Source organism: Sardina pilchardus, chromosome 16, assembly GCF_963854185.1.
Source record: "Sardina pilchardus chromosome 16, fSarPil1.1, whole genome shotgun sequence".
In the NCBI taxonomy this organism is placed as follows: domain Eukaryota; kingdom Metazoa; phylum Chordata; class Actinopteri; order Clupeiformes; family Clupeidae; genus Sardina; species Sardina pilchardus.
The window spans coordinates 16,927,338-17,071,516 of record NC_085009.1 but is presented as its reverse complement, the minus strand read 5'-3'; the positions used below and the strand labels follow the sequence as shown (position 1 = coordinate 17,071,516).

At 40.6% G+C, this 144,179-nt stretch overlaps 6 protein-coding genes, 1 long non-coding RNA gene and 2 pseudogenes across 14 annotated transcripts; 2 read left to right on the top strand and 7 right to left on the bottom strand.

Moving 5' to 3' along the window:
- Positions 1-1,967: 1,967 nt before the first annotated feature.
- On the bottom strand, positions 1,968-4,300 carry LOC134060209 (uncharacterized). Its single transcript, XR_009935143.1, has 5 exons — positions 3,726-4,300; positions 3,334-3,358; positions 3,119-3,219; positions 2,887-2,937; positions 1,968-2,737 (listed from the first exon to the last, which is right to left on the bottom strand). It is a non-coding gene; the product is annotated as an uncharacterized LOC134060209 (long non-coding RNA).
- A 28,039-nt stretch (positions 4,301-32,339) lies between these two features.
- Positions 32,340-33,729, bottom strand: LOC134059554 (uncharacterized; annotated as a pseudogene).
- An 8,419-nt stretch (positions 33,730-42,148) lies between these two features.
- On the bottom strand, positions 42,149-73,370 carry LOC134059422 (uncharacterized). The gene is made up of 19 exons (XM_062515814.1): positions 73,299-73,370; positions 73,101-73,174; positions 72,973-73,020; positions 72,778-72,870; positions 72,630-72,698; positions 72,294-72,362; positions 72,078-72,152; positions 45,879-46,024; positions 45,707-45,742; positions 45,181-45,444; positions 44,749-44,814; positions 44,520-44,630; positions 44,317-44,344; positions 44,135-44,202; positions 43,968-44,003; positions 43,686-43,751; positions 43,162-43,230; positions 42,733-42,789; positions 42,149-42,518 (listed from the first exon to the last, which is right to left on the bottom strand). The coding sequence occupies exons 8-19, from the start codon at positions 46,012-46,014 to the stop codon at positions 42,478-42,480; spliced, it is 978 nt and encodes a 325-aa protein (XP_062371798.1). The 5' UTR covers positions 46,015-46,024; positions 72,078-72,152; positions 72,294-72,362; positions 72,630-72,698; positions 72,778-72,870; positions 72,973-73,020; positions 73,101-73,174; positions 73,299-73,370; the 3' UTR covers positions 42,149-42,477.
- On the top strand, positions 49,621-68,693 carry LOC134059423 (C-X-C motif chemokine 9-like). Of its 6 annotated transcripts, none has more exons than XR_009935050.1 (7): positions 49,621-49,833; positions 63,129-63,264; positions 63,351-63,389; positions 65,975-66,041; positions 67,073-67,178; positions 67,357-67,446; positions 67,730-68,693. XR_009935050.1 is itself a non-coding variant. In XM_062515815.1 (7 exons), exons 2-7 carry the CDS (start codon positions 63,189-63,191, stop codon positions 67,803-67,805), a joined length of 417 nt encoding a protein of 138 aa, XP_062371799.1. In that variant the 5' UTR covers positions 49,642-49,833; positions 63,129-63,188; the 3' UTR covers positions 67,806-68,693. The 6 variants fall into 6 exon arrangements, 2 of the variants coding, with proteins under 2 accessions (XP_062371799.1, XP_062371800.1); XM_062515815.1 differs by having other exon boundaries at positions 49,642-49,833; positions 65,975-66,004; XR_009935052.1 differs by lacking the exon at positions 63,351-63,389.
- On the bottom strand, positions 72,123-77,434 carry LOC134059553 (basement membrane-specific heparan sulfate proteoglycan core protein-like). The gene is made up of 13 exons (XM_062515997.1): positions 77,137-77,434; positions 76,551-76,823; positions 75,892-76,167; positions 75,507-75,773; positions 74,954-75,286; positions 74,533-74,802; positions 73,662-73,904; positions 73,431-73,544; positions 73,299-73,323; positions 73,101-73,174; positions 72,639-72,698; positions 72,328-72,362; positions 72,123-72,152 (listed from the first exon to the last, which is right to left on the bottom strand). Exons 1-13 carry the CDS (start codon positions 77,432-77,434, stop codon positions 72,123-72,125), a joined length of 2,298 nt encoding a protein of 765 aa, XP_062371981.1.
- A 7,733-nt stretch (positions 77,435-85,167) lies between these two features.
- On the bottom strand, positions 85,168-103,547 carry LOC134059420 (leukocyte immunoglobulin-like receptor subfamily B member 2). Of its 3 annotated transcripts, none has more exons than XM_062515812.1 (19): positions 103,501-103,532; positions 100,122-100,157; positions 99,668-99,940; positions 99,048-99,314; positions 98,279-98,545; positions 97,633-97,911; positions 97,252-97,542; positions 96,813-97,145; positions 96,409-96,684; positions 95,633-95,878; positions 95,432-95,551; positions 95,286-95,310; positions 95,037-95,131; positions 94,885-94,917; positions 94,039-94,125; positions 93,871-93,933; positions 93,639-93,707; positions 93,440-93,502; positions 85,168-85,729 (listed from the first exon to the last, which is right to left on the bottom strand). In XM_062515812.1, exons 1-19 carry the CDS (start codon positions 103,529-103,531, stop codon positions 85,722-85,724), a joined length of 2,862 nt encoding a protein of 953 aa, XP_062371796.1. In that variant the 5' UTR covers position 103,532; the 3' UTR covers positions 85,168-85,721. The 3 variants fall into 3 exon arrangements, with proteins under 3 accessions (XP_062371796.1, XP_062371797.1, XP_062371795.1); XM_062515811.1 differs by lacking the exon at positions 85,168-85,729 and adding an exon at positions 92,849-93,273 and having other exon boundaries at positions 95,432-95,560; XM_062515813.1 differs by lacking the exon at positions 100,122-100,157 and having other exon boundaries at positions 95,432-95,560; positions 103,501-103,547.
- Positions 103,548-108,931: 5,384 nt separating this feature from the next.
- LOC134059552 (Fc receptor-like protein 5) lies at positions 108,932-114,786 on the bottom strand. Its single transcript, XM_062515996.1, has 10 exons — positions 114,705-114,786; positions 114,345-114,617; positions 111,372-111,704; positions 110,960-111,232; positions 110,214-110,459; positions 110,011-110,130; positions 109,848-109,872; positions 109,575-109,675; positions 109,422-109,475; positions 108,932-109,329 (listed from the first exon to the last, which is right to left on the bottom strand). Exons 1-10 carry the CDS (start codon positions 114,784-114,786, stop codon positions 109,289-109,291), a joined length of 1,548 nt encoding a protein of 515 aa, XP_062371980.1. The 3' UTR covers positions 108,932-109,288.
- Positions 114,787-117,203: 2,417 nt separating this feature from the next.
- Positions 117,204-121,786, top strand: LOC134059551 (uncharacterized protein K02A2.6-like; annotated as a pseudogene).
- A 407-nt stretch (positions 121,787-122,193) lies between these two features.
- LOC134059550 (Fc receptor-like protein 5) lies at positions 122,194-142,933 on the bottom strand. Its single transcript, XM_062515995.1, has 11 exons — positions 142,881-142,933; positions 142,039-142,074; positions 141,418-141,696; positions 140,810-141,103; positions 140,299-140,562; positions 134,999-135,244; positions 134,477-134,599; positions 134,118-134,192; positions 124,643-124,915; positions 123,026-123,292; positions 122,194-122,483 (listed from the first exon to the last, which is right to left on the bottom strand). The coding sequence occupies exons 1-11, from the start codon at positions 142,909-142,911 to the stop codon at positions 122,194-122,196; spliced, it is 2,178 nt and encodes a 725-aa protein (XP_062371979.1). The 5' UTR covers positions 142,912-142,933.
- Positions 142,934-144,179: the final 1,246 nt, after the last annotated feature.

The following is a 144,179-nucleotide window of genomic DNA, read 5'->3' as shown; positions in this document are numbered from 1 at the left end:
GGGAATAGGAATACTGTTGATGTTCTTGTGTTCACATTGTCAGCTGAGGATGCTCCACTTCATCAAAAATCCCCTTTTCACCTCATCTTACCACACTTTAATTCAGTCTTTTATATAACTTTACAAAGTGAGATTCATTTACAAAGAGGAGTTGATGGAGATAAAAGGGGGGAGGAGGTAGGAGGGAAGACAGGAAGTGCGTGATAAATTCATGGTGTGTTGGGGTGTTAAATGTGAAATGTGACAGCTATCAGAAGAGTTGGGTCTTCAAAAGTAAGCTAAGTAAGAAGTAATGTTTGGAATTCCTGATCAATGTGATTTGTTAGGCTGGACCAATGATATCCTTTATGATGCTGCAAGTAGATTTGGAAACATGTCCCATGATGTATTATTTTTGCTTTAGGAGGACAACTCCTGTGGTTGCAGTAATTTCATTCACAATGTCTATTTGTGTCAGTCACCTTATTCCCATGTTGAGACCTCTTTTACCTTCCTTTTCTCTCTCTCTCTCTCTCTATCTTATCACAGAGTTTTCTGTGATTTTAGGACACTGAGGAACTTGGCAAACCAAAAGCTCTACATGTTTGAGAGTTTCTCTTGTCAGGCTACATTGGTAATATGAAATATCAAGCACTGGTATGTTTCAGTCCCCTATAAACCTGTTAGCTTGATTATCGTTTCAGTGGTTATGTTTTCATCAGGGTTTGTCTGTCTGTTTGTTAGCAAGATAACTCAAAAAGTGATGGATGGATTTCTATGAAATTGTCAGGGAAGGTCTGAAATGACCCAAGGAAGAAACTATTACATTTTCTGAGTGATCCATGTCACCGTCTGGATTCAGGAGGCGGTTATGTATTTCGCTTGGCGGTGTAATGACATGGTATGGCCACGTGGTGGCGATCTGAATGGTTTAGGTTCAAATGTATGACAACCGAGGAAGAGCAATACAGGCGGAGGTCTGCACTCTCTGAGTGCTTTTCTAGTTAATGTATACTTTCATGAGAGTTAGTGAAAGTATTACTAGAGTAGGCCTACATATTTTCATATCCTGCCCAACAGTTAAATGAAGCAGACGTATCTCTTTATCTGCTAGGCCATGTCCTTTTTTTTTTCAATTCTCACCACACGTCTGCTCACACTGAGGTTGACCTCAGAGGTTTTCTTTCAGTTTGTCTTTATATAGCCCCTGTGTGTTAACCCAACAAAGGTACTTGCTACATTTTCTTCAAGAATTATACACTGTCTACTATTGGAACTATAATGTTATTTTCATAGTTTTGTTTTTAGAATTGTAGTCAACAAGCTCTCCCCTGTTCAAAGTCTGTCATGGTACATATGTGTGACCTTCAACAGCATAATCATCCCTCATCTGTTTCTGTGTGTTTGTAGAAGTCCTTTGTCGTATCATCTACAGTACATATTTAGACGACCACCCTATACACATCTAAAACACGCAAAGCGAGAGAATTCACACATCCGCATGCAATTGCAAGGGAGAGAGAAAGAGAGAGAAAGATTCTACAGAAATCTGTGGTCTTCATACTCATTCAGTGCAGGCAACCCATGGCAACCCAAGCAGTCAACAGCTTCCTGTTCAAAGGTTGCCATGGTAATGAGCATGTGTGACCCTCAACAGCATAATCATCCCTCATCTGTGTGTTTGTGTCTTTGCAGAAGAGTTTTATCTTATCATCTTCACATTTAGTAGAGGCAGACATCCACAAGCAAATGCATGCTAATGTAATAGGCTTGATGTAAGGTCAACCATATCGGTTCAGGTCTGTTTGTGAAACCTCATGGAATAATTACACAGCACATATGGGCTTTACTACAATGCAAAAAAGTTTAAGAACAAGCTTGGGTGAAACAGTTTGTTATCCATAACAAAACAACACCAATTAAATCATACACTTTGGTTCAGCTTGCTCAAGATTCCCACCTAATGGTGAGGAAAAGATATGTCTAAACTGCCTGTCTTGTTTGATGGGACACTTGAACATCATCACTGTAACAAAGAAATGCAGAATCTTGATCCATTAAGTAATATGTTAACTGCATACTCAAACACATATTGAGCAAGACTGACTATTCACATGGCTTTCACAATTCACAATGCATCACTCTAACATAACTTTACAGTTGAAGAAAGTTGATAACATGACACTACACATACAGTATACACTACAACATGACACAGTGCCTATCTAATTGTAGTTTCCCAGCACGTGATTTCAAACTGAATTTACAGGTGACAAAGATGATTATGATGATTCTGAAGTAGATGATGAGGATGATGATGAAAGTGCAGATGATAATGATGGTGATGAAGGTAATGATGATGATGAGCTAGATGATTCTGGCTATGTGCAAATAAAGTCACTGAGAGGCCAAGTGATGGAGGTAAAACACTGTGCTGACTTGGTACAAACATGTGGAATCTTCAGTGAATTTTGCTTCTTTTATCGTCCAAAATCAAAGTCCATCCAAAACATCCATCCAACCACAGGTCAATATCAAAATAGAATAACAGACTAATACAAAAACGTATGACAATGACACACAGGACATGGCATATGGCCGATATAATAATGACGATGATGATGGTGATGAACGGGAGAATACATTCAATTGGTCCTGGATGCATATTTGAATACCCTTTTTCTGTGGTTTTCTGTGATCCTATTTGTGACTATAGGAGAACCGCTTCAAGATGAGCTTCTAGGAGCCTGTTCACTATCTGGAATTAGGAAGTAAATATTGTGCCATATTACATCACATGATTTACATTTTATTTCAATATGTTTTCTTACAGCAGAAATTTGGAAATAGTCTTTCAAATTGCAACAAATGGCAAATGCATATATATATTTGAATGTGTATTTATACCTTTCCCATCTCAGTCCTTGACAGTAATTGTCTCATATACATCTTCAGTGCCTTTGAGAAAGAGAGAGAGAGGGAGAGAGAGAGAGAGAGAGAGAGAGAGAGAGAGAGAGAGAGAGAGAGAGATAGAGAGAGAGATAGAGATAGAGATAGAGATAGAGATATAGAGAGTTGATTATCCACAATCTTCTTCATTATTATTAATGTCAGTCACTCTGGAATATAACCTACTCACCCTTCTGCAGAGGCACATAGAGAGATTGGTCCCCTTCACTCTCCCCAGGCTGGCTTTGGGCTTGGCCTACATTCTGACAGATGGGTTGCTGTGGTTGGGCTCTAGAGGGAGACAGCGTGCTTTAAGGTAATGTTTCAATCTCTAACATACAATTACCTGTACTGTACTGTACATCATAATTGAAACATGTTTACAGAAAGGAAAAGAAGACTTACAAAGCCGATGGATTAAGACATGAAACTGAAAGGAGACATGCAAGACAAGTATATTTCAGTCAACTGTTAGTCAACCTTAGTATCTGTTGTCCTTATCGACACATTTATGATAGTATTAATTGAAAGCACCAATACATAAACCACAGGTCAACATCACAATAGAAGCACCAATACAAAAAACACACAACACACAGGACATGGCGTATGGCAGCTGTAATGACGATGATGGTTATGGTGATGATGATGGTGATAAGAAGGGAGAGGATGACCTCTTACATCCATTTGCTTTGTATGCACAGCTGTTTCAATTGATTTGTTTTGTTATCAAATGTCGATCAAATTGCAGCAAATGGCAAAAAGCGGTAAATATGTATTTGAAGATGTATAAATACCTTCCCCATCCCAGTACTTGACAGGAATTGTCTCATATGCATCTTCACTAACTTTGAACACCAGAGCGAGAGAGAGAGAGAGAATGAGAGAGAGAGAGAATGAATTGATTATCCACATCCTTCATTGTTATCACTAATGTCAGTCACACTGGAATCATAACCTACTCACCCTTCTGCAGAGGCACATAAGGCCTTTTTTCACCGACAGAGAACCGGCTCCGTTCCCGTTCGCGAACCAACATTTGAACCGTTCGTCGCGTTTTCACCAAACAAAAGCCGGTTCGGAACGTGGCACCTTGGTTCGGAAGTTGAACCAAAAAATAGTTGTTTTTTCCTGCGAACCGGAGTGGGCGTGTCATTGCGTCTTTCAGAGGGAAGAAGGCTAAAAGCCTTTTCCGTCCTTATCAACTGTTGCCATGAGTAAACAAAACGATTCAACTAGCATTACACTGCAGACGTTGACTAGCATTTTAAACAGCTAGTTTCTGCCGTTTTTATGGGACAACTGGTCATATCATTCTCCCGTTTATGCATCTCATTAACTTTTGATTTTGCATGCACCACCCATGTTGATGACACATGCTTGGTTCTGTTCAGAACTGGTGTAAATGCGGGCTGGTTCACTAGATAGCACCACGGTTCAAAGAATTCTGAACGGCACCAGTTCAACACCAGGTTCGTTCTCGGTGAAAAAACGCCTATAGAGAGATTGGTCCCCTTCACTCTCCCCAGGCTTGCCTTGGGCTTGGCCAACATTCTGATAGATTGTTTGCTGTGGTTGGGCACTAGAGGGAGACAAGGTGCTTTAAGGTAATGTTTCAGTCCCCGGTATATTATGACTGAAATGTAGGCCTACTCAGAAAAAAAAATCAACTTACTGATCTGATGTATCAATACACAAAACTGAAAGGACACATGCAATTATATTTTAGTGACTGCTTGACCATACCGTATGATGACCTCATGGACACATTTATGATATATTCACCAAAACAAGGTCAGGAGTTACTTTCTCCTTTACATATATGTTTAGTGTGACAAATTGTCATCAGGATCTATGTCATCTTTATTCTTATCATACCTCTGTGTTTTATGAAACGAAGCAGAACACCTACAAGGATGAACAGAAAGGAGATCCCTGTTCCCAAAGCTACTCCAACCGCAAGCTGATTAGGACTGCTGCTACCTAGAATAGCAGCAACACAACAGTGGAAAGACCATTTCACTCGCACTCACTAGTTTACCATTCAGGTCATTAATCTGTATGCGACATTAATGTGAGACAATTAGTTTGTTATTAATAAACAGAAACACTCTTGCCAAAGAGGTCTGCAACATCAGCACCTTTACAGTAATATAAAAACGTTCATAAATAGTAATAAAGTATTCACAAAAACACATCATGATTGTTATATGTCTTTGTAGCTATTTATACAGTGATGGCTGTCTACATAAAACATTAGAATGTACCAATATAAGGAATAAGCCGTTAGGAGGTGGAGGAGGTGGAGTTTTGGACTGATGAGGTGGGGAAAAGAAATCACATCAGTGTCTAGCCAGGTTTATGAGTCATGTATTGACTCACTCTTTTTGCTAACAGAAACTGCATTAGTTTCTACAATTACTACAATTAGTTTTGAGACCTTTGACATAATGATCTAGAAAGGGATTCAACTTCTAAGCTACTACCACTGCATCACAGCAGAAGATAAAGAGGATATTTACACTGATAGAAAACAGTGATGTCAAGAGTGCAGTCAGTGTTGGCCAAACTTCAAAATGTGTCCACATTATGCATAAATAAATGTACTGTATTTCTACCTGAAAAAATACTCACCCTTCTTCCCAACATGAACTGAGTTACTGAGCTGTGATGATGTGGGTCTCTCTCCTCTCAACCCCTGACACCAGTATGTCCCCTCATCAGACTCAGTAGCTCTGGTGATGGTGAAGTTGTTGCCCTCAATAACAAGATTGTTTCTTGTATCCTTGTACCACTTATATGTCCAGTTACTGTGTGACTCTATCATACATTTCAGAGTGACCGTTCCCCCAGTCAGGGGCGCCTGCAGGAATTAATGCTATGGTACGCACACCAATCACCCCCCCCCCCAACATATTTTTTGGTATTGTACAATATTTGTCCGTTTCTCGATTTTAGGTTCGTGCCTTCATAGCCTTCATAGCATGACATCCACATGCAATAATACAACAAAAACGTGATCTAACAGTGATCTACTCATTTGGACAACGTTACACAGCTAAGTTACTGCTAAGTTACGTTTAGTTTTGTTCTAGCATACCGTTAACGTCTGTTTTTAAACAGTTGACGTCTTGACAGAAATTGTTGACACAAATTGTCTACCTTGTTATTGCCCATCTAGAATAACTCCTCTAGCTTTGCTGCCTCCATCTTCCATTCCATCTTCCATTCCGTTGTTTAAAAGAACTTGCGATATCCATGATGACTAATTGAGTTAGTGATGTAGCTTCACATTGTGTGCTGATAACCATAGATAGCCGAGTAAAAGAAAACAACAAGTAGCCTAGTTGCGCGCTTGCGTGCGTAATCTCTCCTGCTCAAACAAAATATGTGCGTGTGGATATACAGTAGCTCTGCATTAAGTTCATTTTCATAACGTAGGGCTGGGCGATATGGCAAAAAAAATTGATCACGATTATTTTTCCCATATTGAACGATCTCGATTTTTAATCACAATTTTTTTTTACTTTTTGCGTTGGTTGCGCTGGTGCGCCTAGCTTTTTTTTTTAGGTGCACCAGCACAAAATGTAGGTGCACCCACATTTTTCATTGCATCGCCTTTAACGCCAAAAGGACACCTTTTATCGCACTCCTTTCATATAATGTGATTTTTTAACAATAAGGCGTAGAAAAAGCTTGTCTTTATTTGAAACACAATATATAAGGAATATGCATATTCTTTATAAAGAATTATATGTATACATAGGCTATATATATATACACGTATATACACACATACACTGTATAATGCTTTCTACATAGGCCTACTGAAATTTCGGATATTCATGACATTCATGACTATTCATATTACAACTCCGCCTCTTTAATTCAGCTGTCGGCTTGAAGCCTCAAAATATTGTAAACAAAGTAGCATAGCATTAGTTGGCTAGCTTATTATAGTCTACAGGGGTATTTCACAAAACCTAGATAAGGGATTAAGCCGGGATTTTTTGGTTATCCTGGATGAATTTACCCTTGACTCGGTTTCACAAAAGAGATGCTACATAAGTTGCCATGGGAATTTATTCTCTGAAGCTAGCCTGCTCCCGACCAGTGGGGTGTCCTACGAAGCTCGATTAGTGGCTTAGCGAGATATGTTGCGCTCAAAACCAGGGTATGCTGTCATACGAAAGTGGATTTGTTTTAGCGTCGCTGTATCACCATGGTATCTTATGCTCGCAACCAAACCTGCTCGGGAGCGGGTTATGTGCTTAGTTATAGCTCAAATCGTGAAATATCACCGCCCTCTGACCAATTCTAACCAATCCATTATCTTGAACAACGAAGTTCTCACGTGTGCTAATCTGTCATACTTTGAACAGATTCGGCCCCGCCTCTGCAAACATTTTGAATCTCGAAGGCGCTTTTAAGTATGTTGTGCGTGCAAATATGTCACTACTATGGACATGCATGCCATACAATATCTGATGACCATCGACTTTTTGATGTTATAGGTTAGACACTAAAAAAGACCAGCCTAGATTTCGCTACCGCTCATAAATGCGGAAGTAATCGTTTTTAAACCTAGGCTGTCTTGTGCGTCTCCACGTTTCCCGATTGGTCAAAATCACCCGAACCACGAGAACGCGCACAGATCTGAGCTGAAAGCCTAGTTTGACAAATTTATCACATACCTGCTGTCGTAGGATCACTTAACTTAATACCCGAGTTGAGGCTTTGTGCAGCCTCGATATGTCTAGATAACCTAAATTTGTCTAACTTGCTTCGTAGGACACCCCACAGGCTAACAGCCAAGATAAGTTAATTCTAATGGTAATTACATTATCTGATTGGTTCAGCTAGCTGTCAATCAAATCAGACCTGCATGCGATTTTTGAAAGAGCTGTATTCCATTTATATACTATTTGCTACTTGCATTTACTCGCAAAACACAACAGAATGTCTGCCCAATACCATTTAGATATCATTTAAATTATGGTGGCCTTATAATTAATTACAAAATCGTTGTTTGATTCTTTTTTTGACTGACGTTTGATGAATAGCCTACTGTAGTAGTTGATTGGAAGAAGAGGGGACATATTTCGAAGGTGTTTTCAACTAGTTTGGTTTAAAGACAGAATAAAGATATATAGTCATACTTTGTGCATCTTTGCGGAGGCAAGCGCTTTCTTACAGTTTTTTCCAATTGCTTACACACAATTTTTCAAACCGAGTTCTTTTTAACAAAATTTAAGCACAGCTATCCAAACGCCACACTCAGTTTGCATAATTCCTAGATTCTTTGCAAAATGAAACACTTCAGTCAAAACAAACACACTTCAGTCAAAACAAACACACTTCAGTCAAAACATACAGGGCCAATTGCTCTGTCAGTTAGCATTGCGCTAGTTGTGCTACGCTTTAAACCCATACTGCTTACAGTTTTTTTCAATTGCTTACACGCAATTTTTCAAACCGAGTTCTTTTTAACAAAATTTAAGCACAGGTATCCAAAAGCTACACTCAGTTTGCATAATTCCTAGATTCTTTGCAAAATAAAACACTTCAGTCAAAACAAACACACTTCAGTCAAAACATACACACTTCAGTCAAAACATACACACTTCAGTCAAAACATATACACATATTTGTAAAAATGCTATTAGTTGTCATTTAACAAACACAGTCCTCAATGATCAGACACTATTGCAGCCAGTTTCACACTGCAGTGATAAATGCAAAACGCATTTGTAAAAATAAAAATTAGGAAATAGCATGTGCTAGAGTTTTGCCCAGACATCGTAATGTAAGGGATCATTTAGATGTCCAAAAAATAGTGACAAACCCACAACATTCTTCATGATTAGTTCGACATAGGGAAAGTGTAAATAGGTCTATAAACTTGCACTTGCACTGTACAACACTGAAGACTGCTGTAGACTGAATATTTTAAGTATTTCTTTCAATACTTACAGTATTTCTAACCATAATCAGTTACAGTAATCAACCAACAATGAAATCAATTGAACAAATAAAATCTGTAGACAAACAAAAACTACTGCATAAAGTACATACACTTTGACTCTGAAGAGCAACTACTGCAAAAGCAACAAGACTGTATAGCACACCTGAGTGCTGCGTTTTCAATTTTGCACAGGTGTGCTTACACACCTGGTGGATGTGATAATCCAATTTGTTCATTAGTGTAGTCATTGGCAATCCGGGGCTTTGTAATGACAAGGAAGTAACCTCACAATCCTTATCTGTGTCTAAGGTGTGGAAATGTGTGTAGAGTTTTACAAATCACTGTGTGTAATGTTTTGCAAAAAGGGTGAAGCAGACATTGTGTGTAATGTTGTGCAAATCTGTGGAGGTGTTTTGCTCCTTGGAGTAAAATTTTGCTAATTGTGTGAAAAAAAATTTTTTTGTGTGTAAACAATCGTAAAAAACTGTAAAACGGAGGTTTTGGAGTTTAACACGCAGCTGCGCTCGAGGTTGGACGTGATTGCTGTGTAACGACTGGAAGCGGATCAGCTGATTCCTAGTTAACCTCAGTTTAAACTGCTCTGAAATCGGAAGTTCTCAGATTTCCTTTTTTAACCCTGTAGATGCCGTCTTAACGTATTGGTGGATGCATTTCAAGATGTTGGAAGATATTATTAAAGACTTTTGTGGCTAAATAAATGTATTTTGTACTATAACGACCAAAATAAAATGAGTTTGTCAATCAATCAATCAATTACTTGCCATTGCTTTCTCTTGGTGTGCATGCAAAAGTGATTAATTAATTAAAGGCAAATTAATATGAGAGCAATTAGGGTAATGTCACGCCTATAAAATGATCTCGAAGAAGAGGGCAGTCAGGATCAACATGTCTCGGATCGAGAATTATAACGAGGAGCAAAAGTTATATTTGTTACACTGCATTCGGGGTGTTGTGGACACCGTTGAAGATTCACGGAAAGACAATACCACCACTCTCCGAAGAAACACAACATGGAGTAATCTTGCGGACGCCTTCAATGCCAGGTTTCCAACCAGAAGGCCAAGTAGCCTGGCGCATTTGAAAAATGTATGGAAGCGATTAAAAGTGGAAGCGCGTAAATCCATTGCAGAGCGCGGTAGCCAGGACCTGGGCCCCGTGACCCGAGCAATGACCCAGCTTCTGCCTAATCTTGTCTTCACAATAGAAGGGGCACACGACAGTGATGGTTTTCATATACACCAATCAGGTACGCTTTTATAATTTGTCATATTTGTTGTGTACGCGTGTGCATGCATATTGGCGTACTGATAGATACAATATCTGTCTTCCTTTTTAATTCTAGAGCATCAGCCTGCTCCACGACCCTCACCACCACCACCTCTGCAGCCTATTCCACGACCCTCACCACCACCTCTGCAGCCTATGCCACCTGGACCTGCGCAATCCAGCACTTCTTCCCCCCTGGTCCGCCGGCAAGCTCTGCGACAACCTCCCAGACACCTCCTGCCCCGCAGGCAAACATCCAGTACCATAACTGCGTCCCAGCTCAGCCCCAGGGAAGATTTGATCAACCCAAACCAGTCACCCAGCTCTCAGGATCAGGACACACCACCCACAAATAGAGAGACGCAGCCAGGGCAGACTGAAAGTTCGGGAAGCAACGCAGACCAGCCGGCTCCTGAGCGGATCGCCCGAACAGTCCGCCAACGCGCATTGCCCCGATTCGAGCAACGCATGCTTGAAATGAGCTGGGAAGAACACGAGCTCAAGATTGAGCTGATCAGGGCCCAGGCACGCCGTGATGAGGAACTTCACAACGAACGAAGGAGAACACTGCGAGCCAAACGAGATGCGTATGACGCAAAAATGCGTTATTACCGAGCCAAACTCCGCCACTATGATGATTCACAACCACTATCTCCTAGCTCAAGCTCAAGCGATAATTAAGTGTTTTGTTTGCAGAGTTGTTAACTGCCTTATTTTGTTTGCAGAGTGGTTAACTGCCTTTTTTGTTTTTGGCCGAATTCTTGGCTGCTTTTTATTGTACGGAATTCTTGACCGCGTTTGTTTGCGGAGTTGTTGACTGGAATAAAACACAGTTGCACTCAACTCTTGTGGTGTTTGGAGAAGTTCGTTTTTCATTACATTGATGCTTTTTAGCCAAAGCGACTTTCAACATGGTTCTAAATTTATAATGACCTTTTTCTTTCTGCAAATGACAATATGGGTCATACAAACTACATGTTCATATATGCATAGCCTGAAAACAATCAAATGATGCGTAAAAGCACTCTAGAATGGTGGATTTTATCTTGATAGTCTCTGAAGTAGTCTGTTGTTGGGACATCGCTAATTATCTCACTTACTTAGAAAGGGCTCACTTTTATCACACTGCCAGTGATTATGGTCGTAACTGATCAATGCCATGGGGTCACCAATTTGCAAACTCGTGATTGAAATCACTTAACTTGCCATCAATCTGGACCGACTGATCAATTTAAGGCCCTTGGTGTGGCTTTTAAATGGCCATTGTGGCAGTAGTAGTCATTATCAGCCATGGATGCCTTAAACGACACCGTGATGATGGTACGCAGAGTGCAAGCAGCACGCATTATAAGCAGACGGTACAGGCAACTTCGTGATCCTTTCAGAAGATACAACGCCGAACAATTCCGACAACGGTACCGGTTGTCCAAAAGAGCGGCCAGGCGCCTTATCACCTTGTTGGCAAATCAACTTGGGTCTAGAGGAAGAGGGAACATGCCTGTGCCAGTAGCGCACAAAGTTCTCCTTGCTTTGCGCTACTTTGCCACGGGGACGTTTCTCCGCTGCTGTGGTGACATGATAAATGTCCATGAGAGCACAGTTTGCCGTGTTGTACATACGGTGGCCCGTGCCATCGCCACACTTCACCCCAATTACATAGCCATGGCAAATGAGGATGAGCAGAGAGACATCTCCACGGCGTTTTACGTGTATGGTGGTATGCCTGGGGTGATTGGAATAGTGGACTGCACCCACATTCCACTCGTTTTCCATGGAACCGTGCGCAATCCAGCCTTTATGAATCGACGTGGGTAAGGCTACATCTCCTGATATTTGCTCTGCTTAAACATAACAAATATACACTAGGCCAAATATTATATATAATATTACCGTTTCTGATATTACAGATACAGCTCTATAAATTGCCAAATGGTTTGCGATGACAACATGCGCATTCGCAATGTTGTAGCGAGATGGCCCGGCAGTGTGCATGATGCACGGGTTTTCAACAGCAGTCATCTCATGGCCCAGTTTGAACAGGGGGCTTACCATGGATTCCTTCTAGGAGATCGGGCCTATCCACTGCGGAGGTACCTCATCACACCCGTTCGGAGGCCAGCAACCCGTGCAGAGGCCCGATTCAATGAAAGCCACAGGAAGACTCGTTGCTATATTGAACGAACCTTTGGCATTCTGAAGAGTCGCTTTGCTTGCCTGTCATTTGGCCTACGTACCACACCATTAAGGGCAAGCAACATAATAGTCGCCTGTGCAGTCCTCCACAATTTGGCAATCGACTGGGATGAGCCTCCTTTTCCTCACCCTCAAGGCCAAAGACTTGAGGACTTCAACACCTTTGATGGGTCTGATGCTGCTGATCTAGCAGGCAGTGCATTACGCCAAGCCATTATCGCTAACCATTTCAGCTGACTGTATTGCATGGTAAAAATGGGAATTCACCTTTTATGTTTCGCAGAAGAGATCCACTGTGTGTTCATTTGGTTTCCATAGCCTACAAATAATCTGTTATTTTTTTATAGTTTTAGCATTTGCCCATTTAAGCAACTCCAATGTGTAGCCTTTATTGTACTGTAGGCCTAATCACACCAACAATACGTGCGTGTACGTGTACCCATGAACTGAGACCAGAGGCATAGGCTACTGGGTTTACAATGGTGGTGTCTAAAATTGTTTGTGTTCAATGAAATTCATTGTAAAATGTGAACACAAATAAAGGTATTAAAATGTGTGTGTGTGTGTGTGTGTGTGTGTGTGTGTGTGCGCGCGCGCACAACATGCTATTTCATATTACAGGCCTATGTAGCAGGACTTTTCCCAATAAGATTTTCAAGCGAATTCACTCATAATTCGATGTCATCTTGAGCTTATTAGAAGCACCAAAATATCAATTCAACAGGGCGATTCTCGCGAATTAAAATGATGTCACCATGCCATGTGTGCGCTGCGCTGGATGGTTTTCCAGTAAACTGTAGCGAATGGAAGACTTCTATAATGTATCAAAAGATAGCGGAAGGTAAACGTTTGGTATGCGCAAGACATAATTCAGATTTTCGCGCTAGCTTTTGGAACATTCTGAGCAGGCGTCACCGTAACCTTTTCCATCATTTTAAAGTCGATTTAACTCTCCTTAATCCACCTCTGGCGATCGAATTAAATTTAGTCTGTCCTTAAACCATGTCCTTTCCGAGATTAGACTAACACGCATTAAATGCGCCTCTAGTGGGTGATTTGAATTTCCTTGAAGACACAGCAATTGAGATCAAGGTAAAACGCAGCAGCAGGTTAAACCACAGGTGCATATGACACAGCAATGGAGCTTAAGTCGTCACGTGACTTCTTGCGTCACCATCGAGTTTAAAACCGTGTTAAACTCCAAACTAGCGACAGAGCAATTGCCCCACACACTTCAGTCAAAACATATACACATATTTGTAAAAATGCTATTAGTTGTCATTTAACAAACACAGTCCTCAATGATCAGACATTATTGCAGCCAGTTTCACACTGCAGTGATAAATGCAAAACGCATTTGTAAAAAGAAAAATTAGGAATTAGCATGTGCTAGATTTTTGCCCAGACATTGTTATGTAAGGGATCATTTAGATGTCCAAAAAATAGTGACAAACCCACAACATTCTTCATGATTACTGTAGTTCGACTTAGGGAAAGTGTACATAAATAGGTCTATAAACTTGCACTTGCACTGTACAACACTGAAGACTGCTGTAGACTGAATATTTCAAGTATTTCTTTCAATACTTACAGTATTTCTAACCATAATCAGTTACAGTAATCAACCAACAATGAAATCAATTGAACAAATAAAATCTGTAGACAAACAAAAACTACTGCATAAAGTACATACACTTTGACTCTGAAGAGCAACTACAAAAGCAACAAGACTGTATAGCACACCTGAGTGCTGCGTTTTCAATTTTGCACATGTGTGCTTACACACCTGGTGGATGTGATTATCCAATTCGTTCATTAGTGTAGTCATTGGCAATCCGGGGCTTTGTAATGACAAGGAAGTAACCTCACAATCCTTATCTGTGTCTAAGGTGTGGAAATGTGTGTAGAGTTTTACAAATCACTGTGTGTAATGTTTTGCAAAAAGGGTGAAGCAGACATTGTGTGTAATGTTGTGCAAATCTGTGGAGGTGTTTTGCTAATTGGAGTAAAATTTTGCTAATTGTGTGAAAAAAAATATTTTAGTGTGTAAACAATCGTAAAAAACTGTAATGACGTTGCGTGCCGAGACAAGGAAGCTCTCACACACGTGGGTGCATACGTAAATTTGCATTCAGTTGGTCTGCCACACCTACTCCCGCTGTGTAACAGAAATAATCATGATTCCCCATCCAAAAAAGTACAACTTTACCTCGTTGTTGTCTATATCAAAAGCGACTGTTAACTTTGTGTGCAAGACGCTATTTTTTGCGTCTTTTTTATTCCAACCGTGAGTTATTTGGGGGAGAAACGAGAACGCGCACACATCCCGAATAACTTACACCTGTGGGGTATACTACGAATCTCGATTAGTGGGTTAGCGAGGTATGTTGCGCTCAAAGCCAGGGTATGCTGTCATACGAAAGTGGATTTGTTTTAGCGTCGCTGTATCACCATGGTATCTTATGCTCGCAACCAAACCTGGTCGGGAGCAGAGGGGTATTTCACAAAAGCAGAATTAAGACATCCAAGATAATTGATAAAGCCAGGTTTGACATAGCGTTCTCTAGTCATCCTTGCTAAACTCGTTTCACTAACGCCAATCCAGGATGAACAGGAGTGTCTATGTCAAGCCAGGTGTAAGTTATTCGGGATGTGTGCGCGTTCTCGTTTCTCCCCCAAATAACTCACGGTTGGAATAAAAAAGACGCAAAAAATAGCGTCTTGCACACAAAGTTAACAACCGCTTTTGATATAGACAACAACGAGGTAAAGTTTTACTTTTTTGGATTGGTAATCATGATTATTTCTCTTACATAGCGGGAGTAGGTGTGGCAGACCAACTGAATGCAAATTTACGTATGCACCCACGTGTGAGAGCTTTGTCTCGGCACGCAACGTCATTAAGAAAGCGCTTGCAAAGATGCACAAAGTATGACTATAGGCCTATATATATTTTTATTCTGTCTTTAAACCAAATTAGTTGAAAACACCTTCGAAATATGTCCCCTCCACTTCCAATCAACTACTACAGTACGCTATTCATCAAACGTCAGTCAAAAAAAGATGCAAACAACGATTTTGTAATTAATTATAAGGCCACCATAATTTAAATGATATCTAAATGGTATTGGGCAGACATTCTGTTGTGTTTTGCGAGTAAATGCAAGTAGCAAATAGTATATAAATGGAATGCAGCTCTTTCAAAAATCGCATGCAGGTCTGATTTGAATGACAGCTAGCTGAACCAATCAGATAATGTAATTACCATTAGAATGAACTTATCTTGGCTGTTAGCCTGGTCGGGAGCAGGCTAGCTTCAGAGAATAAATTCCCATGGCAACTTATGTAGCATCTCTTTTGTGAAACCGAGTCAAGGGTAAGTTCATCCAGGATAACCAAAAAATCCGGGTTTAATCCCTTATCTAGGTTTTGTGAAATACCCCTCAGGTTATGTGCTTAGTTATAGCTCAAATCGTGAAAAATCACCGCCCTCTGACCAATTCTAACCAATCCATTATCTTGAAAAACGAAGTTATCTCACGTGTGCTAATCTGTCAAACTTCGAACAGGTTCAGCCCCGCCTCTGCAAACATTTTGAATCTCGAAGGCGCTTTTAACTATGTTGCGCGTGCAAATATGTCACTACCATGGACGTGCATACCATGCAATATTTGATGACCATCGTTTTTTTGATGTTATGGGTTAGACATTACAAAAGACCACCCTAGATTTCTCTGCCGCTCATAAATGCGGAAGTAATCGTTGGTTAACCGAGGCTGTCTTGTGCGTCTCCACGTTTCCCGATTGGTCAAAGTCACCCCAACCACGAGAACGCGCACATATCTGAGCTGAAAGCCTAGATTGATAAATTCATCCGTGAGTGAGTTTCGTAGTACCACTCAACTCTGATTGCGACTTTCGTTTTTAGCAATCCAGTGGGGTGTCCTACGAAGCTCGATTAGTGCCTTAGCGAGGTATGTTGCGCTCAAAACCAGGGTATGCTGTCATACGAAAGTGGATTTGTTTTAACGTCGCTGTATCACCATGGTATCTTATGCTCGCAACCAAACCTGCTCGGGAGCGGGTTATGTGCTTAGTTATAGCTCAAATCGTGAAATATCACCGCCCTCTGACCAATTCTAACCAATCCATTATCTTGAACAACGAAGTTATCTCACGTGTGCTAATCTGTCATACTTTGAACAGGTTCGGCCCCGCCTCTGCAAACATTTTGAATCTCGAAGGCGCTTTTAAGTATGTTTTGCGTGCAAATATGTCACTACTGTGGACATGCATGCCATACAATATCTGATGACCATCGACTTTTTGATGTTATAGGTTAGACACTAAAAAAGACCACCCTAGATTTCGCTACCGCTCATAAATGCGGAAGTAATCGTTTTTAAACCTAGGCTGTCTTGTGCGTCTCCACGTTTCCCGATTGGTCAAAATCACCCCAACCACGAGAACGCGCACAGATCTGAGCTGAAAGCCTAGTTTGACAAATTTATCACATACCTGGGGCCTATTTCACAAAACCAGAGTAAGTAGATCCAAGATAAGTGATGACACACGCGGTTGACCAAGCCTGTGGGGTGTCCTACGAAGCTCGATTAGTGGCTTAGCGAGGTATGTTGCGCTCAAAACCAGGGTATGCTGTCATACGAAAGTGGATTTGTTTTAGCGTCGCTGTATCACCATGGTATCTTATGCTCGCAACCAAACCTGCTCGGGAGCGGGTTATGTGCTTAGTTATAGCTCAAATCGTGAAATATCACCGCCCTCTGACCAATTCTAACCAATCCATTATCTTGAACAACGAAGTTATCTCACGTGTGCTAATCTGTCATACTTAGAACAAGTTCAGCCCCGCCTCTGCAAACATTTTGAATCTCGAAGGCGCTTTTAAGTATGTTGTGCGTGCAAATATGTCACTACTTTGGACATGCATGCCATACAATATCTGATGACCATCGACTTTTTGATGTTATAGGTTAGACACTAAAAAGACCACCCTAGATTTCGCTACCGCTCATAAATGCGGAAGTAATCGTTTTTAAACCTATGCTGTCTTGTGCGTCTCCACGTTTCCCGATTGGTCAAAATCATCCCAACCACGAGAACGCGCACAGATCTGAGCTGAAAGCCTAGTTTGACAAATTTATCACATACCTGCTGTCGTAGGATCACTTAACTTAATACCCGAGTTAAGGCTTTGTGCAGCCTCGATATGTCTAGATAACCTAGATTTGTCTAACTTGCTTCGTAGGACACCCCACTGGTCAAAGTAAACATGCAAAACACGTTTCACTAATGCTGAGCGCAGATGAGTTGAGGCGGCTAGGTCAAGCCAGGTGTAAGTTATTCGGTATGTGTGCGCGTTCTCGTTTCTCCCCCAAATAACTCACGGTTGGAATAAAAAAGACGCGAAAAATAGCGTCTTGCACACAAAGTGAACAACCGCTTTTGATATAGACTAACAACGAGGTAAAGTTGTACTTTTTTGGATGGGAATCATGATTATTTCTGTTACATAGCGGGAGTAGGTGTGGCAGACCAAGTGAATGCAAATGTACGTATGCACCCACGTGTGAGAGCTTCCTTGTCTCGGCACGCAACGTCATTAAGAAAGCGCTTTGCCACCGCAAAGATCCACACAGTATGACTATATATCTTAATTTGTCGAATTAGTTGAAAACACCTTTGAAAAATGTCCCCTCCACTTCCAATAAACTACTAGGCTATTCATCAAACGTCCGTCAAAAAATAAGCAAACAACGAGTATGTTATTAATTATAAGGCCACCATAATTTAAATAACATCCATATGGTATTAGGCAGACATTCTGCTGTGTTTTGCGAGTAAATGCAAGTAGCAAATAATATATAAATGGAATACAGCTCTTTGAAAAAATCGCATGGAGGTCTGATTTGAATGACAGCTAGCAGAACCAATCAGATAATGTAATTACCATTAGAATTAACTTAGCTTGGCTGTTAGCCTGGTCGGGAGCAGGCTAGCTTCCAAGTATAAATTCCCATGGTAACTTATATGTGATCTCTTCTGTGAAACCAAGTCAAGGCTATGTTCATCCAGGATAACCCAGTAAGCCTGTCTAAATCCCCTATCTTGGTTTTGTGAAATACCCCCCTGCTGTCGTAGGATCACTTAACTTAATACCCGAGTTGAGGCTTTGTGCAGCCTCGATATGTCTAGATAACCTAGATTTGTCTAACTTGCTTCGTAGGACACCCCACTGGTTATCCTAAGAAAGCCTGGTTATGTTCAGCGAGATTCGTAGTATACCCCACTGGCTTGACATAGACGCTCCTGTTCATCCTGGATTGGCGTTAGTGAAACGAGTTTAGCAAGGATGACTAGAGAACGCTATGTCAAACCTGTGGGGTGTCCTACGAAGCTCGATTAGTGGCTTAGCGAGGTATGTTGCGCTCAAAACCAGGGTATGCTGTCATACGACAGTGGATTTGTTTTAGCGTTGCTGTATCACCATGGTATCTTATGCTCGCAACCAAACCTGCTCGGGAGCGGGTTATGTGCTTAGTTATAGCTCAAATCGTGAAATATCACCGCCCTCTGACCAATTCTAACCAATCCATTATCTTGAACAACGAAGTTATCTCACGTGTGCTAATCTGTCATACTTTGAACAGGTTCAGCCCCGCCTCTGCAAACATTTTGAATCTCGAAGGCGCTTTTAAGTATGTTGTGCGTGCAAATATGTCACTACTGTGGACATGCATGCCATACAATATCTGATGACCATCGACTTTTTGATGTTATAGGTTAGACACTAAAAAAGACCACCCTAGATTTCGCTACCGCTCATAAATGCGGAAGTAATCGTTTTTAAACATAGGCTGTCTTGTGCGTCTCCACGTTTCCCGATTGGTCAAAATCACCCCAACCACGAGAACGCGCACAGATCTGAGCTGAAAGCCTAGTTTGACAAATTTATCACATACCTGCTGTCGTAGGATCACTTAACTTAATACCCGAGTTGAGGCTTTGTGCAGCCTCGATATGTCTAGATAACCTAGATTTGTCTAACTTGCTTCGTAGGACACCCCACTGGCTTTATCGATTATCTTGGATGTCTTAATTCTGCTTTTGTGAAATACCCCTCTGGGGGGTATTTCACAAAACCAAGATAGGGGATTTAGACAGGCTTACTGGGTTATCCTGGATGAACATAGCCTTGACTTGGTTTCACAGAAGAGATCACATATAAGTTACCATGGGAATTTATACTTGGAAGCTAGCCTGCTTCCGACCAGGCTAACAGCCAAGCTAAGTTAATTCTAATGGTAATTACATTATCTGATTGGTTCTGCTAGTTGTCAGTCAAATCAGACCTCCATGCGATTTTTTCAAAGAGCTGTATTCCATTTATAAATATATTATCCATTTATAAATATATTATTTGCTACTTGTATTTACTCGCAAAACACAGCAGAATGGCTGCCTATACCATATGGGTGTCATTTAAATTATGGTGGCCTTATAATTAATAACATACTTGTTGTTTGCTTCTTTTTTGACGGACGTTTGATGAATAGCCTATTGTAGTAGTTGGTTGGAAGTGGAGGGGACATTTTTCGAAGGTGTTTTCAACTAATTCGGCTTTTAAGACAAATTAAGATAATATAGGACATACGTTGTGCATCTTTGCGGTGGCAAAGAGCTTTCTTAATGACGTTGCGTGCTGAGACAAGGAAGCTCTCACACGTGGGTGCATACGTAAATTTGCATTCAGTTGATCTGCCACACCTACTCCCGCTATGTAACAGAAATACTCATGATTCCCATCCAAAAAAAGTACAACTTTAACTCGTTGTTAGTCTATATCAAAAACGGTTGTTCACTTTGTGTGCAAGACGCTATTTTTCGTGTCTTTTGTATTCCCACCGTGAGTTATTTGGGGGAGAAACGAGAACGTGCACACATACCGAATAACTTACATCTGTCTTGACCAGTGGGGTGTCCTACGAAGCTCGATTAGTGGCTTAGCGAGGTATGTTGCGCTCAAAACCAGGGTATGCTGTCATACGAAAGTGGATTTGTTTTAGCGTCGCTGTATCACCATGGTATCTTATGCTCGCAACCAAACCTGGGGCCTATTTCACAAAACCAGAGTAAGTAGATCCAAGATAAGTGACGACACACGCGGTTGACCAAGCCTGGTCAAAGTAAACATGCAAAACACGTTTCACTAATGCTGAGCGCAGATGAGTTGAGGCGGCTAGGTCAAGCCAGGTGTAAGTTATTCGGTATGTGTGCGCGTTCTCGTTTCTCCTCCAAATAACTCACGGTTGGAATAAAAAAGACGCGAAAAATAGCGTCTTGCACACAAAGTGAACAACCGCTTTTGATATAGACTAACAACGAGGTAAAGTTGTACTTTTTTGGATGGGAATCATGATTATTTCTGTTACATAGCGGGAGTAGGTGTGGCAGACCAAGTGAATGCAAATGTACGTATGCACCCACGTGTGAGAGCTTCCTTGTCTCGGCACGCAACGTCATTAAGAAAGCGCTTTGCCACCGCAAAGATGCACACAGTATGACTATATATATCTTAATTTGTCGAATTAGTTGAAAACACCTTTGAAAAATGTCCCCTCCACTTCCAATAAACTACTAGGCTATTCTTCAAACGTCCGTCAAAAAATAAGCAAACAACGAGTATGTTATTAATTATAAGGCCACCATAATTTAAATAACATCCATATGGTATTAGGCAGACATTCTGCTGTGTTTTGCGAGTAAATGCAAGTAGCAAATAATATATAAATGGAATACAGCTCTTTGAAAAAATCGCATGGAGGTCTGATTTGAATGACATCTAGCTGAACCAATCAGATCATGCAATTACCATTAGAATTAACTTAGCTTGGCTGTTAGCCTGGTCGGGAGCAGGCTAGCTTCCAAGTATAAATTCCCATGGTAACTTATATGTGATCTCTTCTGTGAAACCAAGTCAAGGCTATGTTCATCCAGGATAACCCAGTAAGCCTGTCTAAATCCCCTATCTTGGTTTTGTGAAATACCCCCCTGGTCGGGAGCGGGTTATGTGCTTAGTTATAGCTCAAATCGTGAAATATCACCGCCCTCTGACCAATTCTAACCAATCCATTATCTTGAAAAACGAAGTTATCTCACGTGTGCTAATCTGTCTACTTTGAACAGGTCCAGCCCCGCCTCTGCAAACATTTTGAATCTCGAAGGCGCTTTTAACTATGTTGTGCGTGCAAATATGTCACTACTATGGACATGCATGCCATACAATATCTGATGACCATCGACTTTTTGATGTTATAGGTTAGACACTAAAAAAGACCACCCTAGATTTCGCTACCGCTCATAAATGCGGAAGTAATCGTTTTTAAACCTAGGCTGTCTTGTGCGTCTCCACGTTTCCCGATTGGTCAAAATCACCCCAACCACGAGAACGCGCACAGATCTGAGCTGAAAGCCTAGTTTGACAAATTTATCACATACCTGCTGTCGTAGGATCACTTAACTTAATACCCGAGTTGAGGCTTTGTGCAGCCTCGATATGTCTAGATAACCTAGATTTGTCTAACTTGCTTCGTAGGACACCCCACTAGCCCCCTCAACTCATCTGCGCTCAGCATTAGTGAAACGTATTTAGCATGTTTACTTTGACCAGGCTTGGTCAACCGCGTGTGTCGTCACTTATCTTGGATCTACTTACTCTGGTTTTGTGAAATAGGCCCCTGATCACCGTGATCGAACTTAATTTGATCGCGATCACAAATCGAGATCGTATAATCGCCCAGCCCTATCATAACGTGTTGACTAACTTCATATAGAAAATTGTACATAGCCTGATGGCATGCAGCTAATGGGATACTGTACAAAGTTGGGAAGTTATGGTAGGTCAATTTGATGTGAAAACACACGCACCAGGGTAATTTTCTCTCTTTGATGAGTAGGCTAGTCTCAAGGTACGCACAGTGCGTACGGCCGTACGCCTGCAGGCGCCACTGCCCCCAGTGGACACAGGACTCTGCTGTAGTTCTGCTGTTTGCTTAGCTTCAGGTAGAGCTGTGAAAACAAACATGGATACAAAGAAGAGTAGAGTCCACAATTCTAGTCCAGCACACTTTTTTGTCAAACTCAGCAAATTCCTTCTCACAAGCCCGATTCTACTGTATACCCAGAGCACAAAGATACTTTTTGGACGTCTAATTTTAGGTGCCGACTGTAACGCCAGACAACGTCTTTTCTCCAACATCCAGTATTGACATCCACAGGACCTCTGTATGCTGTAACATCCAAAAAAGGTTACCTAGTCCTATTAGTCCTAGTCCCCCCAAATGGGGTCATGGTTTGATGTCCTAATAGCGGACCTAGTTTGAACGTTGTGCAGTTGTCCAGAATTGGTCTTGGACCGACAGACGGAATAAAGACATTATCTGCACGTCCATCTGATGTTTAATGTTTAGTGGGTATGAAAAACTCTGTGGTGTGGCTCAGGTTAAGCAATAAACAATTTAACCAACTAACGAGTTGCTTCAGGGGGTTGGGAGGGAGATGGGAGTGAGATGTTGATGGCTTTTGGCTGACTGTTAAGCTCAAATATCAACAACCTCAAGCCAGAGTAGTGGACTTCGGGCATATAATCACAAATATTACATATTAGGGCTGTGCAATTAATCGATTTTTAATCGTAATCGAGATTATTATTTTAAATCGTACAAGAATGTGAAATCGTAAAAATCGTCTTTTCACTTTAACTAGGGTAATTACGGTACTTATGTTTGCAAGTGTTGAAATTTGTGGCAAAAGTTCAAAAAAGTTTCTTAATATCAATCATTTAAAATGAATGATTAATAATTAATATTGTTTAAAGGTCCCATATTATGCTATTTTTCCAGAAGTTAAAATGGGTCTATGAGTTCCAGAAAACATGTTCCTGAAGTTGTTTGCTGGAAATAACTTGTAGGAAAACATTATTACCCACTTATAATATCCTCTAATTCAGGCCCTTTCAGAGTGTGCCGTTTCTGCTGCACATTACATATTTATGAGCTGCTGCTCATTTAGACACGCCCCACTAATTAACTGTTAACTTGGTCATTATGTGCCCAATCAACAGATGCCTCCCACCTGGCCATCTTGGATTTGCTTCATACTTTGTCAATAATGCTAAATATTACCCAGCACCTACTGTGCAAAGTTTTAACCTTGCATCCATATTATTTTCTTTATTATAATGAATTAAATTCAACGTTATCGTCATTGGGGAGAATATTTTCTTTTCAACACCCAAGTGTGTTTGAAGTTGGACTACTTTCTACTGTTCGCATGATGAGAGGCTGGTCACTTTGAAGTTATTTTACAAATATCAATTACCTATTGAAATTCACAGCCATATGTCAGCCACTACAATTCAAAACGCATTGAAATAACACATGAACTAAGGAATAAAATTGATATTTGAGAAAAAATGTTCTAAATGTCTTATAGAATTTCAAAACATCTGCTATAACTATTTGAAGACTTAAGACATCATAGTGATGATGCTGATCATCACAATTATAGCTTAACTGATTTTGTCGCAAGAGTAGCTTTACATGCTAGACTTCTCCATCATGGTGACCCATCTCATAGCCACACCCACACTCACAGTTTGCATTGCCCCAACCAAACAATCATCACCCAACCAACAGAACCAGTTAAGATACATTTTAAGATTCAAATTGTTGTTATACTGATCATTTAGATATTTGTTCATCTAAATTATATAATATAAGATGTGAAGAGCTTGTGTACAGTGGCTTGTTTATGTTGGCACACCCTCTCATCACCCTCATGAAGAAGTCTAGCATGCAATGTCAAGAGCTCCACGTCTCCTCTTGAAGATCTAGATTAGCCTACTGTAATTGAAGCCTGTAAATAAACGAATGTGTGATTACAGCTATTGATGCTGAAAGTCTTCACCTTCTGAACTAACTGATAACTGCAAATTGCACATCCCCGTATCTTCCGTAACTTTTATTAGGCTACAACAATGTTACACATCACTATACTTAGAACTACATTTTCTCAAACGAACTTAGTTATATCAAAATAAGACTAGTAGTCCATGGGCCAGACCGGCTACCGGTACCATCTGGGTGGGCAAATTCTAGTTGTGATTTTTTTATACCTACACATCCCTAGTTTATGTTTTGATGTGATAGACCTCTGAGATTGGTAGCTTTTTAGTGGTTATCACCTAATGAAGTACACCACCCTCTACAATAAATCGCATTTTAGACACCTGGTGCATATCCTGGTTGAACCCATGGTTAAGATACTTATCAGTGTTGTATAATATTGAGTGTGGTATCATTTTAAAGAATACATCATAAGCTTTCATTCAAGCACATTGGTGGAGCCCTCTGATTAACACAGAGGTCACTGGAGCTCTTTGAGCCAACAAAAACACAACATTTTCAACCATTTCCGCCTAAACTATACACTTTCTTTATGCCCTGTGGCATCAGAGAATATTACAGACACAAAAGACAGAAACTAAAATACTCTCAGGACTCCAAGGATTCAAAAAATGTATGCTTTACCCATACTACTCCATTAAGGGATGTTATTTCAGGGCCAAACTAAAAAGGATGACCAAAATAAGAAGCAGGGCCAAAATTCCGAACATGGAACTCCTCGGCCCCCTTCTGTTTCCTCCCCATATGTATCAATTTTGTATTTTGTATCATATAATATCACTTATGTCAACTGTCATATATTGTTGTGACCTCCACATCTTCCCTGTTTCAGGTAATTATCTGTCTATGTCTTATTTTGTAATCTTATATTCCAACACCACCCCAAGGACTTATATGTGTATACACACTGTGGAAAGGTTTGTTGTAATATTATTATGAGTAGAATAGGCCAATGAGTTGAAAAGAGCAAAATACACTGAAATAGCAGAGGAGGCAGCCCAGCAAGGTTGGAGTGCATGACTAAGGCCTATTGAAATCGGCGCACATAGGTTTGTGGCCAGATCTGCTATTGGCTTTCTTTCTGAATTGGGCATTTGTGGACGAAGTCTAAGGCAGGTGGTGACCATGTCCCTGGCAGCAGAACAAGCAAGTGAATGGTTGTGGGTTAGGAGGATGCAAGCTAAGTATAGCTAACTGTCTTATTTGTTTTGTGTTTGTGACAGACTGTTAGGGTTAGGGTTTTCTAGGGTTATGGTTCAGTACGCATCAACGGGACGGACCAACCTAACCAGCCTAGACCATGCCTAGGTTGGTTAAGAGTATTTGGATATTGGATATTGCAATGTGTTATTATGGTGGCAGCATGGAGGGGAGTGTCTCCAGGATGCTGGTTTCACTGTCAAGCCTTCATGAGGTGTTGTGGGCCTAACTTAATGAAACATCGGTGAATGAGGGTGCCCACTTGATAACCCCAATGACATGCTGCATACTGTATACTGCTGTTCGACTGGCCATTTGTCTGCAGTATACTGGTGTGTTTGTGACCATTAGTTGGCAGATTGGTGGTTAGCTTGCTCCTTTAAGTTCATTTGGGCAGAGGCTTCTTAATATATTTTTACCTTGGATTTTGGCACAAGGGATTATAACAAGTATTAATGTAATTATGGTGTGTCATGAGACTGTGACCAACTAACATGTTTTTTTAATATTTCATGATTTGATGTGAAACTGCTATTGAGCTAACTAGCCTGCTTAGAAAAGTGAGAAAAAACATGGGCCTATAGCCTACCTAGCCTTTCATAACATCTAAAAAAACACAAAGGCCTACCATAAAGTAATTCATGTAATATATTTCATGTTCCAATCAATGTAATATTGACCGTAAAGTGTTGTTTAGGAAAGGAAAATATGACATTTGTGTTCATATTTGAATGAGCAATAATGGACAGATAGTTTGGCTTCATCTATACATCACCAAGGGACAGAAGCTATCCTCTGATCTTCATATTTAGAGTTGCCCAAGGTTTTTGCAGAGCGCGCACCTGTTTGCTCTATGACTGATGGCAGTGCCCGAGATCAGATGACAATACTTGGATAATGACAATTTGGATAATGTAGGCAGAAATATAAAGATAGATAGCCTAAAGGTAGGCCTATATCAAACTATAAAGGGCAATGTTTAGGGCACTGGAAAGGGCAATGTTTAGGGCACTGGAAAACAAATGCAAAGATATAATAGCTTGAACCCCGACGTGCAGAAGGAATGAAGAATGACCGGCAAACTACTTCTATACTATACTTCACTTTAGCAAAAACATAGCCTAAACATAGCCTATCCCAAAAGAGACGTTAGGCCTACATGACATATCATGCTTATAATTTAGTACGCTTTAGGCTACATCAGCAATATATGACCCTGGGTCATATTGGAAACGTACTGTACCTTAACATAGGCCTAGAGGTCTTTCTTTCATAAGGTAGCCTACTATTTTCTATTAAGTAAATCTACCAAATGTATCACACATTGCATACCACATTACTGCAAGCAGAAGAAATGACAATGGACATGAATGCATAGAATCTCATTCCAGAATGCGCTGCTTGGAAAATCATAATTAGAAACTATTAGCTACTACTACTACTACTAGCGCATAAATGTAAGCTACTTAATATCAGATGGCATAGGCTAGGCCTACACATGTTTTTTTTGTGTGTACGTTTGTTTTTTCTGAATCACACATACGATAATTCCAGAGATGATCTAAGATCAAATGAAGGGTGATTTCTACTTAACATTTTTATTAATGAGGCCCCTGGCGCAGAGGTCAGTTGCATCTGAGGGTTTAGCAGCATCAGGAGGGTGAAGAAGATGGTTGATGATGGAGAAGAGCAATTTGGGGTGGTTATGATGGTTATTGATGAGTGTGGAGTAATATCTTGTTTTTGCCTGAGAGAGGGCTTCTTTGTAGTTAGTGACGTGTTCTTTAAATGTTTCACGATGGACAGTGAGGTTGGATCTTCTGTATCGTCTCTCGAGCCTACACCCTGCGATCTTCATCCTGCAGTGCTCAAGGATGAACCAGGGGAAAGGACCAGAGAAAGACACTAACATGTGGTGAGAGGTGCTACAAAGTCCTGAGAGAGAGGGCATGGTTGTAGTGTTCAACTAAGGGTAAGGGTGGTGGGTGACGACATGGCGTCGAAGTAGATTAGGGGCTGTGTGGACCCAGACAACGTGAAGTGAACACATTCAAAGGAGGTCATATTGACTTTGACCAGGATGTGAGCACGATGCATAACATTAAGCCCGCCACCATGGCCAAGGCTGTGAGGCTTCAGGATATAGCCATAACCTGGGGAGTGGCTTGGTTGAGAGTTATGAACTCTGTGTGTTTCTCCTGTGAGAGTTAGAATTATGAATTAAGAGCTATATGTATTAGTTAGCAGGGAATGCTGATATGCTAAATTATTTAACACAGCATACGTGTTAAGTGCTGACCAATCTTTAAGAATTACTTCATCTGATATTGATCATGCATATGGCAAAGGAAGACATGGGATCGTTGGTCTTGGAATTTTGAAATTGGAACCTGACGTGGAGATACTTTTCCATGTCAAAGATGGGGTTTTTTTATAGTAAATCTGAGCGTTACCATGGATTTGAGCTTACGCACAGTCTAAGATCAAATCTGTGCGTAAGAACATTTTACAAATGAGGCCCCAGGTTCCTGGATTTCTTCCAGCAGAAAGTGGACACCATCCATGGGCAGCTCCAGTCTCCTGGGCTCTGCCCCACACTGCCCCAACAGGATTCTCACCACTCAGCTGCCGGCTCACCTCAGTGCTGCCTATCCGCCTTCTCTCCACTCGATGCCGACCGAGTAAAAAAACTGGTCACCTCAGCCAAGACCTCAACAGCAGCCTTGACCTAATGTCCACCACCTTGATCAAGACCTGTCTTCCCATGCTCTGTCATCCAGTGGAAAACATCATAGATCATAAATGCATCTATGGTGTGGTACCATCCAGCTTCATCACCTTTCTGAGCTCATCGGCCTTAGTGGCACAGCACTGTCCTGGTTCCAGTCCTACTTCACAGACCGGAAACAATTTATCACTCTCAATGGCTCCAACTCTGATCTAGCACCCGCTACTCCTAGGTCATATTATCCGTAACCATGAACTCAGCTTCCACTTCTATACCGATGACACTTTATATCAGCACAAACTCCTCATGCCAGCTCCCACCCACAGAACTTGTAAACTGCCTGCAGGAACTCAAATCATGGATGACCACAAACTTACTCAAAATCAACAGTAATAGGACAGAGCTCATGGTGGCAGACCCTGCACCACTGCTCAGGAAAGTTGGAGACCTGGCCCTGGTTGTGGAAGTCTGATCCATTTCCCCATCTCCTGAGGCGTCATCCAGTCCCACATTAACATCACCAAGTCCGCCTTCTACCACCTCAGAAACATCTCACAACTTTGGCCTTCACTCACACATTCAGTAACACCCATCCATGCCTTAATCACCTCCTGTCTGGACTACTGCAATGGTATTCTGACTGGACTGCCCACCAAGGCCCTTAGCAGACTCTGAGTATGTCCATAACTCAGCTGCCAGGGTGTGTGTCAGTATAGTTTGTTTGGGTGTTGTACGGTGTTTGGTTTTCGTCAAACATAGCGCCTGGAGTTCAGTGCAAAAAGTTCAATCTTAGTCTCATCTGCCATAAAGCCTTTTTCTACATGGTAGCAGAATATTCCATTGCACTAATCTCCAAGCGCTATGTTTGGTGAAAACCAAACGCAGTACACCGCCCAAAACACACCATACCTACTGTGAAGCATGGTGGGGGCAACATTATGCTGTGGGGATGTTTATCTTCAGCGGTTCTGGGCAATTGGTCAAGATAAAAGGGAAAATGGATGCTGTCAAGTACAACCAAATTCTTGAGGAAAACCTGTGCCCCTCTGCTAGACTGAAGATGGGCAGGTCATTCACCTTCCAACACAACAATGATCCTAAACATACTGCCAAAATAACAAAGCAGTGGCTTAAGGATGGGAAGTTGAATGTCCTTGATTGCCCAAGTCAGAGCCCTGACTTAAATCCTGTTGAAGACAGCAGTCCATCGCCATTCCCCACAGAATTTGACTGAATTTGAGCAATTCTGCAAGGAAGATTGGGCAAATATTCCCCAATCTAGGGGTGCAAAGCTAGAGACATATCTAAACAGATTTATGGCTGTAATCAAAGTAAAAGGAAGCTCTACAAAGTATTAAATCAGGGATATGCTGACTTTTCCAACCCTGTTACTCTAGTTTTTCATTTTTTTTAAATTCATTTTCAGAACTGTTGCCTTTTTTCATTATTTTGATGTTTGATGCTAAATTTGTAAATAAAAATGGGCTTTGATTTCAGGCTGTAAGACAAATAAAGTAACTATTTCAAAGGGGTATGATGATTTTCTAAAGGCATTGTATGTCCTGTAGCACCTACATGTATGTACACCGAACTTTCCAGTACACACATACAGATATTTACAGAGGAATGTGTTAGTTAATCATTCCTGGCCTGATTTATGGGACATTTTAATAATAAAAATAATAATATGTTTTTACTATGGACAGTATATTTTGATTTCCTAGGTAATGAAAGCAGATATCCTGAAATCCCCCTGTAATTTTAATCTTGTTAGTAAACAAAATGATTGTGGCCATGAAAAGATTGTGAAGGAGAGGAAACAGAAGGGGGCCGAGGAGTTCCATGTGCGGAATTTTGGCCCTGCTTCTTATTTTGGTCATCCTTTTTAGTTTGGCCCTGAAATAACATCCCTTAATGGAGTAGTATGGGTAAAGCATACATTTTTGGAATCCTTGGAGTCTTGAGAGTATTTTAGTTTCTGTCTTTTGTGTCTGTAATATTCTCTGATGCCACAGGGCATAAAGAAAGTGTATAGTTTAGGCGGAAATGGTTGAAAATGTTGTGTTTTTGTTGGCTCAAAGAGCTCCAGTGACCTCTGTGTTAATCAGAGGGCTCCACCAATGTGCTTGAATGAAAGCTTAGGATGTACTCTTTAAAATGATACCACACTCAATATTATACAACACTGATAAGTATCTTAACCATGGGTTCAACCAGGATATGCACCAGGTGTCTAAAATGCGATTTATTGTAGAGGGTGGTGTACTTCATTAGGTGATAACCACTAAAAAGCTACCAATCTCAGAGGTCTATCACATCAAAACATAAACTAGGGATGTGTAAGTATAAAAAAATCACAACTAGAATTTGCCCACCCAGATGGTACCGGTATGCTATATTTTGGGTCTTTGGCCCATGGACTATAGGGGCTTCTAAATATGCCTACACTGACTAAATGGCATTAGCGTTCATAATGTAAACAGGTGTAAACAATCTTCAGATTCAGGTGGATTCAATCATCAATCAGATTCATTTCAATCAAAACAAAAATGTCCATGTAAACGTGGCTATTGACAGCTAGTCATCTAGCTGGCTAATCTCCAATGTAAAACGATTAGCTTGCTAGCTAACTGTAACTGTTATCTCACTTAGTTGTAGGTAATACATTTGTATTACAAGTGATGGAATTATAATTAGTCCCAAGAACACACAGATAACTCTTACACCAACCTTATTTTGTGCCTTTTATTCATGTTCAAAGATCCCCACTCACTTCGATGCACCTCCATTGAATTCCATTGTATGCAAAAGTTATCGAAATCTAGACGCACCCTAGCGGCAGGAATTGCAATTTGCAGAGTTTATTGAAGTGGGTCTGGCTCATTAGGCAATCCAAACGTAATCATTCCCTAAAAGGACGTGGTGGGTGGGAATATTTAAATGTTTATACTTGTGACGTGTAAAACCTTGATGATTTTGAACAGCTCACCTTGAGGGCTGAAGGCAGGATGCATTCAGAAACACCTATCTCACTCAAAACAGCATGGATCGTTTTTTCCCCAAGTTTTTATGTGTGTGGAAGCACCAGAGACACACAATAACACATCAAATCCCAACAAAAGTGATTTTTTCATAATATGGGACCTTTGTTTAATAAGAGCAAGATATGCTCTTAAATCCCAATGGGGAAATTATTTGCAAAATATTCAGTAAAAGACAGCATATTTGAAATAAATTCTTGCCTTTTGTCATTTCACAAAATAATCGTAATCGTAATCGAAAATCGGATTTTGAGAAAAGAAAATCGAGATTTTATTTTTGGGCAAAATCGAACAGCCCTATTACATATAACTACACACTGTTATGTTTCTGCTTACTCTTTACACTGAGGTGAGCTTTTGTACTGGGCTTTGTTGCTCTGGATCTGTTTCTGCTCTCCCCCTGACACCAGATTCAGAAATGATAGCCAAGCATGGACATACTCACCATCCACCTTAATTTCAACTTGATTACTCTTCTCTGATGCTGTGGGCCAGTCTCTCCTCTCCCCCTGACACCAGTACTGGCCCTCATGAGACTCAGCAGCTCCTCTGATGGTGAAGGTGTTTCCCTCAGACACAAGAGCCCTTTATACCACTTATATGTCCAGCCACTGAGAGACTCTATCTCACACTTCAGAGTGACGTCCTCTCCAGTGAACACAGGACCCCGGGGCTCTATAACCAGTTTAGGTTTTGGCAGAGCTGTGGGAATAAACAATGGTGGAAATCAGAAATGGACTCTCTTATGTCAGAGAAATGGAACTAAAGACACACAATCAAAAATGGCAGATGAGAATGGACATACTCACCATCCACCTTAATTTCAACTTCATTACTCTTCTCTGATACTGTTCGTCTGTCTGTTCTCTCCCCCTGACACCAGTATTGGCCCTTATGAGACTCGACAGCTTTCATGATGGTTGTTGTGTTAATTTCAGACGTAGCAAAAGATTCAGAACTGATGTCTTTATACCACTTATACTGTAATAACGAATCTAGAGAAGGCAAAATTAATCCAGAAGCAGTTCAGAGAACTTTGGGCACGGGGTTGACACTTTGCTGGCTGAAGGGCAGAGACGGTGGAATTCCTGAAAACGGAGACGGGAGAGTGAGTCAGCTTCGACATTAATATAACCTGGTACATGACTAACATGAGTGGCATTTACGATGAAGTTATGAATGACTGACTGCCAGGTGAGTCTCCTCGAAGGAGACATCATTTTAGGGCAGCAAGAGCGACCTATTAATAATGGCCACCACTGCTTCGTTGTCACAGAAGAAGAGAATGCGCTTTCTTGACCATTCTTTACCCCACAGGACACAGGAGACCACGATGCGATATAATTTGAAAAGGGCGGATGAAACAGCATCGGAGGAAAATGCAAGAAATTCATCAGACCATTTTTCTGCGAACCACAAATCATTGTAAAGCCCCCCAAAGCCGAGAGATGGAGCGGCATCCGTGAACAGCTTGAGAGAGACGGACGAGTCGGTGTGATCGTTATAAAAAAAAGAGATGCCGTTCCAATGCTTCAGCAGCTTGGACCAGAAGCTAAGATCCGACTGACAGCCTGAATTGAGAACAATGGAGTCGGATAGATTTGCCACTGAGTGAGCCAGGTCTAACAGGCGAGAGATGAAGGAGCGGCCTTGCGGGATGATGCGCATCGCGAAATCCAGGTGGCCCAGGAGAGAGAGGAGTTCCCTCTTAGTCACCGAGCCGACTGAGAGGGGAGAATCGGACACTTTGCAGATTCTGGTCAATTTTTCGTCTGGGAGAGAGGCCTGCATTTTAACGGAGTCGAGGATTATACCCAGAAATTCAAGAGAAGTGATGGGTCCTAATGTCTTTTCGGCAGAGAGGGGAACCCCTAGCTCCTGGAAAACGTTGCGAAGGACGTCCAGAACTGAACTGGTCTTAGCTGGAAAGTCAATTAAAAGAAAATCGTCCAGAAGGTGCAGAACGAACGGTTATTGACAGACATTTAACAAAATCCAGCACAGCGCTTCTGAAAGGCAATTAAAAATGTGAGGACTACTCCTGCACCCGAAAGTAAGCCTCACTGCAAAGTACAATTTAGACTGCCATTTTACGCCAAACAGGGGCCAGTCGGCAGGGTGAATTGGCATAACCTTAAATGCGTCGGTAATGTCGGCTTTAGCGAGCAGAGCGCCCTGACCAGCGATTTTAATGAGGTGAATAGCATTATCGGCTGAGGCATAGTGGAGAGAAAAGGGCTCGAGGGGAATCATTTCATTGACGCTGGACCAGGTTTCGGAGTGAGGTGAAGACATGACAAAAATCAGCCTTTTCTTGCCAAAGTATTTCCTGGTAGCCACGCCGAGTGAGTTTACACGGAAAGGGTGAAAAGGAGGAGCAGAGAAGGGGGCCGAGAACATAGCCTTTATTTAATTCTTTAGACAGAAGTTCAGACACTATAGAGGGTTCGGTTAGAGCCGATTGAAGGTTCCTAGCCGTGTACGAGCTTGAGAGGGGGGACAGAACACCAACCCTAAACCCCTGAGAGAGACCGGTGAGCAGATAATCAACGAAAACAGGATCAGGATGGGCAGAGAGATAAAACGACAGAGTGGAGACATTGATTGGCGTAGATGAATTAGACGCTAGAATTTCTTGACGGAAGCCTTTCCTCCTCTTTGGGGTCGCAAGCGACGGGGACAGACAGACTTTGGATGCGGATCCTTGCACTGACTACATACATGGGAAAACAAACAGTTAGAATGAGTGAATGAACACACACCCTCATTAAAATTATTGCAGATAGCGTGCCCGTTAAAATAGGTAACAGGACGCCCTTGACGATCAATGCTAGATCTTACAGAGTCAGAATTCTGGACGGCAACCGGAAGTGATGGTCGGTTGAAGGCAGTTTGTGGACACAAAATCGCCGTGTGGCCGTGGGAGCCACAAATGTTGCAGCTGAGCGATCTCTGGCCGCTGAAATGCCTAAAAAGTTCGGTGTCGACGACGGGCCAGTCCAAGCGAAGATTATAGAGGGAAATGTAAGAAGCGGACTTCGCAGAAAATGCATTATGATACTGGTAGAAAAGTGTACCTCCGTAATGTAGGTTAAAATCGGCCATGATGGCAAGGTATGTGTCCAGTTCTATCCTGCGATCAGGGTACACGCTGCAGATGACGTCGCGATACAGATCAAAGCCAATCACAAAATCGCAAAAAGGCAGGTTTTTCAGAAGTCTCGGATCAGAATTTTTTTAAAACACTGAAACGTCACCGCAATCGACTAGTTGACGATTGATTGTGGGAGATGGCAACAGCAAGGAAGCAAGATTTATGTCTTTACCTTGGAGAATGTTTTGCCTGAGTTGTGGAGAGATGGAGACAGTGGAGGGAGCAACGACGCTCCTGCCGAGCGGAGGAGCAGGGAGAGCTGTTGCCAGAGAAAAAGCTGGCGAAACTGCAGTGCCAGCTAGAACTGAAGTTGAGTTAGCCGCTGAGAACCCCGTGCTGGTGTTCGGTGCTTGGAGGGGGACGGGCCACTGGATGGCGGCGGGAGCCGGCGGTGCTGCAGACGGCGAGGAGGACGGAGCCGGGCGTTGGCACTCCAGCGCCTGAATTCTGGAGTCGATTGCTGTAATAGACACGGTGAGGGAGAGAACTGCATCCAGGATGGGTTGAGACGAGACGGGAGAGTCCGGGAGGGTCGGGGCAGGAGGCTTCCTCTTACGAGGCGCTAGAGTGACGTGCTTGGTCTTTGCCCGGCGTTTCTTTGATGGCGGAGCTGGCTCTTCAGGATCGGCAGCGGGATCATCTGGGAGATCGGGAGCAGGACCTGGGACATTTGGTTCGGCGTGGAGTTGAGGACTGCTGAGAGTGTTGTGCGCGAGGAGAATGAGATCTTCTTTACCCAACTCGGCGCTGTGAGGAATCCCCGACTGGGCCAAGACGGCTGCTATGTCGGCAGCGGTGGAGTTGGCCCATTTGGAGTTAGCCTTGATTGGCCTGGCGCTCCTCCTGCGTTTGGTAGGAGGGACGAAGTCTGCGTCCGAATCGGACGACCGGATGGTCAGCAGGGGAGACGAACCAGCAGACATGGTAAGAAGACTTTAAATTCCGTAAGGATAGAAGTAACTTTAGCGACTGCGCTTTAAACGACAGAACGACAAAGTCGGCGTACTGAGTAGCAGAGAGAAGTGAGAAGAGAGAAGTAAAACAGTTTTAAAACACCCACTGAATTCCTATAGGCTAGCACTGATTGGATGAATCGAATGGGGGAGTTCCCTGAAAATGTAAACAAAGGCTATTCCACATAATGAATGGGTGGAGAAAGAAAGATACACTACGAGTCTCCCTAGTAGAACTTTCGCTGAAGCTATCATATCTTAAATCTAACCTATTGCCAGCTTTACTGTAAGTGAATTACTACCTGATATGATTATTTATTGTTTGGCATTCAAAGAGAGCACTGATGGTCTGTTTAACTGGTACGTCTTGACATTCCTTTCCTGACTTATCAACTCCTAGAAGAAGGGGCACTGGCTAAAAATGAATGAAAATCAGTCTTTCTCCTCTGAGCTGTGTAGAACTCCTCCATTACAAACTGTCAACAGATCCTCCCTAGTCAGTTCATCATGACTTTGTTAATCCTTGACTCAGGTAACTCAAGAAAATCAAGCTTATGGTGTTTATCAAGACTATGACTGATCTATGTCTTGGATATTCTGAGAATTCTTCAACGATGATTTGAATCGATGATTTTGAAAAAACTGAGAAACTGAGGACAACAATATCCTGCTCTACAGAGAGGGGGAGGCCTTTTTTTTCTCTGGACTAAAACAAATCCCAACAAATGATATTTTAGACCATGTAGAGGTTATTCCACACTTGGTGATGTGTGGTGTAGGCCCATGCTGGATTGATTCTGAAGCAGTGTGTTCAAGATTAGTTTGCTCTTCTAAAAAGTCAGTTTCTTAATGGAGGAATGCAGGTGACGACGGAGATAAGAAGGCTTCAGGCAGCTGTTTGCTAGAACCTCACTGCACACTACGCACTGAGGCTTTGGGCAATCTGTATTGCCGATCCAAGTGAAGCCCCAGATCCGGATCATTTTCATCATATTTCCTTTTCCCCCCCGTCTGGTGTTCAACCTCATCACCTCTTTTTTGCCACCTCCTTCTCTCCTCTCCGGTTTCCTCAGGCGCTTAATTTCCCGACTCACGCTCATTTTCTTCTCTCGGATCTGTTCCTATTCTCTCCGCCTCTGTTGCCTCCAAATCCCCCCTCTCTCTTGGTCCCTCTCCCCCAACTTTGTCATGAGGCGTCCCTGACAGTTTCCCTGATTTCAGCCAGTTAAGAATGTTTGAAAGAATGAATGAAACTAATTGGCACGCATATATCGTATCTTACAGTGAGTACGCTTCTATCAAAAATCAATAAATCATATATTTTTTATTTAAAATAAAATTGATTACAAAGGAAATGTTTATTGTTCATGTTTTTATTGTATCCTATGGAAAATCTCACTTTAATAAAACTGTAATATTTTTACAACAGACCACCATTACATTTTTCATCTTGCGCACCCTCTGGTGGCAGCTCGCGGTAAAATATTTAATTGTTGCCACGTAGTGAAATTAATTTAATTGTTCAAGACTCACACAACGCAACCTACAATAGTTTAAACGATTACAAATGTACTGTATGTAATCGACAATTCTTAATGATCAATCTTCGATCGTCGATTAATTATACCCTACTCAGAATCCATAGAATACAATAAATTTACAACAACTTGTTACAGTGCAGTGACAGTTGTGGGTAGTTAAGTAAAGGCTGGCTTACTATGTACGGTTTTGATCTGTTTTTACAGTCGGTGACTACATTTCCAAAATCGTCCGGAAATCATGGGAGTTGTACTGGAATCGCTGCGGGCTCCCGTCAACTGAATCGTTTAGTGTAAGGTGTCAGTCTTTTTCTAGTTTTGCTGTTACGACAATATCAAACATGTGACGTGAACAATAAAAAACAATAGTGACCTTGCTCAAACACCAAACAGGAAGGGGCAAAATAGGTGACAGCTGTAGCCTATGATTTATCTGTTATTTAATTTCTTATAAATCATTAGTTGGCTATTCTATGTGACAGAACAGCTCTATCTTTTAGGGATGGCACACATGAAGCTGATGCTGCAGAAACGCGAAAAAATTACTTTGATAGTAGATCAAAATACTTTGAAGGAATCTAGTAGCAGTCTTGTAAATAGTGACCCACAGTCTTTGCAAAATCCTATTCTGAGACTAGACTGTGACTAGAAACTCGATGAATTGTCTTAAGATGTGAGAGGGTCTGAGACTAGTCTTTCAAAACTCTTTTCCAAATCCATGCCATGTCTGTCAGTGTAAGATAGGCTTAAGGCATTTATGGGAGGAGCTATTTTCCATCATTGATATGAAATAGCTACTTGCTGATGTTAGAGAAGACGATATAGAGGTTTCCTTCTCCATTTTGTATCTTCTTCATTTCAATCAGGCTTCATATACATCTTCAGTAATGGTGTCATAGACATCTTCAGTATCTGAATAAGAGAAAGATCAGTGTGTGCATAGATTGTATTTACCATGGCTGATAAGGTCATATACAGTAAAATGGAGGAAAAAATCACCTTTCTGCAGTGGCATGTAGAGAGATGGGTCCCCCTCATCTCCCTCTGGACTGTTTTGGCACTGCTCCAAATGGACCATGGCATTCTGCTGATTGTGGCCACTAGAGAGAGATAGAGGTCATTACTGTAGAATCCTCTAGTTTCTAATGACAGTGTGTACTTGTCATGAATGATGAGAAACTTACCATTGTTTCTTCATGAAACACAGAACTGTAAGCAAAAAACAATTTGATGATACAAGGAATTTTATTTGTCACATGCATATCATTACTGAAGTAAAGAATGCAGTGAAATTTGTAAGTTCCTAGGCAGCTGTTCATATTCACATACTATGTATTATATTAAACAGCTAACAACTTGTGAACTTCATAATCTTTTTTATTATCTATTAAATGTGATATTGTCAGTTTAGGAAAGAAAAGTCTTACAATACTCTATTGCAAAAATATTTTTCACAGTAAATAAATTAGTTACCGGCAGTTTGACTTACCGTCATGGTTTGAATACTGATGCACTAAAACCATAAGAGTAAAGATGAATACTGAAATCCCCACTCCTGAAACAACTCCGACCAGCAGCCATGTAAGACCACTCCACACTAAAACAAACCCAAGCATATCACACAGTAATGATGACATATTGTATTGAGAATATCTCAATGATCAATTATTTTAATAAATCAAAAAGCATTTTGATTTTTTTTTCTTTTTTTTTTTTTTCTAAATTTGACTTGAGTAGGAACCCTGATATCTTAACCACTTAAATGTAAACATATGTGAAATATATTTGTTTTTATGTAGACTTATTATACGACCCTTCACAATGCAAGTAGAACGCTCCATTGACTTGAATTGGACTTCCCAAAGTTCTACCGGTCATTATTTCTTGATAGAGGACCTCTGAAAAAAATAATGACCGCTGTCAATGGCAACGGAGTTGGTGCTTCTAATTCAGGTCTTTCATATCACTCCGCGTTGAAATTTCATTAAAAGCTAGTAAGATGTTGCCAAGCAACATCTGAAACAATTTGTCAGCGGAAGCCACAAAACGGAAGCTAAGTCATAAAGACACATTGTGGTATGTTTCTTTCTAGTTTTGGCAAGTAGCCGTATAATAAGCGGGAACAAGTTCGCCCTGTTGGTCCTTATTTTCCTGATAATGACCAGCGTTCTATACATTATCCCTTACAGAAAACTCACAGGTCAACATCTGTCCGTCCTCATGATAAGGATCAGTTGAAGTGCTGCTATTAATTAATAATGCATTGCGAACATCGCCCTCTTCTTTAAGGTGACTCTGTTCAGTGTAGAGGGCACTGAAAACTCACAGGGCAACATCTGTCTGTCCTCATGACAAGGATCAGTTGAAGTGCTGTTATTATTTAATGATGCATTGCGAACATCGCCCTCTTCTTTAAGATGATTCTGTTCAGTAGAGGGCACTGATCCCCATTGGGTTGTGTTAGGCCCAACACAGAGACCTGAACGATAATAATTACAATAATAATACAAAACAGAACAGCACAAAGCTTCACTTGCTAAGCTGAATAAAATAGTGATCATTAATGTTGAGCTATTCATCCCACAAACAGGGATCTAACATGACAAAAATCACCACACAAATTAGCCACACAATTAGCTACTGTAAATGTACTTTTTTTCAGGTTTATATATAATTGTTATAGGAATATAATCCAAGCATTGGTGTTGGAAGCATTTCAAACCATGGTTTAAATTCAGGCCTAGCCAGCCTAGGCCTACGGTTAATGTTAAGCAAAGACTAATAATTTCTGTTAACGGAATTACCACACTTTTGTCTTTGTATTAAACCCGCCTAAAACATAATGATATATATAGCCTTGGAACTTCTTACCTTGAGGCACTGCAAACAACAAACATCCCATTACAGGGAAAGGCAATAAAAAACTATAGCGCATGTTTTAATGATGTTCTTCCTGAAGATGTTTTGGATATGGTCCATCAAGCCCTTCTTGGTGAGATGCTGTGTGAGTGAAGCAAAATGTATCGGTATTCGCCCCTGTGTGTGTGTGTGTGTGTGTGTGTGTGTATGTGTGTGTGTGTGCGTGTGTGTGTGTGTGTGGGCAGCATTCAGCTCATGCTTCTCAGGGTTCGACTAAACATGTATTTCTAGTTGGCCCACACTGAGAGCAATGTGCCAAAGATATCACATACCAAACAAGAGTTATAAATACTGGCCTACTGTTCTGTTGTGGTAAGCTCAACTGTAAGCAGCTACTGTCTATCACTTGAGCTGCTCTCACAACTCAACTGAAATGTCAGTATAGTGTTGATATTGTTAGATGTACCAACACGAAATAGAATTGTAGATATTTGTTTGTATCTTCAACACCCCAGCCCTCACACCACTGAGGGCCAGATGTACGTAGTCTGGACTTAAGGTAATGACTATTGACTGACTATTCTTATCATTCCTCAGTCACCGCCATCTTGTGAGGATTCCTTTAGCAACAAACATGTAATTCACTGACTGCACAAACAGCCCTTTCCCTTTCTGTACACTTAGAAAGTTCAAAACGCCGTGCCTACAGAGTGGCTCAAATTAGTTTTTTACTTTTTACGCAGTAAGCTGGACCCCAAGGCTATGCCATGCAGTTTACTTGCAAATGTATAGTCCAGCCTTACTCAAAACTACTCCGATAAATGTAATTTTGGGCCAAATAAAAGTTTGTTATTCCAAAATAGACCTTACTGTAGGTTGTTGCACCAAACTATATTGCAATCTTTGTGCTCTTCTGTTCTTAATATTAACATGTCAGAAGGCTATACAAAGTTTGGGCCTGGGCAGAAAACTGATATCAATATGAGGATAACTGGACACAGTTTTCTATTCTACTTTCTCTTTCTCTTTCTTATCCTTTGTACCAGGAACCTAGCCTGGGTGTTCGCATGCTGCCTTGCACACGATTTGATTCACGCTGCTAAGGCAGCCTGGAAACTACCGCCCTAATCACAGAACAGGGGGGAAAGCAAGACAATGATGAGCTATGCACAGACACATTTGATAGACATCCGTGGTGGCCACTGAACGGATCTGGGCATTTTTTTCAAATAAGAGAAAATGAACGTTTTGTTGCCAGACCACATCTCATTGAGAAGTGGTAGGCGCTAGCCAGGCTACCAGGAACCTGTAAATCATATAACAAAAAAGAAAATAACTTACGTATGGTGTATTCTCTACTTGTCTATGGTGGTCAGGGGGAAGAATTAGGGATTTTGAGGGAAGGAGGTGTGTGAAAGATAGAGTAAAGGGTTGAAAATGTACTCACTTTACTCATTGAAAATTTGAAATTTACACTTGAACCACAATCATAAAAAAATCATACATACATACAGCATAATGACAATGGCCGGGTTTCCCAGAATTGTTAAGAAGCTCTTAAGTGCTAAGAACTTCTTAGGAGCGTTGTAGGAATGTTCTTGGAACGCTCCTAAGAAGTTCTTAGCACTTAAGAGCTTCTTAACGATTCTGGGAAACCCGGCCAATATCAGTTCAGATGTTCATATGTCAGTGGATGGTAAACATTGAAAAAGAAATCTGAATATTTAAGATACTGTAGGTTTGAAGGTGTGAGAACTTTGCCTTACACAAAAAGAGGATGTAAAAACTCTAGTTTGAAACTAACCACTTGAATGAAGGCCAAAGTCAAGCTCAATCTTCACCTCATGGTGAAAGGCGCCCAAGACACAGGCAGCTCTCAAAAAGGAAATGCGCTGTTCAAAGGGAGTATTAAAAAGATAGAGTCCTTTCGGGGCCCTGCAGACCAATTAGTGCAAGCTTTAGTTTTTGTTTGCTATGAGACAAATAGAACAATCCTCTTTTAAGCACTCCCCTTAATGTAACAGAGGGCATTGTAAAGACAGTTTTTTTCTTGACAAATAGACCAATACCTCATTCACCTTTAACAGAGAGCATTACATACAGTAGAGGATACTTGCTGTATGTTTAGAAACATTTACAAATACATCTTATGGGCATTTATCTTCTTTAACAAAGAAGACGTTTTAAAATACAAGCTCTTTTCCAAAACACTATAAATCTATTTTTTAAAACATTAAAAAGTAATGTTGTTGAATTGTGTATTTCAGGTAAACATTCACCTTCTTTTTTTTTTTTTAAAGATTTTTTTGGGGGCTTTTTATGCCTTTAATTGTACAGGACAGTAGAGAGTATGACAGGAAACGAGCGGGATAGAGAGTAGGGGTGGGATCTGGAAAGGACCACGGGGCGGGAATCGAACCCGGGTCGCCGGCGTGCGGTGCAGGTGCCCCAGCCAGTCGCGCCACGGCTGGGGCCTACATTCACCTTCTTTAGTAGAAAGCATTAATAATAGAAAGGTTTTCTTGCTGTATATGACAATTTATTCAAATCAATTTAGTTCATAACTGAAGAAGATATTAAAATATGTGCCCCTCCATAGTTCGTTTCTGCAGAAGTGTTGCTCCTCAGTATTGGTGGAACGGCTTCAGTCAACCTGGAAGTGGGTGGGCAGAGGTGCGGTGGCTCCTGTAGGCCAGAGACACAGTGATGTTCAAACTCATACTTTGGGACATATTGCTTGCATGGTGATGTACTGTATACAATATGTCTTAACGCCTTATGTTTCAACATCTTTGATGTCTCCCCCTGCTCAGGTTAACACACACACATACTGTACTGTACACACAGACACAGAGAGAGAGAGAGAGAGAGAGAGAGAGAGAGGGGAACAGAAACTTGCCTGTGTTCTTGGCCGGTGTCAGTGTGACGTACACAGTCTGTGGTTTTCTTGCATCATCTTAAATTAGCCATGAACATGCAGAAGGGTTCATCAGCAACTAAGTGTAACCTCTCAAACATTTAAACCTGCTCTGTTCCAAAGGACAGATGTGCCTCTGTTACAGTGCAGCAATTAGCTGACATCAATGAGAATAACAAATGAAAGATGATGGCACTGCATTTACTGTAAGCACTTCTGTTGCTGAACCAAGCATATCAAAGACACTAGAATAAGGAGTGGCACACAGGCAAGCTTAATCATCCAGGGCAGTTTTGCATAAAACATACATACACAGCATGCAAAGACCTTAAATGTGTTGTCACCCCATAACCCTAAGATATTTATGTAACAGGTAGAGAAGTCAGAGAGAGAGAGATACCGTATACTCACTATATTGAGCTGTGGTCTTGGGTGGTGTCAGCTTGACATACACTGTTTGTGGGTTTCTGGCTTCTTCAACTGGAGAGAGACAATGTTATCTTCACCAGGACAACTTAAAACACCAACTGTCCATACATACAGAAAGCCCTCAGCCTTAAACCACAGACCATAGTGGAGAGGAATGGATGACTGATGTAGAGGTTGACCGACGGCTGATTTATAAGTGTGTATAAGCCATGATCACATGGTCCATATGATCACCAGCCTCCTTGTATCACTTTTTAAAAAATACATATTTGCTGACCAACATATGGTAACTTTATTTCACACCAACTAAAATAAATCACTCTTTTGTTTAGTATATATATAGATTACATTCTATGTGATTGTAAAACCAATAGTTCTAATTTGCATGGTATCCAACCAGATCCATTATATATCAATTGCATTATGGACAATTAACAATTTCAACACCGAGACTGATGCCACCTGCATATGTGTATGCTTGGGGACTGAGAAGGAGATAAACCCACCATATGTAGTCGTAGAATTGGGCTTCTTCAACATGGCATACACTGTTTTTGGCCCACTTGCCCCATCTTGAATTAGTGAAAAAAAAAACATATTGTTCAATGTACACTAACATTCACACACCAACCCACACACAGCGTGACAATAGGTCTGCTGTCCTTTTCTCAGCCTCTCATATCTCATGTGAAGATAAAACAATCTACAAAATATGAAAACTTTGCAAGATAATACTGCTTCTTATAATTTTATGACGTGTTTAAATGTTGCTGTTGTTTACACTTTACCTTCTATGCAATCATTTGCATACACATAACGACTCACTGAAAAAATAGAACGGAAATGTTATCACTTAAAGCTTTTGAACTATGGATGTCATAATTAACAGTAAATTAAACTAGCACTGAAATATTAGAACAAAGGGGTTGCCACTCCAACAAACACCTCTCCCTACCTTCTTCAGCCCAGTGCTGGTCTGGATGAGCGCTTCTCTCAGCCTGCCCACTAGAGGGAGCCGTAGATCTATATTGATCAATAACAGATTAGTCAGTGACGCTTATAAGTTAGTTGCTTTTCTAGTTGAGGTATTTAAGAAGGGTTTGCTATTTGAGTCAGTGAGGCAGCTGAACTACTTACGGTGCTCTTAGTCTGACTCCCAGAGCTGCTAAAAGACACACAGTCTCAGTAAATTACATTTAATCCAAGGGCATTATCTGCTCAAATTCATATGAAGATTAATATATTACATATTAAGAATAAATCAATTATCTATCTATCTATCTATCTATCTATCTATATAATATAATATTGTAATTTAATGACAAATGGACACTATTTACCTCTCAGTCTTAGAAAGCAATATGGACCAATTTTAAAAAGAAATACTGTGAAGACTGATGCCACCACCACCCCTGTGACCACACCCACTGCAAACTGGTTGGATTGTTGACCTACAATGAGGTAGTTGTGTGTTTACAAAACAGGCAGGAAAAGGTTCAAATATCAAATGTAAAGAAGTATACATTAAGTATTTCATATCTTGAATAAATATTAGAGAAAATCACACACCTGAGATACTGGAAGATGACAAGTTGAACAAACCCTCTCCCTGGCACCGATATATGCCATCAGCAGCTGCATGTAATGTTGTTCATTAAAGGCTTACAGAATGAATCTGAGACAACTTACATACCATATGTGCATATTTTAATTTGCAAGAGGCAACAGCGGTATAAAGCGGGATAATGGACTCCACGGCGTTCGGTTAACGGAAAGATAATGTGAGTATGAGATGTAACGCATCCTTTGGTATGCGTCGGGGCCGCATTACCACCTTGAACATGCATTATTCTCCTGTTAACCCAACGCTGTGTCGTCCACTACCCCTTACATAACATAATATGCTGTATTGGATTGTTTCCTTTGTGGTTTTATTTGTGGTTCATGCTTGCACGCAAGTATGTATTTTTATGCATGTATAAGTCAGATAAAATCACTCACCCTTTTCAATAAGGTCAATTGAGTTACTAGGAGAAGTGAAGTTGGGTGAATCCTCTCCCTGGCACCAGTACAAGCTTTCATTAGCTGCACACATATTCAATGTAATATTGTTCTGCATAGTCTTCCTGAATGGATGTGAGATGTTGTTTCTGTACCATCTATATCTCCAGTCACCACCAGACTCAATCACACATATCAGAGTGACTTTCTCTCCAGTGGACACACGATTGTGTGGCTGCACAATCAGCATGGCTGTGGGAATATCTGTGGGAGTATAAAAGGCAGAAAAAGTGAAGGAACGTAAATTATGTTCAGCATTGCAAACATTCAATGCTATGTGCTCATACAACAACAAAAAAACATATGGCAAAAGTATGCATTTAATAAAGACATTACTTTTCAGTGCATTATTGTGCAGTATTAAGTGAACACAATCATGAAACATCATAACCTCAACTTCAGCTAGTTTGCTAGGCAACGCTGTACAGTGTACAGTGTGACTTAAGAGTATAAATGTAATAATTACCCATTGTGTGACCACAGGAGATTAGACATCCGAGAACTGAAAGACACAGTAGAATGTTGTGAATAGCTCTATGCAAACTTTGGGTGCACAGAAGCCGTTAAGTGTTTTGTTGTTGTTGTTGTTGTTGTTGTTCAACTTGAAGACTTATACTGTCAGTGTAAATTACACTCACCTGCTAAGAAAAAGAGTTTCTGTTGAGGAATAATTTGTTGATGCACCGCACAGGAGGCAAGCTGACACTGGTGCAAATCGGCAAGGCCATGGTGAGTCTTTTGTCGTCCACAAGCTGAAATCCGCTCCACTATCATCTTCTCAGTCCTGAGGGCATACTATTAGTTAGCAATATTTAGTGGCAATGTTTTTAATGATGTTTGCCACAGATTACATGGGATGTTTTAAACTTCACTCAAGGCAGTCAGCACTCAATGAGCACTCTCATTTTCAAAGAACCAGGTAATTGGGGAGGAAGTGCTGCAGTTGTTTGTGCTTGTGTGTGGGTGTTGGTGTGTAGGAGGGATCCTCTTTGTGGGTTAGACTCAAGGATTCAACACACACATCCTTAATTTCAACTCCCTTCATTACTGTAAGGCTGGGATTATACTCGCTGTTACACCAAGCGTAAGCGTATGCGCCCGTGTGCGACCTGCTGTGTCCTGTGTACAGACTCGCTGCAGCATTATGCACCCAACTGGAGGTCTTGGGAGACTATAGTAATATCAGATGTGGATGTGGCCATGTGCCATTGTTTACTCTCACAATTGCCCCCAGCTTCGATGTCGATAATGCATCTTGCAGTACCCTTTTTTTGGAGGGATCGCCCCCTACTTTCTTATCAGTATTGCATCTCGCGGACGCGTCATGTTCGCTTGCGAGGACGTGCACGACCGATGCACCAAACAACCGCAAAATACGCGAGGCAGCCATGATGCGAACACGAACGCGTTGTCTGCGGCAAGTCTAAACCTGGCTTAACCAGTGATACAAGCCATTTCCCAAAAGTCAAGGAACCATAATAGCTGCATGTTCAAGGACACAACGTCATTGAACTCTGCCCAGCACTGTTCCAATGGCGAGAAATTTGCGCCCGTCATTTTGATAATTTTCCAAGGATGCATCTGTGAATCTGCATCAGATCAGCTTAAAATAGATTAAAATATGATTGTCCAAGGTAGTTCACTGGGCACCCTTCTAAATCTTATGGAGCTGTGCCTATCGACTACATTCAGCAAAAAAACCCTGTAATCGCCAAATCCAGGTCCGACCCCATGACTGCCGGACTATACAGGCTGTTTCTGTTTCTCTTCCCTCTTGTTGAGTCTGTCTGACAATGTGCTTTTCAGTTCCTTGGTAACACTTGGGTAGTACAGTATCATATCATTTGTTCAAACTCAAGGTAGGTTTAACCAAATCCAGCCCAACCCCTAAGCTTTCACCTTAACCATAAAGTGCAATTAACAGTGTGATCAACAGTTTGTTGAAAATTTGAGCCTCCGTAGATATTGTATCGGGACCTCCAAGTAAAGTGTCATCAGTTCCTCAGTTAATATGAGGCACACAAAAATGCCTTTTTGCCTCCTCCTTTCAACTTTATGCAAAGTTGTTTTGAGATTAAAGGGGAGAACACATATTGTTCTCAATTCTCTTTACTCTTCTCTCTGTTCTCTTTTTGATCAGTGAGGCTCTCGCCTGCCTACTCACTTCTTCTAAAGGAGGCCTTGCTCTTTCTGGCCTCTCTCTCTCTCTCTCTCTCACTCTCTCACTCACTATTCTTTTGACCCTTCAAAGCTAAATCAGTCGCTTTGCGCACAACGTTATTTTGAGAAAATCCACAATAAACAAACTTCCAGGTTTTTGCATAATTCAACAGAATACAGTCTTCAGTTTCATATCGTGAACTAATTTCACGGAAAAACATACGTCTTGACTGTTAAACCCGGCGAAGATTCAACACATTTGCAGTCATTCCCGCTGTCCACGCTGCTTGAAAAAGGTGATTTCTCCTCTTCTGGCATATCGTGACAGGAGAACCATGTTAACTTTGGACGCGGTTATCTTAGCGATAGTTTGTGTAATACTCTCGATATACATATCGTTGGAAAGCTTAGTTTATGGCCGTTCGCGTGAGCACAATAACTTAATTTTGTAAATTTTACCAAAACGACTGGTTTCGCTTTGCAGGGTCACATTTACCAATACTCTGCTATAGCTCATACATTACTTGGTAATTATTCAAGGTTCGTTCTTAATTTTATGTAGTCAGATTTTAAAGCCTCTATTCAGAGATTGTCATGCATTTGATTTGATCAAGGGTCAGACTGGAGATATTTTCTTAACACTAGAAGCGCCGCGCCGTTCTGACCCACTTATACCTAGAAGCGCCGCGCCCCGGTCATTTGACCGCTTTGACGACCTACTAGAAGCGCCGTGCTGTTGTGAACTACTTAAAGCGCGGCGAGGCGGTCAAATGACCGCTGAGTCCTTAGACTGGGAGGCTTTTACTTTCACATAATGATCGCTAGATGGCGCTTCATGCACGAATCGTTTGGTCATAAATTCAGTTTGCACTAGGCCATGTGTCATTCGTGTCAGACCGTGTTGTTGATAATCTGTGGTTGTTTGTTTCATTATGACATACAGCACGTTTGAGTTATCTGTTCATGTATTTGTGTTGATTTGTGTTGTTTGAGGTAAAAACTTTGGAAGAGTTCTTGAACAAACAAGGGAGAAAAGATTATATGGAGATTTAAAGAATTTTGAGAAAAAATTAAAGGGGCACTAACTCCACACGATGGAGTAAATACAATATCATAACGTCATAACGAGGCCTTCACAATAGAGTTGTATAATTATCTCACATGGTCACAACTTTTCTGTAATTATCAAAGGGACAATGACACTTCTCTCCTACAATAGTGACTTTTTTTCCAACAGAAATTAAACAAAACAATGAACAATTAACAAAAAAAGAGACAAATTACTTGTGACAAGCTTACTCAGTCCCTAAACATGCAGAATCAATCATCCAACTCTATTAAAATGCGCGCACACACACATACACACAAAGTGCTTGGACATACTGTAAATACCTCCATATTCTTTTTATCTTCCTGCCATAATACGAAAAGTAGTGAAGTGCAGAGGCAGAGAGTGGTTAAAGGTACAATAGACAATAGCAAAAGCAGTGTCATTCAAAGAAATATTCAGACCAACTAAAAAGCAACAGAGGAATGCGCACAAGCTGTAAAAACTCATTACAGTCTGATAATACGAAAATCAAGGCTGATACTCAGGCCTCTGCTCAGGGTCCACCAATCAGTAGCCAGTGGGAAAATGTTTAGATGGACTCAGCCAGACACTTCCCACTTATCAATCTTCAATTATAAAGCCAACAAAAAGGTGCCAAAACAAAACAAAGTTTATCAACAAAGTTCATGATTGGACAGCATACAGTAGAAGAAGGTTCTAGAAATCAGCTTTGATGGATCCCCCTGGTGGACACTAGAGAAATGAACTGACTTGCTTTGTGTGCCGATGGCGAGGGTGGCGTTTGAGAGAGCCCTATTCCACAGACAGAGAAACGGTTCAGTATGTGCCACTTTGGTTTGGAGATGGAACAAAAAAAAAAGAATAAATAAAATTTTTAAAATCTTAAAGGCTAAAAACAAGGGTTTTCCCAGTTTTTTTTCAGTGCCATATTTGCTCAACCCTGCTAAGAATAAACAGGCACGTAAGCGCTGCCACCCAAGCAATTCTAATTAGCGACTAATTGCTTCCTTACTCAACGATACTTCCCCTTCAAGCGGAAACTGGTGTGGTCTTCTAGAAATGCTCCCCAGGGGGGCTTTGCACAGAAAACTGCCGTCTTAAAACCGGCCCCATGTCCTTGCAACTGTTTGTGCACTGCATCTGCCATTGTTCATTAGAGAGCACAAGATGTGTGGACTGCTTGAGGGTTGCAACAGTGTTCTTTCTAACATTTCTGCTCAGAATGTTGACTGTGCAAGCTCTCACCCTTGTGATATATTTTGCAAGAGAGTAGTTTTGGGACAATTTACTTAGATCTTATTTGATCCTATTTGATTATTTCTCTTCCCAGGCAGGTTTTGAGGTAGGACCTCCCAGCATTCGTAAGTAAACATGTGTTTTGAAATGCATTTCCTTTGTTCTTTCAGTATCACACCCGTAATTAGCTGTTGTACATATTGAGTATTCTTCATGAAGCATTTGTTATTATAAATAGGCTAGCAAGTGTTTCACTGAATGCTTAATGATGGTTATAGTCTATCAGAAAAGGTAATCATGATCATGACCTACAGTTTGAGCTATAGGCAATACTCCGCAGATTCTCAAGTCTCACGCAATGGGATCAGTTCACACGCTCATATGCCAGACCTGGTATTTCTTACACAGATAAATTACTAGAGATCCCAAGGTGTCCACATCTCATTAATGGACAAGGCACAGCCATGCAAGTGGTTTTCATAGGGTTCAGCAGGGTTCATAAGTGTCTAACCACTGACCAGGCAATCAAAAACTGAATAGTCTCCCAGCAGCCAATAAAAAAAAAAGCCTTTGTTGTATCCAGGTCAAATTTCAAAATAGGTGATCCCACTGGGTGATAATACTGAATGAATGCACAAAGATTGCATCAAATTGTAACAATTCTTTTGTGTTTGTCACCATTATTCTGTAAAAGATTTTTTTTTAAATAATGAAAACAACTATACTATAGGTTTCATTCGATCAGCGTCATAAAGGTTCGCCCCGCCATTTTGTTGACATACCGCAGATGAGCCGTCAGCTGATAACGCATTTTGTTGACATAGTTCTACCGGTAGAAGTTGATCAACATATAATGATCAGCTGAGCATGGCTTCCTCTCGTCGTTATATAGACAAGATAAGCTTGATTGGTGTGGACCCATATCTCATAGAAGCGACACATTTAAGTAAAGATCCGTCTTTACTACCTGGGATAACTTATCCAGATATCTTTAATTATCTCGTTCACACAATCTCAGCATACACCTCGCAGGAACTTAAGGCATTTAAGTCGCTTGAATCTTATAACTTTTTCATCTCTGGAAAGGTCGGCGATCTTCTGACATTTGTTCCACCAACGAAGATATCATCAAACATTGTGGTGATCGCAGAGGTACGTATGTAAATGTTTGTTTGATGTTGTATGTTATGCTTAAGCTACGTCCATTTAGGCTGCTACTTGATTGATAACGTTCGCATATCATCTCGTCAGATAACGTTAGCATATCTGAAGCTTTCACGTTGGCTCTTTCTGTTTCTCCCACAGAGACCACTTGATGCTTTGTGAAAATCATAGCCATGTAAACTAAGACTACACACTGGAAAGATGTAGGCTATCATCAGCTATGACACCAATAACATTACAGGAGTCACATTGTATCAGTTGTAGTCAGCTACATAGGCTACGCCATGCCACAGCTGACAGCTCACCTTCACTTTTTTAGACCCTTTTCATCTGCTGTTACATTAGCCCATGTCAGCTGGTTGAATATGCGTTCAAGATAAATAAATAAATAAAAACCCCAAAGTAGTTCACTCAGAACATAGTCGGCATTAATTAAACATCAATTATCAAAAAACGAGTTTCGTAATGTTGTTTTTGTTGAGAAACCAGTGTCTCTCTTAGAAATAAAAAATAAATTGACCTAAGAGATATAAATAACATGCATAGCAGGGCAATATTCAATTAGGCTACTCTCTCGATAAACTTTGCCAGGTCTGGGAATATAACTCAGAGTTAAACTCTTTCTTATGATCTGTAATAGCTTACATTTTCTTTTCAACCTTTGCATTTGCTATGAAACTCAAGCACACCACGCAAGCTAACACACATGATGCACACGTGTAAACTACTCACCGAGTGAAAAAAAGAATATGTAGAAAAAGTTGAAAAATACAAATAAACTCCTTGTCGTAATTCCGACTCGTTGCACTGTTATTCCTTCAATAGAAATAAGTTTGATGAGAAAACTCTTAACTAGCTCTGAAATGTAATTTATAGCTTTCTTTACTCAGTGTGGAAAATCCTAGCTTCAGCTCACTATCTGCTGCCGTTCACGATTTCAGTCTTATTAAAGAGTCAGGGTAGCAGTTTCCCCTCTATGCAAAATCACCACTGCCACCTACTGGACAATATGATGTGCAGGGAAAACGTCTAACAGTAATCAAGAAATTAGATATTGAACTAGAAATAACCTAATGTAACATTTTTTATGGTAATTTAAGAACTGTGTGCTGAATTAAGATCAAGTTAAGTATCTTGTTTTAAATTTTAATCGCAAATCTGTTTTTGTCTTAAAACAGGTTAAACACAGTCAGAAGTTAAGTGCCGCACCTCTGCGCCCATGGGTTATTGCCCAGAAAGATGGGATTGTCTTGGCTGCACACTGCACCTGCATGGCAGGATTAGGCGAGACATGCAGCCACGTCGGAGCGGTTCTTTTCGCCATCAAGGCAGCTGTTTTGCTCCGTGACTCCCAAACTGTGACAGAAAGACCGGCATATTGGTTACTTCCAAGTGGGCAACCAAAGGAACAGTACCTTGAAGTGGAAAGCATTGACTTTCACTCAAAGGCGATGATCAGACACAGGCTGGACACAGCACTGTCAGAAGGGAAACTGACACAATACAAGGACAAACAAAGGCTACCTGATGTCTTAGAGCCAACAGATGCTGAGATGGTTACCTTCTTTGCTGAGCTGCATGCTGCAGGTGATAAACCAGCCTTGCTCTCCGTCACCAAAGACTATGCAGAGTTCTATGTTCCAGTGTCAAACACCGATACCGGCCAGCCCCTGAGTGAGCTATTTGATGAACAGTGCATTTCTATGACAAGAGAGCAGTTACTCCGACACTGTAGTACCATTGCAGTAGACATTACTCAAAGGCAAGCTGACACAATAGAACTCCAGACAAGAGAACAGTCCAGAAGTACACCCTGGTTTAGATTTAGGGCTGGAAGAATTACAGCATCACGCATGAAAGCTGCTTGTTCAACACCACCCGAGAGTCCATCACAAAGCCTCATCAAAAGTATCTGTTACCCTCTAAGCACAGTCTTTACAAGTAAAGCAACCAGTTGGGGGTGTGATCATGAACAACAGGCACTCCGGTGTTATTGTCAGCAGATGGATTCCCACACCAATTTCAGATGTGAGACCAGTGGTTTGGTGATAAATCCAGAGCTGCCTTACATGGGTGCCACACCTGATGGGACAGTACACTGTGATTGTTGTGGTGATGGTGTAGTGGAGGTCAAATGTCCATTGTGTGCACATGATAGCATAACCCTCAAAGATTGTGTTAATAGCCGTTTCTGTTTAGAGGAATCTAAGGGCAGATTACAGCTTAAACAATCACATGCCTACTATTTTCAGGTTCAGACACAGATGCTTGTATGCCATAGGGAGTTTGCTGATTTTGTTGTATGGTCAGAAAATGATGTTCACATAGAGAGGATAGAACCAGATATGGAATTGTGGGAAGTAATCAAGTCCAAATCTAGGGCTCTTTTTCTGAAAGCCATTCTCCCAGAACTTGTGGGTAAACTTTACTCAAGGCCATGTCCATCAACAATGTCAACTGACACAGCTGAAGTGGATCCCTCTGAAAGCAGAACAAAGCCAATCCCATCGGACATTATCTGTGTGTGCAAGCAACCATACAAAGTGTGTGACCGTGTGGTGCGTTGTGACTGTGTGACTTGCCTTCAGAGATGGTTTCATCTCTCATGTATGAACATGAAACGTTTGCCTAATAAGGGGAGAAAATGGTACTGTGTAGTATGTAGGCCTATATCTGAAATCTGAAATTTGATGGTACAGTATGACACATAAAAATGATAAATTGATGTAACAAGTTTTTTTATTGTATGAGAATATTGTAAATTTATGTATATGAAATTCCATAACATTTCTGACTGCCTTAAATGCTAAAATGTAAGATGAGCATTAAAACAACTACAAAACTACACATTAATATACCCTTCATTTAATCAAACGGTACAACTGAAGGGCACATGTTTGTTAGGCAACAACAAACAGTAGTTATTTTATCTACAGTTGCTATCTCAGATCCTGATGTTACCAGGTAGGAGACTGGAATTTTTTCTGACAGAATCGCATATTTGTTGCGCACCAATCCTATCACTCTCTCTACATGTATGCGGACATTTGCAATTTTGCGGGTGGCCTCAACTTCAGGGGCAGACAGCTGTAACTTTCCCCGGGTGTAACTGGGCGTTACAACCTTTGCACATCTTAAGCCCACACTATCGTGTACATTAAAGCCTCGGTCTGCCAAAATAAAATCCCCAGGGGTAAGTAGGTCAAGTAAGCCAGAGTTTTCAGTTATGTGTTTATCGGTGGTGCGCCCTCCCCATGCTTTTGATAGGAAAGAAATAGATCCCTGAGGTGTGATGCCTATGAGGTATTTAATCGTGTTGTGGTGTTTGTATGACGACCAAGTGAGACTGCGTGCCGTCAAACTTGAAGGCCTCTCTATAAAAACTTCAAAACAGTCGATTATTACTGTTACTTTTGACCCAAAATGTTGACGAAAGGTTATGGGCATTGACTTCCAGAGCTCATCTCTGCTTGGCCAAAAGATTAACTTCTTTAGTCTCACATATAAGACATGAATGACACAAGCAAAGGTTTTGGACACAGTAGACTGTGAAATGTCAAATCTGTAGGCAAGGTCTTGTATAGGGAAGTTGTGACGGAGTCTCATCAGTACCAACACAAGTTTTTGAAACTTAGTGAGTGAAATTTTAACACTGTCAGTAAGGGACCCTTCGATGAAATGAAAGAGCACCATTAATGTAGCAAAACTCGGTAAACCTGTATAAAATCGGACCTTCTTCTCATCATCTCTAAGTATGTCCATGCTCATTTTCTCACTGGCTAGCTGACATTTCAGTATGATATTGCTAGTAAGCAGCCTCTGGTGATCCGCCTGTATTTTGGAGCACACATCAGATGTGCAAGTGTCTTCCTCTACAGTCTCCATTACGTCATTGGCCTCAACAACATTCCTTGAGCTGTCTTGCTCCTGTTCCACATTCTCTGAAGATGATGCCACCTGTGTCCTTCGCTGCTGCACTCTGTTGTATCTAGCCATTACACCTGCTTTCCCTGCTTTCTCAGCCTTTCCTGTCTGAACTGTCTTTCCTTCTAGCTTCAATGAAGGGGCCCAGTCAGGATGAGTGCTGTCATGTAGATATGACGGCTTACCTAAAAGCAATACACACCAGTAGGCCTATTGTAAACCTCTTGCAATATGGGAGGTCTCAGCTTTTACTCTTACTCTTACACAATTCTATGTTTTACAACGTTTGAACAAAATCTAAATACATTGAATTAATTAAAATATATAAAAACGTCTGGTCCACACAACAGGGACCGTTTACTTTGTAAAAGTGCTGTGGCTCCTTTAAGTGCGTGTGCTCGTAGCCTAGAGCGAGTGGCTACAAATAAGAAGAGCCGGTGGCTATGGAAGCTAGCTACACATCGAGAGAGGGAAAGAGAAGATGCTGCGGCTGCAGACCGGTCTATGCTGCAGACTCAGTCTAGCCTACTGAAAGTTAGTGAAAGAGACGTATGCATTGTTTAAACTATTGACCATTGAATAAAACGGTGATTTGTCTCGCATCTGCTTGTCGCTCACTACCTAGAAGTGAATGGAGTGCTGACTTAAGTGTTTGGAGCCTAGGCTGAAAAGATCCAACTAACGTTATGGTCTGGAGCTGAGGCAGGAAGAGGTAACACATTTCTCAATACATTTTACAAAATGTAAGCTAACAAGAACACTACACAAATGGGATGTATCTACTAAAACAATTCTACACGGAGTTTGTTTTGTAGGCTAGCCTACGTTTGACCAATTAGCACGAAGTGCAGAGCTACGCTACCAACACCAGCCATGCACAACTAAACAAAATGTAATGTTATGCCAATTGTATTATTGGTTAGGTGAGCTATCACTATGCCAGTTTCGGTATCGAGCAATCCTTATATCTAACTTTAACGTTACCTGTGCTAAAATGATGCCCACAAACTTTGCTGTGAGGAGTGGGCTGAAAGTTTTGCCTATTTATCCTGGCTAGCCACAAGTCTCTCCTGCGCTGGCTCAGCTCCTCTGTCTCCTTTCCTTCCAGTTTTCTAACCGCTGGAATAGCATAAAAATGCACTCCAGGGTGTTTGTTGCTGTTATTGGAACAGCCGTGTATAATACAGCACACCATTGCCAACAGTCAACAACAACAAAATACTGATGCGGTATTACAGTAGGCTATCAGCTGATGGCTCAGTTGCAATTATGTAACTAGGCTACCGGTATGTCAACAAAATGGCGCGGCGAACCTTTATGACGCTGATCGAATGAAACCTATTACAACTATCAAGGCAATAGGGAATATGGTTTATGTGAGTAAGTGGGCATGAGGTATTTGTCCATCAATATATGTCAGTGTCTACAAATCATGAGTGAGTTCATGTGAGCTCTACAGTACAGTATGTATGAATTGCTACAAATTAAACCTGTCCTCAAATCTGCATTAGGCATTATTTAGCAAATGCCTAATGCAAGCTTCAAGTTTAAGAAAGACGTACGCTAAAGGAGTTCAACATTGAGATATGGGACAGAGGTAGTGTAACACAGTAGCATACAGTACAATTAGTTTTACATACCACAGGCCACATGTTCTAATTCAGCTGATGTTTTGTTCTGCTTTCTCTCTCTGTCTGTGTGTGTGTGTGTGTGTGTGTGTGTGTGTGAGTGAGTGAGAGAGAGAGAGAGAGAGAGAGAGAGAGAGAGAGAGAGAGAGAGAGAGAGAGAGAGAGAGAGAGAGAGAGAGAGAGAGAGAGAGAGAGAGAGAGAGAGAGAGAGAGATACATACATACATACACAGTCTGACCCTGGGCAAGACTAAGGTTTATCTCAGCCCAGATAACTTACAGAACAAAAACAACTGCCCAAATACCGTTCGGCAGTGTCACAATTTCATAAAGTTATTCTATAGGTTGTGCCATTTTTACATGGTTTGAGTTTTGACAAATCTGTAAAAAAAAATCGATAACATGGTGGTCTTTGACTTCTTCATAAAATGTTTTTTTTTGTTAGCATTTTCTTGCTAAATCAATATCATCATGTCAACATGTTGCTCAATATGCCTCAATACTGCACCCTATTGTCATCATCAGAGCACAGACTGATAAAGTACTTGACATGTTTGTCTTGTCTTGTTAGAAATTGTACCATGAGCATGACTCTTTGGCACTTGTCTTGTTTTTTGTTTGTTTGTTTGTTTGTCATTTTTCTTTTTAATCCTGCCAGAATTAAGGAAGACCAAAACTAAAAGATGAAGTGCATTCAACGCAGAGCCCCTCAAGCATGTGATTATGAAACAGGAAGCAAACATAGCTGACAGCTACAGATGTGTGTGACATTTTATATTTAGACACGTATTTCCCCATGAGCATAATAACTTGTTTGTGTGGTTTTAACCAAAGACGATTCAGTTTTCAATGGAGTTAAGGACTATACACTGTTTTCTTTTTGCTTACAACATATTGTATGTTTCATCATTGTGACCCTTTGTCCTAAAATGCAGAGAACTACAGTATCTAAATAAAGGAAAATCCCATGAATGACTTTGTGTCTCCAAACTTTATGGTACCGGATATCAACAGGGTTTTTTGAATCAACTTGCCTCAATGAAAATTCTGTCCAGGTTGTTGAAGTGTTCCAGGCAGATTATCTAGCATTTTAGAATTTTATATATCACCCCACTGAGAACATGTGAGCTCATATGTGACATAAATAAGGAGGTTTGTAAAGTCAACAGTAGCCCTCATCCATTTTTCATTGTATTTTTTTTTTATTCTGTTAAGTGTAGTTAACATTAACTTTATGACATATGAAATATTGTGTGTGTGTGTGTGTGTGTGTGTGTGTACCGCTATGGAAAAAAAGAGACCACTGTTCATTTTTCTCTTCACGGGTTAGGCCTACAGTACATGTGGTACAGTAGCATTGTACTTTTGAACAGTCCAAGTCCAAGCGCTCTCTGACGCTGCAGGGCAGCTCAGTAGCAGTTCAGGAAGGCAGCAACGGATCTCACAGACCTATGTGCTGGGATGAACGAAACAGGCATGGGAGACAAGCATGGGCTACAGTTTAAACTAAACTTCTGACAATTCCAATATTTCCCCGACATATTGTGAATGAATGGCCATCACAAGTTGTCATATAGCCTACTGTAGATGCCACAATTGTTTGTCACAACAAACTTCCAAAATGCAGCAGGCAGCTGTATGCATTCAGACGAGTGGTAAAAAAAGATAAAACGCTCAAAAGTGTTATGCCACTCATGCCATACATTTGGTAGATTCAATGGAAAACCATTCCTGTGAACCTGAGAAAATACACAGTGGATCCAGTATGACAAATACCTCTGCACCTACTTTGTTGCTGGAAAGAATTCCTCACATGTTTTTTCCGCACCGAGGTCATCCACCGCGGTAATTACGACAATTAAAATCATAACGGTAATGGTTATTGTCGGGAATTTCTTTTGGTTGTACTCTAAAATTACGATTCTGCCTACTTTTAAAGGAATACGCCACCCAAAAATGAAATTAAGCCAATCTCGGTCACCCCCAGTGTTAGAACAGTGAAAAAAAACCGGTTAAAATCCGTCCGGGCATTGTCCTGCTTTGGGAGCAGCGTTTTTAGCTTTAGCTTAGCACAGTTGCTATAAATGACGGGAGTCAGTTAGAACGTCCTCCAAAAAAAGTGACCGAGACATCTGCACTTCTTTTTAAATATATCTTGGGAGCCATGTGTTCAAAATGAGTACAAATCAGAATGCAAAATCGAAAAAGGCAGTGTCAGGACCCTGTCGGGTCTGTGCGCTCAGCGCCAGCCCCGCCCCTTTTACAACTCTGTCTGTCTGTTCAGGTGACTGGGTGGCTGAAGGTGCGCAGGTGTTGGAAGTTGGGCCTGATTGACCTGCGCATAACATGGCTCTGCTCCCAGGGGCAGAGGAGCTCCCTCTCCACTCCACGTCGACGTTTTGTTCTGTTTGATTCATACCCTAGATATACATTGCACAACGTTTTGCTTTCTCGTCACTATACTGATATTTATCTTATATTTAAAATCGACCACAAGAGCATTGTAAAAGTCGAAGGTCATATTTCACGCTACACTATCACTGAGAAACTGATGAGATTCAATCCTTTTGTCCCGCCATTCTCCATCAGCAAAGGCAACCCTGACCCCATGGCAATGCCTATACTCGTCTAGAACCCTCGAGGAGAAGTCTTGAGGACAGACATGTTTTTTTCAAAAACGGCCAGGTACTCACCGCCCTGACCACATCACCCAAAAACAGTTGGTGAACAGCAACATTCAACGTATACAGGCTTTTCAGCTCAATCACAACCCCATCAATGTCAGCCTTGTACACCAGGTCCTCGGGGGAGGGGTGAGGGGGTGGGAATTAAGGCGAGTCTGAGTTCGTCATCCCTGAGGAACTCGTAAGCCCTAGGGTGGGACCGGAATTAGGCTTCTGGTATTGTCATCAGCCACCTCAAAAAACATACTTTCCCTTCAATGATCTGAGCAGCACTGAATGGCCTTGCTCCAGCACCCCTATTTATACTCTCTGGGTTTTTTCAGAAAAATAAATGCTCAAGTCCAAATATTTAATGAAAACTTGTACTTTTGCATATTTGTTTCTCCTAACAGGAAGGTCATAGAGACCTGAAACCAAGTCCTACCCCACTAAATCGACCAAGGCCTTTCCAATGGTACCACTTTCAACATTGTATGATGTTCGGAAATATGCGTACGAATGCATACATTCATAACTCCTGAACCATACATCGTACAGACTCGTGGCTGGTACCAATGGAAAGCCCGTTGTCGAGTCATAGTGGACGGATCTTGGTTACAAAACTTTACGCCCTTTGGTTCTCGAGTTATAAGCCAAAAACGGTAAAACTTCAGGAAAAGGTTAAGCACCGGTATTATTGTTTGTTTTTTTTTCACTCTTGAATCGAAGGTCGTAGAGACCTGAAACCAAATCCTACCCATACTAAATCGTCCATGGCCTTTCCAATGGTGCCACTCTCGACATTGTACGATTTTCGGAAATATGCGTTCGCAAAGTTCGCTATTTTCGTAGATTTGCACAGACTCATGACTGATACTGCTAGAAAGCCAGTGGCCAAATGATGGAGGGCGGATCTTGGTTTCAAGTCTCTACGACCTTTGGTTCTCGAGATATAAGCGAAAAACGGTAAAACTTCGAGAAAAGGTAAGTATATTGGTTTTTGATTTGTAACTCCTCAACGGAAGGTCGTAGAATTAATCTGATGTGATTCGCCCACACTAATTCGACCACGAAGAACATGCCAGAGGTGGAATTTTGTCTCTACGACTTTCCGTTCTCGAGATACAGGCTTTTAAAAGTGTATTTCCGGTTTTTGACCAACTTCCGGTCATCACAAGAAGCGTCTGATACTTTTAAATAACATATATGGGTTTCAAGACTTTAGCATATGTTGTGCTCCTTCTACATGAGGAGTCTGACTGATCCTGCCGTGGCCCTATATACCTAACCCTAACCCTAACCCGACCAATAACTGCTGGGGCAGCCGAAAACGTGTCGGCAAACAGGAACAGCCAGTTGATTCTGTCCCTCTGTTTGTTGTAACCAACAAAGTTCTCCAGGGGTGTGGGGGTCAGCCCAGCACTGGCTGCAGTATGTCGTGCCAAACCGAGAAAACCACGTGTCATGGTTATGCTATTGGCGTTGGTGGATGACGTGCCCAGGCTGACGCTGTACTGGCACTGTACTGGCACATTGCAGCACTCCTGGGCTGGCCATGGAAAAACTCCTCCAACGCCAGTTCACGCTGGAAGGCCTTCCAAGCATGCTCGTATCCCCCCACGTGTTCAGCCCTATACTTCATCTCACTAAGGTTGTCTACGAGATACCTCCCAACAGCCTGTGTCACAGTGTGAAGGCCCTCACCACCCATGTCTCGAAAGGGCAGGAGCATAGGTTCTACGCGTTGAGTCGCAGTATAGCTGAACATGGTTCAGCAGGGGACATTCCAATAACTGTTGGAGTATTCCATAGAGCAATGGACCGTGGTCCAAGGCTCTGGCGTCCAGATTTGATTGGAAATTTGCCGCTTCATGTATTGAGAGGTTGGTAAAAAACCTACCCCTATTCCCTGCCACCCTCTCTAAACCATTCCTCGACCACATCAAGTGAGTAAGATTGCCAAGGCACCCCACAGGATTTGTCCTAATGGACATGGCAACGTGGACTGACTCGTTAAACACCTCTGTCAGGTCGACAATGTCACTCAAGCTGAGGGGCGAGCGGTCCTTCTGTCCGAACTTGCTCAGTGTGAGCATGACCTTCACACCAGCTGGCACTGGTGTGCTCCCAATGACTTTGTCCAACAAGGTCAAAACAGCTGTTACCTGGGCAGATATTTACTTGGAACTATATTCGGCCTCATCACAGGCGAAGCACCACTAGATAGATGCAGAGTTCTCATGCAGCAGCACTTGAAACCCATCCCGTGAAGTTCCGGTCGAATCTAGAAGTTGGGAGCAAAGATCGTATAGTTACTAAGAGGAATCATAAAGGGGGTTTTCAATGGAATGAAATGGTGCCCACTTCTGCCTCCTATCTAGGCGTGATCAGTGACGAGTAATCGGTTTAGACCAGTGTAGAAGCAGCAGAAGCAGTGTGCCGTTGATAACAGGTGGCCTGCGCAATTAGCGGAGACAGGTCAGGTCAGGGGGGACAGGTCATGAACAAAGTTATTTTTCTATGTATTTATCTCGCTGGAAAATACGATTTCAATGTGGGAATGTTAGAAAGACGTGTGCCTTGTAGAATATGGGTTTGTTACTTGCATTGCTGAATGTAGGGCTAAGGGAATGGTCATAATCCGAGATAAGGTTTATTTTTCCCGTTTGCCTCCTAAATGGGAGTGGCACTACGTCACAGGGAAACCGGAATTGACCCTCATATGAGTCGTCTCACTTTATAAACCGTCCCTGTTGGGAGTTTTCAAGTGCTACGTGAGAACTTTGCACCTATTTAGCGGTGCTTCGTCTGTGATGAGGCCGAATATAGATCCAAGTAAATGTCTGTCCAGGTAATAGCCTCGTTTGATTTTGCATTATGATTTGTACTCGTTCTGAACACACGTCTCCCAAGATATATTTAGAAAAAAAATAGATGTCTCGGTCACTTTTTTTGGAGGACGTGCTAACTGACTCCCTTCACTTACAGCAACTGTGCTAAGCTAAAGCTAAAAATGCTGCTCCCAAAGCAGGACAATGCCCGGACGGATTTTAATCGGTTTTTTTTTCACTGTTCTCACTCTGGTGGTGATCGAGACTGGCTTAATTTCATTTTTTTGTGGCGTATTCCTTTATTGTAGGCCGAGCTCGAGTCAAGGCCGAATATTTTTGCTTTCAATTCCGAGACGAGACCTGGATAAGCAATAAATGGTCTTGAGACCAAGACCTAACTGAAGTAGTACTACAACACTACCATATTGTACGAGAACGATAATGACAAAAAAGTATTGTTCTGGTAAATACACCCATAAACTCAATAACAACATGGTTTGGGATCACTTATGATGATAAAAATCAGAGAGACTTTCCTTATCATTGGTTACTGTGGATGCTAATAGTCATCATTAGGCTATACTGTAGATTCCTGGTGTGAACGGCCCTTGATCACTATGGTAATATCCCCCATTCAATATGCTTTTCAGTAAGTGGGACATACTGTGCAATTCAGTGACAAACTATTTGCAATCCTGTCTGTTATTGTCCAATATAATTTCTTTGTTCCATATCACTTTTGTGGCAATCTTACTCAGGGTCCCAAAGTGACAGTCAGAAAACATGAAGAGGTTTCTCCCAGGACGGGGTGACTTTATCCTCAGAAAAAATCAGACATACCAATCTAAGTACTTATTATACAAATCTACATTCCACCTGATACACAATGGCAACAACCAAAAAGTACTGATGTTTGAAAACAACTGATGCTATAATGACACTCTAGATTCTCAATGTGAATAACTCAAAATGTCAATATTTCAGTCAAGGAAATTCTATCAATGCATTATTTTTCAATTTAGAGAAGCCAAATAAGCTTGAATCCAACCATCTGTTACACCCATGTGTCTAAATGGTGCCTTATGCAACAGTGTGTTTCCTTTAAGGGAATGTGTTTTCGTATCCAAGAAATTGAGATAGTATCACAGTAAACTTCCTCCATTAAAACAACCATCTGCCTTTTCTCTTGCACGCTACACTTGTCCACCAGACGACGCGACGACGGTGCTGGAAGGTGGTGTGTATTCTCGAGACTCCTCTCATTCCCACGATGTCTTCATATCCAGCTGCCCTCCTTCTGACTCTTCTGGTGGCCATGCTGCCTGCCCAACACCTACTTGTATCAGGTTAGTCTGTAACGATACCTTACGATATAGAATTGTTTCCTGAAACAGGTTAGATGCACTCGATCATATTATCTTGTGTCATGTAGGTTATGAGGTTGAAGATGATCAGATTAGACCGCCAGATGGTGAGTATCACCAGGTCCTTATAAATATATATATATTTAGGGCCCGAGCACCGAGGTGCGGCCGCTGTAGCAGCGGCTGCACCGTAGGTGCAAGGCCCTATTGTTTTTGCTCAGATTATTCTTATTATTATTATTCTTATTATTCTCTTTTCCTCTTAGCCCGTGCGGCCCTTTTTCACCAACTTGGCATGCTCCAAAACTCTTGTAATTTGGTAGCTACATGTGGAATTACCGTCGCTACTCAGAGACAGAGCTCTGGCGACGGGTGTGGCTCAGGGACTCTATAGCGCCACCTAGAGCGATTTCTGTTGTGTTTGACACATACATGCACGAAAATGAACCAAATTTGTTGGGCATGTGTGTTGTATTAATCCGAACAACTTTTACATTGAAACTATATAGTAAATATTAAAAGAATTTGAATTATGTGAGATTTTCTGATTTTTGCACATCATGTATTTTGAAACACTTCTCCTAGACGGTTTGTCGAAATCATGTCATTTTAGCAGTAAAATGATCTTGAGGGGTTGCCCAAGAGAAATTGCGAACAGATTTTTGCATTTCAAAAGTATATCGAAATGGCGAAGGTTTGAACCTAGGTGTCTTATAAAAGGAACAAAAAGTTGGTGTTATAGGCAGAAAACAGTGACTAATTTGGATGAAATTTAATAGAGTATTAGTTAGTGTGTTTGTAGTGACAATCATATACAAAGTTTTGAATTTGGTGTTGTTTGTGTTTTTTAAAAGCGCATTAATCATTGTGGTGGACACAGTTTTAGCTAAAATATTTTGAAGCGAGTTGATGAATAATAATAATCATATTAACCTATGCTGCAATTTTGATTTCAACCATGTTAACAGAAAGTGAGATATTTAGGTTTATTAGGTTTTTATAGGTCTCTGTTCCTAGCCGCGCATGGTCTTGCTCCCTCACTGTGGCTCACCCACTCTAGTCTGTTTCCCTCCCCCCACAGTTCTTCCCACCCCTCCCCTCTCTCCCAGCTGGATGTCTCTCTAACCTCCCCCGCTTTCCACACAGAGACTCAGACACAGACACACACACACACACACACACACACACACACACACACACACACACACACACACACACACACACACACACACACACACACACACACACACACACACACACACACACACACACACACACACACACACACACACACACACACACACACACACACACACACACACACACACACACCTTGAGGCAGCCGTGGCCTACTGGTTAGGGCTTGGGGCTTGTGACTGGAGGGTTGCCGGTTCAATCCCCGACCAGTTTACCACTAAAGTGGTTCTTATCCTCACAAAAATGCTTGGTTGGAATAGCATGTAATAACCAGAATACAGAAAAGTCAAACAATCATGACTTAGTTACGTTTTGTTTACATCAAGACACACACACACACACATTAAAAACAGCAACAGGTTTTATGAATTCAATGATCTGAAGCAAAGATATTGATGTAAGCCTTACAGATGCATGATTTACAGTACACCATATCAACACACTGGTTATCATCTCAAATTTGAACTACAAATATGGATACAGAGATAGAGCTCTGGCCTAGTTTGTGGCTTAGGGGCTCTATAGTGCCACGTAGCGCGTTGTGTACTGTGGTTGACTCATATATTCATGAAAATGAACCAAATTTAGTGGGCTTGTGTGTTATTGCTACCACTAGTCAGAGACAGAGCTCTGGCTTAGAGTGTGGCTTAGGGACTCTAGAGCGCCACCTAGCGCATTGTCTGTTGTGGTTGACACATACATTCACGAAAATGAACCAAATTTGGTGGGCTTGTGTGTTATTGCTATAGCTATTCAGAGACAGCGCTCTGGCCAAGGGTGTCTTAGGGACTGTATAACGCCACCTAGTGCATTGTCTGTTGTGGTTGACACACACATTCACGAAAATGAACCAAATTTGGTGGGCTTGTGCGTTATTGATATCGATAGTCAGAGATAGAGCTCTGGCCTGGGGTGTGGCTTAGGGACTCTATAGCGCCACCTAGCGTGTTGTCTGTTGTGGTTGACACATACATTCAGGAAAATTGACCAAATTTAATGGGCATGTGTGTTGCTCATGCACATGCCCACCAACACGCACATGTTGATTTGTTAGATTCCGAAATGTCACAGGTCTCCGCACCGCAGGTGCTCGGGCCCGCCATCGCCGCTTGCGGCTATATTTTTTTGTTGTTGTTGTTAAAGTGAAATGCTAAAATGTTCATTTGTTTACCATTAAGGATATATTTCTTATTCTAACTTGAATAGTTGTGGGTAGTACATGTATTTCATACATGTGAAGGCTACTTCTGATGAGGTTTTTTGACATCCCTTTAGGATGTCTGTATAGTTTGTCTTATGTATGGGCCACGTCAATTTCACCAGGGCCCACACTTATAGGGCTCAAACAATTATGAAAAAAAAAACAAAACAGGTGTACCTATGTTACCCAGTAGACACACTATAATATTACTTTTATGTAAGATCAATACAATTTGACTTGTGCAAACATTTATTTTTCATTTATTTACCTATTTCTTTCCTTCTCCATTCATAGGCTATGATGCCAGGTCTACTAGAAGATTAGGTAGTAAACATACTGTAAATTCTTCATGAACACTGAGGTATACTGTATGCTTACATAGAAATGAATTATAAAGTGTTTAGCCTTGACAACTAGCTCTTCATTAATAATTTGTGGAGCTACTAACATAACAAGAAAGACTGTTGAATTTAGCTCTGAAAGCTGTTATGATTCCTCAAATCGTTATTTCTATGGAATTTGTAGAACAATGACAACTATAGCAATATGTTTCTAATTGTTACAACAACAAAATAAACCATATATTGTTATTAAAAAGTCTGTCTGAACAAAAAAGGTGGAGTCGAATAGCAAAGACTCCTAGGTCATATATTTTTTTGAGAACGTGTGTTCACTCCTCCTAATGGAATTCCCAAGATCCAGCTAAATGATAATTACAAGTCTACCTCACCAGATAAGACACCAGACATAACATCCTCTGACTAGCACAAGTTGAGAAAAAGACTTTGAAGAGCAATTTCATTCTCTGAACATCTGATAGGGGAATCTTCTTTCGGGTTGTGTTTGTGTGTGTGTGTGTGTGTGTGTGTGTGTACGCGCGCACGCACAAATACACTGTAACTTTAGCCTGAGAGACAGCATCTGGTAGACTATAACCATGTGCTTCGTAGCAGGGATTAGAAACAGTTCAAAGAATGAAAACTAAAGCGGAAACAACGTAACCAAAGACGAGACTAAAACCAATTTCACTTGTTCTGGGGTGAAAACACTATTTTCAATTCTAGATAACAGGTTAATAATAGTATGTATTGTTCTGATTGATTGATTAACCTTTCTCTGAATATTTTTCAAAAATCCATAGGCTTTTAAAGTCACCTGCCCAACACCATTTCATTTGTGTTAATTTTATAGTTGTTGTTTTATAGGATAAAGATATTTGTTTTTGTCCTCGTCGCAAGCATTGAGTTGAACTCTTAAATGTAGCATTCAACTCCTAAAAGTTGAATTTGCTCACAACCCCCATTGTATGTGTGAATATGTTTTTATTTTTTTTTAAGTCAAGAATTGATGTGAAAATCATAAATGATCTGATCTTTTGAACAAACTTACCAGTGCCTTCACTTTGCCAATGTCCAATGCAAGCACAAAGTGTAAGCCGGCGTAAAATAAAGGACTTCAACATTGAGCTGTGGAAACCTTCTTGTGGGACTGAAATAATGTAAGTGCTTTTTCACAGGCCACATATATTGAATTCAATTTTTGATTACTGGTGCTATGCAATTGTATTGAATAATTGTAATAATAATAATAATTTAATTTCTCATCTATGTGTTTACTGTGTACATGTTTGTGGATTGTTTCGCCTAGATGTTTGTGTGTGTCTGTTTGTTATCCAGACTGACCCTAGAGGACAATGACAGGACAAAACACGTTTGTCTCAGTCCTGATGGTTCACAAGGTAAAAGGCTACTCCGGTGTTGGGATAGGTAAGGGATATGCAACTTATGTTTTATTTTTGCTAACAGCTGCATTTAGTAATACATAGATCCAAAATTGTAATCATACACCATTGCCATTTCAATGGAATAGTGTTACATGGACCATGTTTTCAATTGCATTTCTGTTAATGCCACATACACAAGCATGTTGCCAATTATAATACAATTATTGAACTGAATTGAATTGTCTTGACATGCAACAGTTTTTAATGACACATGGGATGCTGATATGATACTACAGGAATTGTTTATATTACTCTGTACTTTTTAGAATTAATCAAGACCAAAATCATAAGAAGAGATGCATAAGACGAAGAAAAGGCCCATTAAGGCGATCACCGTCTTGATTCGTTCAATTCCTATATGAAGCAAGAAATTGAAGCAACTGACAGATATTTACATCAAACATTTTATATATTCATTTAGTCAGTCATCTTTTTCCATGCCGTATCCCTTATCATATGTGACCATCCAAAGCGAAATCAGTCATTTTGCGCACAACGTTATTTTGAGAAAATCAACAATAACAAACTTCCGGGTTAAAATGTTAAATTTCACGTTGTCGCATAATTCGACTGTATACAGTCTACAGTTTCATATCGTGAACGCATTTCATGGAAAAACATATGTTTTGACTATTAAACCCGGCGAGGATTCAACAAATTTGATGTCATTCCCATTGTGCACGCGCCGCTTAAAATGGTGATTTCTCCTCTTCTGGCATATCATGACAGGAGAACCATGTCAACTTTTGATGCGCTTATCATAGCGATAGTTTGTGTAATACCCTCAATATACATATCGTTGGAAAGCTTAGTTTATGGCCGTTCACGTGAGCACAATAACTTAATTTAGTAAATTTTACCGAAACGACTGGTTCCGCTTTACAGGGTCACATATTCTCATGTTAGCCAGTTTCAACCAAGTCACAGCTAATGTATTAGACAGAATTTACCTCACTAGTTACTATCATGAGGGCTTTTTAAATGTGTGATTATGCTGGATTCAAGTTGTCTTGAATGCAGCCACAAAGGACTCTTCCATTGACATGCATTGTATTTAAGACAGTGCCACACATGGTACAATGCGGTATTACAAGACAATCAGTATAGCACTTGTTCGCTTACATTTCAACTCTGGTGGATTATTAGGCAACACAGTTTTTTATTTTTTTTAAAACATTTTTGTGCTTAAATTAATATACTGTATAACATTTTCATCTATTTATGAATATATCCTCCTGAGACCCGGCCATTCATTTTTGTCCTCTGTAGGGGACATCAGTCTGAGGGCCAGATGTACTAACGTTTTGCGCCCATTTCAGGCGTAACGTGCGCGTATAAACATGGGGATGGTATGTACAAACACGCCGCAATGAGAGAAACGCGCAGACTGCCTGCCGTGGGAGCTGAGAATGGCTATTTGCGCTTTTCCGTGTCATGCATATTAATTCCTGGGCGGATCAGCTGGAAATGGGTGTAACGCGCAAGTACAGGGGAGGAGAGGTGCTAATAGCGATTGATTAAGTATTCCGCCTTATGTATGAAAACAGCGCACGTCTACTTTGCGTTGAAAACTTCCGCCTTCTGAAAGCAGGTGTAATCCAAATTGCGGTTAAATGCGTCTATTAGAAAAACGTTTAGAGTCAGCTGAATCACTATTCAGAGCATCAGTTTTCTTCATTATACTATGTCAAAAGCAACCTTAACTTTTGTTTGCCTCTCTAAAATCGTATTTTCTCTTTCACGACATAGCTTACACTTCCCAATCTGTTAGACAGGCATTACTGTAAGTCATACCCGTATAGTCTACCAGCAGTAAATAGTTCACAAGTATTTTTTTAAGTGGATTAGTAGAACTTCTAGGCCTACTCTGTCTGTCGCTGCTCATTGACATCTCTTTGTCTCATGTATGATCGCTAAACTTGGATTCTTTTTAATATTGCAATATTCAACTGCGCTTGTGGTTCAGCAGCTCTGCGCACGCAACTAGCGTTGTGGAGGGGCGGGAACGGGCGGGGATGACCGCAGTTAACGTAATGAAGTGACAGCTTAGTAAATTCCACGCAATATAGCCAAGCACAGCGTTCGCATTCTGTGTTTACAAAAACTCGCTGTTAGCGCTGTGTTAGTACATCTGGCCCTCAGTCTTATAAATGAAATACCATTCATGCCAACTATTCAAATCCTTTTGTACTCTCAAGAGGACATCCTGGGCTTTCTGGTGATACCACAATTATGTGGGTTGGGTTAACAGATTTCACACATTTTATTTTCAAAATGGCGGCTGTTGAATTTTTTTCATTTCATGGCAGCAACAGAGGTAATTGACCATTTTTGGTCATTATTATGTGTTTTATTGCACACAGTCAATTTGTGTCATAAAAATGACAGTCTCAACTTGAATTCAGAGAAATTTCAGAAAGATCCAACAATTCTAACACCTTCAAAACATAACTTTTGTTCAATGTCCCCTGTAGTAGACATCGGGACTCAGTACCCCTGCTTTTTAACCAATTTCTACGTTTTAGAAGGCAGAGGGTTGAGTGAGACAACAAGGTCTTTTCTACTTATTTCTAATAAATAAAAGGAGATACAGGATAAAAGGGGATCCCTTAAGGTACAATACAGCCCCAGAAGCAGTGTGTAAGCTAGAACCTTAAGGTTTATTAAGAAATAAGTACATCGTAGGTGAATTTGCCTCAATGTACATTACCCAATTTGTATTTTGGGTGACTGATTACTCCATTTACCTGTAAATGGTTATTTGCCACTCCTAAAAGTGCTTTCACATTTACAATTTATCCATCAAGCATCCCTTTAGTGTACCTCTGCCATCCTAGGATGCCCTGAACACTAACGTTTCATTCGTCTCTTGGGTTTTTGGCACAGGGGTCAGAGGTCAAATAATGAGAGTCCCTATCATGGTGTATACTCTCTGATGCCCTCACAGCAAGCCATTGCACTTCTTCAACACAAGTTCATTAAAGGGAGAGTGTAGTAACCCCTCCAAACCTAAAACCTAGCTCTACAGTGTGCCATGTATGCAACACCGATGAGCCAGGCTCATTATTATGGCCGTCTGAATGCTAATTCAGCCATTATGGCAACACTTCATTATAGTAGCCATCTCTGAAAGCTATGTTAAAAACACTTGAGGGGGAGCAAAGCCTTTCTTGGCCACCTATTTGCCTGTAATATCTTTTTTTTTTAAAGGTTATTTTTTGGGCTTTTTATGCCTTTAATTGGACAGGACAGTAGAGAGAATGACAGGAAGTGAATGGGAGAGAGAGCTGGGGTGGGATCCGGAAAGGACCACGGGGCGGGAATCGAACCCGGGTCGCCGGTGTGCGGTGCAGGTGCCCCAGCCTGTTGCGCCACGGCTGGGGCCTGCCTGTAATATCTCACATACCCTAACACTCCATTGACTTCAATGCAATACTATTACTATAGGGTTAGGACATTCGGATAGTCCCGATGTCCTTTGCAAAGGACATCTGATAACTCAGCAACTAAGAACATTTTTGGAATTTTTTTTTTGCTGCAGCATGTTTCTTTAGACCAAAATACTTAAATCATCTAAAAAAAATCTCAAAATTAAAACTTTTTTTTCCCCGGGTCTCAGGAGGATAAGGAAAGTGCACAAAACTTTGATTGAAAACAAATGTTTCACAGCTCTGCTTTTAGTGAAATTGACATGTAAAAAGAATGTTAAACATTTAATCAATACAAATTAGACAATGGTCATAGCTGTAGAAAGATAGCTGCAGAAAAATATATACTGTATTAAGAAAAAAACTGATTTTGCAGGTGCCCTACACATTAGTCAAAACTGTACATTATACATCCATTCCAGTTCACCTTCATAATAATATGGCCCCGCTTTCGTTGTTAGAAATTCATTACAATCAAAATGTTCATATGTAAATTGCATTTGTCAAACTTCACTGAAATGTTCCAATAAAAAGATAAAAGAGACCTTGCTATTCGGATTCTATGTTTTTGTTTGGAATGTGGGGCTCCAACAATTCCCACAATGGTTTTGTGAATGTAGTTTGAGATTTGTGTTTATAGTTTTGAAATGACAGACGACTGACAGTTACGATTCACCTTCATACTCATGTGTCCCCTCTTCATTGTTGAAAATCATCAAAACTATAATGTCCAACATTTCATTGCAAGTTGAGTTAAATGTTCTAATAAAGAATGATGTGACCTTGATATTTGTTTCTCTTTTTTCTCATTTGGGTGGTGGTTTTCTCATTGTGATATATTTACATGTTGCCTCAATGATGTTGTAGTATGTCTATGAATGTGTGTGTGTGTGTGTGTGTGTGTGTGTGTGTGTGTGTGTGTGTGTGTGTGTGTGTGTGTCAGAGAGAAAGTGAGTGAGTGTGTGCTTTTGGTTTCTCTGCACTTAATGCTGACATGCTGACTTGTCAAAATCTTCTGGTTTTCAACCACTGAATGACACCATGATCCAGCCTCAGTGATCTGTATAAATATGTTTAACTTAAATATTAAACTAAATATTGGTTACATTTCAAACATATACTGTAACGCTATGACTTAGCCATAAAATACCATCATTGTGCAATGCTGAATAAAAAAGAGCCCTACCTTTTGTAATTAGCTCTTTTGTTTTAACATTGACTTCTGGATCGCTCACATCGCCATGTTGTGGCTGATCTTGCCCTGCAACAGAATTGTACACGGGACCTTTTACATTATGAATGAATATGTATGTGGCATAATTAGCTCAACTGAACTGTATAGTCTGTTGAATTATGAACTACTGAATGAAATTAGAGATAGCGAGAGAAAGAGGAGAGATACCTTTATTTTTTTGCTTCTTTGCTGCCATATTAACCGTAGCGTAGATCACATCACTGGGCACGTGTTCATCTTTAAGGGAGAATGGAGATTTTACTGAATCAAATTCCACTGTACTCAACAACTAGATAAATCCACCCTCAGTCATCAACATGAGAATTGTGTGATTATTCACAAATAGAGATACATCTATGTATACTGTAGATGATGGGTAACAGTTCCTACAACACTTGTAATTGCTATTGCTATTATTATTGTCACAGCGGTGGCCGGTGGGTTGTGTTGTGTGTGAGCAAGAGAGAGAGAGCCCCTGTGTGTTTGCACTCAGGATAAACAGACCTGTTTCACCTGTACTGCCTCCTGCTTTGAGTTCTGAATACACAAGTTCTGTAGCTGTGTCCTCTTCCCCTGACAAAAACAAAGAGAATATTTGACAACAGATGATATTTGTAATGGGGTTTCTCTAAAACAAATATTTCTTACTTACCACTGTTGTTATTGATTTTGTGCTTATTTTTGCCTGGTTTCAATTCAAGTTGAGCATATGTCAAATCAGTTGTAGATCCTGTTGTGGCCTCATCTGGAGGATTGTAAACATTATATTGATGATGTTCTGTTTACTTCAGACATAATGTCAGAATAGCACTAACAGAATTTAATGTTTAAATGAAAAAAAAGAAACCTTCTCCTCTGTTTTGCAAGTTGACTGTGGCGTACACATGCGCTGTGTCTGTAAGAGAGAATTTGGTAAAGAACTGGATGCACTCTTCAAAACATTTTATGCAGACCATTTTTATTCTGTAAACTGACCACTCTCCAGATGAGTATATCCTTGCTGATTTAGATGTTGAGTTTGGTCATTAAGGTTCTGATCTTGATGAGCACTGCAGGCATACAAGACACATCTAACATCATGAAGACATCATACACTTTTGAGACAAAATGTGATACGAGAGAGTGTGAATTATGAAATGACTGTCACAAAGACAAAATAGAAAGAAAACTCACATAGTTGTTGTGTGATTGTACAAACCTGCAAAGAGATGTAATAGCACAAACATTATTTGCATAATATGCGGATTGCCCACTTTATTATGGCTGTGATTTAGGGGTCTTTTTTGTTCTCAACCTTACACTTACCCTTGAATTTTTTAGAGTAAATCAGGGCCAGTATGATGACCAAAATGAAGAGAGTCACCAGTACCACAGACACAGTGACTAGCACATGAGAGGACCCCGGCTCTGAGAGAGAGGCTGTTGGCACATAAATACATTGCATTTGTCACAGCGGTCTACAGACTGTTGATGTACACAGTATACGTTCAATGGACATAGATGTACTGATCTTTCAATTTCAGTTTCAGGCATTACCTTTAACTGTAACATAGGCCTCGGGTGATATTCCTTGTGAGTTCTCACATTGGTAGTAGCCCTCATCCTTCCTTGAGACAGCAGTGATGGTCATCTCTCCTCTTGTATGGTTTTTCAAAGGCAAGTGGTCTTTAAAGAAATTAGCGTGGAAGTCAGGCGGCTGAATGCGATACACACAGCGCAGACTCAAAGCATCTCCCTCAGTCACTGGGTAGGCAGGACTGTCAATGATCACATGCCCATCTGATAGAAGACAAACAACATAAACAACATGTTGGATGCACATGTTAAATAAAAGTTCACTGTTAGCTTCAGTGCGGCCTATTGTTAGTCCCATACAACACTGTAGTCCCCCACCCCCCTCAGAGCAAGCCAGCAGCAGTAAAGAGAGGAGAGCAAACAAAACAAATTAGATAACAATACATACCAAACAATGCAGAATACATTGAATAAATGCACTAAAGGCTAAGGTAAAAGTCATTAAACCCCTAACAAAACAATAGTGGAGCTGGGATATTTATTTAGCAAGGATAGTGTAACCAGATGATGGTTTACGTTAGGCAGACACTGTGCATTTTTTTCCAGCCATGACAGTATCTGACTGATTTGTGAGAAAAAAACAGACCACCTACTGTATATTCAAGTGGGGAAATGTGTTTGAATCAGGATCCGCTGAGCATCAGAGACTAGAGTGCCATGCCTAAACTAATGCTATGCTTGATATCCAGTATCAAACTACATTTTTTTATAGGAGAGTCCAAACTACATGAATTCACCCTGCCAAGTTATCATGGTAGAGAATCTCTTAGATACTGGGGTAAAATATAAAGCAGTGATATGTGACATAATATGAGAAATGTTGCTGTCTTACTGTGCACAGTGATGTTGACAATGTGACTGTACGCATTGTTGTCTGACTGACACCAGTACACGCCGCTGTCAGTTAAGTCCAAGTCAGTACGACATCGAGGACCCAATGTTTTCCATGAATATGGACACTGTGATTTTTCCTCTCTCTTCGTGAACCACCTCAGTCTCCATCCAGTGGAGTTGCCCTGTACCTCACAGCTCAGGGAGAGAGAGTCACCGTTGAAGTGCTGAGTTCTATTGGGTTTAATCACCAAGGAGGCTGAAGGCACACCTGAGGAATCGGGACAAATGGAGACACTATATTTGTATCAAAAGTGGTGCAATGCCACAAAATGCTATGCCACACCCTTGAACATATATGGGTAAATACACAATGGTGCAATTCTTATATACACATGCTTATAACTGTACTTTTAACTTACCTGCAATAAAAATGGGCTTGAGTTGGCTGAACTCTGTGTGATAGGCTGGCTCTCCTCTCTCTGCTCTGCACACATAAACCCCTGTGTGTCTAAGAGCAGCAGGGCTGAGAGTGTAGGAGCCTCCACTTCCTCTCTCACCATCAGAGAGAAGCTCAAGATAGAATGTTGTGCCTTCATATGTAACAGCGGGTAATCTGTTTCTAAAAGGAACTGTTTTGTACCAGTGGAATCTCCAGCCTGTAGCGGAGCCTGTAACCTCACAGCTCAGAGTCACTGAGTCTCCTTCAGTCAGCCAGATATGTGGAGGTCCTCTAAGAACTGGCGTTGGTTTTTCTATTGAAAGACAAATATGATGTTTAGTGACTAATATGAGTTTGTAATGGTGCTAGCAAAACCATCCTTTGATAACAATGTCCCAAAAGCCAAAAACCGACGATGATTTTTTTTTTTTTGGTCATATAGTACTGTAGTTATAATATTGTTTTTTTTTTCTTTCTTGTTGAGCACTGGCTGAGAACGTATCAAAGCTGAAGCTGTATAAAAGTAAACCTACCAGTCACATTCAGAGTAAAAGCTTCACTTAAGTCTGACTCCTTTTGGTTGCTTTTCTGTCGTCCCTGACACATGTACTTGTCTTTGTATACATGTGTTGTAGTGAATGTATGGAGTTGATTTATAGACAGATGAATCCCATTCCTGTACCAGCTGTACTCCCACTCATGGTTGTCATCTGTCTGGATGTTACACCGTAGGGTGACTGTCTCTCCATGGAAGATGTGTGTCCAATTAAGCTCCATACTCACAACAGCTTTTGGTCTCTCTAAGGGCATATCATACAAATACATTTACATGCAAGCAGAATTAGTGTAAAACACAACTAGATAGATAGATCGATAGATAGACAGAGAGACAGACAGACAGACAGACATAATACTCACCAGTGACATTTACCCACAATGCATTGCTGTACTGTGTGTAGTAGACTGGGTCTCCTCTCCCAGCTCTGCACCAGTACTGTCCTCCATCAGAGACTTTAGCAGGACTGATGCTGTAGGAATTTATTTCAGACACACTAACATGCTGTGAGTCAGGTGTGGTTTTGTAATAGTAGAAGAGCCACCCAGCAGACGGCAATTCACAGGTCAGCGAGATGTGGTCTCCAGTAAGAACCGGTGCAGTGCCCTTGAGAGAGAGTCTAGGTTTGGCCGGAGAACCTGAAGCAGATCATAGTACATATATCAGTCCTCTGGTTGTTCTCTCTCTCTCTCTCTTTCTCTCTTTCTCTCTCTCTCTCTCTCTCTCTAACATGCACGCACGCACACACACACACACACACACACACACACACACACACACACACACACACACACACACACACACACATACATAGTGAGAGAGCAATTGAGTGAGTGAGTGAGCAAACAAGTGAACAAGTGCATTAATTCACCTTGATGGTGATATTCACTAATTAGCTGAACTGTCTTACTACTGAACTTACTAATGTGGTAGGACTTTTACCTTTGGAGGTGACTGGGTATTAGAATAAAGTGGTCTCAATGCATCAGACAATACTTGAAGGAAAACCAGGGTCACTCACCCATCACGTTGAGAGTCACTGATCCACTGGGGCGTGATATTGTGGGTCTGTCTCTCCTCTCCCCCTGACACCAGTACTGGCCCTTATGAGACTCAGCAGCTCCTCTGATGGTGAGGGTGTTTCCATTTGACTCAATCACAGGATTTGAACTGGGTTCTTTGAACCATTTATACGCCCAGCCATCAAAACCATATATTGTGCACTTGAAAGTGACAGTCTCTCCAGTGAACACAGGACTCTGAGGCTCTACAGTTAGTGTTGTCATCGGCAGGCCTATATGGGTACAAGTATAAAGTAAGTAAAAGCAGCACCTCTCTTCTTTCCTATAAGTGAGCAGAGGAAAGCAATGTAAATAAATGATAATTTAAGGACATGTACATACTGTATTATTTTTACTACATAATATGTACTATCTATCTACTGTATCTTTCTATCGGCCTCTCTATCTATCGGCATATCTATCTATCTACAGTATCTGTCCATTTAAGGATATGTACATATTAATATTGCTACATTGTATGCTATCTATTTATCTATCTAGAGTATCTGTCCATCTAAATGTTTACATGGAGAACACCACAGTTACCTTGGATAGCAATAAAGATGATTGCACTGGTCTCTGATGCTGTGGGTCTGTCTCTCCTCTTCCCCCTACACCAGTACTGGCCCTCATCAGAGTAACCAGCTCCACTGATGCTGAAAGTGTTTTTCTCAGTCTCAGACACCAGATGGAGACCTCTATACCACTTATATGTCCAGCCACTGAGAAACTCTATCTCGCATGTCAGAGTGACCGTCTCTCCAATGAACACAGGGCCCTGTGGCTCGACAGTCAGCTTAGCAGGAAGACCTGTAGGGCATGATTGGATGCATTTGGTGGACATGTGGGTTCACTGGGTTATGCTGGTCTAGTGATCAGGGATCTGGCCTTGCACATGGAACCACACAACTAAACACACAACCAAATTACAGAATTACAATTGTTGTTTAAAGTAGACTACTGATCTCACCCCAGAGAATATTGCCATGTACTGTATGGTGGTGCAAGACAAAAGCGTTTACTAAGTATGATTGTTTGCCAACAACATACTGTACAGTGTGGAATGTTGCCCTATACTAACCTGAAACAATCAGAGTAAGATCATTGCTTTGAAGACTATCTACATTGCAGCGGTAGATCCCACCATCAGATTCTTCCACGTGTTGAATCTCAAATATGCTTGTCTCAACCCATGAAGTCAGATATCTGAAGTAACCACTAACGGTATTTTTTTTCCAAAATTGGTATACGGCATGACTGGTCTGGCCTTTTAAGCTGCAGTTAAGGCGAACAGACTCTCCTCGGAAGATTGTTGTTCTGTTTGGCTCAATAGTCAAAACAGCTGTGGATACATCTGTCCAAACACAAGAACACATGGCCTAATATAACACACTTTAACATACCAATACAATTATGAGTTTCATCCATATACATTCTCTAATTACAAAATATTAAAGCAGCAGAGAGAGAGAGAGAGAGAACGAGAGAGAGAGGGAGAAGTTGCAGTTGCAGAGTTGGGTAAGTTACTTAAAAATGTAACGTATTATGTATTAGCCTACTTATTATTGTCATTTTGAAGTAATTTGTTACTTATGACATTCATGTCTCTGAATTGTAAGGCATTGCAGTACTAATGCATTACTTTTAGGTTACTTTACTAACATAACTGGAAATATGAACTTGGCAAATAATATAGCTTATAGCTCATAGCACATCCAATGGAGGGATATGTGGTAGGCCTATAGCATAATGACTGAGCTAGGCTTATGGCTAAGAGTAGAATATAATAGGCGCAGTGATGGCTCATAACGCAATACAACGAACAATCATTGTTGAATTGTTGAATTGTTAAAAACAGACAAAAGTATGGTACATTGTGATAAAAGTAGGCTACTGTAACTTTAGACATAGGCCTATACTCATTAAAATCAACAGAGAGCCCACTTTATTGTAACCTAAAGCTTAAAGTAATGTCGAGAGGATACAAAATCTTCTTGCATTTCTATCCCTTTACTCTCATTATTTCAAGTTCACAGCACAAAGCTGGCATACACTAATTTATACTTGATAGAAGAATCAAGATTAGCGTGGCACGGCTAGATGTTTCATTAAAGAGTAGGCCTACTATTCCCCGAGTTTTTGGTTTCACACACAAAGTATCAACTATTATGTTCTTCATATCATTGTCTCTGACAAACTGAAAATAATAAGCGAAGGCCTACAGTATGTCCATGCATCTCACAAATGGAGAGTCTGACTTCAGGTCTGCTACAGCCACAGTCATCTTTAACCAGTAACAGGAGATAACATTCCTCTATTTGTGCAGATTTTTTCTCCTCTGCTGATCTCGCAGTCTTGTTGGTGAATGTATAAAAACAGAACACCACTTAATTTTGGGTTAAAATGTAAAATACTACCCTTTTGTTTGGTATGCCTTACATGACCGTGTTACTGTAAAAAGCAATACTGTACATTACAGTAATTACATTACTTGTGTAACCTACTCCCAGCACTGATGGTTTCTCACTGTGCCGTTTGCAGACAGAATTATGAATTATAAATCCTTACCTTCAGTGTTTCCAAAGTAGATTTGCAAAGTAAAAACTGAAATAAAAATACATATGTGAGCATCACTTGGGAAGGGAGACATGCAGACAAACAAATAAACACAATGAAAATCACCTCACACACAAATCTGTACAATTTCTTTGCATCTCAGCTCAGAGTAAAAGGACCCAAAACCATGTTACACAAAAGGAAGAACTGGTAGCACTTTATAATAACCATCCGTTATAAATGGTTAATTGATGCTTTATTTTGCAACTATAATTAAACATTTATTAACTTAATAATCATAAATTAATCATTTGTAGATGACAATCAATGATTACTAAACACATAACTTACACATACTTTATTATCAGCTTATGAAAAAATAAACAATTTATTTACATATAACATACTAAAAGATATCTGTTTAGTGATAACTTGATTTCAGTTTATTTTATATTAGTAAGCTACATTATTATTGCAAATATCATATTATTAATAATGATACATTGAGTTATTGTTAATGATTATAATGTTGATTGTAGGCCTTTCCATAGCCACATCCTCAACGCCTATGCCTATTACATAGGTCGATTAACTATTGAACTATAAATGATGTTCTATGGATTAACAGCTAGTTAGAAAAACAATTACAATATCTGTTTTTTAGATGGCTATGATAAAGTTGGGTCTTAGTCTTTTATTTGTTAGTAAATCATTTGTTAACTATCTAAAAATGTAAATATCATTCATTGATGTGCAATGACTTGCATCAAACCTTTTTTGGAGAAGAATTTGGATGGCCATTATAAAGTTGCATCTCAGTCTTTTACATGTTGATAAACAATTTGTAAATTATCTAAAAATGGCAATCAATAACTGGAGTGCAAACCATCTATGAACACAATGTTTATTTGAAGTTTCACCAAAACATTTATGAAAGTTGACAAAACAATGATCATGAATCAAATCAAAATGGACAACTTCTGTTTTTTCTTGGCAATGTCGTGGAGTAAGCGACCCATTATGTTTTCTGGCTAGCCATTCAATCAGGCTAACAAGTCTTCTCTGCAACCGCCATCGTCGTCGATAGGGTTACAGCGATTTAGTTTCACCATCTAGTTTCCTGATCTTCCCCGACCTTGTAAAATGTCTACTTTTTCTTTTTAATATTTCGCGTCTGAGATAAATGACAATGAAATGTAATTATATGCTTAATTTCTTCTTATAAGTCCACATACTTCGAGATCATGATAGCAACTTGTTAACAACAACATAACCTGACGAAAAAGGAAAGTTTAGTCACCCTCAGAAGTAGTTTCCTGAATTCATTGACTTCAAAATAAGAGTTTGAGATCCCTCTCTTTGGGCTTGCAACTTGCTAGGTTGATTTATAATTTGTACATTTTATAATTCATAGCATATTACTGGAAACCACACTCTAAAAAAATGCTGTTAATTTACACCCAGATTTCAACATCATTAACCTGTTATTTTAAAATGCTGCACTTTGCTGTCAAACAAAGACACATTATGTTAAATTGCACTCTGTTCACTGTTGTTTAACCAAACTTTAATGTTTTCTTAAAATACGTCTCTTTCCTGTTAACTCACGTCTAAATAACGTACAGTATGTTTTGCTCATTTGTGGAAGGCATAAACCAACAGTAAAATCACTGATGTCAAATTTGGAGTATTAAGTTCCATCAACACTTAAGAGTTAATTTTAATCATGTGTAAAATACAACAGAAGAAGCCACTTTACTCTGAAGACAGTAACAATCTTGATAACCATGCTTCCACAAAAAGGGGCCAGTGACAGCTTTAAATTTAGTAAGATTTTAGCAGTGGATTGTGTTTGTATTAGTTCCAACAGTGCTATTATGATAGACCTCCATAAATCTGCCATGTCTGTAGACGTCCTCTACAGTATGTGGTTGTGTGGTGATGGTGATTCTTATGTTGAGTGATCTTGGCATGTTGCTTCAAGGAATTATGGGTAAATGTTACTGTCTTGTTTAATGTTTATTTTGTTCTTATTACTGTTTGTGTTTTGTGGCTTATTTGGATGTGTACAAGGTAAAACAACTGAAGGGCAAAATTATTGTGTCAATTATTTTCAGAGTATTGTCAGAATTACCATTAGGGAGAAGACCATTCGTGAAGTATAAAGGACATTTTAGAGGATAGGCACGCCCTTCTGGGTTCATTGCCAAATTGATTACTTTCCCAATTAGCATTAACCTACCCACTTGGAAGTGTCACGAAGTTGGGCACTCAATGCAATGTGTCTGTACTTCCTCCTGGGATTTTCACCTTACATGGTGAAGTTTCTTGGACCTTGTAAGTTTATAATGGATATAATGCATCTGTGACAACTGGAATAATAGCTTTTCAAAACAAAATTATATTCACAATGCCAATACTGCAGAACTACATTTGTATATATCTGTCCCTGCCTTAAACGCAATCATTACATGAAATTGTATGCACAGGATTAAGATGTTTCAGATGGTCATCTCCTTGACGGTTTCTGACACCAACAAATAATACAACAGACATGACACATGACAACAGCAATGCATACTTTAGTGTCACTGTCAACTTATTCATTTGTGTTTTTATTTTAAGGTTAAATTTCAGCAAGGATTGACGTGATCTCTTTTAGAATATTGTGGACTGGGGCTGTGGCATTCTGGGAACAAACTTCAAATGGTTCCATGGATGGAACCTTTTGAGGTTCCATGCGTGGACTGTCAGTTGATTCCCGTTTTCCCCAAAAATTACAGCCAAGGCCTGTTATATGTTTAACATGAAAATACTGTCACAGTAGTGCACTGTTAAAAAAACAGGAAAATAATGGCAACCCTACTGCCAGCTCTTTACTGTTATTTAACGGGCACATTTTTTAGAGTGCAACCATGGTAAATGGAGGCTGATAAAATTATGGCAAGACAGTATAATCGGTCAATGCTTGTATTTTGTATATTGACGTTTCCCTCCACCCCATTGCTGCTAGCTTCACAGCTACCAATGCACTTCTGTTCTGGCGCGTATTTTATGGCGCAAACTGGACAGAGAAATTATATTTCCTTATGGAATCAAAATGCCTGGTTTAGCAAGGGAGGTGCAACTAATTGAAAGTAAAAAGAATTTAAAGAAGCTTATGAAATAGCTGCAGAGGAGAAGACTGATTTAGAAAGATTAAATGCAACTGGCTGGTGCGTGTTTGGGATGCTCGGTGTGAAGCACAAAAGATGTCGTCTGTTCTAGTGGCAAGAAGGACAAGACAAGCTGGTAGGCTACCTCTCATCGTCCACAATACAGTATTAGAACAGGGACCTTAGTTTTAAGTGATGAATGGCGGTGAGCCTGTCGTCAGCTACTGCCTGCATTTGGGTAGGTAGGAGTATGTGAACCTGACACACAGTCAAGCATTCGTCAATGCAGATAGGCTACAGGTTGCCACACAGCACATCGAGAGGGCCTGGCGAAGTTAGCCTAGCCTACAAGGAGAACATCTCAAGACGCAGGGGGAATCGGACAACTGACTTGCTAAAGATCACCTTAATTGAGTGGAATGATCGCAATGGTCCAATCTGGGTCGCCTAGCCTCCACGACATTGCCAAGAAATGTAAAAGAAATTGTTCATTTTGATGTAGGCTAATGTTTTCCATTATCAAATGTTTTCCATTATCAAATTGTCATGATCATTTTGTTTTGTCAACTTTTAAAACTGTTTTGGTGAAACTTCAAATAAACATGTTCATAGATGGTTTTCTCTCCAGTTATTGATTGTCATTTTTAGATAATTTACAAATTGTTTATTAACATGTAAAAGACTAAGATGCAACTTTATAATAGCCATCCAAAAAAGGTTTGATGCCGTCATTTCCCATCCATTAGGCTAATGACATTGACATTTTTAGATAGTTTACAAATGATTTACTAACAAATAAAAGACTAAGGCCCAACTTTATCATAGCCATCTGAAAAACAAATATTGTAATTGTTTATCTAACTAACTGTTAATCAATAGAACATCAGTTATAGTTCAATAGTTAATCGACCTATGTAATAGGCATAGGCGTTGAGGATATGGCTATGGAAAGGCCGACAATCAACATTATAATCATTAACAATAACTCAATATATCATTATTAATAATATGATATTTGCAATAATAATGTAGTTTATTGATATAAAATATATTGAAATCAAGTTATCACTAAACAGATATTTTTCCGTATGTTGTATATAAATAAATTGTTTCTTTTTTCATAAGCTGATAATAACGTATTTGTAAGCTATGTGTTTAGTAATCACTGATTGTTATCTACAAATGATTAATTTATGATTATTAAGTTATTAAATGTTTAATTATAGTTGCAAAATAAAGCATCAATTAACCATTTATAACGGATGGTTATTATAAAGTGCTACCGAAGAGCTTCAACCACACACATAAACACATTTAGCTACAGACAAATTCAGTAATTAGTAATTCAGTAAGAAATTAGGCTATTTAAAAAAAAAATCATGTGACCACAGCCTCTTTTCACAACTGCACTTGGAAACGGTTCAATTCTTTTTTCTTTTTTTTTACACTAAACACACATAGGATAAATGTAGTATGCATCCCCAGTTCGACCAACCGACACACACACACACACACACACACACACACACACACACACACACACACACACACACACACACACAACCATACACCATGTCTCTTTCTCAGAGCCTCAGATAGAACTCACAGATGAACAGGAACAGGCATCTTGTGTCCATACTGTCTTGTATTTTCAGCATTCTGACAGATTCAGACACAACATTAAACAGCACCGTTTTCAACAGTGCCAGTATGCTGGGCACTCACTTCCTCTATGTGATGAAAGCAGAATAGAGTTTCAGCTTTTACCAGCTAACTTCAATTATTGCTTGAACAAAGAATACTAGAAATTTGGAAATTATGTTATATTAGTTGACTTTGAATGGTTTGATAATAAAGTTAAAGTCAAAGACTCACCGATAATTCCTTATATCCTAGTTGATCAGTTAAAAGATGTGTAGTGCTATGCTGACTGACAGCATAGGACATTGTCACTCGTAACAGGAAGGAAAGGAAATCAAATGTTGTAATAATAGAGAGTGACTTCTTTTTGCTGGCACACTCAAAACACGTCTTTCTTTCTTTCTCTCTCTCTCTCTGTCTTTCTCTCTCCCTTCCTCCCTCTCTGTCTCTGTGTGTCGATGTATTCATATGTGTACTTGTTTACTTAAGCAATAAGCCCCTAGAAACAGTAGTTTCAACTTCTTTTAGAACAACTAAAAGTGTTTTTCTAAAAGTATATCTGGCAAGATTTTGTAAAATTAAGGCACAGCAACGATGTCGACATGTAACAATTAATTCACAGCTTATCATTGTTCCGCCAATAAATATATTTCATGATTATTTCGGTTGCCAAACAACAGTGAGACACAGCCACTCTTGTGTCTCAAGTTGTGGTATTGTATTAGTATTGAACAAAATGAGGTCAAGGTGTATGTTTGTGCTGGATTTTACAACGGCACCAAACATGATTCAGCCTGGCACTGGCTCGGTCTGGCTCTGTTCCTGGCTATGCGTCAAAGAATTTAGAATGTTTCACCAAGTGGTTGCCATGGTACTTCTGCAGTACGTCTTTGTTTGTGCCAGAGCCATGTATCTAGAATAGTATGTAATATGGTTCTGGTCTGTGCCATAGAGAAATGTCATTAAAGAACACTTAAAACAAGACACACGAGGTAACACATATAACGTATGTTGATGCCTATTTTTTTTTTGGGGGGGGGGGGGGGCACTGAACCCTCCACCTCTGTACACACTGTGGTCAGTTTTAGCAGGAAGTGCAAAACCACAGGAAGTGCCATACCACTCTATTCCCACTTTTCATTCATTGTGGAGGTGTTTACATTTCTTTTTATTTGTTGTGGTGTGCTGTGGTGTCATTCACATTATGATAGCTTCCGTATCACATAATAATTTGAAAACGTGTTTATTTTTCTAGTTATACAGAACATATGAAGGGCCCAAGGGCTCTGTCTGGATGCTTTGAACACTCAGATGTTGCTGAGCTGTCTGGACTGAGGACTCTTGTCATAGTGCCAGTAATGTTCTAAAGTCCACATCAGGGAGGAAGCTACAACTCTGAATGATGTTGACAGTTGTACAGATGTCTGAATTACTTTATTGACAACTGACCAATAAGGAGACTAGGCTACTTACAACAAATACAACCTAAAAAAAGTAAAAAAACACAAGAAATGAAAGAACTGATGCTCTTCCAAAGACTGACATAAATCATTGAATAGAAAAAACAGATAAAGGGAAAAGAACAGCTTAAAATCGTTAAGAACGCAGTTTTATGCAATTATTTACATGTACTTGTAGCCTGTATTGATCCCAAATGATCCTTCTGCGATACAAACACCACTGTCAAAATATACTTTGGAGTAAGAAAAATATACTGTATATTATCTGGATTTCTTGTTTTCACCGGCAGGGAAGCAATGCCCACAACATGGAATTCTCTCAGACACCTGCAAAGCATCAATACAGAGACAATTTAGGGTATATTTGGCATACCATGGTCATACTTTACTCCAGACATGAGGTGTTTGTGATTCTTTTGGTTTGTCCAGAAACATACAACATTTTAGTTGGTGTTGTGATACACTTTTCCTCCGTCGCACACACGCTATTTGTTTATCCAGCAAATAACGGTGTCCACCGACAATGTAGGGTATGTTGCAAGATTTTATGAAAGTATGATGTATTGCGACATCGAAGCAAGTCAACTTTGTAGTTTCTTTTCATCGAACTACAGGTACGCTATACCCAAACTGGTAAAGTTACATATAGTGCGATTGTAGCCGATAGAGGGCCGTGAAGTGAATGCAGAAGTGCCGTTCACCCTGTTACGAGTTGATGAACTGCTGAAATGATTTTGGAAACATTATTTTAAGGTATGAAAAACTCTTTAGTGTTGCTTTAACTATTAGTCAGCATAACCAGCGAGATGATCTGAGAAATGAATGGCCAAGAGATAGGTCTTAAAGAATGCAGTTTCTACAGTAGCAAAGCATTTGTGTTTTACTCAACTGTCATGAACACCACTCATGGCTTGCACTATTTCCCCTGACACAAAAATGGATTTATTTACAAACCGGCAAAGATAATCTCAAAAGGGCCTTGTCAACTGACATATGCCATGATTTCATTTCCTGTAAATAGTCGGCTATTGCACAATTGCTATTAAGAAATTTGAGATTTTGCAGGTTGGAGGAGCACAAATTTGCAATGCTGGTTTTATTTGTGATCTGTGTACAATTGTGTTGTATAATTTACCTGTACCAATAGAGTCATACACGTTTGTGGTTCTTACGGACAGAAATTGTATGCAATCATTTGACTTTGTCCATAATAAATGTCCAATAAACACATTAATGTTAATAAAGTCAGATCAACCACAATTAACTGACCACTGTGTAATGGTTCATATCCCAACTGATCTCCTTCATTTCCTGCAGATTGGCTCAGGTCCTGATTCTGACTGGTGTTGAGCTGTTGTTGGCCACTAGATGGTGACAAGGTCAGTGTTACAAACATGCAAGTCAAAAATTATTGTAATCAGTATTGAGTTTTTCTGGGGTATTTTTACAATAGAAAACAATGTATTTGTGACGCTCCTGGGCTAAGTAGCCACAGGCTTAGTAGCTGAACACAGTATCTATGGTGATCAAAATGATGGATGAATATACACTTACGGAGGTGGTGTTTGTATCACACCTGCTGAAGGACAAAAATAATCATCATATTGTCTAAATTGTACTGCAGTTTAACCTTTCACTATTAAATGAGACTAACATTGTTGCCTGGTTTACTTTTCCTTCAGCAGCTGAATGCTTAGAGCTCCCACCTTTCAGCTTCTTGAAGCGATACAGCAGAACCAGTATTACGATGAGAACGATCATGAGCACCAGTCCAACAACAACACCCACAGTTAGCAGCAGAGAGGACCCAGAATGTGGGGCTGAACCTGCAGAGACTATCAAATTAGCATCTGTGGTGAATAACATTATTTAATGCATTTATTATATGGGAGTATTTCAGATTTACCATTTATGGTGATCCAGTTCTCTGGTGACTCTCCTTTCTCTGGGTTCCTGCACTTATAGAGGCCTTCATGTGACTTAGAGACTGCAGGGATGGTCATCTCTCCTGTGGTGGAGGTCTGCAGGAGTGTCCCATCTTTATAGAAGTCAGCGATGTTTGATGGCTGGTAGCGATATCTACAGCGCAGAGTCAGAGGATCTCTCTCAGTCACAGGATGGGCAGGACTCTCCAGGATCACATCACCATCTATACAGCACACAACAGTCACAATAAATATGTTAAAGCACACAGTTCTCTGTTTCTCAATGTTACACACAGTATGCTTTAACTATAAGAATGAAAAGCATTCTTCCAGCTTCACTCATTGGTTTATTGTCTTGTGCATTTATCACCCAATCTTGTTAGCATTTAACAGTAAGCAGAACCAAACCCTTACTGAAGGGCTACTCACTGTGCACTGTGATATTGACAGGATTACTCTGTTCACCAGACTCAGACTGACACCAGTAAACTCCACTGTCTAATGGAAATGCTCCATCTCTTTTACAGGTGGATCCTGCTTCTGTGTCCCAACCAGTGGGACACATTTCATACTCTGACTTTCCTGAGAACCATCTCAATCTCCATCCAGTTAAGTTAACACTCCCCGCACAGCTCAGGGAGAGATACTTCCAATCAAAATGTTGATTTGTATTGGGATGGACAACCAGAGAGGATGGAGGAGAAAAACCTAAATCAAATAGAGAAATCAGTCTATGTTACAGTCTGAAAATGTTTAGTTTAGGACCAAACAGCAGCCATGTTTTGGACAGTTTGTTTACACCAAAACTCATTGGCATTGCAATAAAAAAGTGTACATCACCTGTGACCCAGAGAGGCCGAGGTTGGCTGAACTCTGTATAGGCTGGCTCTCCTCTCTGTGCTCTGCACACATAAACCCCTGTGTGTCTAAGAGCAGCAGGGTTGAGAGTGTAGGAGCCTACAGCTCCTCTGGTGCTGTCCGAGACCAGCTCTAAATATCCTCCGTTTTCATGACTGATCTGTGTTAACTCAGGCCTGTAGGGGGCAGTCTTGTACCAGTGGAATCTCCAGCCTGTAGTGGAGCCTCTAACATCACAGCTCAGCGTCACTGAGTCTCCTTCAGTCAGCCAGGTCTGTGGAGGTCCTCTAAGAACTGGCTTAGGTTTTGCTGTTTGTGTGAAAAAAGGTATAGACCATATCTTAGACATGTATTCAAAATATTGTAAATACAAGCGAAAGCTTAAAAAAACACATAAGTGTCTCACCTGACACTGTAATTCTGACAGATGCGCTGATCTCTGATGTCTGTGGGTCGCTACTGCGCGTTCCTCTGCAGCTGTACTCACCACTATGGGACTCTTCAGCATAATATATTGTGAACTTTTGCCCTGTTTGCCTGGTCGATCAGATACCACAGTCCCGTTGTTATACCAACTGTATTTCCAGTCTCTGTATTGATCTCCCTGTATGTCACATCTGAAGTTGATCCTCTCATCATGGAAGAAGTCTGTCCAGTTGGACAAGAGGGCTGCAACGGTTTTAGGACTTTCTAGAACACACAAAACAGAACACACAAATTCATTTCAGTTGCATTGTTTTTCAAATGTCAGACTGGGTCTCCTCTCAGCTCTGCACCAGTACTGTCCTCCATTAGAGACTTTAACAGAGCTGATGCTGTAGGAGTCCTCATCAGTCAGGGCCACAGGATCAGAGTTCTGTGCGTCTCTGTACCAGTAGAATCTCCATCCAGTAGACTGCCCCATGTCACATTTCAGGGTAACGGAGTTTCCAGTGAACACTGTTGCGTCTGTTTCTGAACTGATTGTAGGAGTTGGCTTTTCATCTAGATTGGAATGAATGTCACCACAATCAGTAATAATAATATAACTACAGTGCAACTGAGTGCATTTTCAGTAGTTACAACTGGAAAAGTGATGAACACAATATTAACACTGAGCCCAATGTTAATGTGTTTTTAGTGAGAGAAAAATGTGTTGAATGTCAAATGTTGACTCACCATCATATTTAATATCAGTAGGTGCACTTCTGGAGGATTGCTCCGGATAATTCCTCCTCACTCCAGCACACTCATACTGACCTGCCTCCTCTGGGAGTCTGATGCTGATGCTCTCATTGTTCATACTCTGATATTCGTTATTTCTGTACCAGTCATAACGAAGCCAGTCTGTGTACTCTGTTATAGCACACCTCAGAGTGACTACATCTCCAGGATAGAAGGGAGGCTGAAGAGGAGACACCATCTCCACTGTAGCTGTAGGGAGAGCTGTGGGTGCATTGCAAAAACAATGATAACATAGAATAAACATGATATCCAATGCGCTAAGAAGAAAGTGAGATTATGTTTCCACCCAATACATTCATATTAGTGAAACAGCACTAACAATATATTGGCAGGGTGTGTCAGGCAAGTGTATCAATGTATCAAACCACATAAATACCTTCTGTGGATCCAATGTTGATTTCTGCACTCAGGACTGATTTTAAAAGGGGAAGAGTGACAGAAAAGCAGTGCATTTTTAAAGATCTCTTTAGGAAACGTTGGAGAGAAAATTGAGAAAAGGTCGAATGTATACCTGTATTCTCTCTGTCACACACACACACACACACACACACACACACACACACACACACACACACACACACACACACACACACACACACACACACACACACAGCTGTGCACTATAGTCAACATCTACATTTGTGCTATGGAGTCAATCATCCCGTAATGCATCACTCAATGGTAACTTCACTGCACTCTGACGTCGACGTGCGCCGAGTGCTGGCAGGAACCCTTCAGGCTATGCAAGTTTTCAGACAGAGGACTGAGCTACCGAAAACAATAGCAGCAAGCTAAAATTAGCAATACATGTTTGGCTCATATATCGGAGTACACATAATAAAGGCTGATATTTCAAACCAGCTGTCTAAAACTGGTAAATGTGTTTATATTTATGACTATAAGAGGCCCGACTTTACACTGTAACGTTTTTAAGACAGGTGCAGTGTTGTCTTAAAGTTGCGAGGAAAATTAAGAATACATTTAAGATCTTTGTTTTCAAGAATGCCATTTGTTCCTAAGTGTTTTCTTAGGACGCATCTTAAGAAGAAAGTTAAGGAAAAACATAAGAACTTTATTCGTGAATATCAAATATTGTACACTTTAACATACCAATACAATTATGAGTTTCATCCATATACATTCTCCAATTACAAAATATTAAAGTGGCAGAGAGAGAAAGAGAGAGAACGAGAGAGGGAGAAGTTGCAGTTGCAGAGTTGGGTAAGTTACTTTAAAATGTAACGTATTATGTATTAGCCTACTTATTATTGTCATTTTGAAGTGATTTGTTACTTATGACATTCATGTCTCTGAATTGTAAGGCATTGCAGTACTAATGCATTACTTTTAGGTTACTTTACTAACATAACTGGAAATATGGACTTGGCATTCTAAATATAATTTAGCTTATAGCTCATAGCACATCCAATGGAGGGATATGTGGTAGGCCTATAGCATAATGACTGAGCTATAGGCTTATGGCTAAGAGTATATAATAGGCGCAGTGATGGCTCATAACGCAATACAACGAACAATCATTGTTGAATTGTTAAAAACAGACAAAAGTATGGTACATTGTGATAAAAGTAGGTTACTGTAACTTTAGACATAGGCCTATACTCATTAAAATCAACAGAGCCCACTATATTGTAACCTAAAGCTTTGGGACATGTCGAGATAGGATACAAAATCTTCTTGCATTTCTATCCCTTTACTCTCATTATTTCAAGTTCACAGCACAAAGCTGGCATACTAATTTCTACTTTATCAAGAATCAAGATTAGCGTGGCACGGCTAGATGTTTCATTAAATAGTAGGCCTACTATTCCCCGACTCATCATGAACTAATTAAGACCATTTTCAGAGAATATCGAAGAATCCACATCGTTCAAATATAGGCATGTCCTCATTAGATAAGCATTATCTTTTCATTAGTTAATCATGTCTGTGGCCCCTCAGATAAAGTGATGAACAGGTGGTGCTTTAAATGCATGAAGTTTGAAGTCATGCAAAAATGATCAATTTACATTAATTAATGATGAATTACTCATGAGTTCATCATGTTTGTGGCCCCTCAGCTAAAGTGGTAAATGGACCCTTCTTTATCACTGACGAAAGAAGTGGATTCTTCGATATTCTCTGAAAATGGTCTTAATTAGTTCATGATGAGTGAATGTATAGTTTACTTACCCCTTGGAGCACATTTCAAAAACCTAGAAATCACCATGATCATGTGTAATTGATCATTATTCATAATGATTTACCCACTGTACCTAATGCTCAAGATGAATTTGTTGTCCATACCTGATGTCATTAATGACATACTATTAATTCATGTTTATTAATGAGATTTTCATGTATAATTAATGCATGAGTTAATTAATTAACTCATGATAATTCATGACATTTAGTTAACATGAATTCATGTGTAATTACTTTTCTTTTTTCTCCATGACGGTGATGTCCAAAATTTTGTCTGACAAAAAGTCATCATGATCATGCTTAATTAATCATGATTCATGATGATGTGCCAACCGTACTTAATGCTTAAGATGATGAGTTATTCATGTATTAATACATTAATGACAATCAGTGAATTCATGTTAAGTCATAATGATTCATGATATATTAATGGATTAACTAATTGCGTAATTCATGCATTAATTCATGCATTAGTTCATGAGAATTCATGTACCCTTATTATAAAGTATTTCCTGATTATTTCGGTTGCCAAACAATGGTGAGACACAGCCACTCTTGTATCTCAAGTTGTGGTATCGTATTAACATTGAACAAAATGAGGTCAAGGTGTATGTTTGTGCTGGATTTTACAATGACACCAAACGTGATTTAGCCATGTTTAGAATGTTTCACCAAGTGGTTGCCATGGTACTTCTGCAGTACGTCTTTGTTTGTGCCAGAGCCATGTATCTATATGTAATATGGCTCTGGTCTGTGCCATAGAGAAATGTCATTAGAGAACACCTAAAACAAGACACAAGAGGTAACACATATAACATATAGGTATGTTGATGCCTATTTTTTTGTGTCACAATATGACAAATGTAAGATATGGAGGCAGAGGTCATGTCCCTAATGGAGGGGGGGGGGGGCACTGAACCCTCCACCTCTGTACACACTGTGGTGAGTTTTAGCAGTGCAAAACCACAGGAAGTGCCATACCACTCTGTTCCCACTTTTCATTCATTTTGGAGGTGTTCTCTGTTTTGTTTTGTTTACATTTTTGTTTAATTGTTGTGGTGTGCTGTCGTGTCATCCACATTATGATAGCTTCCGTATCACGTAATAATTTGAAAACGTGTTTATTTTTCTAGTTATACAGAACATATGAAGGGCCCAAGGGCTCTGTCTGGATGCTTTGAACACTCAGATGTTTCTGAGCTGTCTGGACTGTGGATACTTGTCATAGTGCCAGTAATGTTATAAAGTCCACATCAGGGAGCAAGCTACAACTCTGAATGATATTGACAGTTGTACAGATGTTTGAATGACTTTATTGACAACTGACCAATAAGGAGATTAGGCTACTTACGACAAATGCAACCTAAAAAAAGTAAAAAACACAAGAACTGAAATAACTGATGATGCTCTTCCAAAGAGTGACATAAATCATTGAATAGAAAGAGCAGATAAAGGGAAAAGAACAGCTTAAAATCTTTAATAACGCAGTTTTATGCAATTATTTACATGTACTTGTAGCCTGTATTGATCCCAAATGATCCCTCTGCGATACAAACACCACTGTCAAAATATACTTTGGAGTAAGAAAAAAATATATTATCTGGATTTCTTGTTTTCACCGGCAGGGAAGCAATGCCCACAACATGGAATTATCTCAGACACCTGCAAAGCAGCAATTTAGAGACAACAGTATTTAGGGTATATTTGGCATGACATGGTCATACTTTACTTCAGTCCAGACATGAGATGTTTGTGATTTTTTTGATTTGTCCAGAAACATACAACATTTTAGTTGGTGTTGTGATATCAGTAAGGATGAATCTCTTACCTGAGGAGGCTGGGTGCTTCACTTCAGAGTAAACCGCATCTACTTGGAACTCTTTGACTTTGGCTATATAGAAATAGACAGAGAGAGAGGGAGAGCAGAGGAGCATGCATATTATACAGTATTCAAAGAAAGCTCACAAAAATAACTATAAATGTATCATAAACAAGAGATAGAGGGTAAATGACAGAAGTAAACATACTTGTCACACCCTTTTTCTTTCCTGTAACCTGAACATAAGTCAAGTCATTGTCTTCTGTATCATCTTCTCCTAAAGAAAGGACACATCAGAAATAGAAATTGTTGCATATTCAAACAAAATACCATGGATGACTGTGTCCAGTTAACATATTTTGATACATGTCCATATGGGTGTTGGGACTGGAGAGAGACAGTTTTTTTTGTTGTTGTTGTTTAAATGTCACCGATTTTACCTGTGGCCTTCACTGCTTTGAGCTTGGAGTAAACTATGTCTGGCTCTGGTTTACCTCCATCTTCTGTAGTCAGAAAATTATACAATATGAAGGCAGATAGCTGTTTATTTAACTCCATTATCATATACTGTCATATACTCATGTGCAGGATTTTAAATTGTGTTTTACTTTTCCTCTTCTTTTTGACTTTGTCAGACGAGGTCTGCAGATCGATGGTGGCATATGTCACATCGTTCAGTCCTGCTGAGGCAGCGTCTATTGGACGAATCAAACACATTTTCAGTAGCTTGTGTGCAGTGTTACAGTTTATTTCATTAAAGCAACACTAAAGCACTTTTCCTCTGTCGCACACACGCTATTTGTTTATCCAGCAAATAACGATGTCCACCAACAATGTAGGGTATGCTGCAAAATTTTATGAAAGTATGATGTATTGAAACATCGACGCAAGTCAAATGTGTAGTTTATTTTCATCGAACTACAGGTACGCTTCCCAAACTGGTAAAATTACATAGTGCGGTTGTAGCCGCTAGAGGGTCGTGACATGAATGCAGAAGTGCCGTTCATCCTGTTAGGTGGAACCACTGAAATGATTTTGGAAACATTATTTTAAGGTATGAAAAACTCTTTAGTGTTGCTTTAGCTATTAGTCAGCATAAACAAGATGATCTGAGAAATGAATGGCCAGAGATAAGCTTTAAAGGTACCAAATGCAGTTTCTACAGAAGCAAAGCATTTGTGCTTTACTCAACTGTCATGAACACCACTCATGGCTTGCACTATTTCCCCTGACACAAAAATGGATTTATTTACAAACCGGCGAAGATAATCTCCAAAGGGCCTTGTCAACTGACATAATATGCCATGATTTAATTTCCTGTAAATAGTCGGCTATTGCACAATTGCTATTAAGAAATTTGTGATTTTGCAGGTTGGAGGAGAGCGAATTTGCAATGCTGTTTTTTTTATGTATTTGTAATCTGTGTATTTACAATTGTGTATTGTATAATTTACCTGTACCAATAGAGTCATACACGTTTGTGCTTCCTAAGGACAGAAATTGTATGCAAAAAACATTTTACTTAATAAAATAATATATATAACATAATAAATGTCCAATAAACACATTAATGTTAATAAAGTCAGATCAACCACAATTAACTGACCACTGTGTAATGGTTCATATCCCAACTGATCTCCTTCATTTCCTGCAGATTGGCTCAGGTCCTGATTCTGACTGGTGTTGAGCTGTTGTTGGCCACTAGATGGTGACAATGGCAGCGTTACAAACATGCAAGTAAAAAATGAAAGTAATCAGTCTTAAGTTTTTGTGGGGTATTTGGACAATAGAAAACAATGTATCTACGATGCCCCTGGGTTAAGTAGCCACAGACTTAAAAGCTGAATACACTTACAGAGGTGGTGTTTGTATGACACCTGCTGTAGGACAAGAACATATCATTGTAATCATACTGTAGTATAACTTTTTACTTTTAAATGAGATCAACATTGTAGCATGGTTTACTTTTACTTCAGCAGCTGAATGCTTTAGAGCTCCCACCTTTCAGCTTCTTGAAGCGATACAGCAGAACCAGTATTACGATGAGAACGATCATGAGCACCAGTCCAACAACAACACCCACAGTTAGCAGCAGAGAGGACCCAGAATGTGGGACTGAACCTGCAGAGACTATCAAATTAGATCTGTGGTGAATAACATTATTTAATGTATTTATTATATATGGGAGTATTTCAGACTTACCATTTACTGTGATCCAGCTCTCTGGTGACTCTGCTCTCTCTGGGTTGCTGCACTTATAGAGGCCTTCATGTGACTTTGAGACTGCAGGGATGGTCATCTCTCCTGTGGTGGAGGTCTGCAGGAGTGACCCATCTTTATAGAAGTCAGCACTGATGTTTGATGGCTGATGGCGATATCTACAGCGCAGAGTCAGAGGATCTCCCTCAGTCACAGGATGGACAGGACTCTCCAGGATCACATCACCAGCTATGCAGCACACAGCAGTCACAATAAATCACAATACATGTGTTACAGCACAAAGTTATCTGTTTCTCAATGCTACAGAGTAGAGTATGTTATTACCATACGGATGAAGAGCAATATTCTTCCAACTTTACTGGCTTATTGGTTTCTATTCTTTCCTTTGATAAGCGTGCATGTATCACACACATGATAACATTTTAAATGGTAAGAGCACAGTAAGCAGAACTAAATCCCATATCCCCATCATTACCATATAATTTCTTTAGAAAGGAAATGGCAGTAAGACAAGAGAAATGGCAAGTGACTGTCCAAAGCAACTTACTCTACAATGATATCAGTTTATACTACAGTACATTAACATTAGAATTATACCTGTCAAAGCTTGGCCAAGAAGGAGAAAGCATTACAATATGCGTTGTACAAGAAACAAACAAGCAAAAAAAGCACACTTAACAACAACATTATGGATATAATGATGTTACAGTAGCTCATGGTTTGTACATGAGTTCAAAAAGATGTCAATGTTTACTCACTATGCACTGTGATGTTGACAGGATTACTCTGCTCTCCAGAGTCAGACTGACACCAGTAAATTCCACTGTCTGATGAAGATACTCTATCTCTTCTACAGGTGGATCCTGCTTCTGCCCAACCATTGGGACACATTTTATACTCAGACCATCCTGAGAACCATCTCAATTTCCATCCAGTTAAGTATACGCTCCCCACACAGCTCAGGGAGAGATACTTCCAATCAAAATGTTGATTTGTATTGGGATGGACAACCAGGGAGGATGGATGAGAATTACCTAAATCAAATAGAGAAATCAGTTTATTATGTTACAGTTTGAAAATGTTTAGTTTGGACAAAACAGCAACCGTGTTCTGGACAGTTTGTTTACAGTAAAACTCATCAGCATTGCAATAAAAAAGTCACCTGTGATCCAGAGAGGCTGAGGTTGGCTGAACTTTGTGGGAATGGCTGGCTCTCCTCTCTCTGCTCTGCACACATAAACCCCTGTGTGTCTAAGAGCAGCAGGGCTGAGAGTGTAGGAGCCTCCAGCTCCTCTGATGCTGTCTGAGACCCCCTCTACATAATATCCTCCATTCTCATGTGTGATATATGTTAACTCAGGCCTTTGGGGGGCAGTCTTGTACCAGTGGAATCTCCAGCCTGTAGTGGAGCCTCTAACTTCACAGCTCAGCGTCACTGAGTCTCCTTCAGTCAGCCAGGTCTGTGGAGGTCCTCTAAGAACTGGCTTTGGTTTTGCTGTTTGTGTAAAAAAAAAGATATAGACCATATATTAGACATGTATTCAAAATATTGTAAATACAAGAGAAAGCTTAACAAAAAACAAACATAAATGTTCACTCACCTGTTATTGCAATTCTGACAGATGCGCTGATCTCTGATGTCTGTGGGTCGCTACTGCGTGTTCCTCTGCAGCTGTACTCACCACTGTGGGACTCTTTAGCATAATATATCGTGTACTCTTGCTTGGTATGTAATGGATTTGGTGTCCCTATGTCCACATTCCCTATTTTATACCAGCTGTATTGCCAGTGTCCGTGTTGATCTCCCTGTATGTCACATCTGAAGTTGATCCTCTCTCCATGGAAGAAGTCTGTCCAGTTGGACAGGAGGGTTACAACAGCTTTGGGACTTTCTAGTCGAAACAGAACTCACAAAGTCAGCTTATTGACTTTGTATAGTTTTTTCAATGTCAGACATATACTAAATGCCACACCAAACTCACCTGTGACCTTCACCCACACCTCATTGCTGTACTGTGTGTAGTAGACTGGATTTCCTCTCCCAGCTCTGCACCAGTACTGTCCTCCATCAGAGACTTTAACAGAGCTGATGCTGTAGGAGTCTCCATCAGTCTGGGCCACAGGATCAGAGGTCTGTGTGTGTCTGTACCAGAAGAATCTCCATCCAGTAGACTGACCCATGTCACACCTCAGGGTAACTGAGTTTCCTGTGAACACTGGTGCCACGCTTTCTGTACTAATTGTTGGAGTTGGCTTTTCTTCTATGTTGGTTTATTGGAGATTAATATAAACACAGTCAGTAGTTCATATTGTTTAATGTATAAACACATTTTAGCCAATGGCAGGTCTGTCACATGTGGCACTGAAGATAGTGCACAGTCACAGTTTATCCCTTCAGAAAAATCACTTTCTTCTGAGTCTGTGCACTGCACAAGTTAACTGTGGCAACTCAGATAGCATAGTCACCATTTCCATTTACCCTTCAACAACAGCATAATTATATTCACTATTTGTTCTGATACACAAACCATTCTAAATCTGAATCAATTCACATTCTCTCAGTCACTTTCTTTCCGTTATAAGCTTCCATAAATGTAAAAAAAATACGTTATTTCAAAATTGACTGACCTTTGCACCCAATGAGATGATGCTCACTTTGTGATGATACATGAGGACTATAATTCCTCTGTCCAGAGCACTGATACTGACCCTCCTCTTGTGGGAGTGTGATGGTGATGAACTCACTGGCCTGACTGGGAAGTGGGCTGTTGTCTCTATACCAGGAGTACGGACCCCAGTCTCTGTAGTTGGCTATGTCACACCTCAGAGTGACTCTCTCTCCAGAGTAAAAAGGACGCTGAGAGGACACCACCATCACTGTAGCTGTGGGTAGAACTGTGAAAGTAAAGACAATGTCAACGTCAACTTAATGACAATGCAGTGAATCAGCACAATGAACAAAGTTCATTCATATTTACATTTACAGTAATCACAAACAATCAAGCACACAAAGGTCTTATCATTGATTAAATTATACATAATAATTATACTGTATTACAATTCTGAGTGGTTCCAGTCCATTTAGATCTGTTTTATGCTCTCTGTTTAGTGCCTGACGGTGGACAATGTTTTGGTGACATCCAGCATTTACATTCATTTTCAGTCTGCATTGTAGAAATAAGACTGATCCACAGCGATATTGTATTGGTTGGAGTGATAATATCCTCCTCTGTTTTTTCTGAGAGACACACATGAATCCATGGCAGGAGGGTTGGGATGTTAAGGACACAACTTTGTAGCACACTCTAGCACATTTCAATACAAATAAAGTCATCTTAACTTGCTTGGCCACTTCGGAAGAAAACTGAATTGTGTTGATCATCCAATGTTAACTAACCATCGTATGTAATTTCAGCAGATGGACTTGTAGAGGATATCTGGGGACGATCCTTCCTCTGTCCAAAACACTGGTACTGACCCGCCTCTTGTGGGAGTGTGATGGTGATGGTCTCACTGGCTTGACTGGGAAGTGGGCTGTTGTCTCTGTACCAGGAGTACGGACCCCAGTCTGTGTAGTTGGCTATGTTACACCTCAGAGTGACTCTCTCTCCAAAGTAAAAAGGACTCTGAGGAGACACTACCACCACTGTAGCTGTAGGGGGAGCTGTGGGAGTAAAGACAGACTAAATGGCAATAATTAGGTGTACAATGCAAAAATATTTAGTGATATTTAAGTAATCTACAGTATAAGGACAAAACACATAAAGACAGAGATTCCTTGGTAAGATTGTTACTGTGTGTTTCGAGTGTTTTCTTTCTGTAATTCATTTATGTTGGGATACATGTATGTGTCTCTGCTAAGAGTCAAGGGTACATTATGTTAGTGACATCCTAACCACAGCACAATTATTTTCCAGCAGTTATCTGGGATGGAGGAAAAGCGGTGAACACAATATGAACGCTGAGCCAAATGTTAATGTATTTTTGGTGAAAAGTGAATGTCAAATGTTGACTTACCATCATACTTAATCTCAGTCTGCGCACTTCTGCAGGATATCTCTGGATGATTCTTCCTCAGTCCACCACACTCATACTGACCTTCCTCCTCTGGGAGTCTGATGCTGATGGACTCAGTGTTCTTACTGCGATCTTCGTAACCATTTCTGTACCAGTAATAATGCCACTCTGTGTATATGGTGCGATATGCTATAGCACACCTCAGAGTGACTACATCTCCAGGATAGAGTGGAGGTTGAGGAGACACCACCACCACTGTAGCTGTAGGGAGATCTGTGGGTGCATAGCAATTAACAATGATCACACAGAATAATCATGGTAACTAATGCGCTAAGAGGAAAGTGAGATTCTGCACACAGTGTCCACCCAATACATTCATATCAGTGAAACAGCACCAACAACATTGGCAGGGTGTGTCAGGCAAGTGTATCAATGTATCAAACAGCATAAATACCTTCTGTTGATCCAATGTTGATTTCTGCACTCAGGACTGATTTTAAAAAGGAGAGAGTGACAGAAAAGCAGTACATTTTTAGAGAACTCTTTAGGAAACTTTGGAGAGGAAATTGAGAAAAGGTCACACATAATGTATACAGTAATCTAAATTGTGAGTCTTCGGGTTGAAATTTTCTGCCACCTGGTGGTTGTTTGGGTACATTGCCATAGCCTCGAAAAAAACTCTGCTTGACAGCCTACGGGATCTCTGCGGGATTGCTGGGGGAAAACGTCCATTCTCAACCCTTACCCACTGTACCTGTATTTTCTCTCTGTCACACACACACATGTGTGAAAACACACTCACACATATTCACACAAGCACACACACACACACACAGAGAGAGAACTGTGCACTTGAGATGCGCGGATGAGCTATTATTTGATCCACAACAGCACAAAACTCATCATCAGTCCACCATCCATCCGCTGAACTTTAAAAAAAAACAAAAAAAAACGCCACCATCCACAGGTTGTTAAAGTCTGGGCGATGCATGGCTCAGCCCGATGTGAGGCAGGGAAGCTCTGGCTTATTCTAGAAAGGCGACTGGTATAACTTGATATCACAGTGGTCTGTCAAGGCTGTGATCTGGACGTCTATTTTCCAGTCAAAATGAGTTGATAAATAACACTGGGACAATATAATAGTCCAGCCTGACCCCACTCGGGACGTCTACAGCCAAAATTAGTTGCAAATAGACGTTTTGCCATTCTGGCTACTCAGACAGACGTCTTCTGGATGTTTAATAATGAAGTCTTTCAGACGTCTTCAAGCGACGCCTATATCACACCCAGAACAACACATCTATTCAACGTCCAGGAAATACGTCTTAAAAATGTTCATTCTGGCTGCTCTGAGGACGTCTTCTGGATGTTCAATAATTCAGTCTTTCATACGTCTTCAAATGACGCCTATATCACACCCAAAACAACACATCTATTGAATGTCCAGAAAAGACGTCTTAATGTCATCGCATCCCATAACTACAGCTACGCTGCGCGGCAGTCGTAAAACAACATGAATATTCTTGGGTTGCTGGTCATTCTTGGGGTTGCACCGGTTCTAATGCATGTTTGGGCTCTGCCCCCTTTTGGTCTGCTTTACATCTACAGAGAATGGAGTGTGCCCATTGGTACTGGAAGTAATGGGTGTCACTATAAGAAGACCTAATGCACGCTCTCTTGTATCTGCACTCTCTGCTTTTAACTTGGGCCTGGTCATTCAGTGCCAGCTCCGCTGGGGAGAGCCTCAGCCCGTTGCCACCTTTTGTTTGATCACATACTTTGCATTACACTTTCCTTTTTCACACAAAACTGAATGCACGCTATTGGAAAAATGTATCGCCCCAATGCAAGGCATGCCATGGAAACAACAACTCAACATCTTCCTTCGTGAGTCCAGATCTACACCTTACAGCATAATAGGAAAAAATCCATTTGAGCTGATTTTACATCAACAACATAATACCATCAGCCTGTCCTATCTCCATTTGTTCTGACAGCGAGGTACACAAAAAGGTAAAAGCCCAAATGAACGCTTGTTCTGATGACAAGTGACATGCTGCATCATCCCACATCAAGCCAGGTGACACTGCTGTGACGTCAACAGAACACTCACAACACCCTACAGCAAAGAACCACTCACAGCCACACTTGTGCAAGGCTCCATGGTGACAGCTATGTCATCATCACCAAGTACAGTTCACTCTTCAAAAAGACCCATCCCCCGGCAAAGATGCACTGCTACATCTTTACCCAAACCTGGATCCTGATCCGGGCGACAAATGCTGATGCTGATCCAGCACCACCGCCGCCCAGATATCCAGTCAGTCAGCGCATGTACTGTAGCCTTCAGCCTATCTGCACTGCTATGAATGAAGGACTGTGAACCAGCTCATATTGAGAGACTGTTTGAAGAACACCAAAGTATCCTTTGAAATATTTTCTGTGTTTATGAAGCTTACATTGTGTTGTTTAAAACATAGACCAATAATATTATACAATGTTGCACATGTGTTCTGTAGTGCAAATGCATATACATTTGCAGATATGTGCATGCAATACTGGGTGTTATTTTAGTTTTGACACACACTGAGCTGTGACATGCTATCTTTTTATGGTCTTCTAAAAAAGGGGTGTTGACTACTGCACTGTGCAGTGATGTCATGAATGTTACGAAGTGGACTGTGTGTTTGAATTAAATATGCTGTGTATGACCTGCAGGTTTGTATGAGTAAAAGCATAACATGAAAGGCATGTCTTAATTAAACAGTGACAAGCACCAGGAACATTACTGTCAAACGTTTCCAAAAGGAACTTTTTTAACCACTTATCATGCTCAAAATACCGCCACACTTCTGCAGCAGTATAAATAGGACCCCTAACTCGGTACTCCTTCGATTAGCGTAATCTCTTGAGGGTGTTTGTCATGTTGAAAAAGACTCTGGGTTGAAATCGCTCTGAAATTACGCTTTAGAAAGGCACTGCAGCTCCGCTTCAGCCATCATGATTTCGTAGAGGAGGCTCGAGAGAAAAGTGAGAAAGAGAGCCTCGGTGTGTATGCAGCTGACCTACGAATTTACTTTCATAAAGGCTCGGATTTTTGGCGACGCACAGCAAAAAGAGCTGACATTTCAGGCCTTTACCTGAAACTAGACACTTGCTAGGTCAATAATCGTCTTGAGAGGGCCGCTCAGACAATGGCAGAAGTGCCGTTTGTCATATTTTGAGGATAAGTGTCATTAAAAAGATTTTGGAAATGTTATGCTAAGGCCTGTATGTGCCTTTAAGTCTGACATCTGCCACCAACCAACCATGGTCACATACAGTAGGTCAGGGTGCAACTACTTAGAAACACAAACCCATGAAACCAAAGTTTTCACCTATATTTCAAAAGTTATCATGCATGTAAACATTCTTTCACATGCACAGTAGGGCAATTCAAGACGGCCTCTACCACTGGTCATTGAAAGGGAAGTTCATCATATCAGTTGACGGCTTTCTTCCTCATTCATGTTTCACACGACTTTGATCTACGCCATAGCTCACAACTTCTCAATTCATAAATACATTCTCAATAGAAGTGAGCTGTAGAGACACATGATTCACACACAAGCGTGAATATATCTGTTAGTGAGTGATTCCACTGATGACATACACATGTTGTGTGAAGTCATGCCAGTCATCTAAACAATAGATTTGTATAATATACTGTATCACTATCAGGGCAAAGCTTTAAACAAAAAGAACATCAACTGAAATACACACAAACACTTTATACATATGTGCATGTGAACATGTGTATTTCTACATAAAAATAAGATGTGTGTCAGACTTACAGAGCAGCAGAAAAAGTTGATGTTGTCCCATGCTGTCCTCTCCGTGTCTAAATAACTTCCTTCTTCTGAAATGTTGTCTCTTACTGGTTGCCCTATTTATAGATGTATTCTGAGAGCATACTTCTCTCCTGTGCTCTTTCTGATTAATGTCAGTTTTGATGTGTTCATACATATTTTATGTTATACTGTATGTTTATATATTGTATGTATATTTTTGCATGGCACTTTAGTCTGCTGCAGTTTTAACTATTTTTAGCACTATACATTTTGATGAAGAGGGCATGGAGACCATTTCACACTACACCTCTTATGTGGTTAGCAGACTACAGTCACTTGAGCCGCTACCTGTGTCTGACACGTCGTTCATTGCAGTACCACTCATGCCATTTTGACTTCCGGTCTCAGACTTCACTACAGCCACCACTGTAATGTTGGTCAGAATACAGCACTGACTGATGCTATTAGTCTCCATACAATTATGAGAAATCATGCTTATGGTGAGTCAGTTAACATATCCAACTTGATTGCATGTCTGCATCCTGACTCCGTCAAACCACAACAGTTTCTTCTAACTTATTTTAGAGAAGTAGGGTTTAAAGAAATAAGTGGCAGGAAATGATGTTTCATTCCATCAGTACACTACATTCTCAGACCACACAGTTAGATCTCAGTGCATCATATTGTGCAGGAATGCACATAATACGCTAACACTAACATGCTCAAAGATGCAATAAAATCCTGCTAAAACTTGGAGTTTCTCTTATTAGTTGCATCTTGCCCCTTCCAGCGAAGACAAAATCTCACTGAAACATTTTCGAAACAGGATGTGGTAGACATGTGGTTGTTGCTGTGTGAAGCTGCTTTCTTGCCTTCAGTTAAGACGCAAAGATATGTGACCGTTTGGACTTATTCTCCTTCGTCAATGTCCCCTTTACCCTCCATATAATCACAAGCTCAGGGTGAAAGTATTCATGATGACTATTTATGATTTGTGATGTTTTAACAACTAGAAGAGTGTATGAATGTTAGCACATTGCATGCGACCTGTTGTGTTTTATTATTATGTCTTAAGCAGTTTCACAATGACATCATCAATGGTGTAGCCTGCGTGATACACAGGACTAAGCAGTAGGCTATACCTTCTTTAAAAGCATCACCATCTCAGTATACCCACTTAAAATAGGCAAGGATAGGTATTAACATTTGGGGTTGATCACAGTATACCCACTAGCTGCTACAACTAAACTCCATCACAGTCTACCCACTACAGCTAACTACACTGTAAAAATTAGAACTTGCCTTTTGTCCTGCAAACTAAGGTTTGTAAGTAAATATAACTAAAAAAATCAGGAAGACATGGTAAACTAGAAAAAAACAATTGATCCAACTTTTTTTGTAATTGCATCTTGCAAACTTGCAAAATTAAGTTGACTCAACTTAAATATTTAATTATATGTATCAGTGCAGTCTTCCCTGAAGTTATTTCAACTTATGAAATAAGCAAATGTATGTCTACTCAGTTTCATGAGTTAACACAACATAAAAAAAAAAGTCCAAGTTGTCCAAGTTATTTGTTTTTCACTGGGTTTTTAAGTTGGTTCAACTTGAAATATAAAAGTCAACTGATTTCACTAACTTTTCAAGTTGACAGTGAAGAACTAAACTAATCAAGTTAACTTAAAATTGTAAGTTATGGTCCTAACTAAAAAAAATGTTAGTTAGTTTAACTCAAATTTTCAAGGCAACCGGCTGCCTTGAATTTTTGAGTTGAAGGCATTGACTTATCTTTTTAAGAACTACAATGTTTTTCAAGTTCTGCCAACTAAGTATTTTTAATTCAAGTTACCGGAATTTTCAAGTCTGTAAAACTTACTATTTTGAGTTCAGATACCATCCCCTTAGGAATTATGGGCAAATGTTATTTTCTTGTTTATAATGTCTATTTTTTCTCATTACTGTTTATTGTGGCTTTTTTGGATGTGTATAACACAAATCAACTATTGAACAAAATGACTATGTGACAGATTTTCAGAGTTTTGTCAGGGTTACCATTGAGGAGAAGACCATTATCAAAATATAATGTCATTTTAGAAAGTAGACATATATTAATTGGAGTGCAATGCGAAATTGACTGCTTTCTCAATTTGCATTAATCTGGCTCCTTCACGGCATCACAAAGTCGGCCACTCAATGCTTTCTTGCATTATGTGTCTGCAGGTATGCTGCTAGAGAATGTATGCCCTATGACGGACAGACATTCTGGGTTCCTCCAATAATACTGTATATAGTGTTATTGGGGGCAAGGCTCTCTGAGGGCCCTCTGTCATTTCTGGGCCCTTGGAATCTTCCTAAACACCCACCCACTGGTGTTCCTGTATTCTTCCTGGGGTGGATTTCATTTTCTCCTTGTAGGGTTCTCTCTCTCTCTCCTTGTAGGGTTTTCTCCTTGTGTAGTTCTTGACCCTAACAAATTTATCATGAATTAATGTAAAAGCAGCAACTGCACTAGTTGCAATCAGGAAGTTCATAGTCACAATGGTATCACTAAGAATGTGAATATCTGTTTGTGCCGCTAGCATATTCATTACTCTAAGCTTTATGCACAGGATTAAGTCATTGTGGATGGTCATCTACATGATGGTTTGTAGCAACAACAAACAATTACATGACAACATGACCAAAACAGTATGGCCTTTAGTGTCACAGTTACTTAGTTTTAGCTTTGCTTAGAATCTTATTTCAAGATTACATTTCAGTTGGAAACTATTTGTGATTTCTTTCAGAATATGTTGACTGGTGCTGTTGCATTCTGGGAACAAACACGTTATTAGGGGATGGTAATCTGAACTCAAAATAGTAAGTTTTTACAAACTTTCCAGTAAATTTCCAGTAACTTGAATTAAAAAAAATCAGTTGGCAGAACTTGAAAAACTTAGCTTACACAACTTAATAATTGTAGTTCTTCAAAACGTGCTAAGTTTAAGTTGATTGAACTCAAAAATTCTAGGCAGCCGGTTGCCTTGAAAATTTGAGTTGAACGAACTTTTTTTTTTTTACAGTGTAGACTACACCACTATGACATCATGTAGTGAGAAAAACTGAACTGAACTGAAGGGAGAAACTCTGCGGATGTATGTCCTGCTATAGAGGTTCAGGAAAAGGGAGAAACTCTGCGGATTTATGTCTTGCTATAGAGGTTCGGGAAAAGGGAGAAACTCTGCGGATGTATGTCCTGCTTTAGAGGTTCAGGAAAAGGGAGAAACTCTGCGGATTTATGTCTTGCTATGGATGATCTACAGGTGAAATAGGTGAGTTATCCTGAGAAACATGAAAGGTGAAGTTGTAGTGGACTTCATTCAGGCATGATTGTTCAATTCTGTGATGGCCCATGATTGTTCAATTCTGTGATGGCCCATGATTGTTCAATTCTGTGATGGCTCTGGGGATAAAACTGTTCTGCAGTCTGGAGGTGTGTGCTCTAAAGGCTCAACATCACCTGCCAGATAGAAGCAGGGAGAAGCGATGGCTTGAGGGGTGTGTCTCATCCTGTAGGATATTGTGCGCTTGGTGGAGGCAGCAGATCTTAGAGATGTCATCCAGACAGTGTTGTGCACGTTCACACTCTTCAGTAACTAGTTCAAAGTTCAGTTCACACACGTGCAAAGTGAACTGTTCACGTTCATAGTTCACCATTTTTAATTTTGAACTAGTTCAAATTCAGTTAATTTGAATGAAAATCTGTTTCTGACGGAATATAGGCTACAGCCACCTGCTCATCTAATTGAGAATGTCCGTAAATTGGGCATTCGCTGGGCAGATACATTTCGCTGGGCAGATACATTTCTTTTAGGTCTATGGCAGATACCGACGCCTAATAAATGCGGCTGCGCATTTATTAATAATTAATAATTTAACTGCGTCAGCTGTGCATGCCTGACAGCGGAAGAGTGTAGTTTTCACACCGGGAGTATGGAGGAGGCTGCCGCTGCATTACCTGCAGCGATGGAACTGTTCAGTGACGTAGGGCTCTTTGAACACGTTATGCATCCCTCTATCATCACTGACAAGTGCAGAATCTTTCCGCGATTGCATTCATATAGCAGCGGTTCTGTGTACAATGCATCATGCGTAACGTGATTATGGGTAATGTAGTAAGGTAGTGCAAAGCTGTAGTTTCGGAGTGGCGCCCGTGGGCAGTGAGTGTCACAGCGACATACTGTTTCTAAATTGCCAGCAGATAGTGTCACTCGACTTCTCAGGACAAAATAAATTCCGTAACGTTTAATTGGACATCAACAGTGGCGTTCGTCGTTCATTTCCCATAATCTGAGCGAATTCACGTTCAAATTCATTATTTACAAATGTGCTGCGTTCAGTTCAGCGTTCACAGAAAAATGAACGTGTTCAATCAACACGTTCTTTTGAACTCGTTCATGCACAACACTGCATCCAGAGGGGGTAGGGATAGTCCAACGATTTTTTCAGCAGGTCTTAAGTTTCGATTGAGGGATTTCCTGTCCTTCCCTGTGTTGTGTGCAGTTGGCATTCCATGCAGTCATACTGTATGTTATGAAACTCATGGAACAGTGGTAGAAGATCTTAAGCAGCTCAGCAGAGAGTTTGCTCCTCTTGAGTGTTCGCAAAAAGATCTCTTCAAGGGATCTTTTCCACTTCCCCACACCATTCATGATGAGGGGTCGGGGGTCCTCCTTACGCCTTCTGAAGTCAACTATGATCTCCTTCATTTTCTTGACTGTTGTCTTCGCACCATCTGGTCAATCTGTCAACGTCATCTCTGTAGGTGCTCTCGGAGCTGTTAGAGATTTCTCCCACCACAGTTGTGTCATCTGCAAATTTGTATCATTGTATTCGGGGAGTGGGTGAAGATGCAGTCATACTGTACAGTGTGTGCAGATGGAGTTGGATTGCCCATATACTGTAGGTCCTGCATCATTGACCAAAGTGGGGCCATATATACAGTACGTATTTTCACATTGGAAATCCACATCATGACCTCATCACCACGCCACAGCTTCTCATAACTCTTATGACCCTTTTCAGTGTGTGCTAATGAGAAACATTATACACTTTTTAGCTTTATAACATAAACTTTATTTATATTGCACATTTCATACACAGCTAGGCCATTCAATGTGCTTTACATAAACACAAGCAAATTGAAATAACAAATAAAAGCATAGACAAGAGTCAAATAATTGTATAAAAGAGAAAATGTAAAACATGCAAGGTAATAGTACAGAAAAGCATAAAAGGGCAATAGTTTAACCATATTTAATACACATTACACATATAAAATATCAAGTTTAAAACAGTTTCAAAAAGAATAATTAAAGCACAAAAAAACCCAACATAGAATTATTATACTAAGCACTCTATGGATATTCTTGAAGTAGTCCCAAACTGTGCATGCACACATGCCTTTCAGGGTCAAAATGCCTGATCACAGGGCTCGATAGTCCCCCTCGTGGGGTATTAACAGCCAAAAGAGTGTGAGAGAGGGAGACTCTAAAGAGAATAACTGAATTGTAAATGTAACAGTAACTATTTGAAGTTTACCGTGTATTATTTAGACAACACTCAAATGTAACAGTGGCAAATCTACTCCATGTACTGTAGAGTCAAGCTGATACACATCAAAGCAATTGAAATTAAAAAAAAGGCTAAATCAGTATGCTAACAATTAATACTGAAGCCATACATCAGGAACACAGTATATCAAAACTCAGCACAGTATATCAAAACTCATTAGTATCTCACCGCCCAACTGTCAATGTGATGTTCTCAAGGTTTCATATATGTCTGTACTTCCTGTAAAATAAACATTACACACACGTTTGATCGGATTGTTACAAAATATGTCATTATATGTTTGAAACCATTCCTAAATATAACACACTTACTTTGTTGTAGAGGCATGTATATTGGTTGTATGCTGTCATAGACATCAGTAGTACCTACAGGAGCAAGATTATGATTGTAAATGTACCATTGAATAATATACTGTATGCCATAACAGTTACTGTAATACTCTTGTGGGAATGTCAGCTGCTGACCTCTTTGCAGTGGCATATATACTGACTGGGCCCCATCACTTCCAGCAGGCTGACTCTGGTCCTGGTTTGGGCTGTGATTGGTATGTGTGTGCTGTTGACCACTAGAGGGAGACAGAGATCGGCACTGAAGCTTTCTGAACACAAATAAAATCTTGCATCCAGCTGTCAGTTAAAAGTTTGTCCAATACTTGGACTCGCTCTTACATTTAGTCATGGTTAAAGTTCCAGCAATGAATACTTTATGAAAACAATTCCTCTGGGTTTTACACTTACGGTAGTGTTGTCTGTGTCCCCAGATCTACTGAGAGAAACCAGAGATTAGCATTTTAGCTAAATTTTGCTGGATAATAGCGCTCTATTGCTCAAAGAGATGAACACTTTAGCTTAGTTCACTTTAACGGTGATAGTGCACTTGATGCTCTGAAGAGCTCCCTACCTTTCAGATTTTTGAAACGAAACAGCAGAATGAATATTATGATGAGAACGATCATGACCACCAGTCCAACAGCAACACCCAACGTTACCAGCAGAGAGGACCCATAATGTGGGCCTGAACCTGCAGAGACAATCAAATTAGCATCTGTGGTGAACGAGATTATTTAATGTGTTTATTATTTGTGGGTTTTATTTCAGATTTACCCTTCACTGTGATCCAACTCTCTGGTGACTCTCCTTTCTCTGGGTTCTTACACTTATAGAGGCCTTCATGTGACTTTGAGACTGCAGGGATGGTCATGTTCCCTTTGTTGGAGGTCTGCAGGAGTGTCCCATCTTTATAGAAGTCAGCACTGATGTTTGATGCCTGGTAGCGATATCTACAGTGCAGAGTCAGAGGATCTCCCTCAGTCACAGGATGGGCAGGACTCTCCAGGATCACATGACCATCTATGCAGCACACAACAGTCACAATAAATCACAATACATGTGTTACAGCACAAAGTTATCTGTTTCTCAATGCTACAGAGTAGAGTATGTTATTACCATACGGATGAAGAGCAATATTCTTCCAACTTTTCTATTCTTTCCTTTGATAAGCGTGCATGTATCACACACATGATAACATTTTAAATGGTAAGAGCACAGTAAGCTTCATTACCATATAATTTCTATAGAAAGAAAATGGCAGTAAGACAAGAGAAATGGCAAGTGACTGTCCAAGGCAACTTACTCTACAATGATATCAGTTTATACTACAGTACATTAACATTAGAATTATACCAGTCAAAACTTGGCCAAGAAGGAGAAAGCATTACAATATTCGTTGTACAAGAAACAAACAAACAAAAAAAGCACACATAACAACGACATTATGGATATAATGATGTTAGCTCATGGTTTGTACATGAGTTCAAAAAGATGTCATTGTTTACTGAATGTTTACTCACTATGCACTGTGATGTTGACAGGATTACTCTGCTCTCCAGACTCAGACTGACACCAGTACACTCCACTGTCTGATGATGATGTCCATATTTTTTTGCAGGTGGATCCTGCTTCTGCCCAACCAGTGGGACACATTGTATACTCTTCTTTTGAGAACCATCTCAATCTCCAACCAGTTAAGTTTACGCTCCCCACACAGCTCAGGGAAAGAGACTCACGATCAAAATGTTGATCTGTATCGGGATGGACATCCAGGGAGGATCGAGGAGAACGACCTAAATCAAAAACAGTTTCAAAAACAGTGAAAACAGTCTATGACACTGAAAATTTCTATTTTAGAACAACAGCTGTGCTCTGGAAAATTAGTTTTATAGGAAAAACTCATCAGCATTGCAATAAAAAAGTGTACATCACCTGTGACCCAGAGAGGCTGAGGTTGGCTGAACTCTGTGTGATAGGCTGGCTCTCCTCTCTCTGCTCTGCACACATAGACCCCTGTGTGTCTAAGAGCAGCAGGGCTAAGAGTGTAGGAGCCTCCAGCTCCTCTGATGCTGTCTGAGAGGAGTTCTACATAATATCCCCTGTTTTCATGAGTGATATATGTCAACCCAGACCTGTAGAGGGCAGTCTTGTACCAGTGGAATCTCCAGCCTGTAGTGGAGCCTCCAACCTCACAGCTCAGAGTCACTGAGTCTTCTTCAGTCAGCCAGGTCTGAGGAGGTCCTTTAAGAACTGGCTTTGGTTTTTCTATTTGTGATAAGAATATTTTTATATAAAATGTAATAGACGATGTCTTAGACGTATGCATAAAATAAACTGTAACGATAAAAAAGGAAAATGACTTAATTACACTCACACTATTACAATACTGTTTTTCACAATAGCTAAATGTAGGAAGAATGAGATGTGGGGTCTCTCATATGATGTGATATGTCTTAATTTGGCGCCTCTATCACATACCATGGCTATGTTATTCCCCCCTGAATGAGGCCCCTCAGTCAAATAACACAGTTCATGCTGTGATGTGATAAAGGCTAATAATGCTTTATAATTGGCATCTTTTTTTTTTTTTTTTACAAAAAGATGCCTTAAATATGTTGATGGTTAGGTCATATTTGTAAAGCTCAATCTGTCCATTTTCATCATTTAATCATCATTTACCTCATACTTTGCCTGAGTAAACAACTTCCTGAGATGAGCCCTCTTCATTTGAGGCTCATGCTTGACACATCATAATGTGTATAATTTTGCGTGAGGTTGGGACCCCATTTTGGTGGACACTCACTCACTGACGTTGTAGGCTGTAGACTACAATCTACTTTTCATGCACAGTACTGACATTACAATTACCCCACAATGACACACTTTGAAACCTTCCACCCTTTTCTCAAACTTTAAACAAAACCCCAAATCTTTATACTTCAGTTTTCCTGGGTTTCCAGTAAATGCACTGGAATATATACAGTAATTTCCCGCATATAAGCCACATTGTGTATATGCCGCAGGACAGTGTTTTATGCAAGTTAAAAGAAACAAAACCATATTAACACCATATTAACTGCTCCCTGTATTACTGTAACCTCATAGCTGAAGAAATTTAGCAAAATCAATAAGCCGCGGCTTATAGTCGGTAAATTAGGGTAATACAATTTCTTTTGCTTTATTTTGTTTTGTTTAGTTTTTTAGATGCAACATATTTACTGTCCTGTATGTAAACAATGCACATTTCTCCTGGAGCTATTATGAGCTGCCCTAACCGACTGCTTAGTCTATTTTTTTTAACCCTATGAGCCAGACAGACGCAAAGTGCGTCAAAAAACATCCATTGCTCCGTGATTATTTGTCACAGCGAGATGAGACAAATACTGCGCGAAAGAGCAGAACCGGGGCTTTCCAACGAGACTAGACACTTGTCTGTACGATCAAGTATGAAAATAAAATAAAATCATGAAGTTAAATCAAAGTACAGTATATCATATTTACAGTCCATATTGCTCTGCGTTCACCCAGGCATCCAGCACTCTCGCTTGAATTACTCACGCACCCGTCGCACACATCGCACAGACACGACACGCATATCAAATGAAAGAGGAGAAACAGAGCTTTCCATTGATACCAAAGACATCGATCCTTTTGCGTTATAAAAACAGACGACAAACAAATCATAATGTCATATAGCTTCGGCTACCATTACTCTCGTTTGATTTACTCATGAAACCGCTATCAGAACGATATGGCACGCATGTCAGATGAAAGAGGAGAGTTAGAGCTATCCACAGATACCAATTACAACCTTCTAGGCCATAAAACAGACGAAGTGACAGCAAAATAATAACTTCATTTAGCTCCACTTACCCCATGTTTTTGTGTGGCATAATAGCCTACCGGTATGTTCATAATCCAATGTTATCATGTGTTTCTCTATGGCAAATCACGTTCATAATATGTTTTTGAGATCCTAGCTCCTGTATGGTATCCAATTCAAGACTCATTGCATCCATATTTGTTTGACAAATAAACACTTTTTTGCCTTTACTTTGTTCATTCAAATGCAGTAAAAAAATATTATAGAGAATCATCATCTGTGCACATCATGTGCGCTACCACGCAAACAAGTCAGGTCAGATCAGCTAGTGTCACAAATATGGAGCGCAAAAAGTGTCAAAAAGTCATTTCTCATCACTAAATAAAAATGGCCATTTATTTCTGGAGGGCACACACCACATATTTCTGTAAATTGCTCAGCCCCAAATTATACCTCCACCATGGTTCTTATATTGCCATTTTCAGGACAGTCAGGCCTACACAACCATGTAAGTTATGTCAGCTTGCTGTGGTAAGATACACATCAAAATGTAAGAATTTGTATAGTATGCTTTTCACATTTTTATTATTTAAAAATCTAAATCAAATCAATGCAAGTATTTATACATGATATTGTGGCAGATCTGGGTAGCCTAGACTGTGCTGAAAAAAACAATATGTAACATGTTTGAATGGCACTTACAGTACAATGACCAGGATAAATGCTTCTAACCAGAGGTAGTGAAAATGCCGGGCTCATAGGGTTAATGTAGTTTATGTACTACTGTTCAGTAGTCTTTTCATTTTTATTTGTGAGATGATCATCTGAAGACAGTGTTTGATTTTGAACACAGGCACAACTGTTTTGAAGCGATTGTTTTGCAGAGGTAGGTGGTTTTGTGAATGTATAGTTTGAGATTTGCCGTTTGTGCTTGCAGTTTTGAGAAAGGATGTCAGGTTTAAAAAATGTGTTGTGAAAAACCTCAAATAAGAACAAGTTATTATTGCTATAGCAATATTACATTCATCAACCACACACATGTACAGCATTTAAGAAAAAACACACAGCAAGTGTCCACTCACCTGACACTGTAATTCTGACAGATGCGCTGATCTCTGATGTCTGTGGGTCGCTACTGCGTGTTCCTCTGCAGCTGTACTCACCACTGTGGGACTCTTCAGCATAAGATATTCTGTACTTTTGCCATGAATTAGATACCACAGTCCCGTTGATATACCAGCTGTAGTTCCAGTGTCCGTGTTGATCTCCCTGTATGTCACATCTGAAGGTGATCATCTCTCCACGGAAGAAGTCTGTCCAGTTGGACAAGAGGGTTGCAACAGCTTTGGGACGTTCTACTCAAAACAGAACACACAAAGTCATTTCAGTTGTATAGTTTTTCCAATGTCAGACATATACTGTAAAGGCCACACTAAACTCACCAGTGATTTTCACCCATGTGATGTATGTACCATTGGGTATGTGGATCCAGTCCACTAGTTGGCGCTGCGCCGCCACTGTCATTGTGACAATATGAATGTACTGCTTTACAAGAAGTACTTTAGTAAACGAGTGACTGAACTGAAGACGTGTCTCGGTGTTATCTCTAACATAACGTTACGGTATCTAAAGTGAACCCATAGACATAACATTATTGGCGACGAGGACAACTTTAGATTGCCTGTTAGTTTAAAAGTTTCCGCCACGGTATTGACTGTGAGTGGAGAAGACGAAGACGTTTTTGGCGCAATAAGTGTGGCTAATGGAGGCTAGTGAGCCCAACTAAAATAAAAAAAATAAAAAGGAGAACGAAGAGATGGCTGGATACGGATACATTGGACATATCTCTGCTTTCGACGAGTCAGTGGAACAGTGGTCGACCTACGTGGAAAGGTTTGAGCATTTTGTAGCCGCAAACGAGATTGAGGTAGACAAAAAGTTAGCTGTTCTGCTCAGTGTAATGGGTGCGTCTACCTATGGACTTTTGCGTAGCCTCGTAGCTCCTGACAAGCCAGGGCAAAAGACATACGATGATATTGTTGGTGTTTTGCAGTTACATTTTTCCCCAAAACCGATTGTCATTGCCGAAAGGTTTCGCTTTCATAAACGCAATCAGCAAGAGGGAGAATCAGTGACGCAATACATCGCGGTAATTAAAAAGTTAGCAGAATACTGTGACTTTGGCACGCACTTGCTGGATGCACTGCGAGACAGGCTCGTATGTGGACTCAACACGGAGGCGATACAGAAAAGATTGCTAACCGAGTCTGCATTGACTTTCCAAAAGGCTGTGGAAGTAGCCGTAGCAATGGAGACGGTAGCAAGAGAAACACACCAGCTAAGTAATGCATTAAAATTAAATGCTCTATCACTTAATAGTCAGCAACGTTACAAATGTGTACGCTGTGGAAAAACAAATCATAAAGAGACTGAATGCTATTACAAGGAACAAACATGCCACAACTGTGGTAAGAAAGGCCACATTTCAAGAGTGTGCCGAAACAAAGAGCATGCAAATAGCGAAAAGACAGGAAAACAGAAAGTGTTTATTAAAAAGAAGAGCAAAGTGCACCACATGGATGCAAAAGAAATATCCAGTAGTGAGGGTAGCACGACAGATACAGAGCTTACGCTAAGCATGGTGGCTCAGAAGGGAAATTTGTCACACATGTGTGTTAAGCCAAAGATTGAAGGGAAAACAATGCAAATGGAATTAGACACAGGCGCTGCAGTTTCGTTAATATCCAAAGAATTAAATGACATGCAGTTGTGCCACATACCTTTACGGCAAACAAATATAATATTGAAGACATACACTGGCGAGCTGATTTCACCAGAGGGGGTCATCTAGGCCTGTCACGATAACAAATTTTGCTGGACGATAAATTGTCCCAGAAATTATTGCGATAAACGATAATATTGCCGTTCTGAGATCATTTTTATCTAATATAATGATAATGGCATAATAATGCAGGTACACCTTTTCAAAGATCAATAACTTGTATTTCTAAAGAATAAGGAACTGGAATGGGAAGACATTTTTAAATATCCACAATAAATGAACAAAACAACCAAAAACAATAAATACAATGGACTCTCAGTCTCTACTAACACTCTGTTTAAGGGCCAGCAAATTAAAACGTGACATGCAACAGGGGGCGTGTAGAGTGACAGTTGCTAAGCCTTATGCACGGAACTAAATGTCATCATAGCTGATCAATTAGGCCTACGCAGTCAGCTAAACATTTGAAACTTGCGCAAAACGGCATGAACCCAGCATCTGCACGTCACATAAAACACAAATTGAAGCAATAAGTTGGTCCGCGGATAATCCTACTGCAAAGCCTTTTCACAGGTATGCTACGTTTATGACATATAACGTTGATTACGAACACATTTCACCACAGCTGACAATTAGCTTACGACATTTTAACCGGAGCTGCCAGCTGTTTTGGCTGATTCTTGAGCTCTCAGCGGAGTGCAGACTTTGCGGAGTGTGTCTTTATCAGATGATGAAAGAACGTAGCTTATAAGCATGATTTTCTGAACTGCATTATCACTATTTTTACCCCCATACCTGTCAAGCTACAACAGAAAGCCTCTTCAGTGTGCTTAGGCCAATCGCCAAAGCCTCGTCTAGCCTGTTAATCAAATGAATGTAAGAAAGTAAAGTTGTCCGTCATGTTATTGAAAGATACATGTCTGACAAGTGACTGACATGAGGGTTCACTCCTCGTTAGGCTGCGCTAAAGGAACCGAGAGGGGTCGCCGTGGTTATCCTCTCTTTCGTGGAGAGAGAGAGAGAGACGAGAAAAACAATCAAGCATGAAAATGGAAATTATCGCGGCCGGAAAAGTTATCGAGCTCATTTTTTTTATCGTGCGATTTATTGATTTATTGAATATCGCGACAGGCCTAGGGTCATCAAAGTCACAGTGAAAATGAACAAGCAGAAGGCTAAGCTACCATTGTACGTGGTCAAAGGGGCTTCACCCCCACTCTTTGGTCGGGAATGGCTGCGCAAAATACAGATTGACTGGCGGGAAATTAAGACGGTTCGGGAGGAGACACTAGAAGTAGTGCTACAGAGGCATAATGAAGTCTTTAAAAAGGAGCTGGGCACACTGAAAGGTATCAAAGTCTCCATAGCTCTGAAACCGCAACATCAACCACGGTTTTGCCAGGCAAGAGTCGTTCCCTATGCTCTTAGACCAAAAGTTGAAGCTGAGATTGACCGACTGAGCGAACAGGGCATCATATCGCCTGTCAAGTTCAGCGACTGGGCAACACCCATTGTCCCGGTTGTGAAGAAAAATGGAGATGTTAGGATTTGCGGTGATTTTAAAGTGACAATCAACCCAGCTCTGCAGGTAGAGAAATATCCAATTCCCCGAATTGAAGATTTATTCGCATCACTGTCAGGGGGACAGCATTTCAGTAAGCTGGACTTGTCTCACGCGTATCTGCAAATGCCTGTTGAAGAAAAATCTCGCAAATATCTCACCATAACAACGTCAAAGGGACTGTTCTGTTACAACAGACTTGCTTTTGGAATCACGTCAGCCCCCGCCATTTTTCAACGGGCCATGGACCAGGTCCTCCAGGGTCTTCTGAACGTCCACTGCTATTTGGACGACATTTTGGTGACTGGCCAAGACCGCCTACAGCACCTGAAGAACTTGGACGCTGTCCTGGGACGCCTTGAAGAATTCGGCTTGCGTGTACAAAAAGACAAATGTGAATTTTTCAAGGATTCACTGGAATATTTGGGCCATGTTATCGATGCCCATGGCCTGCACAAGTCACCGGAGAAAGTTAGGGCGATTGTGGAAGCTCCTGCACCAACAAATGTGAGTCAGCTTCGATCATTTTTAGGGCTTATTAATTACTACAGCAGGTTCATTCCTAACCTGTCATCCATTCTTAGCCCACTCAATGCACTCTTGTGCAAAGGCAAACAGTGGCAATGGACATCACAATGCGAAATGGCATTTCAGGAGGCCAAAGAACAGTTGTTGTCGCAAAGTGTGCTAACTCATTACAACCCAGAACTTCCCATCTAGCTGGCATGTGACGCTTCACCTTATGGGGTAGGTGGTGTGATATCACACATCCTTCCAGATGGGCAAGAGAGGCCCATAGCCTTTGCATCAAGAACCTTGAATAAAGCGGAACAGAATTATGCACAGATTGAGCGTGAAGCTCTTGGCATTATATTTGGTGTTCGGAAATTCCATCACTATTTATATGGCAGGAAGTTTACGCTCCTCACAGACCATGGCCCTCTGACCACAATTCTGAGTCCCAGCAAAGCTATACCATCTATGGCAGCCGCCAGAATGCAGCGATGGGCTCTCCTGCTGGCTGCTCATGATTATATCATCCAATACAGAGAAGCAGCACGTCACGGCAATGCTGATGGGCTGTCCCGCCTGCCACTTGCCACATCAGCTAAGGAGAGAATCAACACTGTGGACAGTTTTCACATTAAACACCTGGAAACCTTACCTGTGAGCTGCAAAGAGATCTGCAAGGAAACCAGGACCGATCCGGTTCTCGCTCAGGTACTGGAAATGGTCTCTACAGGTCGCTTCCCGAGAGTCCAGCATGTGGACAGCACACTGGCACCATTCATCAGCAGGAAGGATGAACTAACTGTTCAGCAACAGTGCCTCATGTGGGGTATCCGTGTAGTCATCCCTCCTAAGCTGAGACCTAGAGTACTGTCCGAACTACACACTGGACACTAGGGATGCAACGGTACAGTTTTGCCACGGTTCGGTTTGTATCACGGTTTTTGGGCCACGGTAACGGTTCGGTTTCAATATATCAATATTATCTTGGCTCTAGCATACAGGAGGCTATATTTGCCTTTTCTATTTCAAATCAACAATGTGCTTCTACTTACACTTGCAGAGAAAATATTAAATGCATAGCCTGACACAGATGAAGCAGAATCACAAAAATGTATTAAAAGAAAAGAACACCATCATTGCCTTCTGTCATAAACAGGCAATGTTATCCATAGTGCAGTGCAGCATAAAGTAATGTGTAGTTATTTATTTAATAAACTCACTGTTCTTCACACATTTAAAGAAAATACTTAACTGTTATACACCCTCAAAAAAGTAGTGAACAATTCTGAAAATCTTCTCAAAATAATTGGTGAGGTAGTATTATGTGTAGTTTCAAATGGATATTTGATTTGGGAGTGCCTGCCCTGTCCTCTTTTATGAACGTAAAAAATGTAAACATAGACAAAAGTGCAGTGCAGTGCAGCATTAAAAATATTAGAACAATGAAATGAACATTATTGCAACCTGTTGTCAGGGGGGGGGCAATATTCCGAGAAGAAAGTGGCAAATTTGCCACTTCACAAAGTGTCTGTTTCCCCTGTGTCTCCTGTCGTGTGTGTGTGTGTGTGTGTGTGTGCGTGTGTGTGCGAGAGAGTTGTGTGATTGACGAGTGGACGAGCGATTGACTGATTTAGCAGTGAGTTTATTGTTTTTCGAGTGGACACCTCCCGCTGCCCGTAGCCTAGCATGTACAACGTCAGGAAAATAAATGACCCGAGTTTGGAATGACATGTCAGCCTCCCCATCTCCTATAACCTCCCATCCCTACAATATTTTCCAGTAAACTATCAAAAAGAGAATACACTCAGCTGTGTCGGCGTCACGCTTTCTTAAGCTACTCTAGCGAGCAATCAACGCAGGGCAGAAACCACCGGTTACACTGTTACGCACAGACTTTATAATGTGGCAAATTTTCGACCTTTTAAAGTGGCAAATTTGCGTCTTTACAAAGTATATATACGTGGCCCTAATACGCCGTCGTATTCGTTATGTCTTTGGGAATTATAGGAATATTGTTGTCGAAAGGCTGCAGCAATGGATGGTTGGGTTTTCGGTGGCAAACTAACTCTCCGTGCTGCTCCACTTAAGGTTACAGCCGGGTGATGAAGGCGCAAGTGGGCCGACATGTTGGATGTGTTACCTTTATTAGGTGATCGTTGTGAAGCAGTGCTTGCAATGCACACTGTGCTTTGTTTACTGACGGTCTTTTTGCCTTGTTCGTGGGCTACTTCAAATGTCGCCATGATCATGCAGCCGCCGGTAAAGTTTGTTTCTTCTCACATGACTCCTTCATTTGCATTTCAACGCGCTTATTGGCTCTTGGGAAATTCAGTAAAATTCTGATTGGTTGTTGCAAGGTTGACGAGAGGCAAGCTGAACAGTCAGAGAAAACGCATCCCCCGGGTCCTAAGCACTCCTCTCTATCGCTCCCAGGCTACGCGCGCGCAATAACCTTGTATTAAATAAAAAGTTTAATGTCGCGTATACCGAAATATTGCGGTTTAGGTGAGTCTATTGAACCGAACAGGCCAAACCGAACGGTTCAATAAATTATTGAAAACCGTTGCATCCCTACTGGACACCCTGGTGTTGTTAAAATGAAAGCTGTCGCCCGAAGTTACATGTGGTGGCCAGGAATTGACGCCCAGATCGAACAAGTGTCGAAGACCTGCCAATCCTGTCAACTCACACAGAAAGCACCTGGACCATCACCTCTCCATCCTTGGGCATGGCCGGGAGCTCCATGGCAGAGGATCCATGTCGATTTTGCCGGTCCTTTCCAAGGCCATATGTTCATGGTGGTCGTGGATGCCCATTCCAAGTGGCCTGAAGTGCACCTGATGAGTTCCACCACGGCTTCCAAGACCATACAGGTACTGAGAAGGCTATTCAGTCGTTACGGCCTTCCTGAGGTCTTAGTGAGCGATAATGGTCCCCAGTTCACTTCAAGCGAATTCGACACATTCATGAAGAGCAACGGAGTTAAGCACATTCGCTCTGCACCATTCCACCCAGCCACAAATGGCCTTGCGGAACGTTTTGTGCAAACATTCAAGCATTCACTGAAGCGCTCCTCAGGAACAGTTTCAATCCAACACCGACTGGATGCATTCTTACTAATGTATCGCAACACTCCGCACTCCACCACAAAGGAATCACCATCCATGCTTTTCATGCATCGCAAGCTGCGATCTCGACTCGACCTGCTGAAGCCTAGCGTTGCAGCTGAAGTGGAGAAAGCACAAGAGGAGCAGTGTGCTCGTCGACAGACGCATGCTAAAGCCAGATCATTCAAAGTGGGTGACACAGTCCTAGTTCGTGATTATGGGAGAGGAGAGAAGTGCACACCGGGCGTGGTTTCAGCCGAAACTGGTCCTGTGTCATACAAAGTCAACGTCGGATCATCGGAACACTGGAGAAGACATGCTGACCAGATCCTGACTCGACATGCAGAGCTGGACGTTGCAGAGTCTTCAGAGTCTTCTCATGCTCCAGCAGATCTGCCTGTGTTGGAGAACACAGTTCCTGAACCAGCTGTTCCGGCTCCTGATCCAGTGAGTGTGCCGTCATCTACGGTAACATCAGAGGTAGTCAACGCACCACATCAAGAGACTGGTAAGCGATACCCATCCCGTGTCATTACGAAACCAGTTCGTTTCAGCCCTTAAGGGATTCAATATAGTTGGACAGTTGTTGGACACATGTCTGGATAAGAGACATTTGTGTTCATTTTGACTAGAGAGTCATGTCTCAAGAATAAGGGCATAATAACCCCTTGACTGACTCGGGGTTTGGGACAGTCTACTCCCTGCCTCAAGGTTAGGTGATGTGACTTCACATGTTTATGTTTACGTGTATATGTGTTTACGTTCATGTTCATGTAAGCACAACATTTAGTGGGGAGGAGATGTGATGTATGTACCATTGGGTATGTGGATCCAGTCCACTAGTTGGCGCTGCGCCGCCACTGTCATTGTGACAATATGAATGTACTGCTTTACAAGAAGTACTTTAGTAAACGAGTGACTGAACTGAAGACGTGTCTCGGTGTTATCTCTAACATCTAAAGTGGTATCTAAAGTGAACCCATAGACATAACAACCCACACGTCATTGCTGTACTGTGTGTAGTAGACTGGGTCTCCTCTCCCAGCTCTGCACCAGTACTGTCCTCCATCAGAGACGTTAACAGAGCTGATGCTGTAGGAGTCTCCATCAGTCAGGGCCACAGGATCAGAGGTCTGTGTGTTTCTGTACCAGTAGAATGTCCATCCAGTAGACTTGTCCATGTCACATCTCAGGTTAAGTGAGTTTCCTGTGAACACTGGTGCCACTCTATCTGATCTGATAGATGGAGTTGGCTTTTCTTCAAGGTTGGTTTATTGGAAATGAATGTAAACACAGTCAGTAGTACATATTGTTTCATGTATAAACACATTTTAGCCAATGTCAGGTCTGTCACAATGTGGCAATGAAGATAGCGCTGCACAGTCACAGTTTATCCTTTCAGAAAAATCACTTTCTTCTGGGTTCATACTCAGCACTTACTGGATGCTTAATTTCTTTTAGGGGATTTTGACGACAGGAAAACTCCTACATACATTTCTAAATGTTAAAACCGCAAATTGTTTAAAGTCACTATTACTATTAAATATCATGTCTCTATTCTATGGACTGTAAAATGGTATCAAAAGTTGACTCTGCATGGTAACTCATAAAGTCACCATTCCCCTTTAACCTTTAAAGACAGCTAATTCCATTCATTCATCCCATTGAGTCTTCATGCTGTTACACAAACCATTCTAAATCTCACTCAATTCATATTCTCCCTGTCATTTCCTTTTCCTTTCTTAGCTTCCATACACATTAAATGTAAAATTAATACGTAGAATTCCAAAATTGACTGACCTTTGCACCCAATGTGATGATGCTCACTTAAAGATGATACATGAGGACGATCCTTCCTCTGTCCAGAGCACTGGTACTGACCCGCCTCTTGTGGGAGTGTGATGGTGATGAACTCACTGGCCTGACTGGGAAGTGGGCTGTTGTCTCTGTACCAGGAGTACGGACCCCAGTCTGTGTACTTGGCTATGTCACACTTCAGAGTAACTCTCTCTCCAGAGTAAAAAGGACTCTGAGGAAACACTACCACCACTGTAGCTGTAGGGGGAGCTGTGGGAGTAAAGACAGACTAAATGACAATTAGGAGTACAATGCAAAAATATTTAGTGATATTTAATAGTGCCGTGCGTATCAGATTTGATACATGCATTTCTGAGACCCATTGCATCACCATGAGATATAAACTTTGCATAAAACCCAGTTGTACAGTATACAATCTGTTACTTGTCTTTTGCCCCCTGTTGGATACCTTTTGCATTATAACAATTCTGACAAGTGGTTTGTTACAATTCAAAATGGTGGAATCTCCTTAGCACCCTGATGGTTATGCAAAGGTCAAGGATATTGGTAATTTGATGATTTTATGGTGAGATTTACCTTTACATATGTATCAATATTTTAAAATGAAATATTGCTTTGTTCAAAAAACATTTTTTTTTTAAAAAAAAAATTCAAATGTAGTTTGGTGTAAAATCGAGCAGAAAATGTTAGTATCAAATTTGATACAGCAGGTAATTCCCTCAGTGGTCATGGGGGCTTTTTTTTTTTTTTTTTTGGACATTTTATGAGTATTATGTCTTCCATACAGTGTTTAATGAATCAATTACACAATTTACATATTATAATGTGATATTTACAACAAATAATTCATAATCCGTATTCAAAATTCCTAAAAATCCATGTTATGGCTAATTTAAAGAGGTATAAAAGAAAGTTCTCTACTGAAAATGTTCTGAAATTCCTTGATGGCAATTGGAGTGACATACAGGGCCATGTAGAGACAGATGATGAAGTGTAAAATAGAAATAGGACTCCAAATACAGAGCATGACGACAAAAGTTCTACTAAAAGTAACGCTTCTGCCTGGTTATCTCATTGCAAAATGAAAGAAATGGATGTAAAAAGGCAGTTGTTTGAAGAAAGAAAGATTTGGATGTTATGGATGACCAAAAATCTTACAGATGTCCAAGTTCTTGTTATTGACCAACGTGTGTGTAATGCCCAATGTATCAAATATGATACAAACAGAAAAACGTATTTGCAAATATTTTTTTACATTTTTTTTTTTTACATTTTGGTTTAGGGCCTAATAAAGACTCCAGATTCTAAAAAATAGAATTTTCTGACCACTATTTATTGGGTCAGGCATTATAGGGTTAAGTAATCTACAGTATAAGGACAAAACAAACATTGTGTTTTTACATAAAGACCGAGATTCCTTGGGATATGTGTCTCTGTTAAGAGTCAAGGGTACATTATGTTGGTGACATCCTAACCACAGCGCAATTATTTTTCAGCAGTTACAACTGGGAGGAAAAGCAGTGAACATAATATGAACACTGAACCAAATTTTAATGTATTTTTGGTGGGAAAAAAAGTGAATGTCAAATGTTGACTCACCATCATACTTAATATCAGTCTGCGCACTTCTGGAAGATTGCACTGGATGATTCTTCCTCATTCCAGCACACTCATACCGACCTGCCTCCTCTGGGAATCTGAAGCTAATGGTCTCTTTGTTCATATTGAGATCTTCATTACCATTTCTGTACCAGTAATAATGCCAATCTTTGTATGAGATGTGATATGCTATAGCACACCTCAGAGTGACCACATCTCCAGGATAGAGTGGAGGTTGAGGAGACACCACCACCACTGTAGCTGTAGGGAAATCTGTGGGTGCATTTTAAAAACAATGATGACATAGAAAAAACATGATATCCAAAGCGCTAAGAGGGAAGTGAGATTCAGCACAGTGTCCACCCAATACATTCATATCAGTGAAACAGCACTAACAATATATCGGCAGGGTGTGTCAGGCAAGTGTATCAATGTATCAAAAAGCAGAAATACCTTCTGTGGATCCAATGTTGATTTCTGCACTCAGGACTGATTTTAAAAGGGGAAGAGTGACAGAAAAGCAGTACATTTTTAGAGAACTCTCTGGGAAACTTTGGAGAGGAAATTGAGAAAAGGTCACATATAATGTATACAGTAATCTAAACTTTGAGTCTTCGGGTTGACATTTTCTGATACCTGGTGGTTGTTTGGGTACATTGCCATAGCCTCGAAAAAAACTCTGTACCTGTATTTTCTCTCTGTCACACACACACGTGTGAAAACACACTCACACATATTCACACAACACACACACAAACACACACACACACACACACACACACACACACACACACACACACACACACACACACACACACACAGAGCTGTGCACTTGAAATGCGCGGATGAGCTATTATTTGATCCGCAACAGCACAAAACTCATCATCAGTCCACCATCCATCCGCTGAACTTTTTTTCAAAACCGCAACCGCCCGCCATCCACAGGTTGTTAAAGTCTGGGCGATGCATGGCTCAGCCGACGCGAGGCAGGGAAGCTCTGGCTTGTTCTAGAAAGGAGACTGGTCTAACTTGATATCACAGTGGTCTGTCCAGGCTGTGATCTGGACGTCTATTTGACAGCCAGAATCAGTTAATAAATGACATTGGGACAATAGTCCAGCTTGACCCCACTCGGGACGTCTATACAGCCAAAATGAGTTGCAAATAGACGTTTTGCCATTCTGACTACTCAGACAGACGTCTTCTGGATGTTTAATAATGAAGTCTTTCAGGCCCCAGCCGTGGCGCGACTGGCTGGGGCACCTGCACCGCACGCCGGCGACCCGGGTTCGATTCCCGCCCCGTGGTCCTCGCCGGATCCCACCCCTACTCTCTTCTCCTGCTCGTTTCCTGTCATACTCTCTACTGTCCTGTCCAATTAAAGGCATAAAAAGCCCAAAATAATAATGAAGTCTTTCAGACGTCTTCAAGCGACGCCTATATCACACCCTGAAAAACACATCTATTCAACGTCCAGGAAATACGTCTTAAAAACTTTCCTTCTGGCTACTTTGAGGACGTCTTCTGGATATTCAATAATTCAGTCTTTCATACGTCTTCAAATGACGCCTATATCACACCCAAAACAACACATTCTATTGAATGTCCAGAAAAGACGTCTTAATGTCATCGCATCCCATAACTACAGCTTCGCTGCACGGCAGTCGTAAAACAACCTGAATATTCCTGGGTTGCTGGTCATTCTTGGGGTTGCACCGGTTCTAATGCATGTTTGGGCTCTGCCCCCTTTTGGTCTGCTTTACATCTACAGAGAATGGAGTGTGCCCATTGGTGCTGGAAGTAATGGGTGTCACCATAAGAAGACTAACGCCCAGCGCCCACCAGAAGCGGCGTTCAGCGGTGTTCTGTGGTCTGGGCTTGCCGCGCAGGATTTTAGAATAGTTTTCTATCTCTGTGCGGCTGCTGCGCGGCAGACGTTTCCAGTGGGCGATGCTCCATTGAAAACAATGGAATTACATTTTTTTCCGTGGCGCGGCGCGCTGCGTACGCTTCTGGTGGGCGATGGCCTCTAATGCAGGCTCTCTTGTCTCTGCACTCTCTGCTCTTGACTTGGGCCTGGTCATTCGGTGCCTGCTCTGCTAGGGAGAGCCTCAGCCCGTTGCCACCTTTTGTTTGATCACATAATTGGTATTACACTTTCCTTTTTCACACGAAACTGAATGCACACTATTGGAAAAATTGATCGCCCCAATGCAAGGCATGCCATGGAAACAACAACTCAACATCTTCCTTCGTGAGTCCAGATCTACACTTTACAGCATAATAGGAAAAAATCCAGTTGAGCTAATTTTACATCAACAACATAATACCATCAGCCTGTCCTATCTCCATTTGTTCTGACAGCGAGGTACACAAAAAGGTAAAAGTCCAAATGAAAACTTGTTCTGATGACAGGTGACATGCTGCAACATCCAACATCAAGCCAGGTGACACTGCTGTGACGTCAACAGAACACTCACAACACCCTATAGCAAAGAACCACTCACAGCCACACGTGTGCAAGGCTCCATGGTGACAGCTTTATGCCATCATCACCAGGAACAGTTCACTCTTCAAAAAGACCCATCCCCCGGCAAAGATGCACTGCTACATCTTTAGCCAAACCTGGATCCTGATCCGGGCGACAAATGCTGATGCTGATCCAGCACCACCGCCGCCCAGATATCCAGGCAGCGCATGTACTGTAGCCTCCAGCCTATCTGCATGGCTATAAATGAAGGACTGTGAACCAGCTCATATTGAGAGACTGTTTAAAGAACACCAAAGTATCCTTTGAATTATTTTTCTGTGTTTATGAAGCTTACATTGTGTTGTTTTTTGACCATACACAATGTTGCACATGTGTTTTGTAGTGCAAATGCATATACATTTGCACATATGTGCATATATGCAATACTGGTTGTTACTTTAGTTTTGACACACACTGAGCTGTGACATGCTATCTTTTTATGGTCTTCTAAAAAAGGGGTGTTGACATCTGCACTGTGCAGTGATGTCATGAATGTTACAAAATGGACTGTGTGTTTGAATTAAATACCATGCTGTGTATATGACCTGCAGGTTTTTATGAGTAAAAGCATCAAATGAAATGCATGTCTTAATTAAACAGTGACAAGCACCAGGAACATTACTGTGAAACGTTTCCAAAAGGAACATTTTTAACCACTTATCATGCTCAAAATACCACCACACTTCTGCAGTAGTATAAATAAGACCCCTAACTCGGTACTCCTTCGATTAATGTAATCTCTCGAGGGTGTTCTTCATGTTGAAATACACTCTGGGTTGAAATCGCTCTGAAATTACACTTAGTAAGGCACTGCAGCTCCGCTTCAGCCATCATGATTTCGTAGAGGAGGCTCAAGAGAAAAGTGAGAAAGAGAGTCTCGGTGTGTATGCAGCGGACCTACGGATTTACTCACTTAAAGGTTCGGATTTTTGGCGACGCACAGCAAGAAGAGCTGACATTTCAGGCCTTTACCTGAAACTATTGCTAGGTCAGTAATCGTCTTGAGAGGGCCGCTCAGACAATGACAGAAGTGCCGTGTGTCATATTTTGAGGATAAGTGCTATTAAAAGGATTTTGGAAATGTTATGTTAAGGCCTTTATGTGCCTTTAAGGCTGCCATCTGCCACCAACCAACCATGGTCACCTACAGTAGGTCAGGGTGCAACTAAACACAAACCCATGAAACCAAAGTGTTCACCTATTTCAAAAGTAATCATGCATGTAAACATTCTGTCACATGCACAGTAGGGCAATTCAAGACAGCCTCTACCACTGGTCATTGAAAAGTTCATCATATCAGTTGACGGCTTTCTTCCTCATTCATGTTTCACACGACTTTGATCTATGCCATCTTAGCTCACAACTTCCCAATTCATAATACATTCTCAATAGAAGTGAGCTGTAGAGACACATGATTCTCACTCAAGCATGAATATTTCTGTTAGTGAGAGATTCCACTGATGACATCTACACATGTTGTGTGAAGTCATGCCAGTCATCTAAACAATAGATTTTTTATATATACAGTATATATATATATATATATATAATATATCACTATCAGGGCAAAGCCTTAAACTAAAAGACAAACACTCTATACATGTATGTGAACATGTGTATTTCTACATAATACAAATACATAAATAAAAAGATGTGTGTCAGACTTACAGAGCAGCAGAAAAAGTTGATGTTGTCCCATGCTGTCCTCTCCGTGTCTAAATAACGTCCTGCTTCTGAAATGTTGTCTCTGGTTGCCCTATTTATAGATGCATTCCGAGAACATACAACTCTCTTGTGCTCTTGCTGAATAAAGTGATAAATGTCTGTTTTGTGTTCGTACATATTTTGTATGTTATATGTTTTTTTTTTGCATCTGCCACTAGTGTGCTGTATTTTTAAGACGCTTTTTTTTAGCACTATATGTTTGAATAAAGAGGGCTCAGCGACCATTTGACACGATACCTCTTGTGTGATTAGCAGACTACATGAGCCCCCAACTGTGTCTCAGGTCTTTCACTACAGTACCACTCATGCCATTTTGACTTATAGCTTCCAGTCTCAGACTTAACACTACAAGTTCAAGCCCCTGTAATGTTGGTCAGAATACAATACTGACTGATGCTATTATGTGAGAAATCATGCTGACACATAGTTAGTTAATTAAAATATCCAACTTGACTGCATGTCTGAATCCTGACTGTGTGTTGTGTCAAGCCACAACAGTTTCTTCAAACTTCATTTGAGAGAAGTAGCGTTATAAGAAATAAGTGGCAGAACATGACTTTTCATCCCATCAGTTTACATTCTCAGACCACAGTTAGATCTCCAGTGCATCATATTGTAGCATCCGCCACATAAATGGTCATATTAGTTTTTAAAATGATCTGATGATATTTTCATTGCAAAGCAGACAAGATTTGCTATTCTTATTGTCATTTTTGTAAAAGAATCATGTTGCTTAATAATTAGTATATGTCTTTAAAAAGCCTGGCCAGGTACTATTGAGTTATTTTTTTTCCTCTATCTATCTTGCTTATTATGGGCGTAGGGCAGTGATTCAGGGCAAGCACTGAGCAGATAGGGTCCGGAGCTGTCACTCACACTTTCTTCTGTCACCCGCACCCACTTTTCTGTCGGGCCCTATGGCTGCGCTCGGGATAGAATCACATGTTGCCTTTTGAACGGGACGCGGAAGATAATGGGGGCACGAATGTATGAATGAATGGGAGAACAAGAGGTAGAAGGCCGGCTGCTTTCTGATATCCTCCTGATCGTGTCCGACACATTAAGAGAATTCTACCGTCTCTACTTTTACGCCCGACGTTGGAATAATCATCTGTTTTTCCGCGGATCCATTTTCAACTGTTTCAAGGAGGTGAGAGCGATCTTTTTTTTCTCCATTTTTGCTTGCGGGAGTTTAAGAGACTGTTTTGCTCAAGCATTTCGATTGATGGATTATTTTTGCCATGGATTATTGTCGTGTTGGTGGACCGATTGAAGATCCTGAATTTTTCGTGAACCTTTTTTGTTTAATGGACTAAACGAAGCGCTTTAGGCGCGTCTTTCCCTGTATTTCTTGTGCCGCATCCGCGGTTTTGGACAATGACTCTGGCCTGCGGGCTTATTCTCTCTCTCTCTCTTTTTCCACTTACTCACTCTCACGAAGCACTTAAATAAATCACAGTATTATAGTATAAGTTTGAATGTGTGTTTAATGAACGAATTTCTTTAATTTTGTGGCGACTCGAGCCGAGTTTGTTACAATATTATGCAGTAATGTACATAATACTAACACTAACACGAACAAAGACACAATAAAACGCAATGCTTAAAGTTGGATATTCTTTTATTATTTGTATCTTGCCCTGTCCAGCAAAGACAAGATCCGAAACAGGATGTGGTAGACACTATATGTGGTTGTGCCGTGTGAAACTGCCTTCTCGCCTTCAGTTAAGATGTAAAGATATGTGACAGTTTGGCCAGTCTTATTCTCTTTTGTTAATGTTCCGCTTTACCCTCCATACTGTATATCATAATCACAAGCTCAGGATGAAAGTATTCATGATGACTAGTTATGATTTGTGATGTTTTAACAACTAGAGGAGCGCATGGATGTTAGCGCACACATACGACCTGTTGTGTTCGTGCGGTTTTATTTTTTACTAATTTCACAACGACATCACGTAGGCTACAGATCAAAAACTGAACTGAACTGAATGGAGAGGTTTGGGAAAATATCTAAAGATGATCTAAAGGTTAAATACTGTAGGTGAGGTATCCGGAGAAACATGTAAGGTGAAGTTGTAGTAGACTTCATCCAGGCATGATTGTTCAATTCTGCGATGGCCCTGGGGATAAAAACTCTCCTGCAGAGGCGTGTGCTCTAAAAGGCCAGTTCAAACACAAGATCCGCGACGAGACGAGCTGCAACATTCTAAAAACCAGCAACGTTCTAAAACTCTGCAACTAAGATTTGACATGTTGAATGTTTAGCAACGGCTTTCAACTGCTTGCAACTGCTTGCAACTTTTGATTCACACTGCCGCAACTGCTCTCCGAAACCGTCTCAAACCGTCGTGAATCTTCGGTTTGAACTGGCCTTTAAAGGGATAATCCGGAGTGAAATGCACTTTAGATAAATTTTTCGGACTATTGGGTGTACATACGTTGACACCAAAATCATGTCATTCGGATGTATTTTGAGAAAGTTCGAGCTCACCGTTTTTAGCCAAAACTCGTTAGCCTGGAAGTGACGCGGGCATGTCTTTCGCCGCTACAAAAGCTATTTTTATACCTCTTCTACTGTTCCAAACAACACTACACTTACGTGGTAGTGAGTAGAGGGTCCCTAAAGCCAAACCGAAGTATCCCCACGTCTTTATGTGGTTGGATAGAGAGTCCAGAATAAATTTAATCGAGTCAGTACCTCTCCGGAAATGTCGCAGCTGCAGCTGACAACGCTTTAACAACACTTTATTAACATTTCCGGAAAGGTACGGACTCGGTTAAATTCATTCTGGACTCTATCCGACCACATAAAGACGTGGGGATACTTCGGTTTGGCTTTAGGGATCCTCTACTCACTACCACGTAAGTGTAGTGTTGTTTGGAACAGTAGAAGAGGTATAAAAATAGCGTTTTGTAGCGGCGAAAGGACATGCCCGCGTCACTTCCAGGCTAACGAGTTTTGGCTAAAAACGGTGAGCTCGAACTCTCTCAAAATACATCCGAATGACATGATTTTGGTGTCAACTCAACGTATGTACTCCCAATAGTCCGAAAAATTTATCTAAAGTGCATTTCACTCCGGATTATCCCTTTAAGGCCCAATACTGCCTGCCAGATAGAAGCAAGGAGAAGCGATGGTTTGAGGGGTGTGTCTCATCCTGTAACTGCAACCTTCCAAACCTCCCAAAACATGTTTAAGAATATTGCCATGGTCAGAATCAGAATGAATCAGCTTTACAGGTTTGCGTAAACAAACAAGGATTTTGACTCCAGTTAATCCTTGCTCTTTAGTGCAACACTCAACAAAAACATCAAAATAATGAAAATACAGTAATGATATAATTAAGGACAGTAGAATAAGGTTATGTACAGTATAAGAATAAATACACAATGCACATTTGCAATAAATAGACACTATGCGTGGGAATGCGATTGTCCAGAGACGGAGTGTGGCTTGGAAAGTCTGTCTTCTTGTTGTCCCTGTCAGGTTGCCATGATCGTGGTAATACTGTAAACATGTTGTGCGTGATATTATGCATATCTCACCATCCACTGTTAGTGTGCCATTTTCAAAGATTCATATATGTTTGTATCTCCTGTAATTTAAACATAACAATGTAAAACATTTTCAAACCAAATGTTTAAAAAATCATACATCATCTAATACCATTTCTAGTAACAACTTACTTGGTTGGGTAACACTTTATATTAAGACACACATATTCACCATTAGTTAGCTGCTTACTAACATGTGTATTAGTAGCATATTAGCCATTTGTTAGTCATTATAAGTAATTAAATAATACCTTATTCTGCAAGACCTTATTCTACCCTTACTAGACTCTTAATTAAGAATTCCCCCTATGTAAACTCCTAATTACCCCTTATTCATACTTATTAAGTAAGTTGTTGCATATGAATTATGACTTAAATATGCATGGCTCAGTATGGGGCTTGTAAGGTGGTAGTACCACAAGAACAGTTATTCACCCCTGATAATACTTATCAAAGATGGTCTATTCAAATTGAACTAGACACTAAACCACAAGTGCTAATAGTGTACAAATAATTAATAATTAAGTCTTTGTAATGCCAAATATGTTCCCTATTCTAAAGTTGGATCTTTGTTCACAATTAATTCACAATTAATTTGACACTGTACTGTGTCACACTAAAGGAGAACTCTGGTGTGATCCAATCCAAGAGTAAAGTGCTGTCCGTAGGGGAAAGAACAGAACATTTTATACAGCATACAGTAGACCAAATAGGAAACCAACAACTAACACTAACTGAATGGGGCATAACTGATAGTGAGTCTCTGTTAGTGTTAGCTGCCTGTTAACTATAGGTCTTTGTTGAATCAAATTTTCTCATTCTGAGTCTGTGACCTCAAACAGCAGAGCTATAGATTGATTCACAATGGATGTCTTTTTTACCATGTGACCCTATACTTTAAAAAAAATGTTTTGAGGTTGAGACTTTTGATTACTCAGGAGCCAAGAAAGTTAGCATACAAATGTATCCAGGTTTGCCTTTCTCACTATCTCCTATTCAGTATGAAAGAGATATTCTTTTTATTTGTGCTAACTTGGCTGTCTGCTTGTTGTGTAGCCTACTGCGTGCTAATACAGTTAATAAGTGTGAATAGGATGCAACTTTAGTTTAGGGAACACATGGGGGTTAATAAGTGCCAAATTAATTGTGAATTAGATGTGAACAATGACCCAACTTCAGAATAGGGAACATATTTGGCATTACAAAGACTTAATTATGAGTTATTTGTACACTATTAGCACTGGTGGTTTAGTGTCTAATTCCATTCAAATAGACCATCTTTGATAAGTATTATTAGGGGTGAATAACTGTTCTTGTGGTACTACCACCTTACAAGCCCCATACTGAGTCATGCATATTTAGGTCATAATTCATATGGAACAACTTATTTAATAACTATGAATAAGGGGTAATTAGGAGCTTACATAGGGGACATTCTTAATTAAGGGTCTAGTAAGGGTAGAATAAGGTCTTGCAAAATAAGGTATTGATTAGTGACTTATAATGACTAACAAATGGCTAATATGCTACTAATAGACATGTTAGTAAGCAGCTAACTAATGGTGAATATGTGTGTCTTAATATAAAGTGTTACCGATAATATTTATATCCTTAAAGTTTATATCAGCTGCCTGACCTCTTTGCAGTGGCATATATACTGACTGGGCCCCATCACTTCCTCCAGGCTGACTCTGGTCCTGGTGTGATCTAGAATTGGTACTTTCCCGCTGTTGACCACTAGAGGACGACAGAGATCTGTGATGAAACTTCATGAATGCAAATCAAATCTTCTCTCTCCATCTGAAGGGTAATCTGTTTGTTGTTTCTGCTGGATTACTTAACTTCACTTATGTCAACAGTCTCAGCAATGGATACTTTAAAACAAAAACTTCTGGAGATGCACACTTACTGTGGTGTCGTCTGTATACCCACACCTGATGACATAAAACAAAGGTCGACGCTTGAGCTCAGTTTTGCTAGGTTACTTTAATGGAGCGGCTGAATGGTTGCAGGGCTCCTACCTTTCAGTTTTTTAAAACGATACAGCAGGAACAGAATGATGATGAGGACAAGCATGATCACCAGTCCACCAGCACAGCCCATTGGAAGCAGCAGAGAGGAAAATGGAGCTGGCTTCAATAAGACTGAGACACAAACATTTCCATTGGTTGTGAATAACTTTGGTTATTAAAGCAACATTAAAGAGATTTTTGAACCTTAGAAGAATGTTTCCAAAATCACTCCAGTGGTTCATCAACTCGTAACAAGGTGAACGGGACTTCTGCATTCGCTTCGCGGCCCTCTATCGGCCATAACTGCACTACGTAATTTACAATATCGGGTAGCGTATCTGTAGCTCAATGGAATGAGACATATTTGATTTACTTTGATGTTGCAATACAACATACTTTCATAAAATCATGCATCATACTCTACCTTTTCTGTGGACGTCGTTATTTGCTGTATAAACAAATAGCGTGCATGCGAAAAGAAAAATGCTTTAGTGTTTTAATGTGATGATTTGAGTTATTAATGGGATTTACCCTTTACGGTGATCCAGCTCTCTGGTGACTCTCCTTTCTCAGGGTTGCTGCACTTATAGAGGCCTTCATGTGACTTTGAGACTGCAGGGATGGTCATCTCTCCTGTCTTGGAGGTCTGCAGGAGTGTCCCATCTTTATAGAAGTCAGCACTGATGTGTGATGGCTGGTAGCGATATCTACAGCGCAGAGTCAGGGGATCTCCCTCAGTCACAGGATGGGCAGGACTCTCCAGGATCACATCACCATCTATACAGCACAATGGTGACACAAGACATTGCTGGCATTTCCTTCTTATATGTACTGTCAAATGTGACAATGTCTTAGTATTTGTTCCAGTTCTCATTGGTTCAGCAAATGAGTGGTGTAACACCTATAGGAAGCGGTAACCGGAAGTAGTATGTTTGTATACAATTATTAGCAGACACTTTTGTCCAAAACAATGTATTTTAACCAAAGACCAAATAAAACAAACCAGAGAGGTATCTCACCCCTCACCCCTTCAGTATTACCGTAATTTCCCAACTATTAGCCACGGCTTATACATTGACTGACAAAGAAATTAATATATTTATCATTATGAACTTCATTTGTGTGCGTCAAAGTTATAATCCACACTTTCATATGTGTGTTCAAAGTTGCTATTCACAGTTTCACATGGGAACCTCACAGGAACGCTATGCACCTGCAGATAAGAAACTGGACATGAGCGAGAGGAGGATTTTAGGGAGGTTTCGACCAAGGTCATGCTGACTTGTTTTGCTCTCTGCTTTTCTTTAATAAAAGAGCCTCTTTGCGTCCAAGAGCTCAGAGACTGTTTCGGAGAGGTAAAGCAAGTCCTCTCTATGTCTCTCCTCTTGGCGCCAGAGTATACTGAAAATTATACTACTTGTCTGTGGTTCTTGTGTCATAATATTGGGAAGATTTTCCTGACATTCTTTGGTCCTTCGAAGCCGGTTGTCAATATATCCTCTCTGGAACTGATCGTCGGAAGTTGAAGACTGCAGCAGCCCGCGGACTACAACCGTGGAAAAGCCCCTTACGGTGAATTCCGTGCAGGCCAGCCGACGGCGACCAGCTCCTAGACTGGATTGACGACTTCCGAACTACAGAGCAGAACCATAACAGTGTGAGTATAATTTCATAGGCCTAATAGTCTTGGACTATTTTTCTAGAAAAGGGAAAAGTCGCATTAAGTTGCCGTTCCCAAGGGAAAAGTCGCATTAAGTTGCCGTTCTCTTAATACAGCTGTATAGAAGATAAACTTTCCAGGGGGGTTCGAGTCCCGCTTGAGGTTTATCTAAAAATGGGGGTTCGAGTCCCACCTTAAAAATAGGGGGTTCGAGTCCCACCTTAAAAATAGGGGGTTCGAGTCCCACCTTAAAAATAGGGGGTTCGAGTCCCACCTTAAAAATAGGGGGTTAGAGTCCCGCCTGAACTATCAAATAGGGGTTCGAGTCCACTATATTGATAATAGAGGGAAAGAAGGAGTGTGACTGAGAAGTGTGTGTGTGAAGGGATTGTCTGTGAGTTAAAACGAACAACAGAGCCTGTGAGAGATAAAACACCCAGGGGAAGCCGGACTAAGGTCTAGAAGCTCGCTTCCCAGGCTTGTTGTTCGCCCTAAGAGGACGACACAGAACAATCTCTTATTTGTGCAAAATGGGGAATACTCAAGATAAAGAACAACTTTTGAAAGGCGATGCCAAATTCATAGCTAGAGTCCATCCAGGAACTGAAAATTGGCTATTACGATGGAAAAATAAATTCGAATTTGCAAACTAAAACCAAAGTTATCATCATGCCATGCAGAAGTGCACCTGTATGACGATGATGATGATTACGGTAAAACTCCAAATTGGCCCCCACCGCCGCCTCCGGTGGAGGCATTTCCAATGGTAGAACTGCCCAATCCAACATTTAAGCCAGACGTGGCTGAGGGTCAAAATAATCCACGGTTAATGTATGTCTATAGGACATGGACACAGGACGACGTACAAAAAAGCAGTGGAGGGAATTCCATCTCATAAAGCCCAAATTGAAGAATTTTGCGACGAAATGAAAAACATAATAGCGGTGTACCTGAATGGTTTCGAGGTCGAAAGGATGTTCCGCTTTAAAATGGGCTCTGATTGGAGCCGTGTTAAAAATAGCTTTGTAGCCCATCAGGCTGGTACAGCGTATGCGCCTGGTTCTCTGGATTTAAATCAACAAGTCCAAAGCCTAGAGAATAAATGTAAAGACGTGTTTAAAAAACATTGCAAATACACCAAAATACACGCCACCACACAGAAAGATGATGAAGATGTTTGGGAGTTTAGAGACAGATTTGAAAAAGTGTTTAAAGCCTATAACGGCCTGAAGTCAGGGAGTGCAGAAGATAAGATAATTCATGGACAGCAATTAAAACAAGCATTACTCCAAAGTTTCAGACCAGAGATAAAAGGGTGGATAGAGAAACATTTTGTTATTTTCAAAACAGCAGAACTGCCAGATTTTATGGAACATGCTAAACATGCAGAGAAAACAGTGAAAAATAAAAAGAAAGTAAGAGAAAAGAAAGACTCAGAGAAAGTAGGGGAAGCATTTGTGATGGCGTTACAAGGCAGAAATGGGTCAGAACAGAGAGATTATGAAAATGAAGATGATGATAGCAACAACTGTTTCAGATGTGAGGGTCGCGGGCATTGGTCTCGTGACTGCGCCACCAAAGATGAGAAAGAACAAAGATACGATAGTGACTAAGTGACTAAGTAAGTGGAGAAGGAGAAGTAAGTGGAGAAGGAGAAGAGCTAGAAATGTGTGAGGAATGTTTAGACTAGAGCTGATGTGTGTTTAAATAACTAAGAAAGTGATAGCCTACATATTTAGAAAATCCCACATGCCGTCTCCCTACTGCTGTTACAAACTAACATGACATTCTTATCTCGTATGACAGTATTGTTATCACAACCACACATTAAATATGGTGTAAACAAAGCAGCTTATGCAGTGACTAACTGCTAAATTAGAAGTTAAACTTTTGTCTGCCACATGCTCTGCACAGGTAGCATGTGAGCTTTTTGCCAAAAAGAAAGTGACAATATACACAGACAGCCAATATGCCTTTGCTGTGTCTTACATTGCTGAAATCAATGTACAAATGGGTAGCAATTTTGAGTCATGGGCAGAGCCATGTCTCAACAGGAGGGATGTGTGAACTAGTAGACAAACAGTATAACGTATAGATTTACAAACTACTCACAAAATGTTTGTTATCAGTGCATCATATGTACTGTATTGATGTAGGAGTAGTGGAACAACTAATTAAAACACTGTGTTCAAAGGAATATGTGGACACGGATACTGCTCCCTCTCTCTCTGTTTTTCCACAGGATCCCAGAGTGAAACCAGACGATTGGGTGTTCATCAGTCATAAAGAAAAAGTGCTGGTCTGACTCGCGTTGGGAAGGACCCCACCGAATCATCCTATCTACACCCACTGCAGTGAAGGTGGAGGGCCGGACCGCTGGACGCATCTCTCTCACTGTAAGGTTCCAGTCAACCGCTGAGGAGGGGAAGCCCGACTCCAAAGGGGATTAGAGGTTTAGAATCTAGTCGTCTCAACGTCGGTGAAGATTTTGGATCCTCCTAAGCTTAGTGACGATGCCTTGAGATAACAGACTTTTAGTGTGGAGGATGGTCCTGGGAGCGGCTATCACTCTCACCTTGCTGACAATTTTGTTAAGGACTGATCAAAGACTTTTTTCTTGAAAGACAAAGGAAGCCGGAAAAAAGACATTGATTTTGTCAGAGGATGTGCATACCTACATCACACATGTGTATCACTTAAATTCATGGTATCGTTATGCTCAAATGCTGGCTGATTTGAATAATGTGTCTGATTGCCATGTGTGTTCTCTGATGCCAATATCTGTTTATCATTCCCATTTAACAGCCGTACAATTCCTCATGGACAGAGCTTGTGTATAGGTGAAGGGAAGTCTGGCAAAGATGACTTATAATTCATCCCACATGACAATACATAAAAATGGTATTAACATGATCTGTGAACCTTGTGCAGGGACACACCCTTTGAAGTACATAAAGTGTAGTGTAACATTGACCCCTTACTGTATGCCACTGTTAAACCTAGAACAAGATTCCCACTGTGTTTTTTTTTTCAGAGATGGTTCTGTGCCGGTGGGGAGTTTGCCTCTCTACAGGTGTTATCAGTGAAGTTTAGAATGTAGCCCTACATTTTGTAGAATTAAGCTTTGATTATTTGAGGACTAGCCCTCATTGCATATAGCCCATCAAAATGTTGATGTGAATTTGCTTGCTTGATTGTTGTGATAATATGGGGCTGGGAAAAACATATGTGTAGTAGAAGGTGAGTTTTTCTCCTTTTGCTTGTGTAAACAAGTGCCGCTGCTATAGCAGGGTAATGGAAGAATTTTTCCTTCAACGGTTTTCTCCTCAAATTAAGATCAATCATGACTGAGGTTTTCCGGTAAGGTTTTCGCTTCCATCAAAAGGTTTGAAACTTGCTATTCGAGTTGGTAATAATTACTACACGCTTTGATTTGATTTATGGTTGAATCTACAGTATGTAGCAATGGAACAAATGATTGTGAAGTTTATTAATGATAAACAGGAGGGAAATGACAAAGAAATTAATATATTTATCATTATGAACTTCATTTGTGTGCGTCAAAGTTATAATCCACACTTTCATATGTGTGTTCAAAGTTGCTATTCACAGTTTCACATGGGAACCTCACAGGAACGCTATGCACCTGCAGATAAGAAACTGGACATGAGCGAGAGGAGGATTTTAGGGAGGTTTCGACCAAGGTCATGCTGACTTGTTTTGCTCTCTGCTTTTCTTTAATAAAAGAGCCTCTTTGCGTCCAAGAGCTCAGAGACTGTTTCGGAGAGGTAAAGCAAGTCCTCTCTATGTCTCTCCTCTTGGCGCCAGAGTATACTGAAAATTATACTACTTGTCTGTGGTTCTTGTGTCATAATATTGGGAAGATTTTCCTGACATTGACTTTGCAAAATATCTCCAGCTGAGGTTAATACACAGGGCAATTAATATGGTATTAATATGGTGCTATTTTTTTTAACTTGCATAAAACACTGTCCTGTGGCTTATACACAATGCTGCTAATACACACAAAATTACTGTACCGAAGAAACTCCACATAGAGCTTTGTCTTTGTTTAGAGAATATTCTGCCCTCACTTTCCTTCCCTGTTTATGGAGCCTGGGCCTCCTAGAAAAAGACGATTTCACAGACGGTCTTGTGAAGATTCACTCACCTGTCAGTACAGTGATGTTGACAGGACTACTTCGCTCTCCAGATGCAGACTGACACCAGTAAACACCACTGTCGGTCTGAGTTGCTGAGCTGATGCGGCAGGTGGATCCTGCACACACCTCACGATCCATCTTACCTGAGGACCATCTCAATCTCCATTCACTAAAACTCCCACTCTGCTCCACACAGCCCAGGGAAAGAGACTCAGACGTGAAATGCTGTGTTTTATTGGGACTGACAACCACAGATGATAAAGAAGAAAAGCCTAAAACATAAAGAGAAAATGGCATGTGACACAGTGTCTATTTTGAAACACATTAGATTAGATTAGATTAGATTAGATTAGATTATCTTTAATGTCCCCAAGGGGCAATTTGGTGCACAGCTGATAGTCAACACAAATATACAATCATACAATCAAGCACACATACAATACAAACAAAAAGCAGCAATCAGTAGTCAGGTCCATTGATATAGGCTAAAACTTTAGCAGCAGTTAAGAGTCTACTCACTTGTGACCCAGAGAGACTGAGGTCGGCTGAACCCTGTGTGATAGGGCGGCTCTCCTCTCACTGCTTTGCATGCATAAACTCCAGTGTGTTTAAGAGCAACATGGCTGAGAGTGTAATTGCCTCCAGCTTCTCTGCTGTCTGATATTTGTGACCACGCGGAGCTGTCAGGAACAGCCATGAACCAGTGGAATCTCCAGCCTGTAGTGGAGCCTGTAACCTCACAGCTCAGAGTCACTGAGTCGCCTTCAGTCCGCCAGATCTGTGGAGGTCCTCTAAGAACTGGCATTGGTATTGCTGTTTGAAACAAGGATAATTGATTGCTATAGTAATAGCTTTCTGAAAGTAACTCAATATAGATTCCCCACATGGCTTCCAATTTATCACTAAGGATCTATTCAACTCGTCTAACTAAAACCAACAAAAGTGGTCATACTCCTACAGTACTTGAGTAACATTAATTGCATAGAGCAATGTCATGGCCCAATTAGTTACACAGTGCAAAACCAGGTGTGCATCAGCAGTGTCAGAGACTTCGTATTGTGCATCAGTGGTATTTGGCTTCGACAGAGCCCTCATTTAGCATTAGACTAACTCTTTCATTCACTCACCAGACACTGTAATTCGGATGGCTTCACTGATCTCTGATCCTTGTGAGTCTCTGTTGCGTGTTGCTCTGCAGCTGTAGTCACCGTTGTGGGACTCATCGACCCATTTGATTTGGAATTCTGGCCCAGAGCTCACATGCTTTAGATACTCCCCATTCTTATAAAAGCTGTACAGCCAGTCTGAGGGCTCTCCTCCACGTATGCCACATCTAAGGGTGACTGTCTCGCCACTGAAGGCGTCTGTCCAGTCGGACAGCCGAGTGACAACAGCTTTAGGAGACACTGCATAAAAACAACATTCTCTGAGTGTAGTAAATTAAGTGCTAGTAAATGATTTTTATAGTAAATGAAGTTTTACTTTTTAATAGTAAATAAATTGCTACATTTCCATTTAGCAATATTTTACTGTCTGCCATAAATAACACAAAACGTGTGTAATTCAGTGTCTCAAACATGCTAGCTAAGTTATAATAACATTCTGTTGACCTACAGTTCTTACGATCCTTGGTAAATACGTCCACAAATGTAAAGTAAAACAATTCTAAAAACAGCCTGGATGGTAAATAAAGGGGTTGTGTATCACCGAAAGACAAAAGCACTCATAGCACTGTATTGTCATTTCACCTTCTGTTTCTTCAGTGGTGATGCATGGAATCAGGACTGTGAGAGAGAGAGAGAGTAAGAGGTAGAGAGAAGGAGAGAGAATGAGAGAGAAAGAGAGAGAGAGAGAGAAAGAGAAACAGTGAAAGAGAGTTCAGAAAACGTAAGGGTAACCTCGGCTCCTAAGGTACCAAAAACTACGTAATTGCTCACTGTGTACCAAGTCTGCTACTGGAACAAATCTGTATACAGTATGAACTCACACGTGTTTTGCTGATCTACAATATTGTCAGAAATTTGATATAGCAAAACATAATCATGAACACACTTGGAAAATTCTAATTGTCTTACTCTGTGAAGCGAGTAAAATTCATCTTCTTGAGCCACAGTTTGCATCTGCGATCAATCATGCATTATAGGTGAATATTTTTTTTTTTAGCTTAATTTACCACCAGTTTTGGAGTCATTGAAATGTGTTTTTTTTTTATGTATTTTGTAGTGAATGATGGCGTGTCTCACTCCCCCCTATCGCCTGTGAGTGGAAAAACCACGCTTGCAAGTTTGTGCCACCGGGTCGGTGACATGACAAACAGAAAAATTCGCAGACTGACCGAATGAGGAGTGTTGTACTGTAAAATACACACTAAAGCTGTAGGGAGAAGCTCTGCAGAGAAACCTGCAAGCATACAACAAGAAAACAGGAAAGAAATAGACAAACCTGCATAGTTCCTCTATTTGCGACAGACACAGACAGATATATCTATATACAGTATAGACAGACAGACAGACAGACAGACAGATAGATAGATAGATAGATAGATAGATAGATAGATAGATAGATAGATAGAAAGATGTGTTTCACTTACAGATCAGCAGAATCACCTCACTGGCACCCATGTTATGCCCTGTGTCTGTGTCTCTGTGTGGGCGTGGGTTTATGTCTCTGTGTGTGTATATGCATGAGACTTCCTCTGCTCTCAGAGTTTTTGGCTATTTGTGGCGTGTGGTTGGAGTAGATGTGTGTGCTACCTAGGTAGTAGCAGAATCTGTTCTTTGTTGTCTCATCAACCCACCCTGTGTTGTCATCACACACCTCTCTTCTGTGCCTCTATGTCCAGTCACACTATCTTCAAAGTGTATCTTTGTTAGTTGTCTTTGTTGACTGTTGTTGCTGTTTTTTTTTTTTAAATTAACAGTCACTATCAATTCAATTCAATCAACATCACTAATAATGTTATATGATACATACTGTAAGTACAGTCATTGAGCAGATGACTATTACATTCAAAGTTAACTACGATACAGTCAAACATTGTAGCTCAATCCAACTATTGCTGTTTCTATGGCAATAAACTCTGATCACAGTACTTGCTGATCGTATCGGCCTCTATGTGATGTGAAAACTATTTAATGAATTTCCGCTTTAGGTGGCCTATTTCTGATAGTAGGGTGACTGCAACAAATGATAACACTTTTGCAGTACTACACTGTGGGAGTGTTTTTGAGAGAGTTGCAGTGGGGAGAGGGTATGTCATCATTATGATTGCAAGAAACACTCTTCTTGGAACTGCCTTTTAGAGAAGTTTGTCACGCTGAGATATGACCGCAGGGTATGCCACACATGTCATCACAAGAATTCCCTGGAAATGGTCCCATAATTCTTAAATCAGAAGTTGTTGTTGTTTTTTTTTTCGGAGTGATTATTTGCACCCGGGTGTAAATAGTGGAATGGAGGCATTTTCTTATTTGCACCCAAACCGGAAATGCGTGCTATCCAACATAGCGGGACCATCTTGGCAGGAGATGGCCTACCTAAATCAAACAAGTTAGGATTATTAAAACTATATTTGAGATGGGAAAGTGGTGCTAAATTTCCACAAACTTTATTCAGTGAACGGGTAAAGCTGTCCGTTTGCAAGCACAATCAAGAAACACGATCTTTTTGTTTTGTTTACCGTTACCTAGCAACCCCAACAAGTGAGTCAATAATTAGTATTCTCCCGTTCTTCTACAACGGGGCGCAGAACAGCGGTAAAGTGACTGATTTACCATGCTCGAGGTGCTGGGTTCGAACCTCAGATTAATTTTTTTTTTTTGCCTGCCAAAGTACGCACCATGACTTCTTTTTTCTTAGATGACGTTACCTCGCGGCAAATAAGAGTTTG

What these genes read in the sequence shown, in the direction of transcription:
- LOC134059422 (XM_062515814.1), bottom strand. Translation starts at nt 46,014, where the DNA reads ATGATAGTGGAGCGGATTTCAGCTTGTGGACGACAAAAGACTCACCAT. An exon ending in TTGCTTTCTAAGACTGAGAG is followed by an intron (nt 44,345 to 44,519) that starts GTAAATAGTGTC and finishes TGTGTCTTTTAG; the next exon opens with CAGCTCTGGGAGTCAGACTA. An exon ending in CAATTCTACGACTACATATG is followed by an intron (nt 43,231 to 43,685) that starts GTGGGTTTATCT and finishes GTCTCTCTCCAG; the next exon opens with TTGAAGAAGCCAGAAACCCA.
- LOC134059423 (XM_062515815.1), top strand. Translation starts at nt 63,189, where the DNA reads ATGTCTTCATATCCAGCTGCCCTCCTTCTGACTCTTCTGGTGGCCATG. An exon ending in TCAGATTAGACCGCCAGATG is followed by an intron (nt 63,390 to 65,974) that starts GTGAGTATCACC and finishes CTCCATTCATAG; the next exon opens with GCTATGATGCCAGGTCTACT. An exon ending in TCTTGTGGGACTGAAATAAT is followed by an intron (nt 67,179 to 67,356) that starts GTAAGTGCTTTT and finishes TTTGTTATCCAG; the next exon opens with ACTGACCCTAGAGGACAATG.
- LOC134059553 (XM_062515997.1), bottom strand. Translation starts at nt 77,434, where the DNA reads ATGTCCACCAAATGCATCCAATCATGCCCTACAGGTCTTCCTGCTAAG. An exon ending in CAAGCCCATTTTTATTGCAG is followed by an intron (nt 74,803 to 74,953) that starts GTAAGTTAAAAG and finishes CCGATTCCTCAG; the next exon opens with GTGTGCCTTCAGCCTCCTTG. An exon ending in ATATACTCATCTGGAGAGTG is followed by an intron (nt 72,699 to 73,100) that starts GTCAGTTTACAG and finishes TGTTTTTGTCAG; the next exon opens with GGGAAGAGGACACAGCTACA.
- LOC134059420 (XM_062515811.1), bottom strand. Translation starts at nt 103,531, where the DNA reads ATGGGACAACATCAACTTTTTCTGCTGCTCT. An exon ending in GGTGTGGGTGAAGGTCACAG is followed by an intron (nt 97,543 to 97,632) that starts GTGAGTTTGGTG and finishes TGTTTCGACTAG; the next exon opens with AAAGTCCCAAAGCTGTTGTA. An exon ending in AAAGAAAAAGGGTGTGACAA is followed by an intron (nt 93,503 to 93,638) that starts GTATGTTTACTT and finishes ATTTCTATATAG; the next exon opens with CCAAAGTCAAAGAGTTCCAA.
- LOC134059552 (XM_062515996.1), bottom strand. Translation starts at nt 114,786, where the DNA reads ATGACAGTGGCGGCGCAGCGCCAACTAGTGGACTGGATCCACATACCC. An exon ending in TCGTTTCAAAAATCTGAAAG is followed by an intron (nt 109,873 to 110,010) that starts GTAGGGAGCTCT and finishes TTCTCTCAGTAG; the next exon opens with ATCTGGGGACACAGACAACA. An exon ending in GGGACACAGACAACACTACC is followed by an intron (nt 109,676 to 109,847) that starts GTAAGTGTAAAA and finishes GTCTCCCTCTAG; the next exon opens with TGGTCAACAGCACACACATA.
- LOC134059550 (XM_062515995.1), bottom strand. Translation starts at nt 142,911, where the DNA reads ATGGGTGCCAGTGAGGTGATTCTGCTGATCT. An exon ending in CACCACTGAAGAAACAGAAG is followed by an intron (nt 141,697 to 142,038) that starts GTGAAATGACAA and finishes GTTTTTATGCAG; the next exon opens with TGTCTCCTAAAGCTGTTGTC. An exon ending in TCGTTTTAAAAAACTGAAAG is followed by an intron (nt 134,193 to 134,476) that starts GTAGGAGCCCTG and finishes GTCGTCCTCTAG; the next exon opens with TGGTCAACAGCGGGAAAGTA.